The sequence below is a fragment of the Bos javanicus genome, chromosome 26, assembly GCF_032452875.1.
Source record: "Bos javanicus breed banteng chromosome 26, ARS-OSU_banteng_1.0, whole genome shotgun sequence".
Classification (NCBI taxonomy): Eukaryota; Metazoa; Chordata; class Mammalia; order Artiodactyla; family Bovidae; genus Bos; species Bos javanicus.
In genome coordinates, this window is record NC_083893.1 from 16,114,100 (window position 1) to 16,236,363 (window position 122,264).

General features: G+C 39.1%; 2 protein-coding genes and 1 long non-coding RNA gene across 4 annotated transcripts; 1 reads left to right on the forward strand and 2 right to left on the reverse strand.

The window, feature by feature from the left end:
• The first annotated feature begins 57,294 nt into the window (after nucleotides 1-57,294).
• On the forward strand, nucleotides 57,295-85,785 carry LOC133239198 (cytochrome P450 2C42-like). Of its 2 annotated transcripts, XM_061402862.1 has the most exons (9): nucleotides 57,295-57,805; nucleotides 59,332-59,494; nucleotides 59,681-59,830; nucleotides 65,347-65,507; nucleotides 66,669-66,845; nucleotides 74,885-75,026; nucleotides 80,124-80,311; nucleotides 84,390-84,531; nucleotides 85,262-85,785. In XM_061402862.1, exons 1-9 carry the CDS (start codon nucleotides 57,638-57,640, stop codon nucleotides 85,441-85,443), a joined length of 1,473 nt encoding a protein of 490 aa, XP_061258846.1. In that variant the 5' UTR covers nucleotides 57,295-57,637; the 3' UTR covers nucleotides 85,444-85,785. The 2 variants fall into 2 exon arrangements, with proteins under 2 accessions (XP_061258846.1, XP_061258844.1); XM_061402860.1 differs by having other exon boundaries at nucleotides 57,425-59,494.
• Nucleotides 85,786-86,784: 999 nt separating this feature from the next.
• Nucleotides 86,785-99,545, reverse strand: LOC133239200 (uncharacterized). Its single transcript, XR_009733754.1, has 2 exons — nucleotides 99,378-99,545; nucleotides 86,785-98,451 (listed from the first exon to the last, which is right to left on the reverse strand). It is a non-coding gene; the product is annotated as an uncharacterized LOC133239200 (long non-coding RNA).
• A 3,314-nt stretch (nucleotides 99,546-102,859) lies between these two features.
• Nucleotides 102,860-115,971, reverse strand: LOC133239199 (uncharacterized). The gene is made up of 2 exons (XM_061402863.1): nucleotides 115,891-115,971; nucleotides 102,860-115,020 (listed from the first exon to the last, which is right to left on the reverse strand). Exon 2 carries the CDS (start codon nucleotides 114,178-114,180, stop codon nucleotides 113,218-113,220), a length of 963 nt encoding a protein of 320 aa, XP_061258847.1. The 5' UTR covers nucleotides 114,181-115,020; nucleotides 115,891-115,971; the 3' UTR covers nucleotides 102,860-113,217.
• Between the last annotated feature and the right edge of the window lie 6,293 nt (nucleotides 115,972-122,264).

Here is a 122,264-nt window from a genome sequence, read left to right on the forward strand (position 1 = left end):
GAACATTGAGAACCGTGTTCAAGAGGAAGTGTGCTGCCTTGTGGAGGAGTTGAGAAAAACCAATGGTGGGTAATGCTGTATTCTGTAACTATGACCTTAACACACTGCTCTCTTCTCCAGTGACATCCTTGGAAGCATTTCAGGAGTGGCCACATCTTTCCTATGGATCATGATTGCAGCCCTTCTTTGAAAGGGAGGGGTGTGAAGAAGAGGAAGCCAAGGGAGCTTTTGTGTAGCCATGCTGATTGTCGTATGTACACCCATGATTGTGCACACAGTGTGGGTTTAAAGGTCATTTAATTATACTTTCTCCTGAACTTTGTTTTCACGTCACAAATCACAAAGAATAGTTTCAAATCATTTCCTGGAAAACTCAGAGAACAATATTTTTCATTGCATAAATATAGGTTGTCTATTTCAGAGGCTTTCAACAGGGAATACTTGTTAACTTGACAGGGTGGGGATGACCTCCACATACCCTTATGGAGCATGAAACAAATGTCATGTGCATTCACTTAATTGAACGAGATTTATATGTTCAGCCTCACAGAAATGGCTGAGAGTATGTGCAGGGCCCAAAGCTACACTTCTGACTGATAGAATTGTTCTGGTCACACTTTCTAGAAAATATCAGCATTCTTATTGAAAGGTTGCTACTGCAAACTGTGTGTTAGGCCAGGATTCATGACCTCCAGAGGAGAATTTTGACCTGGGGTCAGACAAGGCTTGACTACTTGGAGCTTTTGCATAGCAGACTTCTAGAGATAGGGAAAGTATAATAGAGATAGGGAAAGCTTCTGACATAGACATCAGAAGGGGACAGAAAGAGTGCCCCTTTGCAAGTTTTTAGCAAGGTGTTTTATGCGGGAGGAGAAGGAGACAACAGAGGATGAGATGGTTGGATGGCATCACTGACTCAATGGACATGAGTTTGAGTAAACTGCAGGAGTTGGTGACGGACAGGGAGGCCTGGCGTGCCACAGTCCATGAGGTCGCAAAGAGTTGGACATGACTGAGCAACTGAACTGAACTGAACTGACTTTATGCCTGTTAGAAAGCTATTTATCAGATAAGAGAGACATCTCAAGGCTGAGGGAGTTTCACCAGGCCCCTCTTCCACAGTATGCATTTTTGACATAGGATGGCATGATGCGTGTAATCCCTCAGCCATAAAACAATTGACTAGGAATACTAGCTTGTTGAGCCATTATCAGCCCAAGGTTTGAGAAAAGAAAAAAATTTAGACTTGGGCAGAACCATTTTGAAGAAAGGCAGATTCCAAAACATAGTTTCTCTAACATAGCTTAAGAAGATCATTTCCATAAGAAAAAGGCACCAGTTAGCTCAAGGCAGAACCAGGTATGCCAACACAGAATTAAAAGAAGCCTCTTTTAATTTTGTGTCAGTCTGTCAGTCAATTCAGTCGCTCAGTCATGTCTGACTCTTTGCGACCCCATGAACCGCAGCACGCCAGGCCTCCCTGTCCAACTCCTGGAGTTTACTCAGACTCACCTCCATTGAGTTGGTGATGTCATCCAACCATCTCATCCTCCATTGTCCCCTTCTCTTCCTGCCTTCAATCTTTCCCAGCATCAGGATCTTTTGAAATGACTCAGTTCTTCGCATCAGGCAGCCAAAGTATTGGAGTTTCAGCTTCAGCATCAGTCCTTTCAGTGAACATTCAGGACTGATTTCCTTTAGAATGGACTGGTTGGATCTCCTTGCAGTCCAAGGGACTCTCAAGGGTCTTCTCCAATACCACAGTTCAAAAGCATCAATTCTTCAGTGCTCAGCTTTCTTTATAGTCCAACTCTCACATCCATACATGACTATTGGAAAAACCATAACTTTGATTAGGTGGACTTTTGTTGGCAAAGTAATGTCTTTGCTTTTTAATATGCTGTCTAGGTTGGTCATAACTTTTCTTCCAAGGAGCAAGCGTCTTTTAATTTCATGGCTGCAATCACCATCTGCAGTGATTTTGGAGCTCCCCCCAAAAAAGTCTGTCACTGTTTCCACATCTATTTGCCATGAAGTGATGGGACCAGATGCCATGATCTTAGTTTTCTGGATGTTGTGTAGAGAGGGAAAAAAACGTTTGCCACTTGCAGTTTATTTCTTCCTGCCGCTTGGGGTCCTCTGGTCTTCCTACCCGTTGTGAAAGTGAAAGTCAGTCAGTCGTGTCCAACTCTTGGCTATTCCGTGGACTATGCAGTCCATGGCATTCTCCAGCCCAGAATACTGAAGTGGGTAGCCTTTCCCCTCTCCAGGGGATTTTCTCAACCCAGGGATAGAACCCAGGTCTCCCACATTGCAGGTGGATTCTTTACCAGCTGAGCCACAAGGGAAGCCCAAGAATACTGGAGTGGGTAGCCTGTTCCTTCTCCAGAGGATCTTCCCAACCCAGGAATTGAACTGGGGTCTCCTGCATTGCAGGTGGATTCTTTACCAACTGAGCTATGAGAGAAGTTACCCTCTCATTTCCTGTTTTCAATACTCACTGTATTGATATATATGTTTTGAATAAATATTTGCTATGTCATAATTCTCCAAAAACACCATTATAAAATGTTTTATTTAACTAGATTTCAACATTATCAACACCTGCTTATCTGTCTTCTCTAAATCCAATTTGATTATCTTTTCAACTTGCAAACTTTGCCCCATCTTTACTGAATTTTGGTAACAAATATGTGGTAATTATTTACTTCCCACAACCAGATGTAGTAACCTGTAAAGTGTTTGTCACATTGAGTCTAATTTTAAGCTTATATTACAAATTCCACTATTCGAAAATTCTTTATTCTGTATTAAGTGAAACAAAAGACACCAAATCAGATTTTACCTGTGACTCACATATAGATAAAGAAATACCCATGGCTTTTCCAAGTTACCTCTGCCAGTCTAGCTAAAATAAATGTTGTTTTAAAACTTAGAGCCCTGGGATGTCTAAAGGAGCCTGGCATAGAAGCTGCAAGCTACATATTTCTTTAATCTATGTCCTACCATTTCTTCCCAACACCTTTCAAAAATTTATAGTAAAAAACACCTGAGATCTGCCATCTTAACAAGTTATTAAGTGAATACTACAGTACTGACTATTGTTAACTATAATCATACTGTTATACAGCTGGTCTCTAGAACTTTTCATCTTTTCATGCAATAAGAAAAGAAAAAGAAATAACAGTTATACAGATTTGGAAGGAAGAAATAAAACTATTTTTGTTTGACAATAATGTGATTATATAACTATAAAATCTCAAAGAATTAAAAAACATCTAAGAAGCAATTTTAGCATGGTTTCAGTATTTGGTAGAGAACAGGCAATAATCAATTGCTTTCCTATTATGCTAGCAATGGACATGGACTTGGGAAAACTTTGGGAGATGGTGAGGGACAGGGAGCCCTGGGGTGCTGCAGTCCATGGGGTCAGGCATGCTGCAGTCCATGGGGTCACAAAGAGTCGGACACGACTGAGCAACTGAACAACAACAGGAATCACACTTCAGGTGTACAAAAATGGGAGTCAGGAGGCCATTGAGAATTTGGCCAAAGAACTGTCTCTGCACCATTTAGAACTCGACGTTTCTTTTACCTGCATCAGACCCAGGGAGAGGATCAGCCCTATTCAGAGCAACACCTGCCAGTTGCACTCAGTCTCAAGGTCTCCACTTTCAACTCTGCAACCATTTTGGACCCCAGTTGATCCATACTTAATGGGAACCCTTACTTGCCAGGTCCAATTATACTTCTTAACAGACAACTTATGGAATTTTATAGGTTTTGCCCTTATAAGCCTCCCTCATTTTGTAGTCTGATGGAAGCACCATTCAACTGCTTCTTGAATCTGTCTCTCATGCTGCAGTCCTAAGAAACCCCTCAGAAACACGTTTTACTTCAGTCAGGTCTTTTCTCAAACTTTGATTAACACTGTGCATACTTATTCCATTATATCCGATAAAGACAGACTTCAAAAGGCAACAGAAAGGTTGTATCTCACGGCAACTGGGAGGTTTAAGCCATGATTTCTCAAGCCTTCCACCTAAATTCTTGAGATTGGCTCTTCCCTCAGTTACTTGAGCAAGTTTTACCTGTTTGGTGATGGAGAGGGGGAGAATCCCTAATTTTGGTTTAATCTCTTGAGAATCTGTGACCTTTTTTTCCTTGGAGTCCAGGGACATCTATTTATTGTGAAGCCTGTTACTTTGTGAACCATCAGTTGGGTGCATATTCAGAGTAATATTTTAGGGGTTTGGTTTTGTTTTTCTGAAATTATTCTTGAGGCAGCTGTGGTATATATGAGAAAGCATCACAGTGGGCATCAGAAGGTCTCAGTTTGAATCCTAGTCTTATTAATTATAAGCTATATGACATTGGACATTTCTGTTCACCCAGAATCTTCCTTTCTCTCATTTGAAATATATAAAATTACAATCTCTATCTTCCAATGTTTATTTTGGTTGGGTAGACATGGGATTTCAAGGTAAAGGTCATGTACATTTAATTATATACTTATGTCTTTGGTCATTCAAGATGTTTGAATTAGGTTAGTGTTAACCAAGAATTCTAAGAATGTAGATCTGGTTGAAATCAAGAGGTGTTTGTTTGGGGTTTGTTAGGACTGTTGCCCAGGAGACAGAGATCCAAGAAGCACTTAAATTGTGTTCTTCCAGACTACAAAATGGGGAAATTTATAAAGGCAAAAAAACACAGGGATAGATAAATGTTTTGACAGGAATTAGAACTGTAGATGACAAGATGTAAGAATGCTTGTAAGCAAGAATCGGATGGGTTCAAAACAGTTATATTGTTGTGAAGCAGGTGGGAAACTTTGAAAATACAAAACTGCAGCAAGCACCTGCTAGCAGATATTGTTTTGAAATGGTTGGTGGAGTCCTTGGTTTGCCACAGTTGGGAATTCAAGCTCTTAGTAATGCAGGAACATGTCTGAACACACCCGTAATGACTGTGTGGCTTCATTTTGGAGGCCTTGTTATAGCCACCCGTTCCGGGAAACACACTCACTCAGAAGGACAATGCAGATAGTGGAGTGCAGTTTATTACACCAGCGGGCCCAAGGCAGAGTCTCCTCTCAGCCAAGGACCCCGAGCAGCATTTGTGAAAATCTTTTATACCCCATGTGTACGTGTCTGAACCCACCATCCCAATTTCCTTGAGACTTACAAAGAACAAAGGAAGGGTAAATACAATCACAGTAACCTCATCATTCATGTGTTAGGTGTTCAAACAGTTATTGATTATATAAGCCTGCGGTTACATCCTGATAGATACAGAAAGAATTTATGACCTGTCTGGAGGCAGGGGTGATTAGAGTATGTATTCTCTTAGGCGATGAGTAACCTGGATGTGATCTTCAAGATTCCCCTGTCCAGAGGGGGTCTTATCCTTCTATTGTAGTTTCCATAGGCACTAAGCACAGAGTTCAGAGTCCATTGGAGAGGTGGCCGAGCATGATCAGCACAAACAGGCCTAAGACGGAGTCCAGCTCTGTCTGTTTCCTCCTTCATTCCCCTGTCTTGATGTTCTTAACTCATATTATGAGCATCATTCATAGGGATATATTGCACTCTGGCTCTCCGACTGCCAATTTGGGAGAATGACGTCAACCTTTGGGTTATGAAGTTCATAATACATTGTAAAATTCAGGGTCCACAAAGCAGAACTATCGAGGCAACTATAACATTGGTAAATATAGTTTTCCACCAATTGCCTTTCACCCAAGATAGGACCGAAGTCCAGAAAGGAATATTTTCATTTGACGTTGCTTTTACCTGGTTTTTCATGTCATCTAAAGCAGTGGATACATTGCCAGATAAGTCAGGAATGTATACACAACATTCAACCTTAATTATAGCACAGGTCCTTCCTTGAGCAGCTGTGAGTATGTCCAAAGCCATCCTATTATGAATTACTGCTTTTCTCATTTGGATTTGCTCTTCATTTAAGGCTTGGATGACTTTTGTTCTATCTAGCAGGGCCTGTTTTGTGAAATTTCTCAAGGCCTCTACTTTAATCATGATATCTGTTGTCCCTATAGAGGGTACAAATAAGGCAGCAATATACTCATACCATTGAAACATGGATCTTGTCCACCTAGAATGTAAATAAGGTAGATTTACTGGGGCTTGTTGTAGGTTAGGCTTTTGTTACATTGGCATTTATATCAAATGTAACCCCGTGACCTGAGTCTATTCACTGTAGGTCTTACACCAAGAGAGCAAGGAGAGGTTATGATTGGCAAGAGAGAGGAAAAGTCTCTTTTTGTCATCCCAGAAAAGAGCAGAGTGGTTTAAAATCTCCTTGGCAGAGCAGCGACACCCACCAAGGAAGTCCATCCATCACTGACAGAGGCATAGCCCTACATCCCCTGCAGTTGGAAGTGTTGTGGAAGTCTGTGTAGGAATGTGCCCATGAGATGAAAACATTGTCCTGAGTTGAAATGGAAGTTAAATTCAAAATCACATTGATGAGGCCAAGCAGCAGGAGTAGATGGTGCGGCTTCATCCTGAAGGGGCTCGTCCAGGATCTTCTTTTCCTTCTTCTTAAAGATGGTCTTAGTCTTTCGAGGGTCAGCAGGGTCCCTCTGTGCAGTCCACTCAGCGTTTTTTGGGTCTGTGTGGTATGTTCTCTTCACCCTCGTATGATGGATCCAAGAGACAATACCTGCAACTTTAACTGCAGTAGGGGTAGTTAGAATAACATAAGGCCTTTCACCAAGGGGCTAGCAAATCATGTTTCCAATCTTTGACCCATACTTGGTCACCAAGCGTAAACTCATGAATCTGTTCCCCAAGGGAGAACAGCATCCTTTCTTGTACAAACTTAGTTACCCGATTTATTACCTTCAGTTCAGTTCAGTTCAGTTCAGTCGCTCAGTTGTGTCCGACTTTTTGTGATCCTATTACCTTACCCAGTTCCATCTGCTGTGAAATCCTATCCCTCCTTACCTGAGGCAAATTTGTTGACACCTGTTTTATTATGGGAGGGGGCCTCCCATATACAATTTCGTATGGAGAATAGCCTTGGGACTGTGGGGTCATCCTGAGTCTGAGCAGAGCCGTCAGAAGCAAGTCCACCCAGGAGCAGTCAGTCTCTATGATCCACTTGGAGAGTCTCTTTAATGTCCGGTTGGTTCATTCAACCATCTCAAAACTCTGGGCCTATATGCAGTGTGCAGTTTCCATTTGATGTTTAAAGTTTTGCTTACTTGTTGTACTAAATCAGCAACAAAAGCCAGGCCATTGTCTGATCCAATGTAGTAGGAAATCCAAATCTGGGAACTATTTCCCTAAGCAGGCACCAGGCTACTTCTGATGGATGCTCTTTTAGTCCAGGTAGGAAAAGCTTCTACCCATCCTGAGAACGTACATACCATGACCAGCAGGTAATGGTAGTGTCGGTGAGGTTTCATGTCAGTGAAGTCCACTCCCAGGTGTTCAAAGGGCAGCGTACTTTTCAGCCAAAAACCCAGAGGTTTTTGTCTGAATACCCGAGAGGCAGCATTAACCTGTGGGCAGGCAGCATGCCTAGGTGGGTCGCTTGGTGTGTTTGGCTTACCAGATTGTGTGCCAGCTCCTCTGGTACCAATAATTTGCCACTTGGCAATTCCCACTATCCCTTTTCAGTCTTGATGGCCCCTTCCACTTTGGCTAACCTGGCAGCTGTTGTCCTTGTTTTATCAGGCTAGGGTCATTGGTATATAGGACCCAACTAGGGTCTGGAACCTTGTGTCCTTCTTTAAAACAAACCCCAGATACCTTACCTTACCTTACCTTGCAGATCTGTGCCTTCTTTTTTGACACCTGGTAACATGCTTCCATCAGCAGCTGGAGCAGTGCTTTTGTCCTTTTCCAGCATTTTTTCTTGGTCTCAGCAGCCAGCAGCAGGTCATCCCCATATTGTAGGAGCCAGCATCCATACTCTTCCGGATGGAATGAGTTGAGGTCAGAAACCAAGGCTTCCCCAAAGATGGCTGGGGAGTTCTTAAACCCTTGTGGGGGAGTCCAGATGAGCTGTTGTTTGGTGCCCCTGACTGGATCTTCCCATTTAAAGGCAAAGATGGGCTGTGATGCTGGGGTGAAACATACACAGAAGAAGGCATCCTTGAGATCTAGGTGAGTATAAACTTTAGTCCTCGGCGGGAGGAGGCTAAGTAAAGTATAGGAGTTTGGAACAGTGGGGTGTAAAGTCACAGTAGCCTGGTTGACTAGCCTGACATCCTGTACAGTCCTATAGTCCTGTCCTCCTTACTTTTTGACTGGCAGGATTGGCATATTCCAAGCCGACTGGCACTCTACTAGAATGCCCACTTGTTTTAATCTATTGATGTGGGGCAGTATGCCGGCCCAGGCCCCTATTGGTAGCGGGTACTGGTGCTTTCTAACTGGAATGGTGCCTGGTTTGAGTTCTATTATCACTGGGGCTTGATGTTTAGCCAGCCTGGGGGGAGAGGGGGTTGTCTTCCGCCCAGACCTCAGGGAATAATTGAGTTAGCTCGCTCTCATGCTCTTCCAGCCCACCTGGTTCTTCCTTAGGAGGATCATGCAACCTCCACTCATCTTGGGGTGGTATTGAGAGAGAGAGCAAATAAGTCATAGTGTCCATCTGGAAGGTGGACCTCTCCTCAGGGGAGAAAGTCACTTGTGCTCCTAGTTTGGAGAGCAAGTCTCTTCCCAACAGGGGTACTGGGCACTCAGGAATGTAGAGGAATTCATGAATCACTTTGTGCCCCTCCCATCTGACATTTTCTGGGCTGGCAAAACGATTTAATCATCGCTTCTCCTGATACACCAGTTAAGCGGTAGTCTTTTTGGAGAGTAGTGCCACAGGTTTTGTTACTACCGACAGTTCTGCTTCTGTATCCACCATGAAGTCAATGTTTTGGTCCCCCACTTTTAAGGTTACCATGGGCTCTTGGGGACCTTATATCTCTGAGCCCTGGCAGCCCTATTTAATTTCCAAGTGATCAAGCCCCACAACTGCGGGAGCTTCCTCTTCCTTCCTTGCCTTAGGGCATTCATTCTTCCAGTGGCCAAAAGCTTGGCACCAGGCACACTGGTTTGGCTGTAACGGGGCCTGGGGCCTCCACTGGGACTGGTTGAAGGACTGTCCTGTCCCTGGGGCAGAGGAGGTTTTCCGGAGGGCCCGAGATAGACTTTCCCAGAGCAGCAGCTAGCATTGTAAATTTCTTGTCTGTTCTCTTTCGTTCCCTCCAGCTCTCTGGCAGAGTACAGTCTCTGCTTACTTCCAACGTCTCCCTCCGCTTCTTGTCAGTACTCACCAGGAGAGGCGGGTATAGCTTGGGCGGTTCGGCTGGAGCCGGATCCTGGAAGTGTTGGGCAGAGGTTTCTGTCACCGGGATTGGAGCCTGCCGAGGTGGTGGCTCTACGACCTCAGGGAGAGCTGGTGGAGGAGCAGCGGCTGCTGCAGGTTTTCACCTGGCCCTGGATTGGGCAGTAAGGTGGCCTCGGTCCTGGTGGAGCACTGAGGCAGGAGCGTCATTATCCAGTATGGGGGAGGGGTCAGGTCGTCCCCGTCCAAATCCTGTAGAATTTCCTTTTTTATCATCAGTCATTTTTTGTCATATTTTCCCCTTTCTCTTCTGGATACAGAACCTTGTCCAAGTAGGAGGGTCTTGAGCTAATCCTAGCCATGAGTCTATATATGGATATTGATCCAGGTGTCCTGGCTCTCCTGTGACTACTGTATAGACTGCTTCCACTATTTTTAAGTTCATGGTGTTCTCTGGTGGCCATCCTACTCCCATAGAGGGCCATTTGCCCTCATAGAGTATTTGGAGGCGGTTAGGCTTCATCTTCACCCCATAGTCTCCTCCTAATCCCTTCTTAAAATTTTTAATCATGCACTCCAATACAGTTGGCTTAGATTCACTTCCTCCTATCTTGCTTACTTTCTCAGATCTTCTTCTACTTTTCCTTTTCGTTCTGTCTACGAAGTTCTCAGTACCCTATGTACTTCTGATAATTCCACTCAATGACACTTAAATTGCCATTCTGCCTCCTTCCTAATTGGGGTGAGAAGAGCCTTACCTGCCAGATCCCAGAGGGAGAAGGGGGATTGGCATGCCTTCACCTGCCAGTCAGCACAGCCGAACCAGAACACCAAGTGGTCCAAGACTGTTTCTCCCTTAAAGTCCGTTCTGCTTTGGTGGGCTTGATCAGGTGCAGATGAAAACACAGATGGGTTAAATATCCCATGTCCTAGGCCATCTCTGGAAAAGCCAATTCATACTCACTTATGTATCCCCTTCTTCTAGCCTAACAATTCTGGGGGGGGGGGTCAAGAATTTCACAGCAAATGGGACACCTCCTTGGGGAGGGCAGAATATGAGCATACAAGGACCAGTTTCCTATCCTAAAAATCCCCTGGCGATCGCTGGTAATAACTTTCCCTGAGATGGCGTGGACACACCTCCTAAATGACCTTCACAAATTTCCTTCCCAAACCCTAGCACGCTTGTCGACCTGTGTACCAAGCAATCGCTGCTGCCTGCCTACTGCAGGCCCCTGTGGGTCCGTGCCCCTTCTAGTCCCTCCCAGGGAGGTGATCAGGTCCCCTCTTCCACCCTGCCGGGTGGGTTCCTCCTCATCTGAGCACTCAGTTCCCTTGCTGCAGTTCACTACCTGCCAAAGTGAAGAAACTGGGGGTTGAAAGGCTGAATTCTTCCAGAGGGGCGAGGCGCCTTCCCCCCTGTAGGAGATTCAAGCCACAAAGCCTCAGGGTAGCCTCAAATGAGACCTGTCTCCTCAAAGCGAGGAGGTTCCCGGCCAATGCAGCAAATGTTATAGCCATACGTTCCGGGAAACAAACTCACTCAGAAGGGCAATGCAGATAGTGGAGTGCAGTTTATTACACCGGCGGGCCCAAGGCAGAGTCTCCTCTTAGCCAAGGACCCTGACCAGCATTTGTGAAAATCTTCTATACCCCATGTGTACGTGTCTGAACCCACCACCCCAATTTCCTTGAGACTTACATAAAACAAAGAAAGGGTAAACACAATCACAATAACCCCATCATCCATGTGTTAGGTGTTCAAACAGTTAATGATCAATAAGCCTGCAGTTACATCCTGATAGATACAGAAAGAATTTATGACCTGTCCGGAGGCAGGGGTGATTAGAGTATGTTTTCTCTTAGGCGATGAGTAACCTGGATGTGAACTTCAAGATTCCCCTGTCCAGAGGGGGTCTTATCCTTCCATTGTAGTTTCCATAGGCACTAAGCACAGAGTTCAGAGTCCATTGGAGAGGTGGCCGAGCTTCATCAGCATGAATAGGCCTAAGATGGAGTCCAGCTCTGTCTGTTTCCTCCTTCAGCCTGAACCATAGTTACTGTATTTTGATTTTTAAATGATCTTAAATATATCACCGTTAACTATTTTATACATAGGCAAATGTAATATGAGTACAGTACATTGAAATATTTTAAAATCTTTCATTTTCAAGGACAGAGTATCCTAGTGTTGGATATAATACTACAAGATTAATACTCTATCCTGCACTTTGTGTTCGATTCAGAAATCACAAAGGATAGTTCTGAGTCATTTCCTAAAAGATTTAGAGAACAATGTCTTTTCTATAGCAACTGAACAGGGTGGGAATGACCCTTATGGGTCATGAAACATTGATATTTGTTTTCACTTAATTGGACAGTTTTTATATGTACAGCCTCACAGACATGTCTGAGAGTCACTTCAGGGCCCAGGCCTATAATTCTGGCAAATAGTAATGACATCTAGGGGTTTTAATCATTTAGGTATATCTTATTGCAGTTCTCAATTATGACTTCTCTGTAAATGCAGCACTTAAAAAAATAACTTTACTGTATGTTTGCCTTTGGCAGTGAGCTTTTTCCATTGTAAGTTTTCTGTTTCTAGTTGTAGCCTTTCCCTTAGAAAAGTCTCTACTATTTCTTGTAATGCTGATTTGGTGGTGCTGAAATTGTTTTGCCTTTGCTTATCTGTGAAATTTTTGAGTCTTTATAAATCTGGTAGAGTATTCTTGGATGTGGGTTCTTTCTTTTCATCACATTAAAAAAAAATTGAGTGTATCATGACACTTTCTTCTAGCTTGCAGAATTTCTGTTGAAAAGTCAGCTGACAGTGTAATGAGGTTGGTGTAAGGTACAAGTACTAATACCAATATTTGGAGAAGACAGAATTGATGATTTTATGACTCAATCAAATTTACAGGTTACAAAACTAAACTTTTCTGACACCCATTTTAGTCAACCAGTTTAGTAATTATTAACCAAATAAATATATTTGGAAATGTAGTAACTGGGATGAGTCACAAAATATTGAATCAAGGTTCATACTCAGTATGTGGTGACCCTGGTGAACTGAATGGTTGCTTGTGTGGAAACAGTGGCTGACTTTATTTTTCTGGGCTCCAAAATCACTGCAGATGGTGATTGCAGACATGAAATTAAAAGATGCTTGATCCTTGGAAGGAAAGTTATGACCAACTTAGACAGCATATTAAAAAGCAGAGACATTACTTTGTCAACAAAGGTCCATCTAGTCAAGGCTATAGTTTTTCTGTCCATGTCAGGCAAAGGTAATTGAAAGAGTAAAGAGATATCATCGGTGTGAAAATCTTCTCTTACATGGTGAATAAAACATGAATCTATGCAAACATGAGGGATAAAACATTTTGTAATTAGTTCTTGACAAAAATTTATTTCTCCCTACTAAAAGATCTTAGAAATAACTGTACTAATCAATGTAAACATATATGATATCTTTGTAGAACATGTGATGGTAAAACACTGCCATTAGTGATCTAGTGATGTTTATCCTTCCAGTGATATTTAGATCTTCATGACCCTAATTCTCATCTCCTGTTTGGGTCTGTGTGTACTGGTGGTTCAGTGCTGCGGGTCTGTTTAATGAAGCCCGTGCCTCTGATCCTCCAATGAATCCACACTGTTGTTCTGGGTAAAATCTCTCTTCCTTGCTCTTGATGACAAACTGAAATTATAATGGAGTAATCACAGTTCAGACATACAAAAATGAAGTCAGGAGGCTATTGAGGATCTAGTCTCAAGCTTATCTTTGTACCTCTGAGAACCTGATTTTTCTTTGACCTGTATGAGACCCAAGGACAGGATAAGCTCTACTTAAAGCAATACCTGACAGTTGCAGTGTTATGTTCTCAAGGTCTCCCCTTTTAACAGTGCGACAATTTTGGACCCCAACCATTGCTTACTTAACAGGAACTCTTACTTGCCATATCCAACTATGATTCTTGACAATTCACGGAATGTTGGGAGTTTTGCCTTTATAAACCTCTACCCAAAGAAAGGCAATGCCAAAGAATGCTCAAACTACCTCACAATTGCACTCATCTCACACACTAGTAAAGTAATGCTCAAAATTCTCCAAGCCAGTCTTCAGCAATACGTGAACCGTGAACTTCCTGATGTTCAAGCTGGTTTTAGAAAAGGCAGAGGAACCAGAGATCAAATTGCCAACATCCGCTGGATCATGGAAAAAGCAAGAGAGTTCCAGAAAAACATCTATTTCTGCTTTATTGACTATGCCAAAGACTTTGACTGTGTGGATCACAATAAACTGTGGACAATTCTTCAAGAGATGGGAATACCAGACCACCTGACCTGCCTCTTGAGAAACCTGTATGTAGGTCAGGAAGCAACAGTTAGAACTGGACATGGAACAACAGACTGGTTCCAAATAGGAAAAGGAGTACATTAAGGCTGTATACTGTCACCCTGCTTATTTAACTTCTATGCAGAGTACATCATGAGAAATGCTGGGCTGGAAGAAGCACAAGCTGGAATCAAGATTGCCAGGAGAAATATCAATAACCTTAGATATGCAGATGACACCACCCTTATGGCAGAAAGTGAAGAGGAACTAAAAAACCTCTTGATGAAGGTGAAAGAGAAGAGTGAAAAAGTTGGCTTAAAACTCAACATTCAGAAAACGAAGATCATGGCATCTGGTCCCATCACTTCATGGGAAATAGATGGGGAAACAGTGGAAACAGTGTCAGACTTTATTTTTGGGGGCTCCAAAATCACTGCAGATGGTGACTGCAGCCATGAAATTAAAAGACACTTTCTCCTTGGAAGGAAAGTTATGACCAACTTAGATAGCATATTCAAAAGTAGAGACATTACTTTGCCAACAAATGTTCGTCTAGTCAAGGCTATGGTTTTTCCTGTGGTCATGTATGGATGTGAGAGTTGGACTGTGAAGAAGGCTGAGCACCGAAGAATTGATGCTTTTGAACTGTGGTGTTGGAGAAGACTCTTGAGAGTCCCTTGGACTGCAAGGAGATCCAACCAGTCCATTCTGAAGGAGATCAGCCCAGGGGTTTCTTTGGAAGGAATGCTGCAAAAGCTGAAACTCCAGTACTTTGGCCACCTCATGCGAAGAGTTGACTCATTGGAAAAGACTCTGATGCTGGGAGGGATTGGGGGCAGGAGGAGAAGGGGATGACAGAGGATGAGATGGTTGGATGGCATCACTGACTCGATGGATGTGAGTCTGAGTGAACTTCGGGTATTGGTGATGGACAGGGAGGCCTGGCATGCTGGGATTCTTGGGGTCGCAAAGAGTCAGACATGACTGGGCGACTGAACTGAACTGAACTGGACCCTCAAAAGAGCTATGAGACAGAAATTACAGAAGCTATCATTGAAATGGGGAGTCATCTCTTTAATGCCATGGACATAAAAAAGATAAGGAAAGAGTATTCTGAATGGCTCTATGTCCACCAATTCGATGACTTAATTGAAACAGGTCAATATCTTAAGTACACAGTCTGGCAAAATGAACACAAGGAATAACATCTGTAACATGACATTATAGGAAGTGCTAAACTACACTTTACCCTGTGGCCATATTGATTCAAAGCAACATGAATAAATTCTCTTTGTAAAATAACCATCTGGAAGCTAGTAGAAAGATTTCTGTACTCTTAGTGAGTGTGAATTCAGCTACATCAAAGCCAGAAGGAAAGACAAGGACAGAGTCTCACAAATTCAACAGCAAATTAGAAGGACTATACATCATAGCTATTCAGGATTTATCCCTGTCATGCAGGACTGCTTCAACATACAAAATTCAAACAATGTGATCTACAACATTGCCACAACAAAGAATAAAAACCACATGATTTTCTCAACAGATGTAGTAAAAGCATTTGACAGCATTCAACAAGCTTTCATTACAAAAACACTCAACAGACTAGGAATAATAAGTCCATATGAAAACCAATACTAAGAATCATAGATTTCAAAAAGCTGAAAGCTCTTTCTCTAAGCCCTGGAGCAAGGAAGGATGTCCACTCTCACCACTGATACCTGACATAACATTAGAAATCATGGTTAGAGAAATGAGAAAAAGAAGTAAAAGGCATTCAAATCAGAAGGAAGAACTAATATCTGTTCACAGATGACATGATCTTTTATGAAGAAACCATAAAGATTCCATGATTAGATCCTGTTAAGAACTAATAAATGAAATAATTGAGTACATTTGCAGAACATAAGGTGGTCAACATGCAAAAATCAGTTGCTTTTCTATATACTAATAATAAACTATGTGTTAATTAGAAATACCATCTGTAGTAGCAAGGAAAATATCAAAAAGTTAAGAATAACTTAACTAAGGAAATGAAAGCCTGTACACCAAGCCATGTAAAACATTTCTGAAAGAAATTTTAAAAGACACAAAGAAATAGAAAGATATTCCATGTTCATAGGTTGGAAGAGTTAATATTGTTAAAGTGTCCATACTACCCCAAATCATCTAATATTCCATGTAGTATGAATCAAAATCCTAATGACATTTTATACAAAAATAGAAATAATCCTAAAATTCATGTGGAACCACAAGGCTCCAAATGGCCAATGCAATCTTGAAAAAGAAGGACAGAGCTGGAGGCATCACACTTTCTGATTTTAAATATATTAAAAAGGTGATTAAACAGTTTTGTACTAACTTAAAAATAGACACAGAGCAATACAATAGTATAGAGAGCTCGGAAATGAATCCAAGTTTACAGAGTCATGTGATCATGGTGTAGTATGCCAAGACTACCCCGTGCGGAAAAACAGTCTCTTCTACGAATAATGGAGGAAAAATAGATACTCATGTGCAAAAGAATTAAATTGGACCCTTATTTTACACCAGAGAGAAAAGTCAACTAAAAATAGATTAAAGACCAAGTATAAGACCTGAAACTATAAAACTTTTAGAAGATAACACAGGGTATGATCTCCATGACATTGATTCTGACAATGATTTCATGCTTATGACACAGGCAGCAAAAGTAATTTTAGACAAGTGGGACAATAAAAACAAAAATCTACACAGAAAGCAAAAACAGTCAAAAAGGTTAAAAGACAACATACAGAACAGGAGAAAAATATCTGCAAGTCATATCTGATAAGGGGTTAATCCCCAAAATATATAGAAACTCTTAAAACTCAATAGTAAAAGTTAGAAAACCTATTACCCCAATTTAAATATGGGCAAAGGGCTAGAAGAGCCATCAGTTCAGTTCAGCTCAGTCGCTCAATCGTGTCTGACTCTGTGATCCCATGAATTGCAGCACGCCAGGCCTCCCTGTCCATTACCAACTCCCGGAGTTCACTCAGACTCACGTCCATCGAGTCAGTGATGCCATCCAGCCATTTCATCCTCTGTCGTCCCCTTCTCCTCCTGCCCCCAATCCCTCCCAGCATCAGAGTCTTTTCCAATGAGTCAGCTCTTCGCATGAGGCGGCCAAAGTACTGGAGTTTCAGCTTTAGCATCATACCTCTAAAGAAAAACAAGAATGGCAAGCAGGTGTGTGAAAAAGTGCTCAACATCCGTAATCTTCAGAGAATTCAAATCAAAACCACAATGAGATAGCTCCTTATATCTGTTAGGCTAAATATTTTAAGAAAGAAAAAAAGTGTTGGCAAGGATTTGAAGAAATTGAAATCCTTGTATACCATTGGTGAAAAGACAAAATGTTGCAGCTTCTATGGGAAACAGAAGAGAGGTAAATCAAAAAACTAAAAATGAAATTACCACATGACCTAGCAATCCCATTTTGGACTATTTAATAAAAGAAGTGAAATCATGATGCTCAGGAGATATTACACACCCATGTTCAAGTTGGCATTATTCACTCTAGACAGATGTGGAAAATCCTCAATGGCCATCAGTGAATGGATGGGAGAAATGTGGTATTTGACAAATGAATGTGTATGCAAAGCTGAAACAGACTCACAGACATATTAAACAAACTAGTGGTTTTCAAAGGGGACAGGGAAGTGGGCATGGATAAATTGTTGGTTGGGGTTAAGAGATATAAACTAGTACAAATAAAATATGTAAGCAACAAGAATATATTGTGTGGGCTTTCTGGTGGCTCAGCGGTAAAAAGCTGACCGCAATGCAGGAGAAATAGGTTGTATCCTCAGGTGGGGACTGTCTGCTGGGGAAGGAAATGGCAACCCACTCCAGAATTCTTGCGTGAAAAATAACATGAACAGAAGAGCCTGGCAACCTACAGTCTCAAGGCTGTAGCCTTGGATGTGACTTAGCAAATAAACAACAACCATAATAGAATGTATGACATAAGGGGTTAAACTTTAGTAAACCATTGGACTTTGGTTGATATTGCTGGATCAGAGTTGGTTCATTGAGACAAATGCACCACACTGGTGAGGGTTATTGATAGGAGAGGCTTTGTGGGTATAGGATGAGATATGTGGGAATTGAATACATGTTGCCCAGTTTTGTGTGAACTTAGAATTTCTTCAAAAATAACTTATTATTTAAAAGAAAAATATACAAAAAATAGTTTTAGAATAGCTCCATTCTACAACTCTTGCCAAGACAAGGTGCATTCCTCTTTGGTTGTGGAGGCTTTAATGCTGATGCCCTCCTGGTCATTTGGACATCAATAGGAATTCCATTAGATGTGTGATATTACTAAACTGAGAGTCAAAATGCTGAATTCTCAGATAAGGTCTTGTACTCATGAATTGGTGGTAATTAAACTCACTAAGACATACATTGTTCACTTGAAAAAATAAAGATCAGATTAGCTGATCTCAGATTTCCAATTATTTGTCATTCTTTCATTCCATATAAAGAAGAGCCTTTCAGAAATCCTAGCAGGAAGATGGAGGTACAGAGCAAGACACTCCTTACTCAAGGAATGAAATAGTTGCCAAAGGAGCATGACTGAGCTTATTTTATTCAGAATAAACTGCTGTGCTTCTATTAGTGTGAGAGGCAAACGAGTTGTTTGTTGTTGTTCAGTTGCTAAGTCTCATATAACTAATTGCGACCCTATGGACTGCAGCATGCCAGGCTTTACTGTCCTTCACTATCTCCTGGAGTTTGAACAAACTCATGTCCATTGAGTCAATGATGCCATCCAAGCACCTCATCCTCTGTCGCCCACTTCTCCCCCTGACCTCAAGCTTTCCCAGCATCAGGGTTTTTTTCCAATGAGTTGGCTCTTCCCATCTGGTGGCCAAAGTATTGGAGCATCAGTCCTTCCAATGAATATTCAGGATTGATTTCTTTGGAATTGACTGGTCTGATCTCCTTGCAGTCCAAGGGACTCTTCTCCAGCATACGGTTTGAAAGCATCAATTCTTTGGTGCTCAGACTTCTTTATGGTCTAACTCTCAAATCCATACATGACTACAGGAAAAGCCATAGCTTTGACTAGACAGAATTTTTTAAAGAAGTGATGTCTCTGCTTTTTTAGTATGCTGTCTAGGTTTGTCATAGGTTTCCTTCCAAGGAGAAAGCATCTTTTAAATTTATGACTTGAGTAACCATCCACATTGACTTTGGAGCCCAAGAAAATATTATCTGCCACTGTTTCCACTTTTCCCCCCTCTATTTGCCATGAAATGATGGGATCGGATGCTATGATCTTAGTTTTTTGAATGCTGAGTTTTAAGCCAGTCTCTTCACTCTCCTCTTTCACCGTCATCTAGAGACTCTTTAGTTTTTCTTTACTTTCTGCCATTAGAGCAGTATCATCTGTGTATCTGAGGCTATTGATATTTCTACAGCAATCTTGATTCCAGCTTGTGATTTCATCCAATTTGGTATTTCATATGATGTCCTCAGTAGAGATGTTAAATAAGCAGGGTGACAATGCACAGCCTTGACACATTCCTTTCCCAATTTTCAAATATAGCAGTAATGTACATTGTGAGTATATTTTATGGAAAGTGAGATACATTATAACAATGCTATTAGTAAGGGGAGAGAGAACTTAGATATACTTTGTTACAAGGTACTTGTACTTCATATGAAATAGTACTGGATTATTTTTAAATGGACTTGAATTAATTGTATTTTGAAAATTCTAGGGAAACCATCAAACAGAAGTAATAAAACAGGTGTAAGTAAAAAGAAAATTGAGAAGGTGAGAGGTGTCAGCTGCTTGGTGACTTAAAACGTTCCTCCTTTCTCTTCCCTCTTTAACAACAACCAATGAGAGATCTTTGCCAGCAAAGGTCCATTTGTGCATGTATGTGTGCTAAGTCACTTCAGTCATGTCAGACTCTGTGAGACCCTGTGAACTCTAGCTCGCCAGGCTCCTGTGTCCATGGGATTCTCTGGGCAAGAATACTGGAGTAGATTGCCATGCCCTCCTCCAGGGGATCTTCCTGACCCAGAGATCAAACCTGCATCTTTTATGTCTCCCGCATTGGCAGGTGGGTTCTTTACCACTAGCACCACCTGAGAAGCCCCAAGGTCCCTATAGTCAAAAATATGGTTTTTCCAGTATGTATGTATGTATGTATGTATGTATGTATGTATGTTTCCAGTAGTATGTATGGATGTGAGATTGGGCCATAAGGAAGGCTGAGCACTGAAAACTTGATGCTTTCAAACTGTGGTGGTAGAGAAGACTCTTGAGAATCCCTTGGACAGCAAAGAGGTCATACTAGTCAATCCTAAAGGAAATCTACCCTGAATATTCAGGGGAAGGACTGATGCTGAAGCTGAAGCTCCAATACTTTGGCCACCTGATGTGAAAAGCTGACTCATTGGAAAATACCCTAATACTATGAAAGATTGAGTGCAAAATGAGAAGGTGGCAGCAGCAGAAGAGATGCTTAGACAGTATCACTGACTCAATGGTCATGAATTTTAGCAACTCCAGAGATAGTGGACTGGCATGATGCAGTCCATGGGATCAAAAGAGTTGGACAACACTGAACAGCTGAACGACAACAATTAGAGATTTATCTATGAGTAAAATGCTTCAGTGGGAGCAGTGGGGCCACTTGTGCACCTGAAAATGGACAGACAGATCTCAGTAAGGGCTGGAGATGCAAAGGGGTTGGTGAAATTGCCCAATGACCTCTTCCTGCCATCAGGGTAGAAACATGGAGAGTGCTGACCTTGGCGGATATCCACACATGAGAGGGAATTTCTAGAAGTCTAGCATGTCTGAAGGACAATTCCAGTGTAGCATCAGAGCAAGAAGAATATGAATTTAGATGCAGTAGAGAGAGAAGAACGCCACAGACCCCTCCCCTCACCCCACTACCAGGGACTGAGCTGTGTGCTGGCAGCATCCTCTCCTGTGGAGGAGATGGAAAGCAGTGAGTGAGTGCCTGGTCACCTTAGTTATGTGGGTTGCAGCTGGAGAAGCTCATTTCTTTCTAGCAGCAACCACAGTACTACAGCAGGACCCCCATGACTGGGCCAGAGAGGAGAAAGTGAATGCAGTAGATAAGAATTTCAGAGGACGTTAGGGGGGATGCAGTCCTGCTGACTCTTTATGACTCCAGCAGGGAGTCTGTTCATAAGCCTCTGCTATTTTCTGGAAAGCAAAAAAGAGGTTTCTAGCAGCAAGTCTGGTTAGTTTTAAAAAGAGAAAACTAAAAAGATTAAGAATTCTGCTGTAAGAGAGAGCAAGAAAGAGTGTGTGTTTTTCAGTGGAAAACCTAAGAAACAGCACCACCAATAGCAGCACCAATGATCTATACCACCATCTGAAGACAACCAGTTAAGATTTAAGATTTTCACTTAAAGTGTGGTTGAGCCATAGGCTTGGATTACCTGATATTGAATGGTTTGCACCGGAAATGAACCAAGATCATCCTGTTGTTTTGAGATTGCACCCAGGTACTGCGTTTTGAACTGTTTCATCGACTATGAGGGCTACTCTATTCCTTCTAAGGGATTCTTACCTTAATGGTAGTCTGCATTAAATTCACCCATTCCTGTCCATTTTAGTTCATGATATCTAAAATGTTGATATTCACTCTTGCCTTTCTCCCGCTTTACCACATCCAATTTACCTTGATTCATGGACCTAATATTCCAGGTTTCTATGCAATATTATTTTTTATAGCATCACACTTTACTTTCACCAACAGACACATCCATAACTGGGCGTCATTTCTGCTTTGGCCCAGCTTCTTCATTTCTTCTGGAGCTGTTTCTCCACTCTTCCCCGTTGGATATTGGAGACCTACTGACATGGGGGGCTCATTTTCTTGTGTCTTTCTTTTGATGAGGGTGAAAGAGAGTAAAAAAGCTGGCTTAAAACTTAAGATTCAAAAAACTAAGACCATGGCATCTGGTCCCACCACTTCATGGCAAATAGATGGGGAAAAATTGAAAACAGTGGCAGATTTTATTTTCCTGGGTTCAAAAATCACTGTGGACAGTGACTGCAGCCACAAAATGAAAAGATGCTTGCTCCTTGGAAGGAAAGCTATGACAAACCTGGATGGCGCATTAAAAAGCAGAGACATCACTTCTTTGCAAAGCTCTGTCTAGTCAAAGCTGTGGTTTTTCCAGTAGTCATGTACAGATGTGAGAGTTGGACCATCAAGAAGGCTGAGTGCCAAGAATTAATGCTTTCAAACTGTGATGCTGGAGAAGACTCTTGAGAGTCTTTGGACAGCAAAGACATCAAAGTGGTCAATCCTGAAGGAAATCAACCCTGAATATTCATTGGAAGAACTGATGCTGAAACTGAGGGACTGAACAACAACTATTATTGTAGAACTCTCTGTTTATCATTTTAGGTCTTTCATTATTTGCCTTATATATTTTGGGGCTCTGTTGCTAAGTATATATATTTGTACAATTATATTGCTTCTTGAGAATTTACTTTTTTTATCCAATATAGAGCATTTCCCTGGAGGAGGAAATGGCAACCTAGTCTAATTAATATTCTTGCTTAGATAATCCCATGGACATGAACCTGGTGAGCTACGATCCATAGGTTGCAAAGTGTTGTACACGACCGAAGTGACTTAACATGCAAAGCATTTCATTCTTATTGTTTCTTTTAAATTGTTAATTATTAAAAACCATTACTTCTTAACCTTAGTATGGTCATTCCTGCTTTATTCGGCTATTCGTTAATGGCAAAATCTCTTTTCCTCTTTCTCATTCAACATATTTGTGTCTTTGTGTTTCAAAAAGTGAGTTTTGTATTGACAAAATGTAGTTATTTTAAATTGAGAGTGATTGACATGACTTTAATTTCAGGTGTACAACATAATGATTCAGTAAAAGGGGATATTGCAAAATGATTACCACAATAAATATAGTTAACATCCATTGCAACACATAGTTTCAATTTTTTCTTGTCATGGAACTCTTAAGATTTACTTTCCTGGCAACTTTCAAATATATAATACAGTATTATTTACAGTCATCATGTAGTATAGTGTATCTGCAACACATTTATTTTATAACTGGAAGTTTATATATTGTTATTCCCTTCATTCTTTTTGGCTACCCCTCATCTCTGGCAGGCACCAATACCAAATAACAAATCTATATTTATGAGATCAGATTTTAAAGTATTTCACATACAAGATTGATCATATGGTATTTGTCTTTCTGTGTCTAATTTATTTCACTTAGCACAATAACTTCAAGGCCCATCCATGTTGTCACAAGTGTCAAGATTTCCTTCTTTTTTTTAATAGCATATTATATTCTATGTATGTATGGATTGTGTATTATAAACCTGTAATGGAATATTTATATACATAATTTAAGAATGTACTCTTTTGGGCATTCCTTGGTAGCCTGATGGTTAGGTTCCTGGTATTCACTGCCATGGCCTGGGTTCAGTGCCTGAGATCCTACAAGTAAAGTGGCCAAAATATAAATATATATATATATATATATATATATATATATATATATTCCTATAATATATGTTTAAAATTGTGAGTTTCAATCAATTAAAGTGATAATTAATATTAAAGGACTTATTCCTGCTGTTAGTTTTTGTTCTTATGTATGTTTTTTTGTTTCTCAGTTCTTCTGGTATAGCCTTATTTTTTGTATGATCATTTTTTGTAGTGTACCTTTTTACCCCTTTCAAATGTTTGTATATTTTTAAGTTAATCTTTAAAATGGAAATTATTGGGTTTTTTTTTTTTTTTTGCCTATGTAGAACGAAGGTGATTTATTTAGAGAACTACTGATACTGATACAGTAGTTCAGTTCAGTTCAGTTCAGTCGCTCAGTCGTGTCCGACTCCTTGCGACCCCATGAATTGCAGCACGCCAGGCTTCCTGTCCATCACCAACTCCTGGAGTTCACCCAACTCATGTGCATTGAGTCGGTGATGCCATCCAGCTATCTCATCCTCTGTCGTCCCCTTCTCCCCCTGCCCCCAACCCCTCCCAGCATCAGAGTCTTTTCCAATGAGTCAACTCTTCGCATGAGGTGGCCAAAATATTGGAGTTTCAGCTTCAGCATCAGTCCTTCCAATGAACACCCAGGACTGATCTCCTTTAGAATGGACTGGTTGGATCTCATTGCAGTCCCAGGGACTCTCAAGAGTCTTCTCCAACACCACAGTTCAAAAGCATCAATTCTTCAGCGCTCAGCTTTCTTCACAGTCCAACTCTCACATTCATACATGACCACTGGAAAAACCTAGTTAATTTCCCACAAAAAGCACTAAACAATGGTCCAGGAAAAGACATGAAGGATAATAGTGTCTTACTCAACTGACAGAGCAGTCTTCTGATTTTAAGTTTGCTCATTTAATTTTCTCTATGTAAACTTGATGCCATAAATAGCATTAAATTTCTGCTGCAGAATTGTTCAAGAATATTTAAATGGCTGAAGTCTCTAACTGCCTTAGTGCTAGTTGTTGTGGCTTTTTCTCTCTCTTAATATGAACTAAATCACTAAGACAACAGAAGGAAAAAAGGCTCAGGCATCCACCAGGAATGACACAGGTAGGAACATTGAAAGGCTATTTTTCTAAATTCCCAAGATAGTAAGAGTATATAAGTTGAGACTTTTAGAGAAATCAGCAGAGCAATACTGAGGGGAGAGTAAAATATCTGAAATCTGAAGAGAACACATTTCTCAGGCTGTAAAGGAAAAGAATATGCTTAAATAGATGAAAAATTAAACTATTATTGTTGGAGTAAATAACAATGTTGGATAAAAATGCAGTGGATTCAAGGAATTTAACTTGGAAGGTAATTAGAATGGGTTTTTAATCTATTAATTTAATATTAAAATATAATTAGAAAACACACTGGAGAAGGAAATGGCAACCCACTCCAGTGTTCTTGCCTGGAGAATCCTAGGGACGGGGGAGCCTGGTGGGCTGCCATCTATGGGGTCACACAGAGTCGGACACGACTGAAATGACTTAGCAGCAGCAGCATATAGTGACATCCTTATTACTAATTTCTCATATAATTTTGAATATTATATTTATTGTATAATGCTATTATATAAACTATTATATAATAGTTACATCAGCTTTAAATTAGGCACAGAAATTTCTATATTATTTTCAGAATGATCAATGCTAGAATAATGTTGCTTCCAAAATGAATGGAAAGAAACAGTGAGTAATGGTAAGAGCCAGGAGGCAAAATTTCCAGGGTCCCAGGTCCAAAAGATGGTTCAGAGCCCTCAGTTCATGGTGTGAAGGGCCCTCAGCAATCTTCTGTGCATCTCCAGCGTCTGAAGAATATGGCTGTCAGGGAAGGGAAGTCCGTGAGATGTTTTCTCAGAAATATGAACAGAATAAGCTGTTTCCAAGAAAAACGTATAAAGGGAAAACTGATAGGGAGGGCTAGGCCTATGATTTGGCTACCTGTGGATTTTTTTACAGCAGGAAAATACTTACAGTGCAAGATTCTATGTTATGTTAGCATCTTGTTTCCACCAGTACAAATTAATTACACTGGATAAGTAATAAAATTATCTTCAAACATCTTTTCCTGAACAAATATTTAGGTGATAAATAATACAATGATGTGGGTTTCAAAATTTATTTTAATGTTAATTTTTATTATTTCAAAATGCATGTTGAAAATAAAAAGTCTCTACTATCTTCATACATTATTAATGAATAGGGTTGCTACAATTTTTCATTTAACATGCTGTAAAAATTCTTCACCAAGTATGTCCTTATGTTATTAATTAGTGTTTTATTCATAGCATATCTTGTTATTAATTTATAGTAGATTGAGTTGCATAAACATCTTATTCAACATTTTAGATATTGTGATTTTTAAATAAATTAAATATCATCTTCCATAAAACTTACATCACTTTATTTCACTCTTAGAATAAGTTTTAGGGTTGGGGTTACTTGTATAAAAAATATAGTCATTTTTATGACTCTAAAAATATTTGCTAAAACATTTCGCAATTAGATAATATGAATGAAGCTGTTTCATTGCAATTTAGAAGACATTGTTTTTTAAAAACCCAACTTAGAAACCTATTTTATTCTTATGATAGATTCTTCAGTGCACTTTGTATGTGAAAACACTGGGAGGGGGGTTCAGAATGGGGAACACGTGTACACCTGTGGCGGATTCATGTTGAAGTGTGGCAGAACCAATACAATATTGTAAAGTTAAAAACAAAAAAAAAACAAAACACTATTTACAAAAATAAAGCTTATATCAATATTCCACATCTTCCTGTTGAATTATACATTACAAAGAAGTTCATAGTAACTGTCAATTTTTTGGGGGGGGAGGTACTTTTTATTTATTTTGTTTATTTATTTTAAAATATATATTTATTTATTTTAACTGGAGGCTAATCACTTTACAATATTGTATGGGTTTTGCCATACATCAACATGAATCCGCCACGAGTGTACACGTGTTCCGCATCCTGAACCCCCCTTCCACCTCCCCCCAACCCCGTACCATCCCTCTGGGTCATCCCAGTGCATCAGCCCCAAGCCTCCTGTATCCTGCATTGAACCTGGACTGGCGATTCATTTCATATATGATATTATACATGTTTCAATGCCATTCTCCCAAATCATCCCACCCTCTCCCTCTCCCACAGAGTCCAAAAGACTGTTTTATACATCTGTGTCTCTTTTGCTGTCTCTCATACAGGGTTATCATTACCATCTTTCTAAATTCCATATATATGCATTAGTATACAGTATTGGTGTTTTTCTTTCTGGGTTACTTCACTCTGTATAATAGGCTCCAAACCTCATTCATCCACCTCATTAGAACTGATTCAAATGTATTCTTTTTAATGGCTGAGTAATACTCCATTGTGTATATGTACCACAGCTTTCTTATCCATTCATCTGCTGATGGATATCTAGGTTGCTTCCATGTCCTGGCTATTATAAACAGTGATGTGATGAATACTGGGGTACACGTGTCTCTTTCAATTCTGGTTTCCTCGGTGTGTATATGCAGTAGTGGGATGGATAGCTGGGTCATAAGGCAGTTCTATTTCCAGTTTTTTATGGAATCTCCATACTGTTCTCCATAGTGGCTGTACTAGTTTGCATTCCCACCAATAGTGTAAGAGGGCTCCCTTTTCTCCACACCCTCTCTAGCATTTATTGTTTGTAGACTTTTTGATGGCAGCCATTCTGACTGGTGTGAAATGGTACCTCATTGTGGTTTTGATTTGCATTTCTCTGATAATGAGTGATGTTGAGCATCCTTTCATGTGTTTGTTAGCTATCGGTATGTCTTCTTTGGAGAAATGTCTATTTAGTTCTTTGGCCCATTTTTTGATTGGGTCGTTTATTTTTCTGGAATTGAGCTTCAGGAGTTGCTTGTATATTTTTGAGATTAATTCTTTGTCAGTTGCTTCATTTGCTATTATTTTCTCCCATTCTGAAGGCTCTCTTTTCACCTTGCTTATAGTTTCCCTTGTTGTGCAGAAGCTTTTTAATTTTAATTAGGTCCCATTTGTTTATTTTTGCTTTTATTTCCAATATTCTGGGAGGTGGGTCATAGAGGATCCTGCTGTGATGTATGTCAGAGAGTGTTTTGCCTATGTTCTCCTCTAGGAGTTTTATAGTTTCTGGTCTTACGTTGAGATCTTTAATCCATTTTGAGTTTATTTTTTGTATGGTGTTAGAAAGTGTTCCAGTTTCATTCTTTTACAAGTGGTTGACCAGTTTTCCCAGCACCACTTGTTAAAGAGATTTTCTTTTCTCCATTGTATATTCTTCCCTCCTTTGCCAATGATAAGGTGTCCATAGGTGCATGGATTTATCTCTGGGCTTTCTATTTTGTTCCATTGATCTATATTTCTGTCTTTGTGCCAGTACCATACTGTCTTGATGACTGTGGCTTTGTAGTAGAGCCTGAAGTCAGGTAGGTTGATTCCTCCAGTTCCATTCTTCTTTCTCAAGATTGCTTTGGCTATTCGAGGTTTTTTGTATTCTCATACAAATTGTCAAATTATTTGTTCTAGCTCTGTGAAAAATACCGTTGGTAGCTTGATAGGGATTGCATTGAGTCTATAGATTGCTTTAGGTAGTATACTCATTTTCACTATGCTGATTCTTCTGATCCATGAACACGGTATATTTCTCCCTCTATTAGTGACCTCTTTGATTTCTTTTACCAGTGTTTTATAGTTTTCTATATATAGGTCTTTAGTTTCTCTAGGTAGATATATTCCGAAGTATTTTATTCTTTTCGTTGCAATGGTGAATGGTGTTGTTTCCCTAATTTCTCTTTCTATTTTCTCATTTTTAGTGTATAGGAATGCAAGGGATTTCCGTGTGTTGATTTTATATCCTTCAACTTTACTATCTGGAGAAGGCAATGGCAACCCACTCCAGTACTCTTGCCTGGAAAATCCCATGGATGGAGGAGCCTGGTGGGCTGCAGTCTATGGGGTTGCGAAGAGTCGAACACGACTGAGCGACTTCACTTTCACTTTTCACTTTCATGCATTGGAGAAGGAAATGGCAACCCACTCCAGTGTTCTTGCTTGGAGAATCCCAAGGATGGGGGAGCCTAGTGGGCTGCCATCTCTGGGGTCGCACAGAGTCCGACACGACTGAAGCGACTTAGCAGCAGCAGCAGCAGCAGCAGTAATTTTCTGGTGGAGTCTTTAGTGTTTTCTATGTAGAGGATCATGTCATCTGCAAACAGTGAGAGTTTTACTTCTTCTTTTCCAATCTTGATTCCTTTTATTTCTTTTTCTGCTCTGATTACTCTGGCCAAAACTCCAAAAACTATGTTGAATAGTAGTGGTGAGAGTGGGCACCCTTGTCTTGTTCCTGATTTTAAGGGAAATGCTTTCAATTTTTCACCATTGAGGATAATGTTTGCTGTGGGTTTGTCACATATAGCTTTTATTATGTTGAGGTATGTTCCTTCTATTCCTGCTTTCTGGAGAGTTTTTATCATAAATGGATGTTGAATTTTGTCAAGGGCTTTCTGTGCATCTATTGAGATAATCATATGGTTTTATTTTTCAATTTGTTAATGTGGTGTATTCCATTGCTTGATTTGCGGATATTCAAGAATCCTTGCATCCCTGGGATAAAGCCCACTTGGTCATGATATATGATCTTTTTAGTTTGTTGTTGGATTCTGTTTGTTAGAATTTTGTTAAGGATTTTTGAATCTATGTTCATCAGTGATATTGGACAGTAGTTTTCTTTTTTTGTGGTATCTTTGTCAGGCTTTGGTATTAGGGTGATGGTGGCCTCATAGAATGAGTTTGGAAGTTTACCTTCCTCTGCAATTTTCTGGGAGAGTTTGAGTTAGGATCGGTGTTAGCTCTTCTCTAAATTTTTAGCAGAATTCAGCTGTGAAGCCGTCTGGACCTGACCATCCAGCTTTTGTTTGCTGGAAGATTTCTGATTACAGTTTCAATTTCTGTGCTTGTGATGGGTCTGTTAAGATTTTCTGTTTCTTCCTGGTCCAGTTTTGAAAAGTTGTACTTTTCTAAGAATTTGTCCATTTCTTCCACGTTGCCCGTTTTATTGGCATATAATTGCTGATAGTAGTCTCTTATGATCCTTTGTATTTCTGTGTTGTCTGTTGTGATCTCTCCATTTTCATTTCTAATTTTATTGATTTGATTTTTCTCCCTGTGTTTCTTGATGAGTCTGGCTAATGGTTTGTCAATTTTATTTATCCTTTCAAAGAACCAGCTTTGGGCTTTGTCGATTTTTGCTATAGTCTCTTTTGTTTCTTTTGCATTTATTTCTGCCCTAATTTTTAAGATTTCTTTCCTTCTACTAACCCTGGGGTTCTTCATTTCTTCCTTTTCTAGTTGCTTTAGGTGTAGAGTTAGGTTATTTATTTGATTTTTTTCTTGTTTCTTGAGGTATGCCTGTATTGCTATGAACTTTCCCCTTAGGACTGCTTTTACAGTGTCTCACAGGTTTTGGGTTGTTGTGTTTTCATTTTCATTCATTTCTATGATATTTTGATTTCTTTTTTGATTTCTTCTGTGATTTGTTGGTTATGCAGCAGCGTGTTGTTCAGCCTTCATATGTTGGAATTTTTAATAGATTTTCTCCTGTAATTGAGATCTAATCTTACTGCATTGTGGTCAGAAAAGATGCTTGGAATGATTTCTATTTTTTTGAATTTACCAAGGCTAGATTTATGGCCCAGGATGTGATCTATCCTGGAGAAGGTTCCGTGTGTGCTTGAGAAAAAGGTGAAATTCATTGTTTTGGGGTGAAATGTCCTATAGATATCAATTAGATCTAACTGGTCTATTGTATCATTTAAAGTTTGTGTTTCCTTGTTAATTTTCTGTTTAGTTGATCTATCCATAGGTGTGAGTGGGGTATTAAAGTCTCCCACTATTATTGTGTTATTGTTAATTTCCCCTTTCATACTTGTTAGCTTTTGTCTTACATATTGTGGTGCTCCTATGTTGGGTGCATATATATTTATAATTGTTATATCTTCTTCTTGGATTGATACTTTGATCATTATGTAGTGACCTTCTTTGTCTCTTTTCATAGCCTTTGTTTTAAAGTCTATTTTATCTGATATGAGTATTGCTACTCCTGATTTCTTTTGGTCTCTATTTGTGTGGAGTATCTTTTTACAGCTCTTCACTTTCAGTCTGTATGTGTCCCTTGTTTTGAGGTGGGTCTCTTGTAGACAACATATATAGGGGTCTTGTTTTGTATCCATTCCGCCAGGCTTTGTCTTTTAGTTGGGGCATTCAACCCATTTTCATTTAAGGTAATTATTGATAAGTATGATCCCGTTGCCATTTACTTTATTGTTTTGGGTTAGAGTTTATACACCCATTTTGGGTTTCCTGTCTAGGGAAGATCTTTTAGCATTTGTTGGAGAGCTGGTTTGGTGGTGCTGAATTCTCTCAGCTTTTGCTTGTCTGTAAAGCTTTTGATTTCTCCTTCATATTTGAATGAGATCCTTGCTGGGTACAGTAATCTGGGCTGTAGGTTATTTTCTTTCATCACTTTAAGTATGTCCTGCCAGTCCCTCCTGGCCTGAAGAGTTTCTATTGAAAGATCAGCTGTTATCCTTATGAGAATCCCCTTGTGTGTTATTTGTTGTTTTTCCCTTGCTGCTTTTCATATTTGTTCTTTGTGTTTGATCTTTGTTAATTTGATTAATATGTGTCTTGGGGTATTTCGCCTTGGGTTTATCCTGTTTGGGACTCTCTGGGTTTCTTGGACTTGGGTGATTATTTCCTTCTCCATTGTAGGGAATTTTTCAACTATTATCTCCTCAAGTATTTTCTCATGGTCTTTCTTTTTGTCTTCTTTTTCTGGGACTCCTATGATTCAAATCTTGGGGCGTTTAACATTATCCCAGAGGTCTCTGAGATTGTCCTCATTTCTTTTAATTTGTTTTTCTTTTTTCCTCTCTGATTCATTCATTTCTGCCATTCTTTCTTCTACTTCACTAATACTATCTTCTGCCTCTATTATTCTACTATTTGTTCCCTCCAGAGTGTTTTTGATCTCATTTATTGCATTATTCATTATATATTGACTCTTTTTTAATTTCTTCTAGGTCCCTGTTAAACTTTTCTTGCATCTTCTCAATCCTTGTCTCCAGGGTATTTATCTGTGATTCCATTTTGATTTCAAGATTTTGGATCATTTTCACTATCATTATTTAGAATTCTTTATCAGGTAGATTCCCTATCTCTTCCTCTTTTGTTTGGTTTGGTGGGCATTTATCCTGTTCCTTTACCTGCTGGGTATTCCTCTGTCTCTTCATCTTGTTTACATTGCTGTATTTGGGGTTGCTTTTCTGTATTCTGGCAGTTTGTGGAGTTATCTTTATTGTGGAGTTTCCTCACTGTGGGTGGGGTTGTATGGGTGGCTTGTCAAGGTTTCCTGGTTAGGGAAGCTTGTGTCAGTGTTCTGGTGGATGGAGCTGAATTTCTTCTCTCTGGAGTGCAATGAAGTGTCCAATAATGAGTTATGAGTTGTCAATGGGTTTGGCGTAACTTTGGGCAGTCTGTATATTGAAGCTCAGGGGTATGTTCATGTGTTGCTGGAGAATTTGTGTGGTATGTCTTGCTCTGGAACTTGTTGGCCCTTGGGTGGTGCTTGGTTTCAGTGTAGGTATGGAGGCATTTGATGAAGTCCTGTCGATTCATGTTCCCTGGAGTCAGGAGTTCTCTGGTGTTCTCAGGATTTGGACTTAAGCCTCCTGCTTCTGGCCTTCAGTCTTATTTTTACAGTAGAATCAAGACTTCTCCATCTATACAGCACCATTGATAAAACATCTGGGTTAAAGATAAAAGTTTCTCCACAGTGAGGGACACCCAGAGAGTTTCACAGAGTTACATGGAGAAGAGAAGAGGGAGGAGGGAGTTAGAGGTGACCGGAATGAGATGAGGTGGAATCAAAAGCGGAGAGAGCAAGCTAGCCAGTAATCACTTCCTTATGTGCACTCCACAGTCTGGACTGCTCAGAGATGTTCACAGAGTTTACAGAGAAGAGAAGAGAGAGGAAGGAGACAGAGGTGGCCAGGAGGATAAAGGGGAGAATCAAAAGGAGAGAGACAGATCCAGCCAGTAATCAGTTCCCTAAGTGTTCTCCACCATCTGGAACACACCAAGAGATTCACAGAGTTGGGTAGAGAAGAGAAGGGGGAAGGAGGAGATAGAGGTGACCTGGTGGAAAAAGGAGAGCCCAAAGCAGGAGAGAGCAGTCAAGCCAGTAATCTCACTCCCAAGTAAAAATGTGTACTGAAGATTGGGTTCTTAAAGGTACAAAATTGATAACAAATACCAGAAAGCAAAGGAAAAAAAATCTAGAGTAGAAGTTGGATTTTCAAAAATACAATATTAAAGAAAAGAAAATAGAAAACAAAGTCACAAAAATTGTAAAATATATGTGTGTGTGTGTGTGTGTGTGTGTGTGAAGTTTGCTTTAAAAATATGGTCCCTCTTTTTTATTTTTTGCAAAGTAAGAGTAGGTTATAAAAAATGAAAATTAAAGGAGTAATATAGGACTTAAAAAATAAAAAAAAGAATGAGCATAAAAATAGTAAAAATATGTCTAGGACTTTCTCTGGTGTTGTTAACAGTGTGGGGTCAGTTCATCTTCAGATAGTTCCTTGGTCTGGCTTATATATCTCAAGATCTATAGGCCCCTTTCTATGTAGTCAGTACTAACTACAGGTTTTAATCTATTGCACCTGTCACTTCCAAGGCGGTTCCCTCTGTTTTAGCTTCTTCTGTTTTCTGGTCTCTTCAGTGTCTAATTTCTGCCCTGACACAATGGGGGCGGTGGTGGACACTTTTTTAGGCTCACTTGTTCAGTTGTGCTTTGGGGAGGGAGGCACACTGCAAACAAATAACACTGGCATGTGCTTGCAGTGCCTCAGCCACACTGGGCCTGCCCCTGCTCACGGCGCATGTGCCCTCCCTGCCCACACTGCTCAGGCTCTAGGTTGCTCTGCCAGGAACCGTCCGAGGCCGGCCCTGGGCTGCACGCACCTCCCAGGTCTAAGCTGCTCAGGTTCAGGCACTCAGGTAGTCTTCAGAGGTGCAGACTCGGTTGGGCCTGCGTTTTGTGCCCTTCCCAGGTCCGAGCAGCTCAGGTGATCAGGTGTTTGGCAAGCACGGTTGCTATGACTTATCGCCTCCCTCATCCCTGCTGCTCAGTTTTCTGGTGTACAACTGGCGCACCTTCTCAGGCAGATGTTGACCTTCCAGAATCCCAAGAAGTCTTAGTTAGCAAAGAAGCCTGATTGCAGTTTGGTAGGTAATGCCTCTCTGGGGCCGCGATTGCCCCCTTCTGGCTCTGGCTGCCTGTCACCAGAGGGGGATGGTCTGCAGCCAGCTAGCTCTGTTCAGTCCTTTGTTCTGTGAGCAAGCCTGACAGTGTCTTCGGTTAGGGCTTTTCACGTAGCTCTAGTCAGTCCTTTGTTCTGTGAATGGGCCTGGCAATGTCATAGGTTAGGGCTTTTAGCATGGTAGTTATCCCACAGTCTGGTTTGCTAGCCCAAGTTAGTTCCCTCAGATTGCCCTCGGGGCATTCAGGCCCTGTCCTTACTCTAAACAATGCAGCCGGCGCCTCCCTGGCCAGCCCTGGCTTGGAGTGGCGGGTGGAGGCGTCTGCGCTGCTTCTCAGCTGGGGGAATTACCGTTGGGCACATAATCTGTGGGGTTTAATTATTTATTTATTTTTCCTCCCAGTTATGTTGCCCTCTGTGGTTCCAAGGCTCACCACAGACTCAGCAGTGAGAGTGTTTTCTGGTGTTTGCAAACTTCTCTTTTAAAGACTCCCTTCCTGGGACGGACCTCTGTCCCTACCTCTTTTGTCTCTCTTGTCTTTTATATTTTTTCGCTACCTGCTTTCCAAGACAATGGCCTGCTTTTCTGGGTGCCTGATGTCCTCTGCTGGCATTCAGAAGTTGTTTTGTGGAATTTACTCAGTGTTTAAATGTTCTTTTGATGAATTTGTGGGGAGGGGGGAAGTGGTTTCCCCGTCCTATTCCTCCGCCTTCTTAGGACCACCACCTAAAATGGGAATTATTGTTAACCTCTCTTAAAATATTTTTTTAATTTATTTATTTAGGTTGCACTAGGTGTTCATTGCTTTGTGTGAACTTTCTCTACTTGTGGTGAGTTGGGGCTACTCTTTGTTGTGATATGTGTCTTCTCATTGTGGCAGTTTCTCTTGCTGCATAGCACAGGCTCTAGGGGTGTGAGATTCATTAGTTTCAGCATTCAGAGTCAGTAGTTGTGGCACATGAGCTTAGCTGCTCGGAGGCATGTGGAATCTCCCCTGACCAGGGATCAAACCCATGTCCCTTGCACTGGCAGCTGAATTTTTAACCACTAGACCACCAGGGAAGTCCTGTTAACTTCTTAAATTTAGAAAAAACCAGTGTGAATTGTTTTCACTGTAGCTTCTAACTGTATATTTTAATTCTGATCCCATCCAGTTTTATTACACTTTATTTCATAGGTATCACAGAATGCATCTGTATATGATTTTTTCCTAGAATAATGTATCTCTAATGATTATTTTTATGCATTTTTCTTTTAAATAAGATAGAAAATTAAAAGTAGGTTTTATATTAGAATATGATAATATAAACTTTTATATTTACCTTCATGGTTATTTTTAACAAGGAACTTAGTTTGGCTTTGAATTATCATCTAGTGCATTTTGCTTTTAACTGGGAAGATGATTACCATTAGCATTTCTTGTAGAGTTGATCTATTAGTCAGGAACCCCCTTAGCTTTTATTTTGGGAATGTCTTATATCTTCTATTTTCTGGAGGGATAGTTGTGCCAGGTATAGACTTCTTGGTTGATCAATTTTCATATCTAGGATTTAAACTATATCTTTCCATTGATTTCTGGTCTCCATAGTTTGTATAGAAAATGAACTGTTATCCTATTATGATTCTTTGTATATGATGAAACATTTCTCTGTTGATGCTTTAAACTTTCTATTTTTTGCCTTGGCTTCTGACAGTTTGATTAAAATGTGCCTTGCTGTGAGTCTATTTGGGTTTATAATTATTGAAGCTTATTTAACTTCTTGGATTCATAGATTCATGTATTTTACCAAATTTTGAAAGGTTTTCAGCCATTCTTTTATTTTTTTATAAAGAGTTTTGATGTGGATAATTTTAAAAGGATATTTAATTTGTTACAACATTGCTTCTGTTTTGTGGGGTTTTTTGGTTTTGTTTTTTGGCTAGGAGGCATGTGGGATCTTAGCTCCCTGACCAGGGATTGAACCCTCACTCTCTGCATTGGAAGGTGAAGTCTTAATCACTAGACCAACAGGGAAGTTGCCATTCTTTTTTTAAATATTTATTTTCTATTCCTTTGCTCTGTCTTTTCTCAGATTCCCATTAAATAGATGTTGGTACACTTGATTGAATTCCATATGTCTCTTCAGTTCAGTTCAGTTCAGTTGCTCAGTCGTGTCCAGCTCTTTGCAACCCCATGGACTGCAGCACGACAGGCCTCCCTGTCCATCACCAACTCCCAGAGCTTACCCAACCTCATGTCCATTAAGTTGGTGATGCGATCTAACCATCTCATCCTCTGCCATCCCCTTCTCCTCCTGCCCTCAGTCTTTCCCAGAATCAGGTTCTTTTCAAATGAGTCAGCTCTTTGCATCAGGTGGCCAAAGTATTGGAGTTTCAGCTTCAACATCAGTCCTTCCAATGAACAGCCAGAACTGATCTCCTTTAGGATGGACTGGTTGGATGTCCTTGCAGTCCAAGGGACTCTCAAGAGTCTTCTCCAACACCACAGTTCAAAAGCATCCATTCTTCGGTGCTCAGCTTTCTTTATGGTCCAACTCTCACATCCATACATGACTACTGGAAAAACCTTAGCCTTAACTAGACAGACTTTTGTTGGCAAAGTAATGTCTTTGCTTTTGAATATGCTATCTAGGTTGGTCATAACTTTCCTTCGAAGGAGTAAGCGTCTTTTAATTTCATGGCTGCAATCACCACTGCTGAGTTTTCCAAACTTGCTGACATATTGAGTGTGGCACTTTCACAGCATCATCTTTTAGGATTTGAAATAGTTCAACTGGGATTCCATTACCTCCACTAGCTTTGTTCATAGTGATGCTTCCTAAGGCCCACTTGACTTCACATTCCAGAATGTCTGGCTCTAGGTGAGGGATCACACCATCATGATTATCTGGGTCGTGAAGATTTTTTTGTACAGTTCTGTGTATTCTTGCCACCTCTTCTTAATATATTCTGTCAGGTCCATACCATTTCTGTCCTTTATTGAGCCCATCTTTGCATGAAATGTTCCCTCGGTATCTCTAATTTTCTTAAAAATATCTCTAGTCTTTACCATTCTACTGTTTTCCTCTTTTTCTCTGCATTGATCGCCATCTCTTAGGTTCTGTTAATTTGTTCTATTAATTTGTTAATTTGTTTGGTTAATTTGTCTTGTAAATTTGTTCTGTTAATATGTCTCATAGGTTTTGTTAATTTTTCTTTTTTTTAAATATAGATTTTTAAAATTTTAACTGGTGGCTAATTACTTTACAATATTGTGGTGGTTTTGCCATAAATTGACATAATCTGCCACGGGTGTACATGTGTTCCCCATCCTGAACCCCCCTAGCACCTCCCTCCCCATTCCATCCCTCTGGGTCATCCCAGTGCACCAGCCCTGAGCACCATGTCTCATGCATCGAACCTGGACTGGTGATACTTTTCACATATGATAATATACATGTTTTGATGCCATTCTCCCAAATCATCCCACCCTCGCCCTCTCCACAGAGTCCAAAAGACTGTTCTATACATCTGTGTCTCTTTTGCTGTCTTGCATACAAGGTTATTGTTACCATCATTCTAAATTCCATATATATGCATTATTATACAGTATTGGTGTTTTTCTTTCTGGCTTACTTCACTCTGTATAATAGGCTGCAGTTTCATCCACCTCATTAGAACTGATTCAAATGTATTCTTTTTAATGGCTGAGTAATATTCCCCTGGGAGAAGGCAATGGCACCCCACTCCAGTACTCTTGCCTGGAAACTCCCATGGACAGAGAAGCCTGGTAGGCTGCAGTCCATGGGGTTGCTAAGAGTCCGACACGAGACACGACTGAGTGACTTCACTTTCGCTTTTCACTTTCCTGCACTGGAGAAGGAAATGGCAACCCACTCCAGTGTTCTTGCCTGGAGAATCCCAGGGACGGGGGAGCCTGGTGGGCTGCTGTCTGTGGGGTCGCACAGAGTCAGACACAACTGAACAGACTTAGCAGCAGCAATATTCCATTGTGTACATGTACCACAGCTTTCTTATATTCATCTGCTGATGGACATCTAGGTTGCTTCCGTGTCCTGGCTATTATTAACAGTGCTGCGATGAATACTGGGGTACATGTGTCTCTTTCAATTCTGGTTTCCTCGGTGTGTATGCCCAGCAGTGACATTACTGCGTCATATGGCAGTTCTCGTTCCAATTTTTTAAGGAATCTCCACACTGCTCTCCATAGTGGCTGTACTAGTTTGCATTCCCACCAACAGTGTAAGAGGGTTCTCTTTTCTCCACACCCTCTCCAGCATTTATTATTTGTAGACTTTTGGATAGCAGCCATTCTGATGGGCATGAAATGGTACCTCATTGTGGTTTTGATTTGCATTTCTCTGATAATGAGTGATGTTGAGCATCTTTTCATGTGTTTGTTAGCCATCTGTATGTCTTCTTTGGAGAAATGTCTGTTTGGTTCTTTGGCCCACTTTTTGATGGGGTCTTTTATTTTTCTGGAATTGAGCTGCAAGAGTTGCTTGTATATTTTTGAGGTTAACTCTTTGTCAGTTGCTTCATTTGCTATTATTTTCTCCCATCTGAAGGCTGTCTTTTCACCTTGCTTATAGTTTCCTTTGTTATGCAAATGGTTTTAAGTTTAACTAGGTCCCATTTGTTTATTTTTGCTTTTATTTCCAATATTCTGGGAGGTGGGTCATAGAGGATCCTCCTGTGATTTATGTCAGAGAGTGTTTTGCCTATCTTTTCCTCTAGCAGTTTAATAGTTTCTGGTATTACGTTTAGATCTTTAATCCATTTTGAGTTTATTTTTGTGTATGGTGTTAGAAAGTGTTCTAGTTTCATTCTTTTGCAAGTGGTTGACCAGTTTTTTTTTCAGCATCATTTGTTGAAGAGATTGTCTTTTCTCCATTGCATATTCTTGGCTCCTTTTTTGAAGATAAGGTGTCCATAGGTGCGTGGATTTATCCTTGGGCTTTCTATTTTGTTCCATTGATCTATATTTCCGTCCTTGCACCAGTACCATACCGTCTTGTTGACTGTAGCTTTGTAGTAGAGCCTGAAATCAGGCAGGTTGATTCCTCCAGTTCCATTCTTCTTTCTCAAGATTGCTTTGGCTATTCGAGGTTTTTTGTATTTCCATAAAAATTGTGAAATTATTTTTTCTAGTACTCTGAAAAATACCATTGGTAGCTTGCTAGGGATTGCATTGAACCTGTAGATTGCTTTGGGTAGTACACTCATTTTCAGTATATTGATTCTTCTGCTCTATGAACATGGTATATTTCTCCATCTCTTTGTGTCCTCTTTGATTTCTTTTATCAGTGTTTTATAGTTTTCTATATAGGTCTTTTTTTTTTCTGTAGGTAAATATATTCCTAAGTAGTTTATTCTTTTGTTTCAATGGTGAATGGAATTGTTTGCTTAAGTTCTCTTTCTGTTTTCTCATTGTTAGTGTATAGGAATGCGAGGGATTTCTGTGTGTTGATTTTATATCCTGCAACTTTACTATCTTCATTGATTAGCTCTAGTAATTTTTTGGTGGAGTCTTTAGGGTTTTCTATGTAGAGGATCATGTCATCTGCAAACAATGAGAGTTTTATTCTTCTTTTCCAATCTTGATTCCTTTTATTTATTTTTCTGCCCTGATTGCTGTGGCCAAAACTTCCAAAACTATGTTGAATAGTAGTGGTGAGAGTGGGCACCCTTGTCTTGTTCCTGACTTTAGGGGACATGCTTTCAATTTTTCACCATTGAGGATAATGTTTGCTGTGGGTTTGTCATATATAGCTTTTATTATGTTGAGTTATGTTCCTTCTATTCCTGCTTTCTGGAGGGTATTTTTTTCTTTTAATCATAAATGGATGTTGAATTTTGTCAAAGGCTTTCTGTGCATCTATTGAGATAATCATATGGTTTTATTTTTCAGTTTGTTAATGTGGTGTATTCCATTGATTGATTTGCAGATATTGAAGAATCCTTGCATCCCTGGGATAAAGCCCACTTGGTCATGATTTATGATCTTTTTAATGTGCTATCGGATTCTGTTTGCTAGAATTGTGTTAAGGATTTTTGCATCTATGTTCTTCAGTGATATTGGCCTGTAGTTTTCTTTTTTTGTGGCATCTTTGTCTAGTTTTGGTATTAGGGTGATGGTGGCCTCATAGAATGAGTTTGGAAGTTTACCTTCCTCTGCAATTTTCTGGAAGATTTTAGTAGGACAGGTGTTAGCTCTTCTCTAAATTGTTGGCAGAATTCAGCTGTGACGCCATCTGGTCCTGGCTTTTTTGCTGGAAGATTTCTATTTACAGTTTCAATTTCCATGCTTGTGATGGGTCTGTTAAGATTTTCTATTTCTTACTGGCTCAGTTTTGGAAAGTTGTACTTTTCTAAGAATTTGTCCATTTCTTCCAAGTTGTCCATATTATTGGCTTATAGTTGCTGATAGTAGTCTCTTATGATCCTTTGTATTTCTGTATTGTTTGTTGTGATTTCTCCATTTTCATTTATAATTTTGTTTATTTGATTCTTCTCCCTTTGTTTCTTGATAAGTCTGTCTAGTGGTTTATCAATTTTATTTATCTTCTCAAAGAGCCAGCTTTTAGCTTTGTTGATTTTGCTATGGTCTCTTTTGCATTTATTTCTGCCCTAATTTTTAAGATTTCTTTCCTTCTATTAACCCTAGGGTTCTTCATTTCTCTTTTTCTAGTTGTTTTATATGCAGAGTAGGTTATTTATTCGACTTTTTTCTTGTTTCTTGAGGTAAGGCTCCATTGCTATGAACCTTCCCTTTAGCACTACTTTTACAGTGTCCCATGGGTTGTTGTGTTTTCATTTTCATTCTTTTCTATGATATTTTGATTTCTCTTTTGATTTCTTCTGTGATTTGTTGGTTATTCAAAAGTGCATTGTTTAGCCACCATATGTTTGTATTTTTAATAGTTTCTTTTCCTGTAGTTGACATCTAATGTTACTGCATTGTGATTGGAAAAGATGCTTGGAATGATTTCAGTTTTTTTGAGTTTGCTACAGCTAGATTTATGGCCCAGGATGTGATCTGTCCTGGAGAAGGTTCTGTGTGTGCTTGAGAAAAAGGTGAAATTCATTGTTTTGGGGTGAAATGTCCTATAGATATCAATTAGGTCTAACTGGTCTATTGTATCATTTAAAGTTTGTGTTTCCTTGTTAATTTTCTGTTTAGTTGATCTATCCATAGGTGTGAGTGGAGTATTAAAGTCTCCCACTATTATTGTGTTATTGTTAATTTCCCCTTTCATACTTGTTGGCATTTGTCTTACATATTGCAGTGCTCCTATGTTGAGTGCATATATATTTATAATTGTTATACCTTCTTGGATTGATCCTTTGATCATTATGTAGTGTCCTTCTTTGTCTCTTTTCACAGCCTTTGTTTTAAAGTCTATTTTATCTGATATGAGTACTGCTATTCCTGCTTTCTTTTGGTCTCTATTTGCATGGAATATTTTCCCAGCCCTTCATTTTCAGCCTGTGTGTGTCCCTTGTTTTGAGGTGGGTCTCTTGTAGACAACATATGTAGGGGTCTTGTTTTTATATCCATTCAGCCAGTCTTTGTGTTTTGGTTGGGGCATTCAACCCATTTACGTTTAAGGTAATTATTGATAAGTACGATCCCGTTGCCATTTACTTTATAGTTTTGTGTTCAAATTTATACATCCTCTTTTAGTTTCCTGTCTAGAGAAGATCCTTTAGCATTTGTTGGAGAGCTGGTTTGGTGGTGCTGAATTCTCTCAGCTTTTGCTTGTCTATAAAGCTTTTGATTTCTCCCTCATATTTGAATGAGGTCCTTGCTGGGTACAGTAATCTGGGCTGTAGATAATATTCATTCATCACTTTAGGTATGTCCTGCCATTCCCTCCTGGCCTGAAGAGTTTCTATTGAAAGATCAGCTGTTATCCTTATGGGAATCCCCTTGTGTGTTATTTGTTGTTTTTCCCTTGCTGCTTTTCATATTTGTTCTTTGGGTTTGATCTTAAAGCCCTGGGATTTCTTTGGAAGGAATGATGCTAAAGCTGAAACTCCAGTACTTTGGCCACCTCATGCGAAGAGTTGGCTCATTGGAAAAGACTCTGATGCTGGGAGGGATAGGGGGCAGGAGGAGAAGGGGACGACAGAGGATGAGATGGTTGGATGGCATCACTGACTCGATGGATGTGAGTCTGAGTGAACTCCAGGAGTTGGTGATGGACAGGGAGGCCTGGCATGCTGCGATTCATGGGGTCGCAAAGAGTCAGACATGACTGAGTGACTGAGCTGATCTGATCTGATCTGGGGTGTTTTGCCTTGGGTGTATCCTGTTTGGGACTCTCTGGGTTTCTTGGACTTGGGTGATTATTTCCTTCTCCATTGTAGGGAAGTTTTCAACTACTGTCTCCTCAAATATTTTCTTATGGTCTTTCTTTTTGTCTTCTTCTTCTGGGACTCCTATGATTCGAATCTTAGGGCATTTATCATTGTCCCAGAACTCTCTGAGATTGTCCTCACTTCTTTTAATTCATTTTTCTTCTTTCCTCTCTGTTTCATTTATTTCTACCATTCTATCTTCTACCTCACTTATCCTATCTTCTGCCTCCATTATTCTACTGTTGGTTCCCTCCAGAGTGTTTTTGATCTCATTTATTGCATTGTTCATTATATATTGACTCTTTTTTATTTCTTCTAGGTACTTATTAAAACTTTCTTGCATCTTCTCAATCCTTATCTCCAGGCTATTTATCTGTAACTCCATTTTGTTTTCAAGATTTTGGATCATTTTCAGTATCATTATTCAGAGTTCTTTATCAGATGGATTCTCTATCTCTTCTTCTTTTGTTTGGTTTGGTGGGCATTTATCCCGTTCCTTTACCTGCTGGGTATTCCTCTGTCTCTTCATCTTGTTTATATTGCTGTATTTGGGGTGGCCTTTCTGTATTCTGGCAGTTTGTGGAGTTATCTTTATTGTGGAGTTTCCTCACTGTGGGTGGGGTTGTATGGGTGGCTTGTCAAGGTTTCCTGGTTAGGGAAGCTTGTGTCAGTGTTCTGGTGGGTGGAGCTGGATTTCTTCTGTCTGGAGTGCAATGAAGTGTCCAATAATGAGTTATGAGTTGTCAATGGGTTTGGAGTGACTTTGCGCAGTCTGTATATTGAAGCTCAGGGCTATGTTCCTGTTTTTCTGGAGAATTTGTGTGGTATGTCTTGCTCTGGAACTTGTTGGCCCTTGGGTGGTGCTTGGTTTCAGTGTAGGTATGGAGACACTTGGTGAGGAGTTCTCTGGTGTTCTCAAGATTTGGACTTAAGCCTCCTGCCTCTGGTTTTCAGTCTTATTCTTACAGTAGCCTCAAGACTTCTCCCTCTGTACAGCACCGATGATAAAACATATAGGTTATGATGAAAATTTTCTCCACAGTGAGGGACACCTGGAGAGGTACACAGAGTTACATGGAAAAGAGAAGAGGGAGGAGGGAGATAGAGGAGGAGAAGGGGGGAAATCAAAAGAGGAGAGAGCAAGCTAGCCAGTAATCACTTCCCTATGTGCTCTCCACAGTCTGCATCCCTCAGAGATGTTCATGGAGTTGCACAGAGAAGAGAAGAGGGAGGAAGGAGACAGAGGTGACCAGGAGGATAAAAGGGGGAATCAAAAGGAGAGAGACAGATCCAGCCAGTAATCAGTTCCCTAAATGTTCTCCATAGCCCGGAACACACAAAGAGATTCACCGAGTTGGGTAGAGAAGAAAAGGGGAGGGGGGAGATAGAGGTGACCTGTTGGAGAAAAAGGAGAGTCAACAGGTGGAGAGAGCAATCAGGCCATTGATCTTGTTCGCAAGTAAAAATGCATCTTTTAGATTGGTTTCTTAAAGGTACAAAGTTGTTAACAAATACCAAAAAAGCAAAGATTAAAAACCTTGAATAGAGGTTAGATTCTCAAAAATACAATATTAAAAAAGACAAAAACAAGACAAAAACAAAAAAGCTCAAAGAAACAAAAAACTAGCAAAGGAAAAAAACCCACAAAGTCACAGAAATTATAAAATATATATATATGAAGTTTTCTTTAAAAATAGGGTCTTTTTTTTGCAAGGTAATAGTAGGTTATAAAAATGAAAATTCAAGGAGTCACAGGGACTTAGAAATAAAATAAAATAATTTTTTTAATTAAAAAATGATAATAGTAAAAATATATCTAAGACTTTCTCTGGAGCTGTTGTGGACAGTGTGGGGGATCAGTTCATTTTCAGATAGTTCCTTGTTCTGGCTTGTACTTCTCATGGTCTATAGGCCCCTTCCTATGAAGTCGGTGCTAACTACAGAGTGTTAATCTATTACACCTGTCACTTCCAAAGCGGTTCCCTCTGTTTATTTTAGCTTCTTCTGTTTGCTGGTCTCTTCAGTGTCTAATTTCCACCCTGACACAAGGGGCAAGGTGGTGGTCACTTTTTTTTAGGCTCGCTTGTTCAATCGTGCTTTGGGGAGGGAGGAACACTGCAAACAAATATCATTGGTGTGTGGTTACAGTGATTCAACCACACTGGGTTTGCCCCCGCTTACGGCGTGTGTGCTTTCCTAGTGTACACGGCTCAGACTCTAGGTTGCTCTGCTGGGAACTGTCTGATGTGGGCCCTGGTTTGCATGCACTTCCCAGGTCTAAGGCATTCAGGTTCAGGTTCTCGGGTACTCCACAAAGGCGCAGACTTGGTTGGGCCTGCGTTTTGTCCCTGTCCCAGGTCCTAGTAGCTCAGGTGACCAGGTACTTGGCGCGTGAAGTCGCCCTCAGTTGAAGGCTGTAACTTATCCCCTCCACCATCCCAGCCCCTCGGTTTTCTGGGTGTACAATGGGTGCACCTTCCCAGGTGTGCCACGTGTCTCTTCTGGGAAGCTAATCTCTGGCTGCGACCCTCCTGGCGGATGTGAATGGTCCAGAATCCCAAGAAGTCTTGGTTATCAACGAAGTCAGCTTGCAGTTTGGTATAGGATGCCTCCCTGGGGCTGCGATTGTCCCCTTCTGGCTCTGGCTGCCCTCGCCTGCCTGTCTTCGGTGGGGGATGGGCTGGCTCCACAGCTAGCTAGCTCTGCTCAGTCCCTTGTTCTGTGAGCACGCCTGGCGGTGGTTAGGGCTTTTCCCAGGATCATGGGATAGCTATCCCACAGTCTGGGTTGCTATCTCAAGCTAGTTCCCTCAGATTGCCCTCAGGGCATTCAGGCCCGGTCCTTATCCTAAGCAATGCAGCCCGCTCCTCCCTGTCCCTCCCTCACTTGGTAGTGGAAGATGCAAGCCTCTGGGCTGTTGCACCACTGGGAGCTGCTGTTAGGCACATAATATGTGGGTTTTAATTATTTATTTATTTTTCCTCCCAGTTATTTTGCCCTCTGAGATTCCAAGGCTCACCACAGACCCACCAGAGTGTTTCCTGGTGTTTGGAAACTTCCCTCTCTTTTTTTTTTAAGACTCTCTTCCCGGGAAGGATCTCCATCCCTAACTCTTTTGTCTCTCTTTTTATCTGTTATATTTTGTCCTACTTCCTTTCAAAGGCAATGGGCTGCCTTTCTGGGTGCCTGATGTCCACTGCCAGCATCCAGAAATGGTTCTGTGGAATTTGTTTGGCGTTCAAATGTTCTTTTGATGAATTTGTGGGGGAGAAAGTGGCCTCCCCGTCCTATTCCTCCACCATCTTAGGACCGTCTCCTAAATTTATTTTCTTCATTACTTAAGAGGACAAGATTACCTTTTGGTGATCAGTGGGAACTTACATAGTTCTTGCTCTGGGGCTGGTAAAAATTATCTTTGTCTATGGTAAGGGGCAGCAGTCCCAGGGCCACACACTTCCACTACTCATAATACATCCTCATTTTTGGGCTAGGTTACCAGAGTTTTGGAGAGGTGACCCATTTATTTAAAATTCAGAAGGAAAATTTGAGCTGGGTACTGAAAATGTCCAAGAAGTTCATCTTAACCAAAAAGAACCATGTATTATAAAACTTGAAACTTCAAGGTGTTTTGGAGGTTGATGAAGAGTAGATATACTTACAGCAGAGAAGAGGCTGTGAAGAATGAAAAGTAATATATTGGGACCATCAAACCAAAAACAAAAATACAACCAAGGTATGAGTGTTTCTAGAAAAAAATTGATGTAAACTTAAAAATATTAAATTTCAGCTATAATGTATGGATACTTGGTATAGTGCTGATACTCAGTAAATATTTGTTGAAAGAAGGATGCCTGTTAATGTAAAATGTTACGTGGATAACACGTGTGTCCACTTTTTGTCCATCTGTCTATCTTGCCTTCCATCCATCCACTCAAACATTCATCAAATGGTTACTACATAGTCTCTTTCTGACAACCAGCAACACAATGTTCAAGAAGTATGTGCTCACTGTGTTTGTTATTTTCAGGAAAACAGGTTTGTGGGTGAGAGGACCTAGCATGGAGCTGTTTTTATTCCTGAGCACAATTTTAGAAAAAGTTTACCTTTAAATCTGTAGTTGACCCAAGGGACATTGACACCACCCCTAATTGCCAGTGGGTTTGCTTCTCTGCTGCCTGCTTCCCAGCTCTGCTTCATTCCTGGGTGAGGAATGTGTTAGATCATTTGACTTCTGTGGTGTTGTCTTCAACTCTCTCTTATCTTGGGCATCCTTCACCTGTTTCTCATCAATCTTTCCTGAGAATAGCTTCTCTGACCTCTCCTCATTCATTGTACAGGCAGAAATGTGTCTGCTATTCTTCATACTCTGTAACATCTGTATTGGAGACCATATATACAAATACTTATATAACACTGTGTAGTACTCTATGTGTGGGCTTTCCCAGGGGGTGCTAGTGGTAAAGAACATGCCTGTCAATGCAGGAGACTTAAGAGATGTTGGTTTGATCCTTGGGTTGGGAAGATCTCCTGGAGAAGGAAATGGCAACCCACTCAAGTATTCTTGTCTGGAGAATCCCATGGACATAGGAGCCTCGAAGCCTACAGTCTATAGTATTGGAAAGAGTCGGACATGAATGAAGTGACTTAATACACACATGCACACTCCATACTCCATACTAGCTGCATGCATGCTAAGTTGCTTCAGTCCAACTCTTTGCAACTCTATGGACTGCAGCCTGCCAGGCTCCTCTGTCTGTGGGATTATCCAGGCAAGAATACTGGAATGGGTTGCCATGACCTCCTTCAGGGTATCTTCCTGATCCAGGGATTGAACCCAAATTTCTTACATCTCTTGCATTGGTATGTGGGTTCTTTACCACAAGCAACACCTGGTAAGTCCATATAGTACTAGGTATTCCAGACAAAATAAGGTGATTAGTGTATACCATTGCAGATCCATTTCTCCTGTATATGTTCCTAGTGAAAAGCAGAGCTTGATAAATCAGTTCTCAAATTTGTGCATATTGTAGGTAAGAAAAGAAAGGAAAAAGTGCAAAGATATCATGCTGGGTTGCCATGCCCTCCTCCAGGTGATCTTCCCAACCCAGGGATCGAACCCAGATCTCCCGCATTGTGGGCAGATTCTTTATTGTCTAAGCCACCAGGGAAGCCCTGGGGGTGTGTTCCCCAGAGTTAATTATTTCTGGGTTTGATGTGGCTGGCTTCACATTCACTAAGGGTGCAGAAGTCTTTCAACTAGGTTCTGGATTATTTTTACAAAGAGAATTTCTCCACATGTTGCTCTGAATCAATGTGGCCATTGGGGGATGAAAAGTTCAGAGCTTCCTATTATGGCAAGTTACTAATGTTTTACCCTCTTGTGTGAGTTTCAGCTGATTGTGTTCTTAGGAATTGACCCATTTTAACTAAGCTATCAAATTCATGGACGTAGAGCTTTTCATAATACTATTTTATTATGCTTTTAATGTCCATGACATCAAAGAAATGACCCCCCATTTTAACTACAACTTGTTTTATTTGTGTCTTCTTGACTTGGCAGGTGAGGGTAGCCCTGGGTATAGGTTTATCAATTCTACTCTAAAGAACCACCTTTGGTTTCATGGATTTTTTTCCCCTGGTGATTTCTTATACACAATCTCATTGATTTTTATTCTGATTTTCACATGTAGTTTACTGTGGCTTAGTTTGAATTTAATTTCTCAACATTACTGATCTCAATATTCCTACCTGGGAAAACTGCTCGTGAAAGCAATTGTTCTCCCTTTCAAATGCAAACCACAGTTAATTCTTGGTTGCATGTTACCTAGAGTTAATATAGTAGTAGAAATTCTTCCTGAAGCATTTGATGAGACTAGTATTTCATGAGGCTAGTATTACCTTAATTCAGACAAAGACATTACAAAAGAGGAAAAGCACAGACCAATATTTCTCGTGAACATAGATGCAAAATTCCTCAGCCAAATATTAACAACCCAAATCCAGCAATGTCCAATAAGATTTATTTAAGGTGTCCATGACTGGTTCATGCACTGGTTCAGTATTTGAAAACCAATCAGGATAAACCATCACATCAACAAATTAAAGACTAGAAATCACAAAATTGTATTTTTATTTATGTATAAAAATCATCTGACAAAATCCAAAACCCACTCATGATAGAAACTCTCAGCAAACTAGGAATGGAGGGGAAACTTCCTCAACTTGAGAAAGAACATCTACAAAGTAGTTACAGCTAACATCATTGTCATTGGTGACCAACTAGAAGCTTTCCTGCTAAAATGAGGGGTAAGGCAAGATATCCCCTGTTATCATTCCTATTTGACCTTGTAGTGGAATTCCTAGTTAATACAGGAAGACAGGAATAGGAAATAAGAGGAGTATGCAGATTGAGAAGGAAGAAACAAAACTGTGTTTATTTCAGACAATGTAATTTTCTATGTAGAAAATCACCCCCCCCAAAATTTTTTTAACCTCCAGGAACTACTACTAATGAGCAGTTTTAGCATGATTTCACTATATAATTTTAAAGTGAAAGTGAAATTTGTTCAGTCATGTCTGACTCTCCAGGCCTGAATACTGGAATTCTCCAGGCCAGAATACTGGAGTGTGCAAACTTTCCCTTCTCCTGTGGATCTTCCCAACCCAGGGATCGAACCCAGGTCTCCCACATTGCAGGCAGATTCTTTATCTGCTGAACCACAAGGGAAATCCATAGTGTTAACATATGGCCATCAATTTCTTTCCTATATACTAGCAACGAACAATTGGAATTTGACATTAAAAACACAATATTATGTACATTAAAGCAAAAATTGAACTACTTAAATCTATATCTGGGAACACCTGTACAAGTTTTATTCAAATAAAACTATAATACTCTGACTAAAGAAACCAAAGAGGCTCTAAATAATAGGAAATATATTCCACATCCAGCAACAGGAGGTCTCAAAATTGTGTAGTATTTAGTTCTCTCCAATTCAGTGTTCTTCTCTGGTGACTCAGTTGGTAAAGAATCTGCCTACAATACAAGAGACCCAGGTTCAACCCCTGGATGGGAAATATCCCCTGGAGAAGGAAATGGGAACCCATTCCAGTATTCTTGCCTGGAAAACCTCGTGGACAGAGGAACCTGGTGGGCTGCAGTCCATGGGGTCGCAAAGAGTCAGACACGATTGAACATTTGAGCAATTTAGTATAAGCTTAAATGCTATCCTAATCAAAATCTCAGCAAGATTTTTGTTAAGATATGAACAGTCTTTTCTAAAATCTGTGTGAACAGTTTAAAGACCCAGAATAGCCAACACAATATTGAAGAAAAAGAACAAGGACAGAGCACTGATACTATTTGACTTAAGACTTACTGTAAGCTACAGTGTTTAATACAGTGTGGTATTGATGAAAGCATAGAGATATGGATCAGTGGAACAGAAGAGGGAGGCTAATTATTGTTGTTTTTTAGTCACTCAGTCATGTCTGACTCTGTGACTCCATGGACTGTAGTCCACCAGGCTTCCTTCTGTTCATGGGAATTTCCAGGCAAGAATACTGCAGTGGGTTTCCATTTAATAGATATAAATATAGAAGACTGACCTTTGACAAAAGAATTAAGTAATCCAATGGAAAAATATAGAGGATAGCTTTTTCAGCAAAGGTTTCTGTCACTATAGAATATTCTCTCCCCTAATCCTGTCTCTCTTTTCCACACACATACAAGATCTTATACACTTCACAAAAGTTAACTCAAGTAGATCATAGCCTTAAATGTAAAGAATATGTATATATATATATATATATATATATATATATATTCAATGGAATATTACTCAACAATGAAAAAGAATGAAATAATGCCATTTGCAGCAACATGGACAGATGTAGAGATTATCATACTAAAAATGAAGTCAAACAGAGAACAACAAATGTATGATATTGGTTATGTGTGACATCTTAAAAAAATGATACAAGTGAACTTACATACAAAACAGAAATAGACTCACAGACAGAGAAAACAAATATGGTTTCCCTAGGGGAAGGGAGACAGAGGAATAACCTAGGAGTCTGAAATGAACATATACATCATACTGTATAAAAAATAGATAATCAACAAGGATCTACTATATAGCACAGGGACCTATATTCAGTATTTTGTAATAACCTATAACTGAAAAGAATCTAAAAAGGATATATATATATATATATATATATATATATATGCTGCTAAGTCACTTCAGTCATGTCCAACTCTGTGCGACCCCATAGACGGCCGCGTACCAGGCTCCCCCATCCCTGGGATTCTCCAGGCAAGAACATTGGAGTGGGTTGCCATTTCCTTCTCCAATGCATGAAAGTGAGAGGTGAAAGTGAAGTTGCTTGGTGGTGTCCAACTCTTAGCGACCCCATGGACTGCAGCCCACCAGGCTCCTCTGTCCATGGGATTTTCCAGGCAAGAGTACTGGAGTGGGGTGCCATTGCCTTCTCCATATATATATATATAAATAACTGAAGCAGTTTACTGTACACCTGAAACCTAATACAATATTGTAAATCAACTGTACTTCAATTTAAAATAAATAAATATCTGTACATGAATCTTTATAATTGCTTTATTCACAATTGCCAAAACTCAGAAGGAGCCAAGATGTCCTTCAATAGGTGAATGGATAAGCAAATTGTAGTATATCCAAACAATTGAATATTGCTTTTTTTTCCCTTAGAAAAGACCTATAAGACCATGAAAACACATGGAAGAACTTTATGAGAATTACTAAGTGAGAGAAATCAATCTGAAGACTACATTGCAAAATTATGAATACAGTAAAAAGATCATCAGTTGCCAGGGGCATGGTGGAGGGAGGGATTAATAAGTGAATCACAGAGGATTTTTAGGGAAATGTTGTTCTGTATGATACTACAGTGGTAGAGTATCATACAGAATAGCAGAGACATTAGTCTCCTGACAAAGATCCGTATAGTCAAGGTTGTGGTCTTCCCAGTAGTCATGTATGGTTGTGAGAGCTGGACTGTAAAGAAGGGAGAACGCCAAAGAATATATGTCTTTGAACTGTGGTGCTGGAGAAGACTCCCAAAAGTCCCTTGGACAGCAAAGAAATCAAACCAGTCAATCTTAAGGGAAATTAACCCTGAATACTCACTGGAAGGACTGATGCTGAAGCTGAAGCTCCAGTATTTTGGTCATCTGATGTGAACAGCTGACTCATTGGAAAAGTCCTTGATGCTGGGAAAGACTGAGGGCAGAGGAGCAGAACACATCAGAGGATGAGATGGCTGGATGGCATCACCGATGCAATGGACATGAATTTGAGCAAACCTCAGGAGATGGTGAGGGACAGGGAGACCTGGCGTGCTGCAGTCCATGGGATCACAAAGAGTAGGATATGACTGTGCAACTGAACAACAACGTGACTATATATCAGAAAGAAAATGAAAACACTAATTCAAAATGATAAATGCACCCCAGTGTTCATAGTAGCACTACTTACACTTGCCAAGATAAGGAAGCATCTCATGTGTCCATCAACAGATGACTCTGGTAAGGAAGATGTGGTCTGTATATTTATACTGGAATATAATATAATTTTTGATAAAATAATTACTCAGCCATTAAAAAGAATGAAAATCAATACAATACTGTAAAGTAATTAACCTACAATTAAAATAAATAAATTTATATTTAAAAAAAGAATGAAATTCCACCAGTTGCAACAAAGTGGATAGTCCTAGAAAATATTATGCATAGTGAAATATTTCAGACAGATAAAAAAATATTGTATGATCACTTATATCAGGAATTGAAAAAAATAATTTAAATGAATGTACAGGCAAAACACAAAACAGACTCACAAATATAGAAAACTAAGTGCTGCTGCTAAGTCACTTCAGTCATGTCCAACTCTGTGCCACCCCATAGACGGCAGCCCACCAGGCTTCCCCGTCCCTGGGATTCTCCAGGCAAGAACACTGGAGTGGATTGCCATTTCCTTCTCCAATGCATGAAAGTGAAAAGTGAAAGTGAAGTCGCTCAGTCGTGTCCGACCCTCAGCGACCCCATGGACTGCAGCCTTCCAGGCTCCTCCACCCATGGGATTTTCCAGGCAAGAGTACTGGAGTGGGGTGCCATTGCCTCCTCCGAGAAAACTACATAGTGGTTACTAAATGGGTGAAGGGAAGGGTGTGTGGCAAGTGGGGGGGGGTATGGTATTAAGAGATACAAACTACTGTGTATAAAATAGATTAGCAATAAGGATATATTGTACAGCACAGTCAATTATAGCCATTATCTTTTAGTAACAGTGGAGTATAATTTGTAAAAATACTGAAGCACTATGTTGTACACCTGAAACTAATATAATATTAGAAACCAATTGTGCTTCAATTAAAAATAAAATAATTTCTATTAATTCAAAAAAGAAACCCACTAATTCACAACTCTAGCCAAACTGAAGTTTGCATTATTCAATGGCAATGAAGGAGTTAATAATGATGACCTCCTGATCATTAGGACAGCCAGAAGAATGCTATTTGATGTCAGACAGTATTGAACTGGGAGATGGAAAACTTGGATTGTCACTCAAGGCCTTGAACTAATGTAATGAGGAAACACCATCCAAGTCAATTTTCTAATTGCGCCTTAGAAAAAAGAAAGACTGGACTAATTGATCTCAGAGATTCCTTGAATTTTTAAATTATCTTTGATTCTATTATTCTATAAAAAGCAATGAACTTTTAACAGAAAGGAAAGTGGAACAAAGCAGGCACACTCATTTCTCAAAGAATAAAAGGGCAGCTCTAAAGAAACTGACTGAATAGATTTCATCTACAATAAACTATTCAGTTATTTTAGAGTTTAGAGCTACCTGAGTTAGGCTGCAAATTACTGCTTCTCTTTGTTGTAAATAAAAGCTACTCTGAGTCTTAAACTCAGTCAAGTTTACAGGTTACACAACTAAACTTTTCTGACCCCCATTTTAATCAACTGGTGCAGTAATTATTAACCAAGTCAATATATTTGGAAATTCACTGAGTAGGATGAATCACAAAATATTGACTCATGCCACATACGCAGTAAGTGTGGTGACCCTGGTGAACTGAATGTTTGGTTAGGGGGAAGCACACATGACTCAAGAGATGTGAGTTCCAGTCTCAGCTCTACCACATGCAGGTACTGTGTCATTGGCACAAGTACTGAATCTCCAAGGCCCAGTTTCTTCATCCCCCAAATGAAAATAGCTTTACCTTCAGTTAAGGTAATTGAGAGAAAATCCTGGGTGTGAAAATCCTGTTAAACATGGTGAATAAAACATGAATCCATGTAAACATGAGGGATAAAGGGTGAGTGGGAGAAGATAGATAGCCCCAAAATAAACCCATGCACCTTTGGTCAATTAATCTGCAACAAAGAGGGCAAGAATATACAATGGAGTAAAGACAGTCATTCCAATAAGTGATGCTGGGAAAACTGGACAGCTACATGTAAAAGAATAAAATTAGAACATACTCTAACACCATATATAAAAATAAACTCAGATGGATTAAAGACCTAAGTGTAGGACCAGATACTATAAAACTCTTAAAGGAACACATAGGCAAAACACTCTTTGAGATAAATTGAATCAATAACTTTTTGGATCCACCTCCTAGAGTAATGAAAAATTTAAAAAAATAAATAGGACCTGAATAGTTTTTGCATGGCAAAGGCAACCATATACAAAATGAACACACAACCCACAGAATGGGAGAAAATATTTGCAAATGATACAGCTCATAGGAGATTAATCTCCAACATATACAAACAACTCATGCAGCCCATTACTAAAAAAAGAAAAAAAACTCAAGCTAAAAGTGGGCACAAAATAGAAATAGACATCTCTCCAAAGAAGATGTATGGATGGCCAAAAAGCACATGTAAAGATGTTCAAAGTCACTAAGTATTGAAAAAATGCACATCAAAACTCCAATGAGAAATCACCTCACACCACGGTGAATGGCCATCAACAAAAAGTCTACAAACAGTAAATGCTGGAAAGGGTGTGGAGAGAAGATAACCTTCTTGCACTGTTAGTAGAAATGTAAATCAGTACAGCCACTGTGGAAAACAGTATGGAGGTTCCTTAAAAAACTAAAAATAGTTACCATATGGTCCAACAGTCCCACCCCTGGGCATGTATCTGGAGAAAAACATACTTCACGATTATACATGCACCCCAGTGTTCACTGCAGCACTATTTACAAAAGCTAAGATATGGAGTAGACCTAAATGTTTATCAACGGATGAATAGATGAAGAAGATGTGGTACGTATGACAATGGAATACTACTCAACCTAAAAAATGAAGGAAATAATGTCATTTTTAGTAACATGGATGGACATAGAGATTATCATAGTGGGTGAAGTCAAAGACAAATATCATATGATATCACTTATATGTGGAATCTAAAAAGTGATACAAATGAACTCACAAAACAGAAATAGACTCACATATTTTGGGGAAAAAAAAAAGTAATGGTTACCAAAGGGGAAGGGCTTCCCTGTGGCTCAGATGATAAAGCGTCTGCCTGCAATGCAGGAGACCCAGGTTTGATCCCTGGGTCAGGAAGATCCCCCGGAAAGGGAAATGGCAACCCACTCTAGTACTCTTGCCTGAAAAACTTCATGGACTGTCGCCTGAGGAGCTTGATAGGCGACAGTCCATGGACTCGCAAAGAGTTGGACATGACTGAGCGACTTCACGACGATGACCAAAGGAGAAAGGGGGAGGGAGAGATAAACTAGAAGGTGGGAATAACCTACACACACTACTATATATAAAATAGATAATAAACAAGGACCTACTGTATAAGACAAGGAACTCTACTCAGTAGTCTATAGTAACCCATATGGGAAAATAATGTGGAAAAAAAAATAGGTATATGTATAACTAAATCACTTTGCTGTACACCTGAACTTAACACAACACTGTAAATCAACTATACTGCAATATAAAATAAAAATTCTTTTTAATTTTGTAATTGAGTCTTGACAAAAACTTACTTATCTCTGCAAAAAGATCTTAGAAATAACTGCACTAGTCAATCTAAACAAATATGACATCTTTGTAGAATCTGTGTTTGTAAAGCACTGCTATTAGTGATCTAGTGATGTTTACCCCTCCAGTAATATTTAGATCATCATGACCACTAACTGTCTTCTGTTTGAATCTGCATGATCTGGTGGTTCTGGGCTGAGGGTCTGTTTAATGAAGTGCATGCCTCTGATCCTCCACTGAATCTACACCTGTTGTTCTGTGTAAAATCTCTCGTCCTTGCTCTTGATGACAAATTGAAATTATAATGGAGTAATCACAGTTCAGGCATACAAAAATGGAGTCAGCAGGCCACTGAGGATCCAGTCTTAGGGTTGTCTCCACACCTCTGAGAACTTCATGTTTCTTTGACCTATACCAGACCCAAGGACAGGACTAGCCGTATTCAGAGAACACTTACCAGCTACATCCTTATATTCTCAAGGTCTCCCATTGTAACTATGCAACCATTTTGGACCTCTACCAATGATTACTTAATAGAAACCCTTACTTGCCAGCTCCAACAGTGATTCTTGACAAACACTTTTTGTAATTTTGTGAATTTTGCCCTCATAAGCCTCCACAGTTTTGTAGTCCAGCAGAGTGTGATTCAGTTGTTTCTTGAATCTCTGTCTCTTGGGCTGCAGTCCTAACAAACTCCCAGTAAACACCTTTTTATATCAGTCAAGTCTGCATTTTCTGGGTATTCTTAATTCCATTATTTCTGACAAAGACAGACTCCAAGAGGCAACAGAAACAATTGTTTCTGGAGGCAAGTAGGAGGCTTGAGCCATAGTTTCTCAAGCCTTCCCCACTAAATTCTTGAGACTGGCTGTTCCCTCCATTGCCTGAGTGAGTTTTTCCTCTTTGGTGTTGGAGAGGGGTGAATATCTTTTTAGAATTTCTTGTCTTGAGAATCTATGACTTTTCCCCTCGAAGTCCAGGGACACGCGTATCCTGTGACGCCTGTTATTGTTATTTTATGAACAATCAATGAACAATCAGTGGGGTGCATATTCAGAGTAATATTTTAGGCTATTTGGTTTTGTTTTTCTAAAATTGTTCTTGAGGTAGCTGAGGTATATATGAGAATGCATCACAACAGGAGTCAGAAGATCTCAGTTTAAATCCTAATTTTATTTATTATGAGCCTTGTGATGCTGGACAGTTCTCTTACCCCAGATCTCCCTTTCCCTCATGTGAAAAATATAAAATTACTATCTCTACCTTCCTTTTTTTCTTTGCTAAGTTAGATGTGAGATTTCAAGGTAAAAGTCATGTAAATTTACTTAGATAATTACTGTTAAATAATCAAATAAATCTTTGATTATTTAAGAGGTTTGAATTACGTTAATGTTAAGCATGAATTCCAAGAATGAAGATCATGTGAAAATCAAGAGGTGTTTATTTGGAGCTTGATAGGACTGAAGCCCAGGAGGCACAGATCCAAGAAACTCTTAAATTATGTTCTTCTAGTGGAGAAGGAAATGGCAACCCACTCCAGTGTTCTTGCCTGTAAAATCCCAGGGACGGAGGAACCTGGTGGGCTGCCATCTATGGGGTCGCACACAGTCAGACACGAATGAAGCGACTTAGCCACAGCAGCAGCAGGCTACAACATGGGGAAATTAATAAAGACAAGAAACCACAAGAGTAGGTGAAGTTTTTGTCAAGAACTAGACTTGTGCTGTGGTTCATGGGGTCACAAAAAATCGGACACAACTGAGCGACTAAACTGAACTGAACTGAGACTTGTAGATGGCAAGAGGTAAGGATGCTTGTAAGCAAAATTGGTTGGAGTTAGAAATGGTTACAGAGTTGTGAAGCAGTGGAGGAAGAGATGGGGTTGGGAGGGAGGACAGTCTGGAGAGGACTTTGAAAATACAAAGTTGTAGCAAGCACCTGCTAGCATATATTGTTTCGAAAATGGTTGGTGGAGTCCTTGAGTTTGACACAGAAAAGAATTCAAGTTCTCAGTGATACAGGAACACTTATGTCTAAAACCACATCCACAGTGACCACTGAACTTCATTTTGGATGCCAGAACCATAGTTACTCTATTCTGATTTTTAAACTATCTTACATATGTCATAATTAATTATTTTTTTATAACTGTAATGGTAGTGCAATACATTAAAAACTTTAAACACATACATTTTCAAAGACAAATTATCCTATATTGCATTATAAGATAAATATCTATATATATTTTTTAATAAAAAAGGCATAGAATACACTAATTTCCCTCAAAGTCGTACATTTGCAACTTGTCATTGACTAGAATCCAGAGTTTTGAGCTGTTTGGGGCATCAAATTATTTATTTTAGTGGTTCTAATTCTTGGCTGCACAATGGAAATACTTTTTTTTTTTTTTTTAATTAGCAAACCTGATCCCAATCCAGTGCAATTAAATGACAGTCATTTAACAGAAGGAAAACAAGACTAAAGGACACTTTAATTTTATCTTTATCAGTGGCCAAAGTCCATTCAGAATAGAGTACAAAATGGATGTGATTGAATGGTATCTTTATTCCTCAGAGAGGCCCAAGTTGAATTAGCAGGGACTGTTACAAAAGCTTTTGATTTCAGGCTCACAGTCATCCGAGTAAGAAGAGAAGGCATCAATGGATCTGCCTGTGGTCCTGGTGCTCTGTCTCTGCTGTCTGCTTCTTATCTCACTCTGGAAACAGAGCTCTGGGAAAGGGAAGCTCCCACCAGGCCCCACTCCTCTCCCAATTCTTGGAAATATCCTACAATTAGATGTTAAGGACATCAGCAAATCTGTAAGCAATGTAAGTAGGTTTTATGTTCCTCCAGTGTCTTGTAAAAGGTAAGTAAAATAAGCCCAATTAAAAAAATAATATATACTATTTTGAGCACACTCTTAAAGCAGGTCAGTTTGAAGCAAATTACTCCCTGTAAATTTGATATTTTTCTTGCCTTTTCAGGCCTGTTATTATCATAAATAGAGGAATAAAGTAATGTGTTTTGTGAGTAGAGAAGAGTTTAGGTCTTTGTATGGTAGAATCAAAATAATTAAGTTTTAAAAGCTGGGAGTGTTGCCTCCTTTCTTTATTTCACAGCCATTTGCTATGATTTGGGACTGAAAGTAAAGGGTAAGTGAAGTGTTTTGTGATTAGTGATTTCTTTCCAGAAATCATTTACTATATTGTTGTTCAGTTGCTCAGTTGTGTCCTACTCTTTGTGACCCCATGGACTGCAGGATGCCAGGTTTCTCTGTCTTTCACCACCCTCCAGAGCTTGCTCAAACTCAAGTCCATTGAGTCAGTGATGCCATCCAGTCATCTCATCTTCTGTCGTCCTCTTCTGCCTTTAATCTTTCCCAGCATCAAAATCTTCTCTAATGAGTTGGCTCTTCACATCAGGTAGCCAAACAAAGTCCTGGAGCTTCAGCTTCAGCATGAGATTAGTGATTTCTTTCCTGAAATCATTTACTATATAAGCTGTGTGTTTTGTTCAGATGACCAGGAAAACAGAACTTTTCTGAAGAAGGGCATTGTGCCTGGTGTTAAGGAATTAACTTAGGATTAGGATGATCATGGGGGAATGAAAGAAAGAAGTCATCAGTTAGGGTCCCACTGGCGGCAGCAGCATTCATTTGGATTCTGCAGGAAACTGCCATCTGTATCCTGTGAATGCTGCCGCACAGAAGGTGTTGTTCTTCCATGAGATGCTGCATGTCCTGGCACTGCCTCTATGATGCTTCCTCTCTTTCTGTGTTAGTGATACCAGAGGATCTCAAACTAGGCTGGGCATTAGAGTTATATGAACTTATTTTTTAAGTTATAAATTTCTAGTATTCATCATAGGGCTACAGAGTCAGAATTCTAATGACCGCTTCATGGGTGATTCTGAAGCAGTGAGCTGGCTGTTGGTCCAAAAGGTGGACCTTAAGGATTGCTACATTGCTTCTCAAGGATCAGAGGGTGACTATGATCTTCAAATTTGAATCCTCTAAATATTAACCCTGGGGTGCTGGACATGGAACAGAATTCCACAACCTTGGTTTCCTTATTTATAGTAGGGCAAATAAACCCACTGAAAGTGCTGATTTGAGGATTAATTATAACCTGTGTACCAGCTACTTGGGCCATTACTCAGCATTTCAAGTCATCCATAAGTAGAACCTATAACAATTACCACCATTTTTCTGCATTAAATTCTGAATTTAATACATAATTAGGCTGTCTCTGGCAGAATAAAAACATAATAGCAGGATGATGATACATTCTGCATCAGGCACAACATAGTATCTCATACTGACTTCTTTTGCTATTACATGCATCTCCTTTCCCAGCTCTCAAAAGTCTACGGCCCTGTGTTCACTCTGTATTTTGGCATGAACCCCCTGGTGGTCTTGCATGGATATGAAGCAGTGAAAGAAGCTCTGATCGACCTGGGAGAGGAGTTTTCTGGAAGAGGCAGTTGCCCAGTGATTCAAAGAGCTTCTAAGGGTTATGGTAGGTGTGTATGTGTGGGTGTTCAGCATTGGTAAATGGTAGGAGTGGGGAGGATGGAAAAGGAAATTTGACAACTGTCTGCCATGGCTCCTCAGCAGATCGTGTTCCCTCTCTGAGGCTGCCATGTGTCAGCTCACTCCTCCTTCCCTAGAACTTGCTCCTAGTTTCTGTTTCCCCTGCTGGTAGGAGTCATTTTCAGCAATGGGAAGATATGGAAGGAGACCCGGCGCTTCTCCCTCATGACCCTGCGGGATTTCGGGATGGGGAAGAGGAGCATGGAGGACCGTGTTCAACAGGAAGCGTGCTGCCTGGTGGAGGAGTTGAGAAAAACCGACGGTGGGTGATTCTATTTTCTCTTAAGTCTGACCTTAACAGACTTCTCTCTCTCCAGTAACATCCTTGGAAATATTTCAGGGACAGCCTCATCTTTCATACTAGTATTGGTTGTTAGCCCTTAGATGGGGGGAGGGGGTTATAAAGCATAGGCAGCCAAGGAGGTTTTGTGTATCTGTGCTTATTATGTGTATACTCCCATGACTATGCATGCAGTGTGAGTATAAAGATCATTTAATCAAATTATCTCCTGAACTTTGTTTTCAAATCAGAAATCACAAAACATAGTTTTGAGTCATTTCCTAAAAATATTAAAGAACAGAGAAGGGTAGAGGTAATGTGGTTGTCTATTCCGGAATATTTTACCAGGAAATACTTGTTAATTGGACAGGGTGGGAATGACCATTATGTGGCATGAAACAAGTAATATGTGTGTTCACGTAAGTGGACTATATTTATATATTCAGCCTTACAGACACTTTTGAGAGTTACTTCCAAGGCTCAGGCCTACAATTCTGGCCAATAGTAATACCATCTATGGTTTTAATCATCTTGGGATATCTTAGTGCAATTCTCATCAATTATGCTTTCTCTGTAAAGACAGCACTCTTTATATTACTATCTTTTTTAAAAAATTTTATTTTATTTAACTTTACAATATTGTATTGGTTTTGCCATATATAAAAATGAATCTGCCACAGGTATACATGTGTTCCCCATCCTGAACCCTCCTCCCTCCCCATACCATCCCTCTGGGTCGTCCCAGTGCACCAGCCCCAAGCATCCAGTATCGTGCATCGAACCTGGACTGGCGACTCATTTCATATATGATATTATACATATTTCAGTGCCATTCTCCCAAATCATCCCACCCTCTCCCTCTCCCACAGAGTCCAAAAGACTGTTCTATACATCAGTGTCTCTTTTGCTGTCTCGTATACAGGGTTATTGTTACCATCTTTCTAAATTCCATATATATGCATTAGTATACTGTATTGGTGTTTTTCTTTCTGGCTTACTTCACTCTGTATAATAGGCTCCAGTTTCATCCACCTCATTAGAACTGATTCAAATGTATTCTTTTTAATGGCTGAGTAATACTCCATTGTGTATATGTACCACAGCTTTCTTATCCATTCATCTGCTGATGGACATCTAGGTTGCTTCCATGTCCTGGCTATTATAAACAGTGCTGCGATGAACATTGGGGTACACGTGTCTCTTTCAATTCTGGTTTCCTCAGTGACAGCACTCTTTAAAAAGTATCAGCATTCATTATTTCTTGTTATTCAATACTAATTGTACCAATTTATATATTTTGAATAAATATATGCTACATCTTACTTCTGTTAAAACACATATATACCAAGTCAGTTCAGTTGAGTTCAGTCTTTTATTCGTGTCTGACTCTTTGCGACCCCTTGAACCGCAGCACACCAGGCCTTCCTGTCCATGACCAACTCCCAGAGTCCACCCAAACCCAAGTCCATTGACTTGGTGATGACATCCAACCATCTTATCCTCTGTCATCCCCTTCTCCTCTTGCCCTCAATCTTTCCCAGCATCTGGGTCTTTTCAAATGAGTCAGCTCTTTGCATCAGGTGGCCAAAGTATTGGAGTTTCAGCTTCAACATCAGTTCTTCCAATGAACACCCAGGACTGATTTCCTTTAGGATGGACTGGTTGGATCTTCTTGCAGTCCAAGGGACTCTCAAGAGTCTTCTCCAACACCACAGTTCAAAAGCATCAATTCTTCTGTGCTCAGCTTTCTTTATAGTTCAACTCTCACATCCATACATGACTACTGGAAAAACCATAGCCTTGACTAGACGGACCTTTGTTGACAAAGTAATGTCTCTGCTTTTGAATATGCTGTCTAGGTTGGTCATAATTTTCCTTCCAAGGAGTAAGCGTCTTTTAATTTCATGGCTGCAATCACCATCTGCAGTGATTTTGGAGCCCCAGAAAATAAATTCTGCCACTGTTTCCACTATTTCCCCATCTATTTGCCATGAAGTGATGGGACCAGATGCCGTGATCTTATTTTTCTGAATGTTGAGCTTTAAGCCAACTTTTTCACTCTCCTCTTTCACTTTCATCAAGAGGCTCTTTAGTTCTTTTTCATTTTCTGCCATAAGAGTGGTGTCATCTGCATATCTGAGGTTATTGATATTTCTCCCAGCAATCTTGATTCCAGCTTGTGCTTCCTCCAGCCCAGCATTTCTCATGATGTATTCTGCATATACATTAAATAAGCAGGGTAACAATATACAGTCTTGATATACTCCTTTTCGTATTTGGAACCAAGTCATAAAATATTTATTTAACGAAATTTTGACCTTAGCAACACCTGTTTATTTTGTCTTCTCCAAGTAGAATTTGGTTCTGTTTTCAGTTTGCAAATTTTGCCCCATCTTTTTTGGATTTTAGTAACAAATGTACAGTCTGCAATATATTTCTCTGCCATCTCGTTTTGTCTAAACTTCTGTGTTTGTGGTCTCTGTTCCACAGGCTGCAGGATTGTAGCTCTTCTAGTTTCTGATGTCTGCCCCTAGGGGGGTGAGATTGGTCTTGGAGCTGTGCAGGCTTCCTGGTGGGTGGGACTGAAACCTGCTCATTGGTGGGTGCAGCTGGGTCTTGTCCCTCTTGTGGGCAGAGCTGTGTCACAGAGTATGTTTAGAGGAAGCTGTTGGCTCAGGATAACTTTAGGCAGCCTAAAGTTAATAGGTAGAAGTCACCTTTTCAGTAAAAATATCAATAACCTCAGATATGCAGATGACACTACCCTTATGGCAGAAAGCAAAGAAGAACTAAGAGTCTCTTGATGAAAGTGAAAGAGGAGCATGAAAAAGCTGGCTTAAAACTCAACATTAAAAAAAACGAATACCATGGCATTTCCCCCCACCCCATCACTTCATGGCAAATAGATCAGGAAACAGTGGAAACAATGACAGGCTTTATTTTCTTGGGCTCCAAAATCACTGCAGATGGTGACTGCAGCCATGAAATTAAAAGATGCTTGCTCCTTGGAAGAAAAGTTATGACCAACCTAGACAGCATATTAAAAAGCAGAGACCTCATTTTGCCAACAAAGGTCCAGATAGTCACAGCTATGGTTTTTCCAGTAGTGATGTAAGATCACTACTAGTGATGTAAGACAGTTGTACCACAAAGAAAGCTGAGTGATGAAGAACTGATGCTTTTGAACTGTGGTTGGAGAAGACTCTTGAAAGTCCCTTGGACAGCAAGAAGATCAAACCAGTCAATGCTAAAGGAAGTCAGTCCTGAGTATTCATTGGAAGCACTCATGCTAAAGCTCTGATACTTTAGTCATCTGATGTGAAGAACTGACTCTTTGGAAAGACCCTGACGCTGGGAAAGATTGATGAAAGGAAGAGACGGGGACAACAGAGGATGAAATGGTGGGAGGGCATCACTGACCTGATGGAGGTGACTTTGAGCAAACTCCCAGAGTTGGTGATGTACAGGGAAGCCTGGCATGCTGCAGCCCATGGAGTCACAGAGGATCAGGGCAGGACTGAGCAACTGACCTGAACTGGATTGATTGATATTTCTCCTGGCATCTTGATTCCAGCTTGTGCTTCATCCAGCCTGGCATTTCACATGATGTACTTTGCATATAAGATAAATAAGCAGGGTGACAATGTACAGCCTTGACATACTCCTTTTCCAATTGAAACCAGTCTGTTGTTCCATGTCTGGTTCTAACTGTTGCTTCTTGACCTGCATGCAGATTTCTTGGGAGGCAGGTAAGGTGGTCTGGTATTCCCATCTCTTGAAAATTTTCCACAGTTTGTTGTGATCCACACAGTCAAGGCTTTAGTGTAGTCAGTGAGGCAGAAGTAGATGTTTTTCTGGAAGTCTGTTGCAAATAATATAACAGATGTTGGCAATTTGATATCTCATTTCTCTGCCTATTCTAAATCGAGATGGTACATCTAGAAGTTCTCAGTTCACATACCATAAGCAATATCATATGATAATTATCTTTGTCTGGCTTACTTCACCAATATAATAATTTCATAATGCTGAAAATGGCATTATTTCTTTATTTTAATGACTGAGTAATATTTTGGGGGGCTTCCTTGATGGCATTAGTGGTTAAGAATCTGCCAGCCAATGCAGGAGATGTGGGTTCAATCCTTGGACTGGAAAGATCTCCTGGAGAAGAAAATGGAAACCCACTCCAGTATTCTTGCCTGGGAAATCCCATGGACAGAGGGGCCTGGCAGACTATAGTCCTGGGGTCACAAAGAATCAGACATGACTTAGAGACTAAACAACAGCAGCAATATTCATTACGTGTGTGTGTGTTTCACATCTTTGGTATCCATGCATCTGTCGATGGACATTTAGGTTGTTTTCATGTCTTGTGCCAAGTCACTTCAGCCGTGTTCCACCCTTTGTGACCTCACAGATGGTAGGCCACCCGGCTCCTCTTTGCATGGGATTCTCCAGGCACTAATACTGGAGTGGGTTGCCATCGCCTTCTCCAGTTTCCATGTCTTGGCTATTATAAATAGTGCTGCCATGAAATCGGGATGCACGTATCTTTTTGAATTAGAGTTTTTATCTTTTCTGAATATACGCCCAGGAGTGGGATTGCTGAATCATATGGTAGCTCTATTTTTAGTTTTTTAAGGAACCTCCATACAGTTCTCTTTAGTGGTTCCATCGATTTACATTCCCACCAACAGTATAGGAGTGTTTCCTTTTCTCCACATCCTCTACAGTATTTATTCCAAATATATTAATTTTAATGACCATGGTAAATGAGGGACATTAATTCTTAAAAAAGAAGAAATTTTAAACATGGAAACAAAATTAAGGGAATTCCACTCATCAAATTACCCTTTTGTTTCACTTATCTGGGGGTTTTACATTTTATATTACTTTAGACAAAAATCCAATTTATAATAATTGGTTAATTGTTCACTTGTACCTTAGTTTTTCTTCTCATATAGCATGGGTACTTTGTGTTTTATTACATTTATTTTTTCAAATGCATGAATTCAACTGTAGTCTCTCTCTCTCTCACTTTAGCTTTTCCTCCCTGATTCTGCACATGAGTTTTTCAGCTATTCATTTTGAGTTCCCTAACTATTTTCTTTCTTTCTGTCGTGTTTAATTTTCAGACAGATGATATTCAACATTGATAACTTTCATTATTAAATCATACAAAATGGCCTCTTTAAATGTTCTTGTCATTTTCCCTTCAAATTAACAGGCACCTTGAGTGAAAAGGGTACAAGTAAAGGTGGGAGTGAATTTAATATTTGTAAAAGCCCATTATTTAACTAGTTGTGCTGAAATATCCTACTCAGGTTAAGGTAAAGTGATGTGTTGATTTTATTCATGCTGAATATTTATTTTTAAAGGAATTTGTTGATGAGATATCACTTTAGAGTTTCTAAAATTACCTTTACCTGTTATCTCAAACACCAAGTGTCTCTTGTGTATGTTTTAATGGTGTGTTTAAATTGTTTGTTATTCTTTAGGGTTGCCCTGTGATCCTACTTTCATCCTGGGCTGTGCTCCCTGCAATGTGATCTGCTCCATTATTTTCCAGAATCGTTTTGATTATAAAGATCAGATTTTTCTAGATCTAATGGAAAGACTGAATGAAAACGCCAGAATTCTGGGCTCTCCATGGATTCAGGTGAGGCCAAAGTCCTTTCTTCTCAAGAAATCATTTTGGCTCTTTTCTCCATGAGATCCAGATCTCTCTGGGCACCAAGCTATGAGGTGAATGTGAACAGCACACTCCTGCCCAAAGCTTAGCATCATGGCGTACTCATCTGGGGATGACGGCAGAGCCTGTAATGATAGACAGGAAAATACATGCCCAGAATACAGAACTGCAATTCAGTCCCATTGGCTCTGTTCAGTGGTTTTTCCAGCAAGATCCAAAGACCAATTTCTGTAAACTACTTGGTAATTTCCCCAAAGCGTGACCACAGAAGTAGGACTTCAAGGTCCTACTGGAAAGGCTTTCATTGCCCACAAGTCTTGTTACCCAATCTCTACTCATGGATTCTTCAGCATGTTAGCTGACAGAAATATCTGTTTGGGAAGAAAGACAGTATTTCCTTCAAGGGGCTCCCACAGGACACTGAATATGATAGGAGAGTTTGATGCTTCAGTTGGTATCTTAACTGACAAAATAATTGCTTTGAGGATGACAAAATGATTATTTTTTAGTGTAGGAACCACAAACCAACATCACTGGTGTACCCTGTGCTGAGCTAAATGTTCTGCCCCCTGCCTAAAAGACAATGGTGTGACCGTACAGAGGTCACTTAATTGCTCTGGTTTCCAGTTACTTCATCCATAAAATGTTGAGTTGCGTTTCATGGTATCTTTAGGACCCTTTTAGTCCTAAAATACCAATTTTATGGTTGATGCCACTAAACAGAGAAAGAGATATCAGGGATCAGCTTGTTTTCTATATCAGATTACCTAAACTCCCAGTCTGATGTCATCTATAAAAGGTGAACCATTGTGTTTCGTGCTATCTCTTATTACATAATTGTGGGGAGAATTAATGCAGAAAATGAAAGAATTGATACAAAGATGCCTTTGTACTGTAAACATGATGTATGAGTATAGGAGATGAATACCATCATTGATCCCTGGTTATAATTTTCTCCCGAAATACATCTATCAGCATAGAAAACTATGTATTTGTGAAGTTAAAAAGTCCCATCTATATAGTGATCATATTATTTTAATATTAAAATACATTTTCTAACCAGGACTTGGCATATAATATTTGAATCTTCATTAAGTGTTTCTTTTAATGAACATTTTTTTTTTCTAGCTCTGCAGTTCTTTCCCTGCTCTCATTGATTATGTCCCAGGGAAACATAAAAAATTCTTTGAAAATTATGCTTGTATGAAAAGTTATGTTTTGGAGAAAACAAGGGAACACCAAGCATCCCTGGACATGAACAACCCTCGGGACTTTATTGATTGTTTCCTGACCAAGATGGAACAGGTAAAATGTTAATGACAGCTTGATTATTTGATTGCTTGTGCATTTTTAGGGCTGTTGAATTTACCAGCGATGTTTCAGTGGTTTGGCCAGCAATGTTGACAAACATTTTAAGTATATGATGTATGTCCAAATCTGTAGTACGCATTATGGAAGATACAATGTTTAATTGTTAAATTAGTTGAATATATTGATTCTACTCTTCACCTACTAGTAATCTTCCTACAGAAGTACAGAATGACACCTCTGATGAAATGGAAACAATTAGAAACAAGTTAAAAAACACAAAATATCATGGAATAATATGAAGTTGAACATGATCATTGCACACACTGTATGAGGGAATGGAAAAGAATGGCTTAATCTAGCTGGGCTTCCTGCATACCAAGTGGTTGGAAATAAATCTTAATATATTTGCATTGAAGGACAGGGGAAGGAATTTTAGATGGTGAATACTGTATATATTATATACAGTATACATAGGCCTGTGATGAAAAAGAGTAGGTGGATGGAAGAGAGAGAGAGCACTTTGAGTGTGAAGTAAAAATGAATTGGTATAGATATGGAGCTGGAATTATATGTCTGTGGGCATGAATTATATACCATGTGTTGAAAAGACACACTTTTTCCTTCTTGGCACCCTTGTCAAAGATTAGTGCACTCAAAATTTGACCCTTTATTTGTGTAAGTAAGTAAGTGTTAGCTGCTCAGTCGGGCCCGACTCTTTGCGACCCCGTGGACTGCAGCCCACCAGGCTCCTCTGTCCATGAGATTTTCCAGGCGAGGATACTGGAGTGGGTTGCCATTTCCTTCTCCAGAGGATCTTCCTAACTAAGGATTGAACCCGGGTCTCCTGCACTGCAGGCAGATTCTTTACTGACTGAGTTGCAAGGGAAGCCCTAGATTATTTGTGTAACCTGACATCTATTCCATTAATCTAAATGTCAGTCCTTATACTGGTAGCATATCATCTGGTCATCTTAATTATTAGTTTTGTAATTACTTATGAAGTTGAGAAATGTGAGAACTCTAATTTTGTTGTTAATTTTAAAAAGTGTTTTGGCTATTCTGAATGCTTTGAATTTTCAGGTTAATTATAGGATAAACTAGTCAATTTAGGCAAAGAAATTAGTGATTTTTATAGGGATTGCAGGAAATCTGTTGATCGACTTATGGAGCAACATCATTTTAAAATATAGGTGAAATTCATATAACATGCAATTCACCATTTTAAAGTATATGATTTAGTTGTATAAACTTGCACTCAAAATGTTGTGTAATCACTAGTTCTCTTATTTCAAAACTTTCCTATTGCTCTCCAGAAACATACCATATCCATTAAATGATCACTCTCCATTCCCTCCACCCCATCATGTGTTATCCTGTTTTCTGCTTTATGTCTATGGATTTGCTTGTTATGAATATAGTATGGGACTACTCAGGTGGTGCTAGTGGTAAAGAACCCTCCTGACAGTGCAGGAGACATAAGAGACAAGAGTTCAATCCCTGGGTTGGAAATATCCTTTGGAGGAGGGCATGGCAACCCCCTCCAGTATTCTTGCCTGGAGAATCCCATGGATAGTGGAGCTTAGCAGGCCACAGTCCATGGAGTCACAAAGAGTCTGACACGACTGAAACGACTTAGCATGCATGCATGAATATAGCATATAAAAAACTCATAGCATTGCCCCTTTTGTTTTTGGCTTCGTCTAGTATGTTTTGGATTCTTATCTAAGTTATAGTGTATACCAGCATTTGTTACTGTCTTGTATGGCTGCATGATATTCCATTTTAATATAAGTACCATGACTTTTTATACATTTATGTATTTGTGGACATTGTTGGTGTTTCCCTTTGGGTCTTAATGAACATTGTTGCCACAAAAATTTGTGTACAAATTTCCTCATGGACATATTTTCATTTATGTTGAGTATATTCCTAGGAGTGAAATCTATGAGGCCTATGGTAATTTTAAGTCTGACATTTTTAGAAATAGCCAGACTTTCCCATGGTGACTGAAGCATTTATATTCCTACCAGCAATGTAAAGCATTCTTATTTTCCCACATAGTCACCATTATTTATTTTCTAGTTTCTTGTAGTTATTAATGCTAGTCTGGTTAATGTGAAGTGATCTCTCTTTGTGGCTTTAGTTTGCATTTCCTCAACGAACAATGATATAGAATATATTTCATGTGTCATTACCCATTTTTATTTCTTCTTTGGAGAAATATTGTTATTTAAGTCCTTTACCCCTTTAAAATTAGGTTCCTTGTCTTTGTTGTTGAGCTTTGATATTTTGGTATTACAAAAATAAAGTAAAAATGGATATTTTGGGTATTATATGCTTACATATATGCATGCATGCATGCTCAGTCACTCAGTTGTGTCTGACTCTTTGCAACTCCATGGACTGGAGTTGGCAACCCACCAGGCTTCTCTATCCATGGAATTTTCCAGGCAAGAATACTGGAATGCGTTGTCATGCCCTCCTCCAGGGGCTCTTCCCAACCCAGGGATTGAACCCAGGTCTCTCACACTGCAGGTGGATTCTTTACCATCTGAGCCATAAGGGAAGTGCAAATTACTAGAGAAATACAAATAAAAACTACAATGAGGTGTCACTTCACACTGGTCAGAGTGGCCATCATCAGAAAGTCTACAAATATGGCTCAATGGTGAAGAATCTGCCTGCCAGTGCAGAAGCCACAGGAGATCTAGGGTTTGATCCCAGGTCAGGAAGATTTTCTGGAGAAGGAAGTGGCAACCCACTCCAGTATTCGTGCTGGGATAATTCCATGGACAGAAGAGTCTGTCAGGCTGTAGTCCATGGAATCAAAAAGAGCTGGACACGAATGAGTAACTAGGCATGCATGCCGTAAATGGTAGAGAGGATGTGAAATAAAGGGAACCCTCCTACACTATTGGTGTGAATGTAAATTGGTGCTGCCATTATGGAGAACAGTATGAAGGTTCCTTTAAAAACTATTAATAGAGTTCTCATATGATCAGCAATCCCACTCTTAGGTATGCATCCAGAGAAAACTATAATTTGATGTTATGAACCCCAGTGTTCATAGTAGCACTATTTACAGTAGCCAAGACATGAAAGCAACCTAAGTAATCATCAACAGATGAATGGATAAAGAGGATGTGGTATATATATATATTCAATGGAATATTACTCAGCCATTAAAAATGAATTAAATAATGCCATTTGAGCAATATGGATGGGCCTAGAGATTATCATACTAAGTGAAGCAAGACAAAGACAAATATTATATATCACTTATATGTGGAATCTAAATATATATATATATATATATATATATATATATAAGTTAACTTATTTATAAAACAGAAACAGACTCAGACAGAGTAAACAAACTTATGGTTAGGTAATAAAGGGAAGGGGGTGATTAAATGGGAGTATGGGATTAATAGATACTACTATTAATCTTATTAATATTATTAAAACTACTATATATAAAATAGATAATTACTGTAAAACACAAGGGACTGTATTCAATATCTTGTAATAACCTATAATGGAAAAGAATCCAAAAAAGTGTATATCCTCTGCTGTATACCTAAAACTAGCACAGTTTTAAAAATAAGCTATACTTCATTTAATTATTTTTTTCCTTTTGCCCTTCCTCTGCTGGAAACATGAGGGGATTTTTCTCCAGTTGTACTGTCAGAATTTGGTCAAGCTCCTAGAATAAATTTCAAAAATTATGGTAGCTCCTGGATGACTCAGTCATCCTGTGGAGTCTTCCTTCTCTCAGAGTTTTCCACACTGAGCTTTTAGCAATTTCTCAAATATTATTCAGATTTTCCTACCCTACCACTGAATTTCATTGTGATTTCCATTCGTGCACTCTTCTTTGGTAAGTCTGACTCCCTGTATCGCCCTGCCAACCTCTCCAATTTAGGGGACAGTGATTTTCCCTTTGTGCTCAACTCTCTTAGGAGTCTTAAAAGAATTGTTGATTTTAGTCTGTTCAGCTTTTCACTTGTTATTAGGAATGGAGTTGAAACTTCCAGGGTCTTTACATGTGGAGATATCAGATTTATTCTTCTCTGTTTATGCATTCATACATTTTCATTCTGTTTTTTATTTCTAGCCTCATTTTATTGTGGTCAGAGAAGATAGTTTGTATCATTTTTATCTTTTTCAATTTGTCAAGAATTGTTTATGACCTAACATATAGTTTACTGTGGAAAAAGTTATATGTACACTTGAGAAGTTCATATAACTTAAGTGCATATAACATAAAAAGTTATATACACAGGAGAAGACTGTGCATTCTGCTCTTATTGAGTGGAGTATTCTTTATATATCTGTGAGAATAATTGACTCTAGGGTTGTTCAAGTCTTATATATTTACTCATTGATCTTTTGTCTAGGTATGCTATAAATTATTGAAAGCTGAGTTTTGAAACCTCCCACTGTTATTGTAGAACTCTCCATTTATCCTTTCAATTCTATAAATGTTTGCTTCATATATTTTGGGGGCTCTGTTGCTTGATGAATATGTGTTTATAATTATATGACTTGATGAATTCACCTTTCTTAGTCCAGTATAAAACATCCCATTCTTATTTGGTCCCTTTAAACTATTTTTGATAAAAATTTTCCAGTCTTGCTTTATTTCAGATCAGATCAGATCAGTCACTCAGTCGTGTCTGACTCTTTGCGACCCCGTGAATCACAGCATGCCAGGCCTCCCTGTCCATCACCAACACCTGAAGTTCACTCAGACTCACGTCCATCAAGTCAGTGATGCCATCCAGCCATCTCATCCTCTGCCATCCCCTTCTCCTCCTGCCCCCAATCCCTCCCAGCATCAGAGTCTTTTCCAATGAGTCAACTCTTCACATGAGGTGGCCAAAGTACTGGAGTTTCAGCTTTAGCATCATTCCTTCCAAAGAAATCCCAGGGCTGATCTCCTTCAGAATGGACTCATAATTTGCAAAATCTCCTTTCCTCTTTCTCATTCAATGTATTTGTGTTTTGGCATCTCAAATGTACAATATCTTGTACCACATACAAGGTTTTTTGTTGAGAATAGTTGACATATAACATATTAGTTATTAGATTATAGTGTCACATAATGATTCAATATATGCATATATTAAAAATGATTACTACAATATATATAATTAACATTAATTATCACACATAGTTATGGATTTTTTCTTGTGAATCTTAGGATTTGCTCTCTTAGCAATTGAAATAGGGAATATGTCATTAACTATAGTCATCAGACTGGTTCCAAATAGGAAAAGGAGTACGTCAAGGTTGTATATTGTCACCCTGCTTATTTAACTTCTATGTAGAGTACATCATGAGAAACGCTGGACTGGAAGAAACACAAGCTGGAATCAAGATTGCCGGGAGAAATATCAATAACCTCAGGTATACAGATGACACCACCCTTATGGCAGAAAGTGAAGAGGAATTCAAAAGCCTCTTGATGAAAGTGCAAGTGGAGAGTGAAAAAGTTGGCTTAAAGCCCAACATTCAGAAAATGAAGATCATGGCATCCTGTCCCATCACTTCATGGGAAATAGATGGGGAAACAGTGGAAACAGTGTCAGACTTTATTTTTCTGGGCTCCAAAATCACTGCAGATGGTGACTGCAGCCATGAAATTAAAAGATGTTTGCTCCTTGGAAGGAAAGTTATGACCAAACTAGACAGCATATTCAAAAGCAGAGACATTACTTTGCCAACAAAGGTTCGTCTAGTCAAGGCTATGATTTTTCCAGTGGTCATGTATGGATGTGAGAGTTGGACTGTGAAGAAGGCTGAGCACTGAAGAATTGATGCTTTTGAACTGTGGTGTTGGAGAAGACTCTTGAGAGTCCCTTGGACTGCAAGGAGATCCAACCAGTCCATTCTGAAGGAGATCAGCCCTGGCATTTCTTTGGAAGGAATGATGCTAAAGCTGAAACTCCAGTACTTTGGCCACCTCATGCAAAGAGTTGACTCATTGGAAAAGACTCTGATGCTGGGAGGGATTGGGGACAAGAGGAGAAGGGGACGACAGAGGATGAGATGGCTGGATGGCATCACTGACTCAATGGACATGAGTCTGAGTGAACTCCGGGAGTTGGTGATGGACAGGGAGGCCTGGCGTGCTGTGATTCATGGGGTCGCAAAGATTCGGACACGACTGAGCGACTGATCTGTTCTGATCTGATAGTCATCATGCTGTTTATTACATCACCAGGACTTATTTATTTTATAACTGGACTTTTTGCACCTTTTATTCCCTTCATTCATTTTGATCTCCCCTCCCAACCCTTGCAGCCACCAATGTATCCTCTCTATTTATAAGATCAAGTTTTTAAAATATTTCATATATGAATTTGATCATATGGTAACTTGTCTTTCTGTGTCTCATTTATTTCACTTAGCACAACTTCAAGGCCCATCCATGTTGTCACAGATATCAGGATTTCCTTTTTTTTAAATGGCTAAATTATATTCTATATTTGTATAGATATATTATGAATATGTAGTGGAATATTTAGATAAACAATTTAAAATCTTATTCTTTCAATATCTGTCTTAAACCATGAGTTTCAATCGATTAATTATTCACATTGAAGAATTTATTTCTGCCCTATAATTTTTGCTCTAATGTATTTCATAATTTTTGTTTCTTAGTTCCTTCAATATAGCCTTAGTTTTGTTTGATCTTTTCCTAATGTACCTTTTTTAAATTCCATCCAAATTTTTTTTGTGTTTTAAAACTAATTTCTTAGTACTTATAAAAGAGATTACTGTTAACATTCTAAATTCATAACAATTCAGTATGAACTGATTCCTCAATAGCTTCAAATCATGTACATTAACTCTGCTCCCATCCAGCTTCATCCCCCCTTTATTTCATTGGTGTCACAAAATCACATCTTTATATTTTGTGCCTAGAATCATATACTTATAATGATTGTTTCGTGTTTTTTTCTTTTAAATAATATGGGAAATGAAATGAGGCTTTTAAATTAGAATACAGTAGCTTTTGCTTTTCCATTTACCTACATAGTTATTTTTAACAAGGAACTTTGTCAATCTGGCTTTGAATTATCATCTTGTCCTTTGGTTTTGTTAACTGGAACCCCTTAGCTTTTAATTTGGGGATGTCTTATGTCTCGTAATTTATGGAGGGATGGTTTTGCCAAATGCAAAATTCTTGGTTGACATATTTACACTTGAGATTTTAAATATATCTTTCCATTGATATTTGGCCTCTACAGTGTCTGTGGAAAAAATGAGCTGTTATCCTAATGATGATCCTTTGTACATGATAAGTTACTATTCTCTTGATGTTTTGAACATTCTCTCTTTTGCTTTGGCTTTTGACAGTCTGATTAAAATATGCCTCAAAGTGAGTCTATTTGGTTTCATTACTCTTGGAGCTTGTTTAGCTTTTTGGATTTCTAGATTCATGTACTTCACAAAATGTTGGAAGTTTTCAGTCATTCTTATTCAAATACTTATTTTCTGTTCCTTCCCTAACTCTTTTCTGGGATCTCATAAAGTGGATATTAGTTAGTACAATTGATTGAGTGCCATGGGTCCTTAGGTTCTATTTATTTTTCTTTATTCCTTTTTCTTTCTGATAATCACACTGGAAATTTTTATTCTGCTTCAGATTTGCTGTTTCTTTCTCGGATTTCCCATAGTCTACTGTTCAAACTCTCTGGTAAATTTAAAAATGTTCAGGTAGTGTGATTTCTAGCTCCAAAATTCTGTTTTTTTTATTTTTATAGTACCTTTCTTGTTATTCTATACTTATTCATACACTTTTCATTATTTTCAATATCTTTTCAATATTTTATTTAGTTCTTGATGATTTTCATTAGCTATTTAAGCATATTAAAGACATGTATCTTAAAGTTTTTGTTTAGTAAGTCCATATCTGGATTTCCTCAGAAATGATTTGTGTCAACTTATTATTTTTGCTATTACTGGTCCATACTTCCTCCTTTTTTGTATGCTTTGTAACTTTTTAATTAAATCATTCCTAGGAAAAGCACAATCAAGAACTGGAGTATACAGTTGAAAACTTGGCACACACTGTATTGGATTTGTTTGTGGCTGGGACAGAGACGACGAGCACCACACTGAGATATGGGCTCCTCCTCCTGCTGAAACACCCAGAGGTCACAGGTATGATAATATGGTGGGCAGGGTGACCTCAGAAGAGATGATAGAAAGACACTTGAATGTATTCCACCTTGTTTCTCTCAGAGAATTACCTAAATCTCAGACTGAGCAGCTTAATTTCCCCCCCCCACCCCAGATTTAATGAAGGGATAGTAATGTGACATCTTTATATAATTTGTGAAGATATTAAGCATCAGAATTTCATGGGAGGTCATGTGTAGCAAGCACAGCCAGCATGAATTGGCCTAGAGCTGCATATTGGTTTCAATTATGGAAAGACCACTCTGATGTCCCCACATTCTGAAAATACAGTGTTCTAGAACCATGGTCCAAGAACTTCCCCAGTGGTCTAGTGGTTACAACTGAATCTCCAGTGCAGGAAGTATTGATTCAAACCCAGGTCAGGAAACTAAGATCCCACATGCTATGGACAGAGTGGCCAAAAATCAAAGAAAGAAAGAAAGAAACCAGGGTTGGGACACTGGAAGCTCTCCTTATTAAACAGATTGGAAATCATAGAAATTTGGTGAGGCTGCCTGATGCAATTTAAACAATCTAGGAAGACCTCTAAAGAGTTAGATTGACAATAAATTAGCTTAAGATATGTATGTAAAGAAATTGTATTAATCCATAAGTTTCCAGAAAAATGGTTGTTGCCAAAATACACGTTTTAAGGGGTCAAGAATTTTATCTTTCAAAAAGAACTTTTTGTTAGAAATTAACTTTTAAAGGCTATCGTTATGTTTAGAAGCACACATTTTCTTGTTTATTGTCAGAATACCACTGAAATGATTATCACCTATAACCTATGAGAATTAGCCTTTCTAAGCCGGAGTCAGGAAGCAGCCAACAAATATTCAACAAATTTCTGAAACACAGAGAGCATATTGAGGGTTGACAATGAAGTCAATAGAGAGGATGAAGTTATAGCCTAAATGTCAGAAGAGGAAACGGTATAATATTGTGGTTGTTGTTCAGTGGCTAAGTCGTATTCAACTCTTTATGACCCCATGAACTTCAGCATTCCAGAGTCCCCTGTCTTTCCCTGTCTCCTAGAGTTTGCTCAAATTCATGTCCATTGAGTCAGCAATGCTATCTAATCACTGCCATAAAGTGATGGGACCAGATGCCATGATCTTAGTTTTTTGAATGTTGAGTTTTAAGCCAGCATTTCACTCTCCTCTTTCACTCTCATCAAAAGGCTCTTCAGTTCCTCTTCACTTTCTGCCATTAGAGTGGTGTCATCAAACAAGAAGTCATTTATGTTCTTACAGTCCTTAAGGTTATGTTTGGAAGTACCTGGTTTCAAAAAAGATAGAGGAAGACATAGGTTGATAAAGGAAACTCTCCCAACCACAAGTCTTTGATAACTCCTTTCATCAGGTAACTCTGTTTCTTCAATAGAATGAAAGAGGTTTACTGTCTAGAGAAAGGGAATCTAAGAGGCCCTACTTAGGACACTGGGCAGAGACAGGGGTAAAGAGTGAGGTCACAGCTTAGAGGAAAGGTTAGGGAAGAATCCACTTCTTGAATTCAGAGATTCTTAGCTCCTTTCCCATCCTGCTTCCTGAAATTCAGCAGTTAGAGGAAAACTCCAGAGAGTGAGCACTCTGGAGAAAAGACTTCCAAGTTTTGCTATGTAGATAGAAAATTCTCTCAACATGTCCCACAGAGTGAATGAAATAAGAACATCCACCCCAAGACACAGGGTCATAAAATTTCAGAATACCTGGATAAAAGAGAAAAATCACAAAAACATTCAGAGAGATGTAGCAGGTTATAGATAAAAGAGTTCACAACAACATCATAATTCAAGGGCAACTATCAAACTGGGTATTAATTTTTAAAAGGGTATTTTCAGACTTGTATGTTTAACAAAATTTTTACCCACTCTTTCCCCTTTCTCATCCACATGCCTTAAGTAATGTCAGAGGAAGGTCATGGGCTCCAGGGATTTGGAAATCTCATGAAGGAGAGTGAAAGTGTCAATGTTGTTGCTAGACAGCAGGCCTGGAAAATATCCATTTCTAAATGGGTTATATGAATAAAGCAGGTATTTGAGGAGATACTAAGAACAAAACAGAGGTGATAGACTACTTGTGGCTTCTGAATAATTTGAACATCTACCTAAGCATTTGGAAATAATTGAATCAGGGTAGAGAATTTTATGAATTGAAATAAAGACATGTGGTTAAGTCCAAGAAAGTAACAAATATGAAGCATGATCATAATTGTCTTACCAGAGAGCATTGTAGAATGATGGTACAATGAATATTCTCCATCAAAAATTGTGGTGTAAATATATTGGGGAAATAGATTAAGGGGATGTGTATGTGTGTGTGGTGTATGTGTGATTTTGTATGAGGAAGGATGGAGATGTAAATTCTCAACTCTCATACCAAGATGTCAGATATTGTTTAACAATCTGTGAGTGAGAAATAAAAATAGTCACTATTAAGAAAAAGGACATGAATTTCAGAAGAAACTGCTAGAATGCTGAAAGTGGTGGCATTTGACAGCTGGAGAATGACCTGAGTACCATTGCAAATTGCACATGCATAATACACAAATACACAAAACATATGTTTTATAATTTAACTTTTCAACCTATGTTATTCCAATATAAAGTTAATATTTGATTCTTGTTTCTTTCTTTAAGGACTATAATTTCTTGACTTTATATTCTGTTTATATTTGAAACATTTCATCATTTCTCTTTGCTTTATCATGTATGCTAATATAGAAAGATGTGCCAAATTCAGACTTAAACTGAAGAAAGTAGGGAAAACCACTAGACCGTTCAAGTGTGACCTAAATCAAATCCCTTATGATTATACAGTGGAAGTGAAAAATAGATTTAAGAGACTAGATCTGATAGATAGAGTGCCTTATGAACTATGGACGGAGGCTCGTGACATTGTACAGGAGACAGGGATCAAGACCATCCGCATGGAAAAGAAATGCAAAAAAGCAAAATGGCTGTCTGAGGAGGCCTTACAAATAGCTGTGAAAAGAAGAGAAGCAAAAAGCAAAGGAGAAAAGTAAAGATATAAGCATCTGAATACAGAGTTCCAAAGAATAGCAAGGAGAGATAAGAAAGCCTTCCTCAACGATCAATGCAAAGAAATAGGGAAAACAACAGAATGGGAAAGACTAGAGATCTCTTCAAGAAAATTAGAGATACCAAGGGAACATTCCATGCAAAGATGGGCTTGATAAAGGACAGAAATGGTATGAACCAAGCAGAAGCAGAAGATATTAAGAAGAGGTGACAAGAATACACAGAAGAACTGTACAAAAAAAGATGTTCATGACCAAGATAATCACGATGGTGTGATCACTCACCTAGAGTCTGACATCCTGGAATGTGAAGTCAAGTGGGCCTTAGAAAGCATCACTACGAACAAAGCTAGTGGAGGTGATGGAATTTCAGTTGAGCTATTTCAAATCCTGAAAGATGATGCTGTGAAAGTGCTGCACTCAATGTGCCAGCAAATTTGGAAAACTTAGCAGTGGCCACAGGACTGGAAAAGGTCAGTTTTCATTCCAATCCCAAAGAAAGGCAATGCCAAAGAATATGCAAACTACTGCACAATTGCACTCATCTCACACGCTAGTAAAGTAATGCTCAAAATTCTCCAAGCCAGGCTTCAGCAATACGTGAACCATGAGCTTCCAGATGTTCAAGCTGGATTTAGAAAAGGCAGAGGAACCAGAGATCAAATTGCCAACATCCACTGGATCATCAAAAAAGGAAGAGAGTTTCAGAAAAACATCTATTTCTGCTTTATTGACTATGCCAAAGCCTTTGACTATGTGGATCACAAGAAACGGTGGAAAATTCTGAAAGAGATGGAAATACCAGAAGATGGAAATACCAGACCACCTGACCTGCCTCTTGAGAAACCTATATGCAGGTCAGGAAGCAACAGTTAGAACTGGACTTGGAACAACAGACTGGTTCCAAATAGGGAAAGGAGTACGTCAAGGCTGTATATTGTCACCCTGCTTATTTAACTTCTATGCAGAGTACATCATGAGAAATGCTGGGCTGGAAGAAGCACAAGCTGGACTCAAGACTGCTGGGATAAATATCAATAACCTCAGATATGCAGATGATACCACCCTTATGGCAGAAAGTGAAGAGGAACTAAAAAGCCTCTTGATGAAAGTGAAAGAGGAGAGTGAAAAAGTTGGCTTAAAGCTCGACATTCAGAAAACTAAGATCATGGCATCCGGTCCCATCACTTCACAGCAAATAGATGGGGAAACAGTAGAAACAGTGTCAGACTTCATTCTTTTGGGCTCCAAAATCACTGCAGATGGTGACTGCAGCCATGAAATTGAAAGACACGTACTCCTTGGAAGGAAAGTTATGACCAACCTAGATAGCATATTCAAAAGCAGAGACATAAATTCACCAACAAAGTCCATCTAGTCAAGGCTATGGTTTTTCCAGTGGTCATGCATAGATGTGAGAGTTGGACTGTGAAGAAAGCTGAGCACCAAAGAATTGATGCTTTGAGCTGTGGTGTTGGAGAAGACTCTTGAGAGTCCCTTGGACTGCAAGGAGATCCAACCAGTCCATTCTAAAGGAGTTCAGTCCTGGGTGTTCTTTGGAAGGACTGATGCTAAAACTGAAACTCCAGTACTTTGGCCACCTCATGCGAAGAGTTGACTCATTGGAAAAGACCCTGACGCTGGGAGGGATTGGGGGCAGGAGGAGAAAGGAATGACAGAGGATGAGATGGCTGTACGGCATCACCAACTCGATGGACATGAGTTTGAGTGAACTCCGGGGCTTGGTGGTGGACAGGAATGCCTGACGTGCTGCAATTCATGGGGTCGCAAAGAACTGGACACGGCTGAGCGACTGAACTGAACTGAACTGATAGATGCTTAAGCCAGGCTTGTAAGAGACTTTTATGTGTCTGTATTATGGCCCATTATCTCTCTATGTTTAGTTCTACTTATGGTCATACAGTTTTTGTGTATAATGATACTGGGACACCATCATAGTGCTCATGCATCCCTGAATTGGTATGGAATGTGGTGTGAATTTTCCTCGTTCTCCATCAGTCTTCCTTACCTTCCTTTCAGCTAAGGTCCAGGAAGAGATTGACCATGTCATTGGCAGACACCGGAGCCCCTGCATGCAGGACAAGAGCCACATGCCCTACACAGATGCTGTGGTCCACGAGATCCAGAGATACATTGACCTGGTCCCCACCAACCTGCCCCATGCGGTGACCTGTGACATTAAATTCAGAAACTACCTCATCCCAAAGGTAGGATTGGTTTCTTTTACTGACCTCATTGGTCTTGAAGTTCTCATTTACACAGTATGGGTGCAACCCTTGATGAACGCAAGGTGAGAGAGTAAAAATAGCCATGTGTGTTGTGGATTGATGGGTTGTGTGTTGTTTCCAGTTTAGTCTATAAAGCTTTATAATGGATTTTGACAGGTAGCAGTGCAAGACTTCCAAATTTGTTCTGCTTCTTTTATGTTGTTGGGCTAACAATAGCTGTCCACATTTCCAAATGAACATTAGTATCAATTTGTTGATTTACCAGAACACTCTGCTGGGATTTTTTTATCAGAGTGACATGCTAGATCAGTTTGGAAAGACTTAATATCATGACACATTGAATTTTTCATTTATTGGATATGATATAGTCTTTCTATTTTAAAGGGCTTTCTTTAATTTTTTCAATAATTTTTTCAGGCAGTGGTTTACGTATTTTTTTGTCTTGCCAAGGTGGTTATTGTTGTTGTTATAAGCATTTTAAAATGCATTTTCCATTTTATGTGGAAGATCAAAATATAATTGATTTTATCATTTTGATGACCTTATATGTAACAACCTTGCTAAATTTAATGTAATTTTGAAAATGTCTCTAGTTAATAGCAATTTCCATATACATTATCCTGCTATCTGGGTTAATTTCTTCATGTCATCCTTGTATCATCTCTGATATGAAAGAAAGTGGAAGTTAACATCTCACTATTAGGAATAATGTTTTATGTATATTTTGTTAGATTTTTTTTTAAATCAGATTAGGGAAGTTTCCCTGGGCTCAGTGATAAAAGAATTCACCTGCCAATACAGGAGATGCAGGAGATACCATTTCAATCCCTGACTCAGGAAGATCTCCTGGAGAAGGAAATGGCAACCCATTCCAGTATTCTTGCCTGAAAAATCCCATGGACAGTGGAGGCTGGTGGGCTACAGTCCATGGGGTCAAAAAGAGTCGGACATGACTGAGCAGGAGCATGGACAACATATTCAATAGACCATAACAGGATCTTTTACTTAATACAGAATTCAAGTTAAATTATTTATAAAACAGAATGACTTCACTATATGGCAATATGTGAAAATTTCTTCCATTAATAAATGCTTATCTATCCATATCCAACTATCCATCAAAAGCTCCCTACTTCAGTATGCATACCTCAATAACAGTGATTATTGGACGCAGAGGAATAATACCATTTGTGCACAGGAGTTATCCCTGAAACAATAATATTATTTAATGTACAAGTTATACTTAAAATGTCCTAATTTTCTTTTTTTAATATAAATTTATTTATTTTAATTGGAGGCTTATTACTTTACAATATTGTATTGGTTTTGCCATACATCAGCATGAATCCACCACAGGTGTGCACGTGTTCCCCATCCTGACCTCCCCTCCCACCTCCCTCCCATACCATCCCTCTGGGTCATCCCAGTGCACCAGCCCCAAGCATCCTGTATCATGCATCGAACCTGGACTGGCAATTCGTTTCACATATGATATAATACATGTTTCAATGCCATTCTTCCATATCATCCCACCCTTGCCCTCTCCCACAGAGTCCAAAAGACTGTTCTATACATCAGTGTCTCTTTTGCTGTCTTGCATACAGGGTTATCGTTACAATCTTTCTAAATTCCATATATATGTGTTAGTATACTGTATTGGTGTTTTTCTTTCTGGCTTACTTCACTCTGTGTAATAGGCTCCAGTTTCATTCACCTCATTAGAACTGATTCAAATGTATTCTTTTTAATGGCTGAACAATACTCCATTGTGTTTATGTACCACAGCTTTCTTATCCATTCGTCTGCTGATGGACACCTAGGTTGCTTCCAAGTGCTGGCTATTATAGACAGTGCTGCGATGAACATTGGGGTACACGTGTCTCTTTCCCTTCTGGTTTCCTCAGTGTGTATGCCCAGCAGTGGGATTGCTGGGTCATATGGCAGTTCTATTTCCAGTTCTTTAAGGAATCTCCACACTGTTCTCCATAGTGGCTGTACTAGTTTGCATTCCCACCAACAGTGTAAGAGGGTTCCCTTTTCTCCACACCCTCTCCAGCATTTATTGCTTGTAGACTTTTGGATAGCAGCCATTCTGACTGGCATGAAATGGTACCTCATTGTGGTTTTGATTTGCATTTCTCTGATAATGAGTGATGTTGAGCACCTTTTCATGTATTTGTTAGCCATCTGTATGTCTTCTTTGGAGAAATGTCTGTTTAGTTCTTTGGCCCACTGTTTGATTGGGTCATTAATTTTTCTGGAATTGAGCTTCAGGAGTTTCTTGTATATTTTTGAGGTTAATTCTTTGTCAGTTGCTTCATTTGCTATTATTTTCTCCCATTCTGAAGGCTATCTTTTCACCTTACTTATAGTTTCTTTTGTTGTGCAGAAACTTTTAATTTTAATTCAGTCCCATTTGTATATTTTTGCTTTTATTTCCAGTATTCTGGGAGATGTGTCATAGAGAATCCTACTGTGTTTTATGTCAGAGAGTGTTTTGCTATATGTTTTCCTCTAGGAGTTTAATAGTTTCTGGTCTTACATTTAGATCTTTAATCCATTTTGAGTTTATTTTTGTGTATGGTGTTAGAAATCGAAAGAGACACTTGTGCCCCAATGTTCATCTCAGCACTGTTTATAATAGCCAGCACTTGGAAGCAATCTAGATGTCCATCAGCAGATGAATGGATAAGAAAGCTGTGGTACATATACACAATGGAATATTAATCAACCATTAAAAAGAATACATTTGAATCGGTTCTAATGAGGTGAATGAAACTGTAGCCTATTATACAGAGTGAAGTACGCCAGAAAGAAAAACACCAATACAGTATACTAAAACGTACATATGGAATTTAGAAAAATGGTAACGACAACCCTGTATGTGAGACAGCAAAAGACACACAGATGTATAGAACAGTCTTTTGGACTCTGTGGGAGAGGGAGGGGGGGATGATTTGGGAGAATGGCATTAAAACATGTATAATATCATATAAGAAACTAATCGCCAGTCCAGGTTCGATGCATGATACAGGAAGCTTGGGGCTGGTGCACTGGGGTGACCCAGAGGGATGGTATTGGGAAGCAGGTGGGAAGGGGGTTCAGGATGGGGAACATGTGTATACCTGTGGCAGATGCATGTTGTTGTATGGCAAAACCAATACAATATTGTAAAGTAAAAATAAAATAAAATAATAATAATAAAAGAAAGCTGTGGTACATATACACAATGGAGTATTACTCAGCCATTAAAAAGAGTACATTTGAATGAGTTCTAATGAGGTGGATGAAACTGGAGCCTACTATACAGAGTGAAGTAAGCCAGAAAGAAAAACACCAATACAGTATACTAATGCATATATATGGAATTTAGAAAGAAGGTAATGATAACCCTGTATGTGAGACAGCAAAAGAGACACAGATGTATTGAATAGTCTTTTGGACTCTGTGGGAGAGGGTGAGGGTGGGATGATACGGGAGAATGGTATCGAAACATGTAAAATATCATATGTGAAACGAATCGCCAGTCCAGGTTTGATGCATGATACAGGATTCTCGGGGCTGGTGCACTGGGGTGACCCAGAGGGATGGTATTGGGAGGCAGGTGGGAAGGGGGTTCAGGATGGGGAACACATGTACACTCATGGCAGATTCAAGTCAATGTATGGCAAAAATGTATGGCAATGTATGGGAAAACCAATACAATATTGTAAAGTAAAATAAATTAATTAAATTTCAAAAAATAAATAAAGTAAAGCAGCTGGTGTGGTCAGATACCACTGTCCAAATGTGATAAGCAGAATGGTTCATAAGGTCTGGCACCCCAGAATCCATGTACCTAGTATTTCAGAGGCTGTTCACTTAGCAGCATCATTGCCACTAGTCTTAAATGTATTCTTCTTTATAACTTGTTCTTTCTTCCTCAAAATGTCACTGCCCTTCTTTGGTCTGAGGATTCTTCATTATTGATCACAAGATTGGACTAAATGATCTGAGGCAGTTCTTCCAGCTCTGTGACTTTTTCATAGTTCAGTTTATCTTCATCTGTTCTTTCCAGGGCACAGGTATATTAACATCACTGACTTCTGTGCTATATGATGACAAAGAATTTCCCAACCCAGAGGTGTTTGACCCTGGCCACTTTCTGGATGAGAGTGGCAACTTTAGGAAGAGTGACCATTTCATGGCTTTCTCAACAGGTAATATTTTTTTTTTCTCCATTCAGTACTTTAGAGGACAGGATACCTTCTAAGGATCAGTTGGGAGTTACAAAGTACCTACCCTGGGGCTGGTAGAAATGCTCTTTGTCCATGATGAGGGGTAGCAGCCCAATAACTATGCTCTTTCCGTCCCCATGAAACATCCTCATTATTGGGCTAGATTACTGAAACTTTGGAGAGGTGACCCAGTTCTTTCCATTTAGAAATAAAACTTGAGCTGGGAACTGAAAATATCAGAGAACTACATCTTAGCCAAAAAAAAAAAAAAATGTGTGTTATAAAACTTGAAACTTAAAGGTGTGTTGGAGTTTGATGAAGAGTAGGTATACTTAGAGCAGAGAACAGAGGCTGTGAAGAATGAAAAGAAACATGTGGGACTACTAGACTAGGATCAGAAAATACAGCCAGTATACGTGGCTTTCTAGAAAAAGATGGGTAGAAAATTGAAAATATGAAATTGCAGTTATAATGCATGAATAATTTAATGAAGTGTTTGGAATAGTCAGTAAATATTTCTTGAAGGAATGATATTTATTATGATAAGATGTTAGGTGGATAGCATATGTGTTCACCCTTTTCCCATCTGTCTATCCAGCCATTCCATCCATCCATTCAAACATTCATCAAATGGCTACTACATAGTCTCTTTTCTGACAGCCAGAAAGACAGAGTTCAAGGAGTATGTACCCTCTGTGTTTGTTGTTTCCAGGGAAACGGATTTGTGTGGGAGAGGGCCTGGCCCGCATGGAGCTGTTTTTATTCCTGACCACAATTTTACAAAACTTTACCTTGAAATCTGTGGTTGACCCAAAGGACCTCGACACCACCCCAGTTGTCAATGGGTTACTTTCTGTGCCACCTTTTTACCAGCTCTGTTTCATTCCTGTGTGAGGAATGTTAGATCCTCTAGTTTCTTCAGTGATGTTGTCTTCAACTCCCTCTCATCTGCGGCATTGTTCACCTGCTTCCCATCATCTTTTCTGAGAGTGCCTGCTCTGACCTCTCTTCATTTATTGTGTAATTTCACTACAGAAATGTATCTATCTGCTATTCTTCATACTCTGTAACATCTATATTGGCCTCCAGATATGCAAATAATTACATAATATTGAGTAGTTCTGTGTGCATAGTACTATGCGCTCCACACAATATAGAACAGGATGATCACTGTGTACAATACAGAGCTATTTCTGATATGCATATTCCTAATAAAACACATAATTTGATAAGCCAGTTTTCAAGCTTTCCTTCTTTTGTACATATTGCATATAAGGGAGGAAAGAAAAGAGGCAAAGATGTCACATGGTTCTCATATGCACAGAGAAGGACAGAGGGAATGGGAGTAGAAAAGCTCCCTGGGCTGCATGTTAAAATGAGTTACCTGAGGTTTGGATTTGAAGGTGGAGAAATTGTTTTCAGGAGCAGTTTCATCCTGTAGGAAATATTGAGATCAGTGATGGTTTTTGTTTAATTGCTCCGTCATGTCCAACTCTTCTGTGATCCCATAGCTTGTCGCCCACCAGGCTCCCCTGTCCATGGGATTTCTCAGGCCAGAATCTGGAGTGGGTTGCCCTGCCCTCCTCCAGGGGAATCTTCCCAACCCAGAGATTGAGCCTATACCTTTTAGGACTCCTGCATTGTTAGGCAGGTTCTTTACCATTAGCACGACCTGGGAAGCCCATTCAAGTGTACTAAGAACTCTGAAACTCAACAATTAGAAATCTAACAAGCCATTTTGAAAATGGGTAAATGACTTCCCAGGTGGTCCGCTGGTTAAGACCCTGAGTTTCCACCTCAGAGGGTAGGAGTCTGATCCGTGGTTGGGTAAGTTTCATTGCACAGCACAGTGCAGCCAGGAAAAAAAAAAAGAGCAAGTGACCTGAATGAATACCTCACCAAGGTAGATATATGCATGGCAAATAAGCACGTGGAAATGCTCAACATGATATATCACTAGGAACTTGCAAACAGTAACAGCAATGAGATACCATTACACCCAAATAACAATTAGTAAAATCCAAATCGTTGACAAAACCAAATATTGGTGATGATGTGTAAGGAACAAGGATTATTATTATTGTGTACAACTTTGCATGGTACAGCCACTTTGGAAGTCAGTTGATAGTTTTTACAAAACAAAATATGTGATTTTGAAATGATCCAGCAATCACACTCCTTGGTATTAACCCAATGAGTTGAAAACTTCTGTCCACATGAAAACCCTCACATGAATTTTCATAGTTACTTTATTCATAGTTGCTAAAACCTGGAAGCTACCAAGAATCCTTCAGTACGTGAATGCATAAACTGCAGCACATCCATACAACTGAACATTATTTTGTTGTTAGAAATGAGCTGACAAACCATGAAAACTCATGGATAAACCTTATGAAAATTACTTTAGTGAGAGAAACCATCTGAAGACAACATACTATGATTTCAACCATACAACATTCTGAAAAGGCAAAATTATGGAGACAGTGAAAAAAATCAGCGGTTTCCAGGAGTTTGGTAGGAGGGAAGAATGAATAAGTGAATCACAGATTTTTAGGGTAAAGGAACTATTCTGTTTGATACCACAATGGTCTATTCAAATTATTATGGTTTTGTAAAAAAAAAAAAAAATAGAACACAACACAGAAGATGAAACTTTTAGAAACCAAGGACTTTGCTTGATAATACTGTGTCAGTTCATTGAGTGAAACAAATGTACCACACTGGTGAAGGCTGCTGATAGAAGTTTTTGGGTATGGTAATGGACATTTGGGAGTTGTATACATTTCACCTAGTTTGGGTGAGAACCTAAAACTTTTCTAAAAATAGCTTCTAGTAATTTAAAAGAAAAACTCCAACTCTACTTCACAACTCTCCTCAAGGCAAGGTGCATTCATCTATGGTTGTGGAGGGCTTAATGCTGATGCCCTCCTGATCATTTGGACATCAATTGGAATTTCAGGTGATGTGCGATATGACTAAACTGAGAGCGAAAAATGCTGAATTCTCAGATAAGTTCTGGTGTTGATGAATTTATGACAGTTTAATTTCATGGTTGCAGTCACCATCTGCAGTGATTGTTCACTTGAAAAAATTAAGATCAGGTGAGTTGATCTCAGAGCTCCAATTATTTGTCATTCTTTCATACCATAAGAAGAATTGCCATTCATAAACCCTAGCAAGAAGAAGGAAGTACAGAGCAAGACACTCCTTTCTCAAAGAATAAAATAGTTGCTAAAGGAGAATTACTGAGCTTATTTTATTCAAAATAAACTGATTTACTTCTATCAGAGTTAGATCCATGTGAGTTAGGCAACAAATCAGTTCTTAGGTTTGTCCTGATTAAAGTGGTCACGTAGACCTAGGTTCACTCAGCTCAAAAGATTACAAAACCAAACTTTTCTGACCCCCAATTAAATAAACAGGTTCTATAATTATTAACTACATTAATATTTACTTTGAAAGTCACTGACTAGGGTGCATTATGAACCCTAACAGTACAGTAGATACTCTTGTACCTAGTTGCACTGAATGTTTCACTGGAAGGAAAAGTCCAAGCCTAAGTATGTGGGTTCCAATGTGAGCCCTAATACCTTTGGTCTGTATGTCCTTGCCTTAAGTACTGACTCTCAGAGAACCTGTTTCTTCATCCTTAAGGTGAGAGCAGTTTACATTAGGCAAAGTTATTTGAGAAAATCTGAAGAGATTTGATGGCATGGAAATTGTGTGAATTGTCAATCTCTCATGACCAGTACATGTCCTCTGTGTTTAGCTGTGTGTGTTGTGGTGCTTCTCTGCTGTGGGTGCATTTAATGAAGTCCCAGCCTTCTCTCCTGTACTAAATCTTCAATTGTTGTTCTTTCTATAATTTCCCTTCCCTGGTGTGCATCCTTAAGTCCATTACTTCTGACAATGACAGACTAAAAAAGCAACAGAAGAAGCTATGTCTCAAAGTTACTGAGAGGTGGGGAAAGACATGGTATCTCAAACTTTCCCAATAAATTATTTTTCAGTTACACTGATACTTTCAGATTGTGTATTTATCAGTTACACCGATGAAATTTTAACTCTTCAGTGATGGAGAGGGAAACCATGTATTTTTCTTTTTCTTCTTTCATTGTAATACAGTTGTTTTATAATATTATATTAGTTTCAGAAATACAACATATTCAATATTTTATGTATACTTTCTTTAAAGTTATTACAAAATGATGACTTCATTTTCCCATGTTGTATAACATATCCATGTTGCTTATTTATTTTCTACATAAAAGTTTGTTTCTTAATCCCATCCCCTATTATGCCCCTCTCTATTTGTTTCTCCCCACTGGTGACTACTGGTTTGTTCTCTACATCTGTGAGTCTGTTTTGTTACATACATTCATCTTATTTTTTCAGATTTCACATGTGTGTTGACATAAAGTATTTGCCTTTCTCTTTCAGACTTTATTCACTAAGCATAATGCTCTCTAAGTTCACTAATGTTGTTGCAAATGGAAAAAGTTCATTCTTTTTTATGGCCGAGTAATATTTCAAAGCATATGTGTATACCAACTATTTTGTTTTATCCGTTTATCTGTTGATATTCACTTAGGCTGTTTCCATATCTTGGCTACTGTAAATGATGCTGCTATGACCATGGGATGCATGTATCTTTTCAAAATAATGCATTTGTGATCTTTAGATATATAACCAACCTTAGAGTTGCTGGATCATATGGTAGTCCTGTTTTTATATTTTGGAAAAGTTGCATACTGTTTTCATTAGTGGTTGTACCAGTTTACAACCCCACCAACAATGTATTAGGGCTTCCCTTTCTCACATCCTTACCAATGTTTGTTACTTGTACTCTTTTTGATGATAGCCATTCTGGTAGGTGTAAAGTGGTATCTCATTGTGATTTTTATTTACACTCTCTTATAATTGCCAGTATTGAGTATTTTTCTTGTCCCAGTTGGTCTCCTGTGTATCTTCTCTGGAGAAATATCTATTCAGGTTTCTTCCCATTTTTTTTTTCTGCCCATTTTTAAATGTTTGCTTGGATTTTTTTGATATTGAGTTGTATGAGCTGTTTATACGTTTTGCATGTTAACCCCTAATAGATCAAGCAATTTGTACATACTTTCTTCTATTTGAGAAGTTTTCTTTTCATTTTGTTGATGATTTCCTTTTCTTTGTGATAGCTTTTAAGTGTAGTTAGGTCCTATTTGTTTATTTACCCTGTTGTTTCCTTTCCTTATAAGATAGATCCAAAAAAATACTTCTATGATTTATGTCAGAGTGTTCTGACTATGTTTTCTTTTAGGAGTTTAATGGTTGCATTCTTACATTTATATCTTTAATCCATTTTGAGTTTACTTTTGTATATTGTCTCAGAAAAAAATAATGGAAGGTAACATAACAATTTCATTTTTGTTGTTCTTAGTTGATTTAACAGAAAAGTCTATTTGAAAATGTAGCAATAATGTATTTTGTGAGTATATCTTATGGATAAGTGGGATAAATGACAACAGTGATATTAGTCAGGGGAGAGACACTTTAGATACACTTTTACAAGGTACTTGTACTTCATATGAAACAGAATTGGATTTTTTTTAAATAGACTTGGATTAGCTGTAAACGTATATTGAAAACTCTAGGTAAACAATCAGAAAAGGGAACCCCCTTGCACTGTTGGTGGGGATGTAAATGGATACACCACACTGGAGAACAGTATGGAGATTCCTTAAAAAGCTAGGAATAAAGCTACCATGTGTGCATGTGCTAAGTCACTTCAGTCATGTCCAACTCTTTGAAACACTATGGACTATAGCCTGCCAGACTCCTCTGTTCCTGGGAATTCTCCAGGCAAGAATACTAGAGTGGGTTGCCATGCCTTCTTCCAGGGGATTTTCTCTATCCTGGGATTGAACCTACACTTTTAAATCTCCTCCATTGGTAGAGAGGTTCTTTACCACTAGCACCACATGAGAAGCCCCTAAAACTACCATATAACCCAGCAATTGCAGTACTGGGCATATACCCTGAGATAACTATAATTAAAAAATACACATGTGTCCCAATGTTCATAGCAGCACTATTTACAATACCTAGGACATGGAAGCAACCTAGATGTCCATTGACAGAAGAAAGGATAAAGATGTGGTACATATATACAATGGACTATTACTCAGCCATAAAAAAAAATGCCTTTGAGTCAGTTCTATGAGGTGGATGAATCTAGAGCCTGTTATACAGAGTGAATTAAGTCAGAGAGAGAAAAACAAATATATATTAACACCTATATATGAATCTAGAAAAATGGTATTGATGAACCTATTTGCAGGGAAGGAATGGAGATGCAGACATCAGGAACAGACTTCTGGACACAGTGGGGGAAGGAGAGAGTGAGAGGAATGGAGAAAGTAGAAAAGACATATATAAACTACCATGTGTGAAATAGATGGCTGGTGAGAAGTTGCTGTATAGCACAGGGAGCCCAGCCTGGCGCTCTTTGATGATCTAGAGGGTGGGATAGGGGAGGGGAGGAAGGTTCAAGAGGGAGCCTATAATTACAGCTGATTTGCATTTCTGTATGACAGAAACCACCACAACTTTGTAAAGCAATTTTCCTCCAATTAAAAAAAAATTTTTAAATGGGCAAAAAAACTGAACAAACACATCATGAAAGAAGATACACAGATCACAATAAAGCATCTGAAAAATGCTTAACATCATATATCATTAGGAACTTGCAAACAAAATTAACAAATAGACACCACTACCCAAGTATAAAATGGCTAAAATCCAAATAATGGAGAAAGTGAAGTATTATTAAGGATACAAAGCCACATCTGAAAAGTTTCCCCCATTTTGTAGTTCAGTTCAGTTCAGTTGCTCACTCACGTCCGACTCTTTGCAACCCCATGAATCGCAGCACACCAGGCCTCCCTGTCCATCCCCAACTCCCGGAGTTCACTCACACTCACGTCCATCGAGTCAGTGATGCCATCCAGCCATCTCATCCTCTGTCGTCCCCTTCTCCTCCTGCCCCCAATGCCTCCCAGCATCAGAGTCTTTTCCAATGAGTCAACTCTTCGCAGGAGGTGGCCAAAGTACTGGAGTTTCAGCTTTAGCATCATTCCTTCCAAAGAAATCTCAGGGCTGATATCCTTCAGAATGGACTGGTTGGATCTCCTTGCAGTCCAAGGGACTCTCAAGAGTCTTCTCCAACATCACAGTTCAAAAGCATCAATTCTTCGGCGCTCAGCCTTCTTCACAGTCCAACTCTCACATCCAAACATGACCCCAGGAAAAACCATAGCCTTGACCAGACGGACCTTTGTTGGCAAAGTAATGTCTCTGCTTTTCAATATGCTATCTAGGTTGGTCATAACTTTCCTTCCAAGGAGTAAGCATCTTTTAATTTCATGGCTGCAGTCACTATCTGCAGTGATTCTGGAGCCCAAAAAAATAAAGTCTGACACTGTTTCCACTGTTTCCCCATCTATTTCCCATGAAGTGATGGGACCAGATGCCATGATCTTCGTTTTCTGAATGTTGAGCTTTAAGCCAACTTTTTGACTCTCCTCTTTCACTTTCATCAAGAGGCTTTTTAGTTCCTCTTCACTTTCTGCCATAAGGGTGGTGTCATCTGCATATCTGAGGTTATTGATATTTCTCCCGGCAATCTTGATTCCAGCTTGTATTTCTTCCAGGCCAGCGTTTCTTATGATGTACTCTGCATATAAGTTAAATAAGCAGGGTGACAATATACAGCCTTGACGTACTCCTTTTCCTGTTTGGAACCAGTCTGTTGTTCCATGTCCAGTTCTAACTGGTGCTTTTGTAGTTCAGGAAAGCACAATTCAAGACACAATTCTGTGTCTTCCTGGCTATAGTACTAACAAACCTCCAGTAAACATCTTTTTATTTCAATCAGGTCTTGGTTTTCTAAAGTTTTGGCTAGCACTGTGCATTCTTTATTTCATTATTTCTTACAAACTCCAAAACACAACAGAAGTGGTTGTTTCTGGAGGCAACTAGGAGGCTTGAGCCATAGTTTCTCAAGCCTTCCCCACTAAAATCTTGAGATTGGCTCTTCCCTCAGTTACCTGAGCAAATTTCACCTCTGCAGTGCTGGAGAGGGGAGAATCCCTATCTTTTATTTTCCCTCTTGAGAATCTATGATGCTTTAATCCTTGGAGTCAGGGGACATCTATTTAATATGAAGCCCATTATTTTGTGAATAGCCAGTCAGATGTACATTCAGAGTAATATGTTGGGAAATGAAGAAATTTTCATTTCTTAAGATGGGAGGAAGTCATTCAGCTTACACATGATTTAACCTGGCCTTTATGATAACTAAAACAGCCTGTCTTATGGCCTTAAGTTATTAAACATTATGCGTGCATGCTCAGTTGCTCAGTCATGTCTGACTCTTTGAGATCCCGTGGAGGTAGGCTGCCAGGGTCCTCTTTCCAGGCAAGAATGCTGGAGTGGGTTGCCATTTCCTCCTCCAGGTATCATACATGTACATCTACTTTAAGCATTAAAAGATAAATTATCCAGAAGTAAGAATGTCCACTTTGAAAATAGGGATAAAATGCCTCCCTTGCTATGGTACTCATAATAGTAGTCCACTGACGATAAGATTTCCTTCTCAGATGTCAAGGTCGCACTACTTCATTGTGTACATGCTGATCTGTCTCTTTTGAAACCTTGTCATGTTTGATGTATGACCTTTGCTCTGAGGAGATATAAAACTGATGAAAACCATGCTTCTCTGGAGAAGTTTCTCAAGGCTATTAAGAGACTCTCTCCTGGGCTACAGTTCTCAGTTTGGCTCAGATAAAACTCACTTCTATTCCTTATTATAGACTGCTTATTGATTATTTGTGTTGGCAGTTTAGTTTGGTTTTGCTAAAGTTTTTCTTCTCTAGTAGTGAGTGAGTGCAATAAATGGACATCAGAAGATCTCAGTTTCTATCTTAGTTTTAATTATCATCTGTGACCCTGTGAAGTTATCCTGCTTTCCCCAAAGCTCCCTTTCCCCCATTTGAAAAATACAAAATGATAAGCTTTGTTTTCCAGTGTATTTTTTGTTTTTTTTTTTTGGTTGGGGAGGGAGAAGAAATATTTCATGGTAAAAGGCATATAAATTTAATTAGCTAATTACTTACTTTGTTTTTGATCATTCAAATGCTTGAATTATGTTAGTGTTCAACCAAGAATTACAGGAACAGAGACCCAATTGAAATAAAGAGGTTTTAGTTGAGTTTTATTATGACTGCAGCCCAGGAGACAGAGCTCCAAGAAGCACTTGAATTGTGTTCTGCTTGACTGCAAAACAAGGGAAGCTTATAAAGATAAAAACACAAGGTTACATAAATTGTTTGTCAAGAATTACCATCAAAGTAAAAAAAAAGAATTACACTTGGTAGGAATTCCCTCTCAGTCCAGTAATTAGGTCTCCATGCTTCCACTACATGGGTATGGGTTCCATCCCTGATTGAGGATCTAAGATTCTGCATGCCATGTGACACAGCCAAAACAACACAAAAGAATTAATATTGGAATTGACAAGAAGGTGCTTTTGTTAAGAAAAAAATGTGGTTGAGATTTGAAATGATCTCTTTCTTACTTGTGAGGTCAGGAGGGGCAGACATTTGTATCTTTGAAACTTCAAGATTCCAGCTAGCTGCTGCTAGCATATATTGTTTAAAAAATGACCTGTGGTATCCTTGAATTTGATACAGTACAGAACATTGAAATTCTCAGTGATGCAGAAACATGTCCACATCCAACAATGACTACTCAATTCTATTTTGGGTGCCTGAACCAAAATTACTCCATCTTGATATTTGAATGATCTTAAACATCTTATTCAAAAAAGAGATGGGAATACCAGACCACCTGACCTGCCTCCTGACAAATCTGTCTGTAAGTCAAGAAGCAACAGTTAGAACTGAACATGGAAAAACAGACTGGTTCCAAATCAGGAAAGGAGTACTTCAAGGCTGTATATTGTCACCCTGCTTATTTAACTTACATGCAGAGTACATCATGAGAAATGCTGGGCTGGATGAAGCACAAGCTGTAATCAAGATTTCTGGGAGAAATATCAATAATCTCAGATTCACAGATGACACCACCCTAATGGCAGAAAGCGAAGAACTAAAGAGCCTCTTGATGAAAGTGAAAAGTGAGAGTGAAAAAGTTGCCTTAAAACTCAACATGCAGAAAACTAAGATCATGGCATCCGATCCCATCACTTCATGTCAAATAGATGGGGAAACAATGGAAACAGTGAGAGACTTTATTTTTTGGGCTCCAAAATCACTGAAGATGGTGAATGCAGCCATGAAATTAAAAGATGCTTGCTCCTTGGAAGGAAAGTTATGACCAACCTAGACAGCATATTCAAAAGCAGAGACATACTTTACCAACAAAGATCTGTCTAGTCAAAGCTATGGTTTTTCAGTAGTCATGTATGAATGTGAGAGTTGGACTATATACAAGGCTGAGAGCCAAAGAATTGATGCTTTTGAACTGTGGTGTTGGAGAAAACTCTTGAGAGTCTTTTGGACAGCAAGGAGATCCAACCAGTCCATCCTAAAGGAAATCAGTCCTGAATAATCATTAGAAGGACTGATGCTGAAGCTGAAACTCCAATACTTTGGCCACCTGATGCAAAGAACTGACTCATTTGGGAAGACCCTGATGCTGGGAAAGATTGAAGGTGGGAGGAGAAGGGGACAACAGAGGATGAGATGGTTGGATGGCATCACTGAAGTGATGGACATGAGTTTGAGTAGGCTCTGGGGGTTGGTGATGGACAGGGAAGCCTGGGGTGCTGCAGTCCATGCGGTCACAAAGAGTTGGACGTGACTGAGCTACTGAACTGACTGAACTGAAACATATCATCATTAGCTATTTTATGTAGCTGTATCTGTAACTCTAGCATGGTACAGTAAAATATTTTATTTATTTATTTTTTTGTTGGTAACGTCTCTGCTTTTTATTTTTTAATTTTTTAATATAAATGTATTTATTTTAATTGGAGGCTAATTACTTTACAATATTGTATTGGTTTTGGCATACATCAACATGAATCCGCCACAGATGTACAGTAAAATATTTTAAAACCTTTCATTTTCAAGGATAACATATCCTAGTGTTAAATATATCACAAGAAAAACTCTCTAAATATCAGTTCAGTTCAGTTCAGCCGCTCAGTCATGTCCGACTCTTTGCGACCCCATAAATTGCAGCACGCCAGGCCTCCCTGTCTATCACCAACTCCCGGAGTTCTCTCAAACTCACATCCGTTGAGTCGGTGATGCCATCCAGCCATCTCATCCTCTGTCTTTCCTTTCTCCTGCCCCCAATCCCTCCCAGCATCAGAGTCTTTTCCAATGAGTCAACTCTTCGCAGGAGGTGGCCAAAGTATTGGAGTTTCAGCTTTAGCATCAGTCCTTCCAAAGAACACCCAGGACTGATCTCCTTTAGAATAGACTGGTTGGATCTCCCTGCAGTCCAAGGGACTCTCAAGAGTCTTCTCCAACAGCACAGTTCAAAAGCATCAATTCTTTGGCACTCAGCTTTCTTCACAGTCCAATTCTCACATCCGTACATGAATACTGGAAAAACCAGAGCCTTTACTACATGAACCTTTGTTGGCAAAGTAATGTCTCTGCTTTTGAATATGCTGTCTAGGTTGGTCATAACTTTCCTTCCAAGGAGTAAGCGTCTTTTAATTTCACAGTAACAATCTGCAGTGATTTTGGAGCCCCCCAAAATAAAGTCAGCCACTGTTTCCACTGTTTCCCATCTATTTGCCATGATTGATGGGACCAGATGCCATGATCTTAGTTTTCTGAATGCTGAGCTTTAAGCCAACTTTTTCACTCTCCTCTTTCACCTTCATCAAGAGGCTCTTTAGTTCTTCTTCACTTTCTGCCATAAGGGCGGTGTCATTTGCATATCTGAGGTTATTGATATTTCTCCCAGCATCTTTATTTCAGCTTGTGCTTGATCCAGTCCAGCATTTCTCATGATGTACTCTGTATACAAGTTAAATAAGCAGGGCCACAATTCACAGCCTTGATGTACTCTTTTCCTGATTTGGAGCCAGTCTATTGTTCCATGTCCAGTTCTAACCGTTGCTTCCTGACCTGCATACAGATTTGTCAGGAGGCAGATCAGGTGGTCTGGTATTCCCATCTCTTTCAGAATTTTCCACAGTTTGTTGTGATCCACACAGTCAAAAGCTTTGCTATAGTCAATAAAGCAGACATAGATGATTTTCTGGAATTCTCTTGCTTTTTTAATGATCCAACAGATGTTGGCAATTTGATCTCTAGTTCCTCTGCCTTTTTAAATCCAGCTTGAACGTCTGGAAGTTCACAGCTCACGTACTGTTGAAGCCTGGCTTGGAGAATTTTGAGCATCACTTTCCTGCTAAGTCACTTCAGTCGTGTCCGACTCTGTGCAACCCTGTAGACAGCAGCCCACCATGCTCCCCCGTCCCTGGGATTCTCCAGGCAAGGACACTGGAGCAGGTTGTCATTTCCTTCTCCAATGCATGAAAGTGAAAAATAAAAGTGAAGTCTCTCAGTCGTGTTCGACTTTTAGCGACCTCATGGACTGCAGCCTACCAGGCTCCTCTGTCCATGGGATTTTCCAGGTGAGAGTACTGGGATGGGTTGCCATTGCCTTCTCCAATTACTTTCCTAGCATGGGACGTAAGTGCATTTGTGTGGTAGTTTGAATATTCTTTGGCATTGCCTTTCTTTGGGATTGGAATGAAAACTGACCTTTTCCAGTCCTGTGGCCACTGCTGACTTTTCCAAATTTACTGGCATATTGGGTGCAGCACTTTCACAGCATCATCTTTTGGGATTTGAAATAGCTCAACTGGGATTCCATCACATCCAGTAGCTTTGTCATAGTGGTGCTTCCTAAGGCCTACTTGACTTCACATTCCAGGATGTCTGGCTCTAGGTGAATTATCACCATCATGATTACTGGGTCATGAAGATCTTTTTTGTATAGTTTTCTGTGTATGCTTGCCACCTCTTCTTCATTTCTTCTGCTTCTGTTAGGTCCATACCATTTCTGTCCTTTATTGTGCCTATCTTTGCAAGAAATGTTCCCATGGTATCTCTATTATTTTTTAGTTTTTTAAGGAATATACATAGGAGAAATAACTCTGTATTGATACACACAAATCTTCTTTTTTAATTTTGTATGGAAGATCCCCTGGAGAAGGGACTGACTACCCACTCCAGTATACTTGTCTGGAGAATTCCATGGACAGAGGAGCCTAATGGATGGCAAAGAGTCAGACGCTACTCAGTGATTAACATTTTCACATAGTACTATGCACATAGAACAATTCAATATTTTATTTACAAACATAGTGGCCAATACAGATGTTACAGAATAAGAAGAAGAGAAGGTATATTTCTGCAGTGAAACTGCACAATCAATGAGGAGAGGTTAGAGCAGGCACTCTCAGAAAAGATGATGGGAAGCAGATGAACGATGCCGCAGATGAGAGGGAGTTGAAGACAGCATCACTGAAGAAGCCAGATGATCTAACATTCTTCACACAGGAATGAAACAGCTAGTAAGGAGGTGGCACAGAAAATAACCTATTGACAATTGGGGTGGTGTCAATGTCCTTTGGATCAACCACAGATTTCAAGGTAAATTTTTGTAAAATTGTGGTCAAGAATAAAAAGAGCTCCACGCAGGTCAGGCCCTCATCGACATTTTAGGAATCAGTGAACTAAAATGGACCTAATGGGTGAATTTAATTCAGATGACCATTATATCTGCTACTGCAGACAAGAATCCCTTAGAAGAATTGGAGTAGCCCTCATAGTCATTCCCAATAGTGAGATGTTAACCTTCTCTCTCCTTCAGATCAGAAATGAAATAAAGATGAAAAAAAAGATATTAATCCAGACAGCAGGATAATATATATAGTAATCACAATTAGCCAGAGACAGATTTTTCAAAATGATATTAAAATTAGCAAGGTTGCTAGATATAAACATATCAAAATGATAAAATCAATTGTATTTCCATATTCCAGATAAAAAATGGAAAAGTCATTAAAAAATTATAACAACAACAATAACCACCTTTGGAAAACTAAAAACAAACAAAAAAACATGCAAAACAATGTCTGAAAAAATTATTGAATAAAGTTAAATAAAGCCCTTTAAAATAGGGAGACTATATCACATTCATTAATTGCAAGATTCAGTGTGTCACGATGTTGTGTGTGTGTGTGTGTGTGTGTGTGTGTGAGTCACTCAGTTGTGTCCAATTCTTTGTGACCTCATGGACTGTAGACTGCCAGGCTCCTCTGTCCATGGGATTCTCCAGGCAAGAATACTGGAGTGGGTTGTCATTCCTTTTTCCTGTCTCATGGATTGAATCTAGGTCTCCCACATTGTGGGCAGATTCTTTACTGGCTGAGCCACCAGGGAATCCCTTAATGATATTAAATCTTTCCAAACTGATCTAAAATGGCACCTGGTTAAAAAGTCCAGCAGAGTGTTTTGACAAATTGATACTAACATTCAATGTGGACAGCAATGGTTAACCAAACAATATAAAAGAAACAGAAAAAAATGTGGAAGTCTTGCGTTACTACCTGTCAAAATCTGTTATAAAGCTTTACAGACTAAACTGGAAACAACACACAACCCATCAAGCCACCACACACGTGATTATTTTTACTTCTCTCACTTTGTGTTCATCGATGTTTGTACCCATATTTTTGTAAATAAGAACTTCAAGACCAGTGAGGTTACTATAAGAGAAAGCAATCTTACCTTGGGGATGAGGTAGTTTCTGAATTTAACGTCATGGGTCACTGCAAGGGGCAGGTTGGTGGGGATATCAAGTCAATATATCTCTGGATCTCGTGGACCACAGCATCCACATAGGGCATGTGGCTTCTGTCCTGCATGCAGGGGCTCTGGTCTCTGCCAATCATATGATCAATCTCTTCCTGGAACTTAGCTGATAAGAGGTAAATAAGAATGATGGAGAAAGAGGAAAATGCACACCACATTTCCATACCAATTCAGATATGTGAGGCATTATGAAGGTGTCCCAACATCATAGACACATAAACTATATGTCCAGAAATGCACCTAAATATAGAGAGATAACGGCCATAATACACATATAAGTCTCTTACAAACAAGGCTTAAGACGCATCTATACATACCTCTATATTAGCATATGTGATAAAACAAAGAGAAATGATGAAATGTTTCAAATATAAACAACATAAAGTCAAGAAATTATAGTCCTTGAAGAAAAAAACAAGAATTAAATACTAATTTTATATTAAAATAATATGGATTAAAAAGTTAAATTATAATATATCTGTTTTGTGTTGTGTATTGTGTGTGTGCAGTTTGCAATGATACTCACTTCATCCTCCAATCGCCAAATGCCACCACTTTCAGCATTTTAGCAGTTTCTTTTAGAAATTCATGTCCTGTTTCTAAATAATGATTCTCTGTCTCTAATTATTATTTACCAATTTTTATAAACTATCTGATTTATTGGTATGAGAGTAGAGAATTTATATCTCCATCCCCACCTCATACAAAATATACACAAACAAATCCCTTTAATCCAAGTCCCCAATATATTTACACCACAAATTTTGACTGCTAGAATATTCGTTTTAACATTATTCTGGCTAAATAAACAATGCCCCCAGTAAAACAATTATGATTGTGCTTCATATTTGGTACTTTCTTGGACCTAACCAATCCATAATATCTGTATTTTGAATAATACTCTGTAGTTTGATTTAGGATTATTTCCAAAGATGTTTCAAACTCCGAATAATAAGTACCCTATTATTTATAAGCCACAAATATACTTCATCACCTCTCTTTTGCTTTTGGTGTATCCCCTCATCCCTGCTTTATCCATCTAATCCATTTAGAAGAAGATATTTTCCAGGCCTGCTCTCTAGCAACAGTACTGACACTTTCGTTCTCTTTCACGAGGTTTCCAAATTCATGGAGCCCATGACTTCCTCTGACATGATTTCAGGCATTTGGATGAGAAAAGGAAAAGTGTGTAAAAGTTTTGTCAAACATACAGGTCTAAAAATATCTTTTAAAAAATAAATACCCAGTTTGATAGTTGTTCTTAAATATGATGCTGTTGTGAACTCTGATCTTTATCTATGATTTGCTACATCTCTTTGAAAGTTTTTGTGATTTTCTCTTTTATCCTGGTGTTCTGATATCTCACAATCCAGTGAATTGGGGTGGATGTTTTTATTTCATTCACTCTGTTAGACATGTTGAGAGAATTTTCTGTCTACATGGCAAAACTTGGAAGACTTTTCTCCAGAGTCCTCACTCTCTGGAGTTTTCCTCTGGCTGCTGAATTTCAGGAAGCAGGATGGAGAAAGGAACTAAGAATCTCTGAATTTAAGAAGAGGATTCTTCCCTAACCTTTCCTCTATGCTGTGACCTCAGTCTTTTCTCCTGTCTCTGCCAGTGTCCTGAGTGCTTCTTAGATTCCCTTTCTCTATACAGCAAACCTCTCTCATCCTATTAGAGAAATAAAGTTAACTGATGAAAGGAGTTATCAAAAAGTCGTGGCTGGGAGAGCTACCTTTATCAGACTATGTCTCCCTCTATCATTTTTGAAATGAAGTACTTCCAAATATAGAACCTTACAGGATTCTAAGAATGTAAATGACTTCTCATTATACAGCCTCCTACTCTGACATTTAGGCTATTAACTTCATCCTCTCTACTGACTTCATTATCACCTCTCAATATGCTCTCTGTGTTTCAGAAATTTGTTGAATATTTGTTAGCTGCTTCCTGACATCCTCTTCTCCAACTTTAAAAGGCTAATTCTCATATGTTATTGGTTATAATCATTTTAGTGGTATTCTGACACTAAACAAGATGAAATGTATTTCTAAGCAGCTATGCATAACCACAAGCCTTTAAAAGTTAATTTCTAACAAAAAGTTCTTTATGAAAGATGAAATTGCCAACCCCTCAAATGTGTATTTTGGCAATAACCATTTTTCTGGAAAAAAAACTTATGGAGTAATACAATTTCTTTATATACATATCTTAAGCCAATTTCTTGTGAATCTAACTTGTTAGAGAACTTCCTAGACTGTGGAAATTATATCAGGCAACCTCACTAAATTTTTACAATTTCCAATTATGCTTCAATAAGGAGAGTTACCGTTTTCCCATCCCTGGCTCTCTTTTTTTTTTTTTTTTAATTTTTGGGCACACCCTGCAGCATGTGGGACGTCGGTTCCATGAACAGGGATTGATTCCATACCCCTGCATTGGGAGGCATAGTCATAAGCACTAGATGGAAGCACTAGATCGGCGTGGGAATTCTGCCCATCTGGGCTTTCGAACACTGCATTTTTACAATGAGGGGACATCAGAGTGTCTTTCCATAATAAAACCAGTATGCAGCTCCAAGATGATTCATGCTGGCCGTGGCTGTTACACATGACCTCGTGAAATCCAGACGCTGCTGTGTTGATGTTCCTATTATTCACAGTGTCTTCACTCCTCTCTGTCATCCTCCTGTATTATATAAAGATGCCCCCATTACCATCTGTTCATTAAATCTGAAAAAATTAAGCTGCTCAAACAGAGATTTAAATAATTCTCTGAGAGAAACAAAGTGCAATACATTAAAGCATGTTTCTATCATCTCTACTGAAGACACTATGCCCATCATGTATCATACCTGTGACCTCTGGGTGCTTCAGCAGCAGGAGGAGCCCATATCTCAGAGTGGTGCTTGTCATCTCTGTCCCAGCTCCAAACAAATCAGATACAGTGATCATCAAGTTTTCAACAGTAAATTCCAATTCTTGATTGTGTTTTTCCTAGGAATGATTTGATAACACTGTTTGACAACCTGATTTACCAGAATTGCAGTTAATCCAAAATAGCTCATAGTGTTTTAAAGTTAAAGAAAGTGAAAGTGAAAGTCACTTAGTTGAGTTCAACTCCTTGCTACCCCATGGAATATATATACAGCCCATGGAATTCTCCAGGCCAGAATACTGAAGTGGGTAGCCTTCCCTTTCTCCAGGGGATCTTCCCAACCGAGGGATAGAACCCAGGTCTCCCGCATTGCAGGTGGATTCCTTACCAGCTGAGCCACAAGGGAAGCCCTTTAAAGTTAAAGCAACATATAAACAAAGGTGCATTTATAGAAAAAAAATTGTTGCTTTTTAGTCACTAAGTCATGTTTGATTCTTTGCGACCCCATGAACTATAGCTCACCAGACTCCTCTATCCATGGGATATCCCAGGCATGAATACTGGAGCAGTACTACCAATTCCTTCTCCAGGGGATCTTCCCAACCCAGGATCGAACCCGTGTCTCCTGCATTGGCAGACAGATTCTTTACCACTCTGCCACTAGGAAAGCCCAAGATAAAAACTACTGTACAGTAAAACAAAACTACTGTAGATCTGTTGACTCAGACATCATTTTCTCTATCTTATTCCTCACTTGCTTAAAAAGTTACACTCAACAACCTCTTTTGCATTTAGGTAGGCTATGCAGCTTCGTTTTTGCCAATAAGATATAAGTAGAAGGCTAATGGTACACATCCTCTTCTTCTTACTTAAAACAAGTATTTGACAGAATGAGAGGGAAGGGATGGAAAAAGATACTCCATACAAATGGAAATCAAAAGAAAACTGGAGTAGCAATACTCATTTAGACCAAATAGACTTCTCATGCCAAAACTAAGACCTGGGGCGGTCAAACAAACAAACAAAAAATAATAAAACTAAGACTGTTACAAGAGACAAGGAAGGATATTACACAATGACCATGGGATCAAACCAAGAAGAAGATCTAGCAATTGTAATCATATATGAAGCCAACATAGGCTTCTTAAGCCAGCAGAAGCCAGCATCATATATAAAGAAAATGCTGCACTCAATATGCCAGCAAATTTGGAAAACTTAGCAGTGGCCACAGGACTGGAAAAGGTCAGTTTCATTCCAATCCCAAAGCATGCTCAAACTACCGCATAATTGCACTCATCTCATATGCTAGTAAAGTATTGCTCAAAATTCTCCAAGCCAGGCTTCAGCAATACGTGAGCTATGAACTTCCAGATGTTCACGCTGGTTTTAGAAAAGGCAGAGGAACCAGAGATCAAATTGCCAACACCCGCTGGATCATGGAAAAAGCAAGAGAGTTCCAGAAAAACATTTATTTCTGTTGGACTGGAAGAAGCACACGCTGGAATCAAGATTGTCAGGAGAAATATCAATAACCTCAGATAAGCAGATGACACCACCCTTATGGCAGAAAGCAAAGAGGAACTAAAAAGCCTCTTGATGAAAGTGAAAGAGGAGAATGAAAAAGTTGGCTTAAAGCTCAACATTCAGAAAATGAAGATCATGGCATCTGGTCCCATCACTTCATATCAAATAGATGGAGAAACAGTGGAAACAGTGTCAGACTTTATTTTTTGGGGCTCCAAAATCACTGCAGATGGTGATTGCAGCCATGAAATTAAAAGACGCTTACTTCTTGGAAGGAAAGTTATGACCAAACTAGACAGCATATTGAAAACCAGAGACATTACTTTGCCAACAAAGGTCCGTCTGGTCAAGGCCATGGTTTTTCCAGTGGTCATGTATGGATGTGTGAGTTGGACTGTGAAGAAAGCTGAACACTGAAGAATTGCTTTGAACTGTGGTGTTGGAGAAGACTCTTGAGAGTCCCTTGGACTGCAAGGAGATCCAACCAGTCCATTCTGCAGGAGATCAGTCCTGGGTGTTCATTGGAAGGACTGATGCTAAAGCTGAAACTCCAATACTTTGGCCACCTCATGCGAAGAGTTGACTCATTGGAAAAGACTCTGATGCTGGGAGGGATTGGGGACAGGAGAAGAAGGGAATGACAGAGGATGAGATGGCTGGATGGCATCACTGAATGGATGGACATGGGTTTGGGTAGACTGTGGCAGTTGGTAATAGACAGGGAGGCCTGGTGTGCTGCGATTCATGGGGTCGCAAAGAATCGGACACGACTGAGCAACTGAACTGAACTGAATAGCGATAAAAGGGGAATTTGACAGTAACGCAATAGTATTGGGAGACTTTAACACTCCACTTACAGCAATGGACAGATTATCCAGACAGAAATTTAAGAAGGAAACACAAGCTTTAAATGACCCAGTAGACCAGATAGACTTAATTGATATTTATAGAACAATCCATCCAAAGGCAACAATATACACTTTCTTCTAAAGGCACGTGGAACATTCTACAGGATAGATCACAAATCAAAACTCAGTAAATCTAAGAAAACTGAAATCATATCAAACATCTTTTCTGACGACAAGGCTATGAAATCAGAAATCTAGCACTGGAAAAACTGGAAAAAACACAAACACATGGAGGCTAAACAATATAATACTAAATAACCAATTCATCACGAAAGAAATGAAAGAGGAAATTAAAAATGCCTAGAGACAAATTACCTCAAAAAACGACAATCCAAAATCTATGGAATGCAACAAAGCAGTTCTAAGAGGGAATTTTATAGCAATACAGTCTTACCTCAACAAACATGAAAAATCACAAATAAACAACCTATCTTTACACCTAAAGTAACTAAAGAAAGAAGAACAAACAGAAACCAAAATTAGTAGAAGGAAAAAATCATAAAGATTAGAGCAGAATTAAATGAAACAGAGATAAATAAAAGAATAACAAAGGCCAATTAAACCAAAGCTGATTCTTTGAGAAGATAAACAAAATTGATAATCCTTTAGACAGACTTATCAAGGAAAAAAACACAAAAAAACTCAAATCAATAAAATTATAAATAAAAAGATAAGTTACATGGGACACCATAGAAACACCAAAAGGATCAGAATGACTACTATCAGAAATTGTATGTCAATGAAATGGACAACATAGAAATGGACAAATGGTTAGAAAAGTACAACCTTCCAAGACTGAACCAGGAAGAAATAGAAAATATGAACAAATCAACACAAGTACTGAAACTAAACTGTGGCTAAGAATCTTCTAACAAACAAAAGTCCAGCACCAGATGGCTTCACAGCTGAATTCTATCAAACATTCAGAGAAGAGTTAACATCTACCCTTCTGAAATTCTTCCCAAAAATTGCAGAGGAGGGAACACTCTCAAGTTCATTCTCTGAGGCCACCATTGTCCTGACACCAAACAACAGGAAGATATCATACAAAAAAAATTATAGGCCAATATCACTGATGAACATAGACGCAAAAATTCTCAATTTTTTACCATCAAACTGAAACCAACTCATCAAGAGGATCACATACCGTGCATGATCAAATGGGATTTATCCCAGGGATGCAAGGATTCTTCAGTATACACAAATCAATCAATATGATGTATCATATTAAAAAACTGAAGAATAAAAACCATATGATCATCTCAATAGATACAGAAAAAGCTTTTTAAAAAATTCCACACCCATTGATGATTAAAAACTCTCCAAAAAGTGAGCATAGAGGGAACCTACCTCAACATAATAAAGGCTATATATGACAAATACACAGTAAATATCATTCTCAATGGTGAAAAATGGAAAGCATTTTCTCTAAGACCAGGAACAAGATAAGGATGTCCACTCTTGGCACTACTATTCAACATAGTTTTTGAAGTTCTAGCTAGGGCAATCAGAGAAGACAAAGAAATAAAAGGAATTCAAACTGGAAAAGAAGTAAAACTGTCATTGTTTGCAGATGACATGATACTATACATAGAAAATCCTAAAGATGCTACCAGAAAACTACTAAAGCTCATCAATGAATGTGGTACAGTTGGAGGATACAAAACTAATATGCAGAAATATTCTGAATTCTTATACACTAACAACAAAAGATCAGAAAGAGAAATCAAGGATCAAATCTCATTTACCATCACATCAAAAAGAATAAAGTACCTCGGAATAAACGTACCCTAGGAAGCAAAAGCAGAGAAGGCAATGGCACCCCACTCCAGTACTCTTGCCTGGAAAAATCCCATGGACAGAGAAGCCTGGTAGGCTGCAGTCCATGGGGTCACTAGGAGTCGGACACGACTGAGCAACTTCAGTTTCACTTTTCACTTTCATGAATTGAAGAAGGAAATGGCAACCCACTCCAGTGTCTTGCCTGGAGAATCCCAGGGACAGGGGAGCCTGGTGGGCTGCCGTCTATGGGGTCACACAGAGTTGGACACGATTGAAGCGACATAGCAGCAGCAGCAGCAGGAGGAGGCAAAAGACCTGTACTCTGAAAACTATAAGATACTGATGAAATAAATCAAAGATGACACAAACAGATGGAAAGATACACCATGATCATGGATTAGAAGAATCAATATTATGAAAATTACTTTACTGCCCAAAGCAATCTACAATTCAATGCAACCCCTACCAAGTCAACAAGGCATTTTTCACAGAATTAGAACAAAATTTTACAATTTGTATGGAAACACAAAAGACCCCAAACAGCCAATGCAACCTTGAGAAAGAACAACAGAGCTGGAAGAGTCAAGCACGCTGACCTCAGGCTATACTACAAAGTTACAGTAATCAAGACAGTATGGTGCTGGTACAAAAACAGAAATATATATCAATGAAATAGGGTAGAAAGTACAAAAATAACCCCACGGACCTATGGTTACCAAATCTATGACAGAGAAGGCAAGAATGCACAATGGAGAAAAGACAGCTTCTTCAATAAGTGGTGCTGGGGAAATTGAACAGCTATATGTAAACTAATAAAATTAGAACACTCCCTAACACTATACACAAAAATAAACTCAGAATGGATTGTTTGTGTAAGTCACTCTGTCATGTTTGACTCTTTGTCATCCCATTGACTGTAGCCTACCAGGTTCCTCTGCCCATGGAATTCTGCAGGCAAGAATACTGACGTGGGTTGCCATGCCCTTCTCCAGGGGATCTTCCCTATCCAGAGACTGAACTCAGGTCTCCCGCATTGCAGGCAGATTTTTTACCATCTCAGCATAAGGCCAGATACTATGGAACTCTTAGAGGAAAACATAGGTAGAACATTGATGTAAATCACAGCAAGATCTTTTTTGATTCACCTCCTAGAGTAATGGAAATAAAAACAAACAAACAAACAAAAAAAATAAATGGAACTGAATTAAACTTAAAAGTTTTTGCACAGCAAAGGAAACCATAAACAAGATGGAAAGGTAACCCTCAGAATGGCAGAATGTATTTGCAAATGAAGCAACTGTCAAAGTATTAATTTCTAAAATACACAAGGAGCTCATGCAACTGAGTATCAAAAAACAAATTTAAAAAATGGACACAAGATATGAAGAGACATTTCTCCAAAGAAGATATACAGATGGCCAAGAGGTACAAGAAAAGATGCTCAACATCACAAACTATTAGAGAAATGTAAATCAGAACTACAATGGAGTATCATCTCACACCAGTCAGAATGGCCATCATCAAAAAAAACCTACCATCAATAAAGGCTGGAGAAAGTGTGGAGAAAAGGGAACCTTCTTACACTGTTGGTAAGAATGTAAATTGGTATATTCGCTATGGAGAACAGTATGAAAGTTCCTCAGAAAACTAAAAATAGAACTACCATATGACCCAGCAATCGCACTCGTGGGCATATACCTGGAGAATACCAAACCACAATTCAAAAAGATACATGTACCCCAATGTTCATTGCAGCATTATTTAGAACAGCCAGGACAGGAAGTAACCTAAATCAACAGAGGAAGGGATAAATAAGATGTGGTAAATATAGACAATGGAATAATATTCAGCCATTAAAAAGAGTGAAATAATGCCATGTGCACAACATGGATGGACCTAGAGATCACCATACTGAGTGAAGTAGGTCAGAGAAAGACAAATAATATATGATATTGCTTTTATTTGGAATTTTTAAAAGGGTGCAAATGAACTTATCTACAAAACAGAAATAGAGTCATGGATGTAAAATATAAACTTAAAGTTACCAGGGGATGGGGCTGGAGGTGGGGGCTAGGGATAAATCATGAGATTGGGACAGACACATACACACTACTATATATAAAATAGATAATTAATAAGGACTACTGTATAATACAGGGAAATCTATTCAATAGTCTATAATGGCCTATATGGGGAAATAATCTTAAAAAGAGTGGATATATGTATATTCACAACTGATTCACCTTGCTGTTCACCTGAAACTAGCATAACATTGTAAATCAATTATACTTCAATAAAATTTAAAAAAAAACAAGTATTTGAAAAGTTGATAAGGTACACATGATCTTGGGACAAGAGGATGTTACCATCAAATGGGGCCTATATATTAAGAATGGGTAAAGAAAAATGGAAGGCATTTAAAACTCATATGTTTCGGGGCTACTATAGTATCCCTATATTGACACATGACAAGACTCTGTATATGAGGCAATTAAACCCACTATTTGTTAAAGCCACTGTTAACAACTTTTCTCTTATTTTTAGATGAACACAATCTTAATTATTAGAAATAGCTAACTTAGGGCCATATTATAAAGGATGTTATAAGCCTGAATTAACATTTCATAATTCTTTTCTTTGTTAAAAATGTATATGAACCTCAAATTGTCTATGTATTCACTATGAAATTGAAATTTTGCAAAGGCTAATATTGTAGCACAACTTAAAATGAATGACAGTGAGTGAATGGATTCACAAAGACCATACAGGGCCATCACAATTGTATTCCTCATGCAATGCAATGAACAGTTTGATCTAGGAAACAAATATAGAATGAATTGAAACATACAATCTGAATTGCCACTACGTTCATGAAGACGAAAATTTGGGACATTCACTGTCCTTAAGGCAAAAGGACAGACAGGGGGTAAAGCAAATGCCAAGACTGACAGACTAATGGAATAGAGCTCTTGTCACTTGGAAACTGGGAGAGAAAAAGCACTTGAAGTACAAGGAATATTGGTTTAGGACTGAGGAGATAGATGATGGTACATAGAATAGACAACAACGAGACAGTTTCAAATACTAAATAGAAGGGATTGTTAACATGCAAAAAAGTATATTTTTGCAAAACCATCCCTAGGCCAGTATTAATTTTAGGATGCATTTGCAATCTCCAGGGGTCCAATGCCATGTCTAATATTAAGTAATAAATGCATTCAAGGCAGACTAAACAATCTGAATGTGTGTACTTGTTAGAAAAAGTATCATTGCCCTTGGCTTCACACAAGATATGAGCGTGTCAATTCAAAATTAATCTAAAGAAAAGCAGTACAAATCTAAAGAAAAGCAGTGCACTCATAAAACAATATTAGTATTTCTATTTCTTGAGTTGGATTTAGAGATAAAGTGGTTATGTGTACACAGCCTATCTTTATTAGATTACACAAAACACTGCTGAAAGGAATTGTTAAAACAGTATTGAAAGAAATAAAAGAAAACATATAAATTAAAAAAACCTTTCTTGACATAGATCAAAAGTCAGTATTGTTATGATAGCATCACTGGATTAATGTAACAAAGAAGGCAGAGAAGTTGTTTCAGAAACTTCCTCTACTGAAACAGCTATTGTCTAAGGACAGAGTGAGAAACGATGTTAGTACTCTGGAAACTAGTTAGACACTAGTCTAATGCAACCAATGTACTTAAATAAAAATGTCCGATATATGACATTTCACATGCTGCCTAACATTCTTCACAACCCAGTTCCAAGGCCGAGAGTTGTAGGAAGTGTGGACTATGTTTGTGGTGCAGCCAATGGATCTCAGAGTAGGAAACTGGACCATATTCTTCTACATTGGGATTGTGTGGTTGGATCTCAGACAGGCTGGAGCAGAGAACACTGAAAATATTGAGAGAACCCCTTCTTTTCCTATTTATACTTAGGTTCAGGTATTTAAGAGAATCTCTGTAAGTTCACTATCTAACTATGGAGATAACAGAGAGGCAAGTGACTACACAGGATAAGAAAGTAGTCTTGGCAAAATTAATCTGGAAAAGTTACTACATGAATGAATACAGTTCAGTTCAGTTCAGTTCAGTCGCTCAGCCATGTCTGACTTTTTGCAACCCTATGAATCATGTTACATGATTCATGAATCATGTTCATGAATCATGTTACATGAATCATGTTACACCAGGCCTCCAAGTCCATCACCAACTCCCAGAGTTCACCCAAACTCATGTGAATCGAGTCGGTGATGCCATCCAGCCATCTCATCCTCTGTCGTCCCTTCCCCTCCCGCTCCCAATCCCTCCAGCATCAGGGTCTTTTCCAATGAGTCAACTCTTCGCATGAAGTGGCCAAAGTACTGGAGTTTCAGCCTCAGCATCAGCCCTTCCGAAGAATACCCAGGACTGGTCTCCTTTAGGATGGACTGGTTGGATCTCCTTGCAGTCCAAGGGACTCTCAAGAGTCTTCTCCAACACCACAGTTCAAAAGCATCAATTCTTCGGTGCTCAGCTTTCTTCACAGTCCAACTCTCACATCCATACATGACCACTGGAAAAACCATAGCTTTGACTAGACGGACCTTTGTTGGCAAAGTAATGTCTCTGCTTTTCAATATGCTATCTAGGTTGGTCATAACCTTCCTTCCAAGGATTAAGCGTCTTTTAATTTCATGGCTGCAGTCACCATCTGCAGTGATTTTGGAGCCCAGAAAAATAAAGTCTGACACTGTTACCCTGTTCGTTTCCCATGAAGTGATGGGACCAGATGCCATGATTTTCATTTTCTGAATGTTGAGCTTTAAGCCAACTTTTTCACTCTCCTCTTGCACTTTCATCAAGAAGCTTTTTAGTTCCTCTTCACTTTCTGCCATAAGGGTGGTGTCATCTGCATATCTGAGGTTATTGATATTTCTCCTGGCAGTCTTGAGTCCAGCTTGTGCTTCCTCCAGCCCAGCATTTCTCATGATGTACTCTACATATAAGTTAAATAAGCAGGGTGACAATATACAGCCTTGACGTACTCCTTTTCCTGTTTGGAACCAGTCTGTTGTTCCATGTCCAGTTCTTTTGTTGTTGTTGTTGTTGTTGTTTTTTATTCTTTCTAATCTCATAGCAATAGATCAATACAGGCCCATAGTAAATACCAAGGGAAGTCTCAATTAGGGTGTTTCATTATATTAAGGCTTTGAATGATAATATCATGTGTCCAGTTCATATTATTAAAGTTATGGTTAATCTTTCCTGAACTACATCTGCTGTACTTCCTTTCAGAAGGGACTAGGAGAACAATTTTTATGTGCATGAATAAAGTTTACCAGTACTCTTGCCTGGAGAATCCCATGGATGGAGGAGTCTGGTGGGCTGCAGTCCATGGGGTCACTAGGAGTCGGACACAACTGAGTGACTTCACTTTCACTTTTCACTTTCATGCATTGGAAAGGGAAATGGCAGCCCACTCCAGTGTTCTTGCCTGGAGAATCCCAGGGATGGGGGAGCCTGGTGGGCTGCCGTGTATGGGGTCGCACAGAGTCGGACACGACTGAAGTGACTTAACAGCAGCAGTGAGACCTTTTGGTTTGGGGGACTCAGTTTTATTGGCTCAAAGTTGGAGAATGACATTAGCTATTTGATTCTTCAAGACCCCTCAGCTGACAGTTATTGTTTAGTCACTAAGTTGTGTCCAACTCTTTACAACCCGGTGGACTGTAGCATGCCAGGCTCCTCTGTTAATGGGATTTCCCAGGCAAGAATACTGGAGTGGATTGCCATTTCCTTCTCCAGGGGATCTTCCTGACCCAGGGATTGAACCCACATCTCCTGCATTGGCTGGCAAGTTCTTTTGCCACTGAGCCATCAGGGAAGCCCACAGTTGACAGATTAGATTGTAAATGATACAAGGGACAGAGCTCTGACAAGGCCTCACAATGATAAAGTGTTGGGGCCAGAGACAGGCAAAAAAGAAATAGGAATCTCAAATCCCTGTCACAGGGATCTCTCAGTTTTCAACACTAATCACATCCATATTCCCAGAATAAGAGAGAAAATCTCCACTTTCCTACCCATCTAGCCTTTCCCCTGCACTGCTCCTGTGTTCACCTTCTTTAGAGCTGGTTTCTCTTCCTTTGATTCATATTATTTCTTGGTTTGCTTTGACCACTTAGAACACAGAGTCAGCAAGAAGTCTTTGGGGGTGAGGAGAGACGATACCAGTCTGGGAGAATCAGAGCTTTTGCCTGTGAAGTGCATTACCCTGCTGTTCCCTGTTACTAGCCATAGGAAATCAAGAAAAAGGGATTCGGTGTCAGATGAAGAAAAGAGTGAAAGAGAGGAAGCATCAAGTGTCTTTTTTATCTCTCAGGGATCTATGGGGGTCTCTCTCTCTCTGAAAGACACGGCAAAATATGAGGGCAAGTGACAAAGCCCTGTCACATGTAATTTCAAGTTTGGTAGCAGGAGAACAGATTGAATGACATGTAAACTTTCCTCACTGAGACTTGGAGTCACATGCCACTTGTTCCCAGAAACACAATCATAAACATGTCCAGTTCTAACTGTTGCTTCCTAACCTGCATATAGGTTTCTCAAGAACCAGGTCAGGTGCTCTGGTATTGCCATCTCTTTTAGAATTTTCCAGTTTCTTGTGATCCTAGTTTCTATATTCCCATCTCTTTAAGAATATTCCTCAATTTGTTGTGATCCACAGAGTCAAAGGCTTTGGCATAGTCAATAAAGCAGAAATAGATGTTTTTCTGGAACTCTCTTGCTTTTTTGATGATCCAGCAGATGTTGGCAATTTGATCTCTGGTTCCTCTGCCTTTTCTAAAACTAGCTTGAACATCAGGAAGTTCACGGTTCACATATTGCTGAAGCCTGGCTTGGAGAATTTTGAGCATTACTTTACTAGCCTGTGAGATGAGGGCAGTTGTGTGATAGTTTGAGCATTCTTTGGCATTGCCTTTCTTTGGGATTGGAATGCAAACTGACCTTTTCCAGTCCTGTGGCCACTGCTGAGTCTTCCAAATGTGCTGGCATATTGAGTGCAGCACTTTCACAGCATCATCTCTCAGGATTTGAAATAACTCCACTGGAATTCCATCACCTCCACTAGCTTTGTTCATACTGACACTTTCTAAGGCCCACTTAAGTTCACACTCCAGGGTGTCTGGCTCTAGGTGAGTGATCACACCATCGTGATTATCTTGGTCATGAAGATCTATTTTGTACAGTTCTTCTGTGTATTCTTGCCACCTCTTCTTAATATCTTCTGCTTCCATTAGGTCCATAGCATTTCTGTCCTTTATCAAGCCCATCTTTGCATGAAATGTTCCCTTGGTATCTCTAATTTTCTTGAAGAGATCTCTAGTCTTTCCCCTTCTGTTGTTTTCCTCTATGTCTCTGCACTGATCGCCAAGGAAGGCTTTCTTATGTCTCCTTGCTATTCTTTGGAACTCTGCATTCAAATGGGAATATCTTTCCATTTCTCCTTTGCTTTTCACTTCTCTTCTTTTCACAGCTATTTGTAATGCCTCCTCAGACAGCCATTTTGCTTTTTTGCATTTATTTTCCATTGGGGTGGTCTTGATCCCTGTCTCCTGTACAATGTCATGAACCTCCATCCATAGTTCATCAAGCAGTCTGTCTATCAGATCTAGTCCCTTAAATGTATTTCTCACTTCCACTGTATAATCATAAGGGATTTGATTTAGGTCATACCTGAATGGTCTAGTGGTTTTCCCTACTTTCTTCAATTTAAGTCTGAATTTGGCAATAAGGAGTTCATGATCTGAGCCACAGTCAGCTCCCAGTCTTGTTTTTGCTGACTGTATAGAGCTTCTCCATCTTTGGCTGCAAAGAATATAATCATTCTGATATCGGTGTTGACCATCTGGTGATGTCCTTGTGTAGAGTCTTCTCTTGTGTTGTTGGAAGAGGGTGTTTACTATGACCAGTGCGTTCTCTTGGCAAAACTGTATTAGTCTTTACCCTGCTTCATTCCGTTTTCCAAAGCCAAATTTGCCTGTTACTTCAGGTGTTTCTTGACTCATATGCATATATTAAAATGCATCAGTCAAGGAGTTAACAGTAGTCAGAAGGCAGCTGAATCAGGGATACAGGGTCCAAATTAATGGAATTGTTATTAAAGAATTTTATGATAGAAAAAATGGTATATATTTTATGCATCCTTTTTTTTTTTTTAAAGCAGAAAAAGCCTTAAAAAGCCTTTTTTTTTTTTTTTTAAGGCTTCATTCCATATTCCAAGGCCAAATTTGCCTGTTACTCCAGGTGTTTCTTGACTTCCTACTTTGCATTCCAGTCCCCTATAATGAAAAGGACATCTTTTTTGGGTGTTAGTTCTAAAAGGTCTTGTAGGTCTTCATAGAACCATTCAACTTCAGCTTCTTCAGTGTTACTGGTTGGGGCATAGGCTTGGATCACCGTGATATTGAAAGGTTTGCCTTGGAAATGAACAGAGATCATTCTGTCATTTTTGAGATTGCATCCAAGTACTGCATTTCAGACTCTTTTTTTTTTAATTTAAATTTATTTATTTTAATTGGAGGCTAATTACTGTACAATATTGTATTGGTTTTTGCCATACATCAACATGAATCCACCACGGGTGTACCCGTGCTCCCCATCCAGATACCCCCTCCCCCTCCCTCCCCGTACCATCCCTCTGGGTCATATGATGGCTACTTCATTTTACCTAAGGGATTCCTGCCCACAATAGTAGATATAATGGTCATCTGAGTTAAATTCACCCACTCCAGTCCATTTTAGCTCGCTGATTCCTAGAATGTCAATGTTCACTCTTGCCATCTCCTCTTTGACCACCTCCAATTTGCCTTGATTCATGGACCTGACATTCCAGGTTCCTATGCAATATTGCTCTTTACAGCATCGGACCTTGCTTCTATTACCAGTCACATCCACAACTGGGTTTTGTTTTTGCTTTGGCTCCATCCCTTCATCCTTTCTGGAGTTATTTCTCCACTAATCTCCTATATTGGGCACCTACTGACCTGGGGAGTTCCTCTTTCAGTATCCTATCATTTTGCCTTTTCATACAGTTCATGGGGTTCTCAAGGCAAGAATACTGAAGTGGTTTGCCATTCCCTTCTCCAGTGGACCACATTCTGTCAGACCTCTCCACCATGACCCTCCTGTCTTGGGTGGCCCCACACGGCATGGCTTAGTTTCATTGAGTTAGACAAGGCTGTGGTCCGTGTGATCAGATTGGCTAGTTTTCTGTGTTTATGGTTTCAGTGTGTCTGCCCTTTGATGCCCTCTCTCAACACCTACCATCTTAATTGGGTTTCTCTTACCTTGGACGTTGGGCATCTCTTCACGGCTGCTCCAGCAAAGTGCAGCCACTGCTCCTTACCTTGGACGAGGTCACCCCTCCTGACCTGGAATGTGGAGTAGCTCCTCTCAGCCCTCCTGTGCCCGCACAGCAGCCGGCTCCTTGGACGTGGGGTTGCTCCTCTTGGCCGCTGCCCTGACCTTGGACATACAGTCTTCATCAAATAAAAATAGCAATTGTTAGAAGAGTATAAAATCTTATTTCCAGAGTTACCACATGACAATATATAAAACACTTAAGTATGGTCCATTGACAGCTGAAAAAAAAAAAAAATGACACAAGCCACTGCTGAGGAAGCCCAGACACTGAACTTACTAGATAAAACCTATAAGATACATGTTTTAGATATGCTAAGAGAGATGAATGAAACCATATAAAGAACTAAAGAATATCAGAGAAGTATAAGAACAATTGGGAATATCAATAATCAGAGGAGCATTATAATAAAGAACCAAATAGAAATTCAGGAACTAGAAAGTACAATACTTGATATTTTAAAAAAATTTCCAGAAAATTTCTGGTATTGTACTTTTTACAATAAAAAGTAGTACACTGAAGTAAATCATACACTACATCTAACCATTTTAAACTGCCATTTTAAACTATGTGTATAAATAACCCATTTATAATGGAATATTATATAGTCATAAAAAGGAAGGAAATTCTGCCGTTTATGATAACACAGATGTGCCTTGAAGGCATTATGCTTCGTAGAGTAAATCAGGAAGAGAAAATGAAATACCATATGATCTTACCCATACATGAACTATAAAATAAAATCCTGAAACTCATAAATAAATGCAGAGAAAACATTGATGACTCCCAGACACTGCAAGTGGTCAAAATGAATGAACCTGGTCAAAAGGTACAAATTTCCTATTATAAAATATAAATAAATCCTGTGTATGCATGTTGAGTTGCTTCAGTTTTTTTTTTTTTTAATTAATGTACTTATTTTAATTGGAGGCTAATTACTTTACAATATTGTAGTGGTTTTTGCCATACATTGACATGAATCAGTCATGGGTATACATGTGTTCCCCATCTTGAACTCTCCTCCCTCCTCTCTCCTCATCCCATCCCTCAGGGTCATCCCAGTGCACCAGCCCTGAGCACCCTGTCTCATGCCTTGAACCTGGGCTAGCAATCTGTTTCACGTATGATAATATACATATTTAAATCCTATTCTCTCAAATCATCCCACCCTCGCCTTCTCCCACAGAGTCCAAAAGACTCTTCTTTACACTGTGTCTCTCATGCTGTCTCGCATATAGGGTCATTGTTAGCATTGTTCTAAATTCCATATATATGCATTAATATACTATATTGATGTTTTTCTTTCTGACTTACTTCCCTCTGTATAATAGGTTTCAGTTTCATCCACCTCATTAGACCTGATTCAAATGCCTTCTTTTAATAGCTGAGTAATATTCCATTGTGTATATGTACCACAGCTTTGTTATCCATTCACTTGCCAATGGACATCTAGGCTGCTTCCATGTCCTGGCTATTATAAACAGTGCTGTGATGAACATTGGGGTACACGTGTCTCTTTCAATTCTGGTTTCCTCAGTGTGTATGCCCAGCAGTGGGATTTCTGGGTCATATAGCAGTTCTATTTCCAGTTTTTTTGTGGAATCTCCACACTGTTCTCCATAGTGGCTGTACTAGTTTGCATTCCCACCAACAGTGTAAGAAGGTTCCATTTTCTCCACATCCTCTCCAGCATTTACTGTTTGTAGGCTTTTTGATAGCAGCCATTATGACCAGCGTGAGATGGTACCTCATTGTGGTTTTGATTTGCATTTCTCTGATAATGAGTGATGTTGAGCATCTTTTCATGTGTTTGTTAGCCATCTGTATGTCTTCTTTGGAGAAATGTTTGTTTAGTTCTTTGGCCTATTTTTTGATTGGGTCATTTATTTTTCTGAAATTCAGCTGCAGGACTTCCTTGTATATTTTTGAGATTAATCCCTTGTCATTTGCTTTGTTTGCTATTATTTTCTCCCATTCTGAAGGCTGTCTTTTCACTTTGCTTATACTTTCCTTCGTTGTGCAAAAGCTTTTAAGTTTAATTAGGTCCCATTTGTTTATTTTTGCTTTTATTTCCAATATTCTGGGAAGTGGGTCATAGAGGATCCTGCTTGTGATTTATGTCAGAGAGTGTTTTGCCTATGTTTTCCTCTAGGTGTTTTATAGTTTCTGGTTTTACATTTAGATCTTTAATCCATTTTGAGTTTATTTTTGTGTGTGGTGTTAAAAAGTGTTCTAGTTGCATTCTTTTATAAGTGGTTGATCAGTTTTCCCAGCACCACTTGTTAAAGAGATTTTCTTTTCTCCATTATATATTCTTGCCTCCTTTGTCAAAGATAAGGTGTCCATAGGTGCATGGATTTATCTCTTATTATTTTATTTTGTTCCATTGATCTATATTTCTGTCTTTGTGCCAGTACCATGCTGTCTTGATGACTGTAGCTTTGTAGTATAGTCTGAAGTCAGGCAGGTTGATTCCTCCAGTTCCATTCTTCTTTCTTAAGATTGCTTTGGCTATTCGAGGTTTTTTTGTATTTCCATACAAATTGTGAAATTATTTGTTCTAGTTCTCTGAAAAATACCTTTGGTAGCTTGATAGGGATTGCATCAGATGTATAGATTGCTTGGGGTAGCATACTCATTTTCATTATATTGATTCTTCCACTCCATGAACACAGTATATTTCTCCATCTATTTGCGTCATCTTTGATTTCTTTCATTAGTGCTTTATAGTTTTGTATATATAGGTCTTTAGTTTCTTTAGGTAGATATATTCCTAAGTATTTTATTCTTTTCATTGCAATGGTGAATGGAATTGTTTCCTTAAGTTCTCTTTCTGTTTTCTCATTTTTGGTGTATAGGAATGCAAGGGATTTCTGTGTGTTAAGTTTATATCCTGCAATTTTACTATCTTCATTGATTAGCTCTAGTAATTTTTTGGTGGCATATTTAGGGTTTTCTATGTAGAGGATCATGTCATCTGCAAACAGTGAGCATTTTACTTCTTCTTTTCCAATCTAGATTCCTTTTATTTCTTTTTCTGCTCTGATTCCTGTGGCCAAAACTATGTTGAAGAGTAGTGTTGAGAGTGGGAACCCTTGTCCTTTTCCTGACTTTAGGGCTTCGAAGTGCTTTCAATTTTTCACCATTGAGGATAATGTTTGCTGTGGGTTTGTCATATATAGCTTTTATTATGTTGAGGTATGTTCCTTCTCTTCCTGCTTTCTGGAGAGTTTCTATCATAAATGGATGTTGAATTTTGTCAAAGGCTTTCTCTGCATCTATTGAGATAATCATATGGTTTTTATCTTTCAAATTTTAATGTGGTGTATCACATTGATTGATTTGTGGATATTGAAGAATCCTTGTATTCACGGGATAAAGCTCACTTGGTCATGATGTATGATCTTTTCAATATGTTGTTCAATTTTGTTTGCTAGAATTTTGCTAAGGATTTTTCCACCTCAGTTCATCAGTGATATTGGCCTGTAGTTTTCTTTTTTTGTGGCATCTTTGTCAGGTTTTGGTATTAGGGTGATGGTGGCCTCATAGAATGAGTTTGGAAGTTTACCTTCTTCTGCAATTTTCTGAAAGTGTTTGAGTAGGGTTGGTGTCAGCTCTTCTCTAAATTTTTGGTAGAATTCTTCTGTGAAGCCATCTGGTCCTGGGCTTTTGTTTGCTGGAAGACTGTTGATTACAATTTCAATTTCCATGCTTGTGATGGATCTGTTAAGATTTTCTATTTCTTCCTGGTTCAGTTTCGTAAAGTTATACTTTTCTAAGATTTTGTCCATTTCTTCCAAGTTGTCCATTTTATTGGCATATGGTTGCTGATAGTAGTGTTTTATGATCCTTTGTATTTCTGTGTTGTCTGTTGCGATTTCTCCGTTTTCATTTCTAATTTTGTTGATTTGATTCTTCTCCCTTTTTTTCTTGATGAGTCTGGCTAATGGATTGTCAATTTTATTTATCTTTTCAAAGAACCACCTTTTAGCTTTGTTGATTTTTGCTATGGTCTCATTTTTTCTTTTGCATTTATTTCTGTCCTAATTTTTATGGTTTATTTCCTTCTGCTAACCTTGGAGTTCTTAATTTCTTCCTTTTCTAGTTGCTTTAGTTGTAGAATTAGGTTATTTATTTGACTTTTTTATTGTTTCTTGAGGTAAGCGTGTATTTAGTGAACCTTCGATATAGGACAGAAATAGTATGGACCTAACAGAAGCAGAAGATATTAAGAAGAGATGGCAAGGATACACAGAAGAACTGTACAAAAAAGATCTTCACGACCCAGATAATCACGATGGTGTGATCACTCATCTAGAGCCAGACATCCTGGGATGTGAAGTCAAGTGGGCCTTAGAAAGCATCACTACAAACAAAGCTAGTGGAGGTGATGGAATTCCAGTGGAGCTATTCCAAATCCTGAAAGATGATGCTGTGAAAGTGCTGCACTCAATATGCCAGCACATTTGGAAAACTCAGCAGTGGCCACAGGACTGGAAAAGGTCAGTTTTCATTCCAATCCCAAAGAAAGGCAATGCTAAGGAATGCTCAAACTACCGCACAATTGCACTCATCTCACAGGCTAGTAAAGTAATGCTCAAAATTCTCCAAGCCAGGCTTCAGCAATATGTGAACCGTGAACTTCCAGATGTTCAAGCTAGTTTTAGAAAAGGCAGAGGAACCAGAGATCAAATTGCCAACATCCGCTGGATCATCAAAAAAGCAAGAGAGTTCCAGAAAAACATCTATTTCTGCTTTATTGACTATGCAAACGCCTTTGACTGTGTGGATCACAGTAAACTGTGGAAAATTCTGAAAGAGATGGGAATACCAGACCACCTGACCTGCCTCTTGAGAAATTTTTATGCAGGTCAGGAAGCAACAGTTAGAACTGGACATGGAACAATAGACTGGTTCCAAATCGGAAAAGGAGTTCGTCAAGGCTGTATATTGTCACCCTGCTTATTTAACTTATATGCAGAGTACATCATGAGAAACGCTGGGCTGGAAGAAGCACAAGCTGGACTCAAGATTGCCGGGAGAAATATCAATAACCTCAGATATGCAGATGACACCACCCTTATGGCAGAAAGTGAAGAGGAACTCAAAAGCCTCTTGATGAAAGTGAAAGTGGAGAGTGAAAAAGTTGGCTTAAAGCTCAACATTCAGAAAACTAAGATCATGGCATCCAGTCCCACCACTTCATGGGAAATAGATGGGGAAACAGTGGAAACAGTGTCAGATTTTATTTTTCTGGGCTCCAGAATCACTACAGATGGTGACTGCAGCCATAAAATTAAAAAACACTTACTCCTTGGAAGGTAAGTTATGACCAACCTAGATAGCATATTGAAAAGCAGAGACATTACTTTGCCAACAAAGGTTTGTCTAGTCAAGGCTATGGTTTTTCCTATGGTCATGTATGAATGTGAGAGTTGGACTGTGAAGAAGGCTGAGAACCGAAGAACTGATGCTTTTGAACTGTGGTGTTGGAGAAGATTCTTGAGAGTCCCTTGGACTGCAAGGAGATCCAACCAGTCCATTCTGAAGGAGATCAGCCCTGGGGTTTCTTTGCAAGGAATGATGCTAAAGCTGAAACTCCAGTACTTTGGCCACCTCATGCGAAGAGTTGACTCATTGGAAAAGACCCTGACGCTGGGAGGTATTGGGGACAAGACGAGAAGGGGACGACAGAGGATGAGATGGCTGGATGGCATCACTGACTCGATGGACGTGTGTCTGAGTGAACTCCGAGAGTTGGTGGTGGATAGGGAGGCTTGGCGTGCTGCGATTCACGGGGTCGCAAGAGTCAGACACGACTGAGTGACTGATCTGATCTGATCTGATCCCCTTAGCACTGTTTTTACTGAATCCCTTAGGTTTGGGGTTGCTGTGTTTTCATTTTCATTCATTTCTATGTATATTTTGATTTCTTCTGTGATTTGTTGGTTATCCAGAAGTGCATTGTTAAGCCTCCATATATTTGTATTTTTAATAGTTTCTTTTCCTGTAGTTGACATCTTATCTTACCGCATTGTGATCAGAAAAGATGCTTGGAATGATTTGATTTTTTTTTTTTTTAATTTACCAAGGCTAATTTTATGGCTCAGGATGTGATCTATCCTGGAGACGGTTCCATGTGCACTTGAGAAAATGGTGAAATTCATTGTTTTAGGGTGAAATGTCCTATACATATCAGTTAGTTCTAACTGGTCCATTGTATCATTTAAAGTTTGTGTTTCCTTGCTAATTTTCTGTTTAGTTGATCTATCCATAGGTGTGAGTGGAGTAGTAAAGTCT

Excerpts from the sequence above, each read along its gene's own strand:
- LOC133239198 (XM_061402862.1), top strand. The coding sequence starts at position 57,638 with ATGGATCTGCCTGTGGTCCTGGTGCTCTGTCTCTGCTGTCTGCTTCTT. Across the intron at positions 57,806-59,331 it reads TCAGCAAATCTGTAAGCAAT|CTCTCAAAAGTCTACGGCCC; the intron begins GTAAGTAGGTTT and ends CTCCTTTCCCAG. Across the intron at positions 65,508-66,668 it reads TGGGCTCTCCATGGATTCAG|CTCTGCAGTTCTTTCCCTGC; the intron begins GTGAGGCCAAAG and ends TTTTTTTTCTAG.
- LOC133239199 (XM_061402863.1), bottom strand. The coding sequence starts at position 114,180 with ATGGAGGTTCATGACATTGTACAGGAGACAGGGATCAAGACCACCCCA.